The sequence below is a fragment of the Cornus florida genome, unplaced genomic scaffold (genome assembly GCF_030987335.1).
Source record: "Cornus florida cultivar Cherokee Brave unplaced genomic scaffold, ASM3098733v1 CherokeeBrave_3.0.0_Hap2_Chr06, whole genome shotgun sequence".
NCBI lineage: Eukaryota > Viridiplantae > Streptophyta > Magnoliopsida > Cornales > Cornaceae > Cornus > Cornus florida.
Window position 1 is genome coordinate 90,643,263 of NW_026775576.1, and position 121,896 is coordinate 90,765,158.

The window sequence follows — 121,896 nt, forward strand, 5'->3', positions numbered from 1 at the left end:
TTGGATGGAGGAGATGCAGGTGGATTGATCCAGTGTGGCGCGCATGCAGGAAAGCTGATGCAGCCAACCAACCGGAGGACGCCGCGTCAGCAAGGCACCCTTAGTGCGCGCGTGGCAGCGCGTGCGCGCGCGTGGGACTCTCCAGACGCGCGTGGGAGCGCGTGCGGGCGCGTGGCTGATGCCAGACGCGCGTGGAGGCGCGTGGGAGAGTGGGGAAAGCTTGGCTGCGCGTGGGGAGGCTCTGGGAGGCGCGTGAGGGCGCGTGTGGGGTCCCTACAGCTGCTGGAAATTACCAGAATACCCCTAGGGCCTGTTTTGTAAATTCCAGAACCTTAAACTTGGATTTTTAGGTACTGTGTTGGTAATTACGGGTTTAACGGGCTACGAAATTATTATTTTAACACCCGTTACTTATTCTTATGGCCGATTAATCTTTTCTAAGCATTTATTGGCTCGTTCGCAGTACGGATACTAATGTGATTTATTTAACGACATTGTTAAATATAAATAGTGTTATTATCGTATTTAATGGTATCAAACATTACTGTTAAATTAAATAAGGCCATGGTTTTAGTCAGATAAATTATCCATGATATCTTATAGGATGTTTATACTGTTAATTGATATATAAACCATGATTATTATGCTGTGTGCATTTCAGGAAATAAATGGACTGTTTAATTATATCGCATTTATATTATATGGATGTGTCGCCATATAGAACCATATGAGCTGGCTAATAAGTTTAGACTCATTTATACCTTATGCATTCGTTGCGATAGACAGATGTGTGGCTGTCGGGGTATGTGGTTTAATATTATTGGCATGTGTTGCCTAATTGACATACTCGGTATATTTATTAATATTGTTGGCATGTGTTGCCTAATTGATATGCTCAGTATATTCATCAGTACTTTGCGAGGTGTTATCACTGTGTAGTTCGTTATAGTCTGTGTTGTCAGTACCGTGCACCATGTATAATAGCTGATTTCCCGGGTAGGGAAAGGCGACACTTGACCACCTAGTGTGAGTCTAAGTGATCACCGTCTATTCTGGTTGAGGTCATGTTATACATTGGATAGTTCCCATAGGATGTATACAGATATAGTACTCATCCGATTCATAATGATTAATTTATTTGATTCTCTGATTTGGGTCATAGTAGAGAGGACTTGCTCGTGGGGTTGACCCACCATTGTTGTTATTTCAGGATACGGTCAGTATCCGTTTCAAGGCTGAGGTTAGCAGTGTGGGACCATCATCCGAACTCATCTACTCCTACGATCCAGTGCAGGGTAGAAGTTTTATGTAGTATTTCAGTTTCAGTTTTTATTTACTTTTGACGTTGAACTCTCAGGGTTATATTTAGGGATCCCTGACGTAGGATTTCCAAGTTGTAATGAAGTACTGTATTAAATAAAGGATGGATGGATGTTGTATTATTTAGTGTTTCTTTCCTGTCTAAATTCTTTTATTATCATCATTTTGTATTCCATGCTTGTATATTGCCAATTGTTTTTGATATCCCTCGTTTTTCGTGTATAAGCCTGATCAACTTATGCGTGGAAAATGTGGGGGTGTTACAGTTGGTATCAGAGCATTCCAGGTTCGAGTGTCTTAGGGATCTGTGATTACTATACTTCCGCGTTGTGTATTCTGATAATTAGAGCCTAAGTATTAGGGTTCTTTGTATTCTTTTAGTCGGTCCATTATAATGTACTGACGTTAGATTTTTTTCTGAAGTTAAAAAAAAGGATGTCTCGGCGTGGGACAAGGAATGCGAACCGTCATCGCAGTATTTCCCCAACTCAAAATGAGAATCAGGAATTTTCTCCTCAAGTTGCTGACATCATTGCACGAGCTGTGGCAGCAGGAGTAGCATCTGCTCTACGAAACCAGCAACCTCCTCCGATAGTACCTATTCCTGAACCAGTGGCACAGCCAATGTCATGGGACAAAGTTCGTCACTCGTTCATCCGGGGAAATCCACCAACGTTTGCGGGGTCCACAGATGTCCTGTTAGCATATCAGTGGAAACAGGAGAGCGAGCGTCATCTTCGGATGGTAATCTGTACCGAAGTGCAGAAACAGATGCTGGCTACGTTTATGCTGATAGGCAATGCATTGCAGTGGTGGGAGTCTATTACTACTGTCGATGAGAGGATCAGATTGACGTATGCTGAATTTCAGACTCGCTTTGACGACAAGTACTTTCCTATGTCAGTAAGATCAGCGATGAAGACCGAATTTCTGGATCTGCAACAGGAAGAGATGACTGTGGCTGAGTATGAACAGAAGTTCATAAATTTGTCATTATTTGCACCAGAGGAGGTCAATACGGAAGAAAAGAAGAGAGACCGCTTTGTGAAGGGGTTAATATGGCCGATTAAAGTGGTGATCTTAGGTAGTCCGGCATATACTACTTATATCCAGGTGGTTAATGCCGCCTTACAGCACTGCCAGATGAGGAGTGATTACCGGAAGTCCAAGGGAGATAAGCGGACTAACCGAGACTACCAGACAGTGGAGAAAGGAAGCAACAGTGGTGCCAAGTCCAATGATCGGGGCAGATTTCAAGGACATCAACCTTGGAAGAAAAACAAAGGAAACCTAGATGTGCAGAGGGATGGAGTCCCTAATCAGGGTAGACAAGGTGGGATACCTCAGACCGGACAGGAACAGTGGTCGGGAAATCAACAGAGAAGGCAGGCAGGTCCTTTTACGGGACGTTGTTATCACTGTAGAGAGATTGGGCATCCGGCCAAGATGTGTCCCAAAGCTAAGCAGGGACAGTATGGGCAGCCGAGACCTAATCAGCCATTACCTCTACCGGCCCCACCGATGCCACGTGGGCAAGTTCAAAATTTTCCGGCACTTCCAGCACCACCATTTCCTCCGGGACAACCTCCACAGCAGTTGCATCATGGCAGAGTTTATAACTTCATGCCACATAATGCGCAGGCTCCTCAGGCTATTGAGGGTATGTTTTCTATACATGGTAGAACTGCTCGTATACTGTTTGACACTGGTGCATCACATTCTTTTGTGTCTAGATCTTTTGTTATCTTATCTGGTATGACGACTCAGTTATGTGACCAACCTCTTAATATTTATACACCATTGGGAGTTGGCGCAATTTTACGAGAGTATAGTGGTGATATCCGTATAGATATGGGCCGGCTTCGATTTCTTGCAAATTTGTTAGTGTTAGATATGCATTCGTATGATGTTATACTTGGGATGGACTGGTTATCTCAGTACCATGCTCAGGTTAACTGTTACGAAAAGTCTATTGTATTTTCCATACCAGGACAGGAGATGTATCTTCTTGTTGTACCACAACCTGATAGAGGGCCTAGCACTTATTTATTCGTTCTTAAGGAGGACTCACAGGAAGCGACTGCGGTATCTCTTGACAGCATCCCGGTAGTACAGGAATTCCAGGATGTATTCCAGGAAATTCCAGGCTTGCCACCGAGTCGAGAGATAGATTTCGTTATTGATTTAGCTCCAGGCACTACGCCTATTGCTAAGGCGCCGTACCGAATGGCACCAGTGGAGATGCGAGAGTTGAAAGATCAAATTCAACAGTTGCTCAGCCAGGGATTTATTCGCAGGAGTACTTCACCATGGGGAGCACCAGTACTGTTTGTCAAGAAGAAGGATGGATCTCTTCGTCTTTGTATTGATTACAGAGAACTGAACAAGGTCACTGTTCGCAACAAGTACCCGTTGCCCAGAATTGATGACCTGTTTGATCAGTTGAAGGGAGCTACTTACTTCTCAAAGATCGATTTGAGGTCTGGTTATCATCAGCTACGAGTCAGAGAACAAGATGTTCCAAAGACAGCATTCCTCACAAGGTACGGATCTTATGAGTTTCGTGTTATGCCTTTCGGTTTAACGAACGCTCCAGCTGTCTTTATGGACTTGATGAATAGAGTATTCAGAGAATACTTAGATCAGTTTGTCATTGTTTTTATTGATGATATTCTGGTTTACTCTAAGTCGGAGAAGGACCATGCCAGACATTTACGCACAGTATTGCAGACACTTCGAGAACATCAGTTGTTTGCGAAGTTTGAGAAGTGTGAATTTTGGCAGAAAGAGGTCAAATTTTTGGGACATGTAGTGTCAGAAGAAGGGTTAGCAGTAGATCCAGCCAAGGTTGCGGCCGTTATGGAGTGGGGACAGCCTACCTCACCGACAGAGATTCGCAGTTTTCTGGGATTAGCGGGGTATTATCGCCGGTTCATCCAGGGATTTTCCAAAATTGCGGGTCCACTTACTCATTTGACTAAGAAGAATGTACCATTTGTATGGGATGATTCTTGTCAGGCTGCTTTTGCTGAATTAAAGAGTAAGTTAACTTCTGCACCTGTCTTAGCCACACCTCAGAGTGGAATCGAGTATTTAGTATTTACCGACGCTTCTCTGAAGGGTTTGGGTTGTGTGTTGATGCAAGAAGAGCGACCAGTTTCTTATGGGTCTAGGAAGCTTAAGCCTCATGAGCTTAATTACCCGACTCACGACCTAGAGCTCGCCGCAGTGGTTTTTGCCTTGCGTATTTGGAGACATTATCTTTTGGGGGAGACTTTTCGATTGTTTAGCGATCATAAGAGTCTACAGTATTTGTTCACACAGAGGGAACTGAATATGAGACAGCGCAGATGGTTGGAGTTCGTGAAAGACTATCACTTCTCTATACAGTATCATCCAGGGAAGGCGAATGTTGTAGCAGACGCACTCAGTCGCCGACCCTATGTCAGCCTTTCAGCTTCGTTTACAACAGAGTGGGATGCTTTGAAGACGGTTGATGAGTTAGCAGACGCTTTTATGGCATGTGTGGTAGTAACTCCTTCTATCATTCATCAGGTCATTCAAGCGCAACTCTCAGATCAACAGTGTATTGATCGGGTTTCGGAGTTAGCCTCCGGAGATGTTCCTTTTTATTCTATAGGGACTGATGGAGGATTGAGGTACAAGGGACGTTTAATTGTGCCTTCAGCTGATAATTTGAGAAATGTTGTGATGAGAGAGACACACACTTCTCAGTTCTCTGTACATCCAGGGGGAGACAAGATGTATCAGGACATGAAACGCCAGTTTTGGTGGGCCGACATGAAAAGAGATATAGCTATCTTTGTCTCTAAATGTAGCACCTGTCAGATGATTAAGATTGATCATCAGAGACCGCCAGGATCGTTACAGCCACTTCCCATACCAGAGTGGAAATGGGAGAGTATTTCCATGGACTTTATAGAGGGATTACCTACTTCATAGCATAATCACAACTCTATTTGGGTCATTGTTGATAGATTGACCAAGTCCGCTCACTTTCTGCCTGTTCGTTCAAACTTTACGTCAGAACAGTATGCTAAGCTGTATATTGCAGAAATGGTGAAACTTCATGGTGTACCATTGTCCATCGTATCAGATAGAGATCCGAAGTTTGTATCAGGATTTTGGAGGAGCTTTCAGCAGGCTTTGGGTACAGAACTATATCTTAGCACTGCTTATCATCCTCAAACAGATGGACAGACTGAGCGAGTTAATCAGATTTTAGAAGACATGTTGCGGGCATGTGTTCTTGATTTTAAGGGCAATTGGGAGGAATATTTGCCGCTTTCAGAGTTTGCTTATAACAATAGTTATCAGAAAACTATTGGTATGGCACCATTTGAGGCTTTGTACGGTAGACCGTGTAGGTCTCCTGTCTGTTGGCTTGGAGTTGGTGAGAACAACTTTCTGGGTCCTGAATTTATTAAGGACACGTCAGAAAAGATCGCTATTATTAGGGATCGGATGCGTACAGCTCAAAGCAGACAGAAAAGTTATGCTGACCGTCGAACTCGTGCTTTGGAGTTTAAGGTTGGTGATCAGGTTTTGCTTAAGGTTTCTCCTATGAAGGGAGTAATGCGATTTGGGTCAAAGGGTAAGTTATCACCTCGTTTTGTGGGTCCTTTTATGATTACAGATCGGATTGGGGCAGTAGCTTATCGTCTGGCTCTACCAGATAATCTTCATAGGGTACATAATGTTTTTCATGTATCTATGCTGCGAAAATTTCTACGGGATGAAGATCGATACCAACACATTGATGTGGGTGAGATTGAGTTGCAACCCGATGCAACCTATTTGGAACAACCTTACTGTATTCTCGATCGTAGGAATCAGATACTGCGCACGAAGACTATTCCATTAGTACGTGTACAGTGGAGTCATCATAATGCTACAGAGTCTACTTGGGAACGGGAAGATATTATCCGTGCCAAGTATCCAGGACTTTTTAATACAGGTATGTAGTGAATTTCGGGGACGAAATTCCTTTATTAGGGGGGGAGAATGTAATACCCCGTAATTTTAAAGAATGTATTTAAATTAATTTTGTGTTAGGTTAATTAATTTTATTTATTTGTGCATACTACATTATTATATTATGTTCATTTAATTGTGCATGTAAAGTAATTGTGTATGTTAAAATAGTAAATTTATTCATTTAATTATGCATGTATTATTAATAATAAATTTATTTGTTGGTTATGCTTATATTAATCATTATTAGCTAATTAAAGTATTATATTTGTGTTATATAGTATTATGATGATATAATGTATTATTTTGTAATAATAATAATTATATTAGTTTAATAATAATAATAATAATAATAATAATAATATTAATAATAATATAATAATAATAATTATAAAAGTTTTATTAATAATAATATTAGTAATAATAATATTAGTATTTAATCAAGGTAATGATGAAAAATTAAATACTAGGATAGAATTTCATTTACTATGGTAGAATGGTGGATCAAATATCTTGATTAAGATAGTATTGTCTTAAAGCCATATAGGTAGGAATATGAGAAATGGGTGAGAAGTTATTATAAATTAGATATTTGTAATATTTATATTATATATTTTGTATATAAATTAACTAGCTTGCCTTAGAAAAAAATAAAGGGAGTTAGAAGCAAAGTATAAATTCTAGAGAGCTATTTTATAAGAGTGAAAGGAAAAGAGAAAGAGAAAGAAGCTTGGACCGGTGTAGGCAATTTTACCCGACTACGCGCAGACCGGCGGATTTATTTTAAATCCAAAAAGGCAAGTTATTATCTACTTTTCCCCTTTGAATTAATAAATTAATTGTTTAGCTTATTTTTATGCATAGAGCCAAGGTTTGGAGGTTAATAAATTATTAATTTTATTTTATTAAATTAATGGAATTTTAATTATATAGGATGGTATATATTTATTTAATGTCCTATGAAATTAATAATGGCTAAAAATAATTAAATAAGACTTTAGGGATTTTTCTAGAATTTTCTAGATTTTTCCGGGCATTTTCTGCAATTTCCGGCGACCTTCCGGCGAGTTTTCCGGTCGCCGGCAGTGGGGGAGACGACCGGAGTGATCCGGTGCGACGCGGCACACCATAGGAGGGTGTACGCGCGCATCCTGGCCATTAGTGGAGTCTGATTGATCCGGTGCATCGCGGTCCATGATACCGCGGTACACCCGGATCAGGGAACGTTGGATGGAGGAGATGCAGGTGGATTGATCCAGTGTGGCGCGCATGCAGGAAAGCTGATGCAGCCAACCAACCGGAGGACGCCGCGTCAGCAAGGCACCCTTAGTGCGCGCGTGGCAGCGCGTGCGCGCGCGTGGGACTCTCCAGACGCGCGTGGGAGCGCGTGCGGGCGCGTGGCTGATGCCAGACGCGCGTGGAGGCGCGTGGGAGAGTGGGGAAAGCTTGGCTGCGCGTGGGGAGGCTCTGGGAGGCGCGTGAGGGCGCGTGTGGGGTCCCTACAGCTGCTGGAAATTACCAGAATACCCCTAGGGCCTGTTTTGTAAATTCCAGAACCTTAAACTTGGATTTTTAGGTACTGTGTTGGTAATTACGGGTTTAACGGGCTACGAAATTATTATTTTAACACCCGTTACTTATTCTTATGGCCGATTAATCTTTTCTAAGCATTTATTGGCTCGTTCGCAGTACGGATACTAATGTGATTTATTTAACGACATTGTTAAATATAAATAGTGTTATTATCGTATTTAATGGTATCAAACATTACTGTTAAATTAAATAAGGCCATGGTTTTAGTCAGATAAATTATCCATGATATCTTATAGGATGTTTATACTGTTAATTGATATATAAACCATGATTATTATGCTGTGTGCATTTCAGGAAATAAATGGACTGTTTAATTATATCGCATTTATATTATATGGATGTGTCGCCATATAGAACCATATGAGCTGGCTAATAAGTTTAGACTCATTTATACCTTATGCATTCGTTGCGATAGACAGATGTGTGGCTGTCGGGGTATGTGGTTTAATATTATTGGCATGTGTTGCCTAATTGACATACTCGGTATATTTATTAATATTGTTGGCATGTGTTGCCTAATTGATATGCTCAGTATATTCATCAGTACTTTGCGAGGTGTTATCACTGTGTAGTTCGTTATAGTCTGTGTTGTCAGTACCGTGCACCATGTATAATAGCTGATTTCCCGGGTAGGGAAAGGCGACACTTGACCACCTAGTGTGAGTCTAAGTGATCACCGTCTATTCTGGTTGAGGTCATGTTATACATTGGATAGTTCCCATAGGATGTATACAGATATAGTACTCATCCGATTCATAATGATTAATTTATTTGATTCTCTGATTTGGGTCATAGTAGAGAGGACTTGCTCGTGGGGTTGACCCACCATTGTTGTTATTTCAGGATACGGTCAGTATCCGTTTCAAGGCTGAGGTTAGCAGTGTGGGACCATCATCCGAACTCATCTACTCCTACGATCCAGTGCAGGGTAGAAGTTTTATGTAGTATTTCAGTTTCAGTTTTTATTTACTTTTGACGTTGAACTCTCAGGGTTATATTTAGGGATCCCTGACGTAGGATTTCCAAGTTGTAATGAAGTACTGTATTAAATAAAGGATGGATGGATGTTGTATTATTTAGTGTTTCTTTCCTGTCTAAATTCTTTTATTATCATCATTTTGTATTCCATGCTTGTATATTGCCAATTGTTTTTGATATCCCTCGTTTTTCGTGTATAAGCCTGATCAACTTATGCGTGGAAAATGTGGGGGTGTTACATAATTTGTGTTAGACTTTTATAAAAACTCTTTTAAATAGGTAATAAATATAAATTATTTTGTTTTATATATCAATTAATAAATATTTTTTAATATTAATAATTATTGTCTAATTAGATTTTTTTTATTTATAATAATAAATAGATAAATAGCTTAGTTTAAATTTTATTATTTAGATTTTAGTTTTTTAAATATTTTTTATATAAATAAATAAATAGTTAAATACTGAAACTCTTTGCACATCTAATAATAGTATAGATAAAAACTCTTTTTATATCAATTAATAAATATTTTTTTATATAAATAAATAAACACTGAAATTCTTTGGCAGAGTTCCTATATTTTACTCTAAAATTATGGATTTCTAGAATTTTCAATTTTTATACCCCTTCCTCCGTTCCTCTATTTATAGGCCTTTTGAATTAGTAGGATGATGACATGTGTCCTTTTTTTGATGATTACATAATCATAACCGGGGCAGCCTGGTTATATTATGATAATTATTCATAAAAAATAATTATTCTTTTTATATTGAACTAAAAATAAGAGTTTTATATAGAATGTGATTGATTTTATTAGGTAATTTTTAGAGTTTTATAGAAACTATTTTTACAAAAACTATTTTTATATCAATTAATAAATATTTTTTATATAAATAAATAAATACTTAAATATTGAAACACGTTGCATTATTTTATTAGGTAATTTTTAATTAATAAATATTTTTTAGTTTAATAATTCTTGTCTAATTAGATTTACTTTTATTAAAAAAAAAATCATGATAAATGGATAAATAAGTAATTTGTGTTAGAGTTTTATAGAAACTCTTTTAAAATATCTTTTTATATCAATTAATTAATAATTTTTTATATTAATAATACTTGTCTAATTAGATTTTCTCTTATTAAAAAACTCATAATAAATGGATAAATAAGTAATTTGTGTTAGAGCTTTATAGAAACTCTTTAAATATATTTTTATCTAGCGTGATAGAGTTTTATTGAAAATAAAATAGGTAATTTGTGATGGAGTTTTATATAAATTATTTTATTTTCTTTAAATATATCCTTGTCTAATTAGATTTAATTTTATTAAGAATCTCATAATAAAAGCTAATTTGTGGTTGAGTTTTAGAAAAATTATTTTGTTTTATATATCAATTAATAAATATTTTTTATATTAGTAATTCTTGTCTATTTAGATTTTCTTTTATTAAAAAATTCATAATAATAAATAGATAAATAGATTAATTTAAATTTTATTATGTAGATTTTAATGTTTTAAATATTTTTTTATATAAATAAATAAATACTTAAATACTGAAATTCTTTCCACATCTAATAATAGTATAGATAAAAACTCTTTTTATGTCAATTAATAAATATTTTTTTATATAAGTAAATAAATACTGAAATACTGAAACTCTTTGGCAAAGTTTCCGTCCTTATTGTGAACTACCAGTTCGTGAACTGTAGCAATTGATTATTCGTGACAAACAAATAAATAAATAAATCAAGCAATAATCAATTGCTATTGGTGTTCAAAGTTACCAAATATCTAAATTTGCAAAACAAATCAATGTTTAAGAGCTTGTTGAATAATAAAACACCATGAATTATGAGCTCAAGTTGTTATGAATATTGCAGGGTTCTATGTCATCTTATAATGAGTACTCATTGTTAAAATCTTCAAAGTTTTTTTTTTTTAAATCCTCAATGATTTTTTATTTTATTTTATTTTAAATCCTTAAAGTTTATTTTTTTATTCACTTAACTTTCATGAAGCAGCAAGAATTATCTATATTTCAGAACTAAAACAAAAGAATCACGCTATTTTCAGAGTCAGACTCACAGTCATTCCAATAAGCATACCGAATGATTTGGTAGCCATTTAATGCATTAGGGAGGGACACCAAATAAGTCCTACATAAATGCCTCAAATGACTACCAGCTAATTAATCTCTTATTTTGGTTGATTGTTTTTCACTACAACAATCATTTTCCGAAACTAAAGCATGAGAATTTATTATTTTTACAAAAACTATTTTTATATCAATTAATAAATATTTTTTATATAAATAAATAAATACTAAAATACAGAAAAACTTTGCATGATTTTATTAGGTAATTTTTAATTAATAAATATTTTTGATTTTAATAATTGTTGTCTAATTAAATTTCTTTTATTAAAAAAACTCATAATAAATAGGTAATTTGTACTTAAATACTGAAACTCTTTGCACATCTAATAATAGTATTATATTAATTAATAAATATTTTTTATATAAATAAATATTTTACTCTGGAATTCTGGATTATAGAATTCTCAATTTCTGTACCCATTCCTCTGTCCTCCATGCCTCTATTTATAGGTTTCTTGGATTAATAGGACGATAATATGTGTCATTTTCTGATAATTACATAATCATAACTGGGCCAGGTCGGTTATATTGTGATAATTATCCATAAAAAATAACTATTCTTTTTTATATTAAATTAAAAATTATAGTTTTATATAGAATGTGATTAATTTTATTAGGTAATTTTTAGAGTTTTATATAAACTATTTTTACAAAAACTATTTTTATATCAATTAATAAATATTTTTTTTATATAAATAAATAAATACTGAAACACTTTGCATGATTTTTTATTTTAATAATTCTTGTCTAATTAAATTTATTTTATTAAAAAAAACTTATAATAAATAGATTAATAGGTAATTTGTGTTAGAGTTTTATAGAAACTCTTTTAAATCTCTTTTTATATCAATTAATAAATAATTTTTTATATTAACAATACTTGTCTAAGTAGATTTTCTTTTATTAAAAAAACTCATAATAAATAGATAAATACGTAATTTGTGTTAGAGTTTTACAGAAACTCTTTAAATATATCTTTATCTAGTGTGATGTAGTTTTACTGAAAATAAAATAGGTAATTTGTGATTGAATTTTATAGAAATTATTTTATTTTATTTAAATATATCCTTATCTAATTAGATTTAATTTTATTAAGAAACTCATTATAAAAGCTAATTTATGGTAGAGTTTTAGAAAAATTATTTTGTTTTATATATCAATTAATAAATATTTTTATATTCATAATTCTTGTCTAATTAGATTTTCTTTTATTAAAAGATTCATAATAATAAATAGATAAATATGTTAATTTATGAACCATTTGGTTAAGCGCAATTGATTATAGATTGAATTTTAATTTTATTAGGTAATTTTGAGTTTTATATAATTTATATCGTGGGATATAATAATTAATAAGTTCTCTTTATTGTGAATCAAACTCTTTTTATATTTTGTTAATTTGAATTTTATTAGGTAATTTTGAGTTTTATAGAATTTATATCAATTAATAAATAAATATTGAAACTCTTTGCACAGAGGTCGAGAAAGTAGTACTACATTTGATCTTAGCCAAAAGGCCGAGAAGGTGTAATTATTATTTCTTTAGCTCTATAATTTGATAAGAGGTTTTCATGTAATCATTTTTATTTAAAACCAATGTGGGACTTTGTAATTTGAATTAAACTCTTTTTGTATTTTGTTAATTTGAATTAATTTTAATTTTATTAGGTAATTTTGAGTGTTATAGAATTTATATCAATTAATAAATAAATACTGAAATACTGAAATAAACTCTTTTTATATTTTGTTAATTTGAATTTTATTAGGTAATTTTGAGTTTTATAGAATTTATATCAATTAATAAATAAACATTGAAACTCTTTGCACAGAGGTCGAGGAAGTTACACTTGATCTTAGCCAAAAGACCAAGAAAGGTTAGCCAAAAGGCCAACCCAAAAATATTTAGTACTACACTTGATCTTAGCCAAAAGGCCGAGAAGGTGTAATTATTATTTCTTTAACTCTATAGTTTTATAAGAAACTTTCATGTAATTCTTTTTATTTAAAACCATTGTGAGACTTTGTAATTTGAATTAAACTCTTTTTATATTTTGTTAATTTGAATTAATTTTAATTTTATTATGTAATTTTGAGTGTTATAGAATTTATATCAATTAATAAATAAATACTAAAATACAAAAATATTGAAACACTTTGCACATTTAATAATAATATATATATATATATATATACACACACTCTTGATGTATGGCACTTCGTCTTAGTATCAAATGAATTTTATAATTACATTCAGCTGTTAAGAAATCCAACCACATTCAGCAATTAAGAGATTCAGAATACGGTACCCCAAGGACTTTAAAACCGGACATTGTCTTATCACTGTGTGTAACCCAAGAATTGGTGGAGCAACAAAAATGATCACACAGTATATGCAAAATAACTAATGATATATAATTATGACGTGGCAATAGGAAGGGATGGAGTTAAGAATTCAATTCTCGTCTTTACCAAACGGAATCACATAAAAGATGTTTGGACCAAAACAAAAGTACAGTGTTAGTGCTGTACAGTATTTTAAAGCAAAATGAAATCATGAGTCAAAAGATAAATTCCCTCCGGATTGAAGAATTTTCTCAGCAGCTTTCGCTTTACACACACACACCCCCACAATTTTCTTAGCGTTCGTTTGTTTTGACGTTTTTTTTTTTTAAGTAAAATATTTTTTTTTATTTTTGTTTTTTTTATATTTGGTAAAGATCGAGTCCATCGGGTGAGACATGTAAAATAACTTGTTGAAAATTGTTAAATAAATTATTTTTATTAAATTTTAATATATATTTTTTTAGTAAATATTTTACGACAACCAAACATCAAAAAATAAAAAAATATTTTTATATAAAATATTTTACATCTAAACAAACGGAGCTTTAATGTTCGCCATATCATCAATATTTCCAACACATACATATATATATATATATATATATGGAATTCCAAAAAATGGGTGGAAGACAATTAGAAAAAACTGGGACGTCCCTTTGGGGAAAAGTCCTAGAGGGCGAGAGGCTTTGAAAATTGATTATGCCTCATTCCACTCTTGCTTTGTCCCAAAGCAAAAAACCCACTTTCTTCTTCTTCCTTTACGTTGCAAAATCATCACCTCTTCTTTATCCATGATCCGTTGTCTCAAATCTAGGTCACCGCCATGCCCCATTATTATTGCTTTTACATTCAATTCTTAATTTCATTTTTCCATATATATTGAAGTGTGATCAACACGCCATGCTAATCTTCTTTAGTTAACCATTTTTAATTTCACATCATCATTGTTCATTTTATTCCTTTATTATTTAATTATTATTATTATATTTTCGTACATGATTCCTTCATTCTCAATTCATGCCCCCACTTTTCCCTAAATTCAGATGCTGAAATAGACATAATTAAGATAATGGACTCATAATATATCTTATACACACAAATATGAGCACCCAAAATACCCCTATCATAGAAATTGTACATGCCACACTTCAAATGTGAATTAAGGCCAAGTATCATTGGAAAAGAAAAGAAAGGAAATGGAGAAATATAATTTTTTTGGTTTGGTATAAGATTTTGGAAGAAAAAGAAAGGAATTGGAAGGATTTGGATGGATACCTTAAATAGTTTTTATTATCTTTTCAAAAATTGGAGGAAATGAAATGACTAGCATTTTTAATGAAATTTTTACTAATACAAAATTTGCATTTGGTATAAAATTTTGGAAGAAAAAGAAAGGGGATAGAAGGATTTGGAGGGATACATTAAATAGGTTTTATTATCTTTTAAAAAATGGGAGGAAATTAAATGAGGAATGAATTTTTTTTTTTTGGTTGGCACCCAGAACTCCCCTTCGGGACCCATACTAAGCTATAAACTTGAGGATACTGTCGACAGCCCCACACCTCAGCACCAATTTCAGTCAGGGAATATAATGAGGATGGACAGGCTCAAACCTGGGACATATGGCACCCCAGGCCGTTGCCTTACCAACTCTACCAAGCCTCTAGGGGCAGGAATGAAATGTTTTTAATGAAACTTTACTAATACAAAATCTGCATTGGTATAAAATTTTGGAAGAAAAAGAAAGCAAATAGAAGGAATTGGAGGGATACATTAAATAGTTTTAATTATCTTCCCAAAAATGGGAGGAAATGAAATGTTTTTAAAGAAACTTTACTAATACAAAATTTTTATTTGGTATAGAATTTTGGAAGGAAAAAAAAACAAGGAAATTGAAAGATTTGAAGGGATACATTAAATAGTTTTTATTATCATCCCAAAAATGGGAGGAACTGAAATATTTTTAATGAAACTTTACTAATACAAAATCTGCATTTGGTATAGAATTTTGGAAGAAAAAGAAAGGAAATAAAAGGATTTGGAGGAATACATTAAATATTTTTTATTATCTTTCTAAAAATGGGAGGAAATGAAGTATTTTTACTGAAACTTTACTAATACAAAATATGCATTTGGTAATGAAAAATAAAGGAAATAGAAGGATTTGGAGGGATGCATTAAGTAGTTTTTATTAGCTTCTAAAAAATCGGAGGAAATGAAATGAAAGACTAGCATTTTTAATGGAACTTTACTAATACAAAATCCATATGAAAAATGATATGATAGCAAATTCATTAAAATAGTTTTATTTTCTATATTTCTCAAACATGGAGAAATTATTAAGAGTATTACTCTCTCTCTCTTATTATTATTATTTTTTTTATCACGGCAAATTTGGGAGGGAGGAGGATGCACTCAAACAAGGGCATACAACACTACTTAGTAATGCCAATAAGGAGTCTTACTTAGAGTTGTAACAAAACAAAAAAGAGAAAAATGTAAACTTTACAGTTGCCGAAAATCGTAGCATAACAAGCTTGGTAGTGGAAACATTCGTTTACATTTCTTTTTTTTTTTTTTTTTTTTTTGAAAAATACTTCTTTACATCGGTGATACAACATTATTCTTACTATCAACCAATCATATATTGTCACATAAGTAAAAGTGTTTTATTTTAATAGGTCATATCACTACGTATTAATATTTTATTAATTGGTGATACAACATTATTCTTACTATCAACCAATCATATATTGTCACATAAGTAAAAATGTTTTATTTTAATAGGTCATATCACTACGTATTAATATTTTATTAATTGGTAATACTAAGTCATTAATAAAACATGAGCAAAAAAATATTTCTCTTTTTTTTTTTCGTCAACGAAAAGAAAAAGAAAATCTTAATTGGTTAATACTTAATAGGTTATGGAGGAAAAAGGGTCTCTTTTCCCTTTTATTTTTCTTTTAAAATAATCAAATCCATTATACTCCTTATACAAAAAAATTGCTCTTAACCAACTAATATGGTGGATACTCGTTGATTTGGTCTACCAATGACATGTCATCCTCGTTCATAAATAATTTATTTAACTTTATTTAATTTTTTATTACTCTCTTTATCACAATTTAAGTGTCATCATTGAAAAAATATCAATATCAGACTAGGTAAAAAAAAAAAAAAATACTCTTATACTCAATTATCTTAAAAAATATTATTATACACAATTAGTTATTACACTAATTTGAAGATTATTTTAATGGTAGATAACAAAAATATCTTCACTTTTGATCCTCATGTTTCGGCGGGTGTACCCTTCCCGCCCCCGCAGCCGTTTAAAAACTCCATTCTGGTTGAAAATCACAAAAACGGGGGGACTTTCTACCCCCATCCCTTTCCCCGTTTAACATCTTTTCCCCCACGGGTACCCATCCTGTCCCGTTTAAGATCATAAATTCTCCTCCATTTATTTTTTTTTATCAACTAAAATCATATAATTATTGAAAAGATTCATAAAAGAAATGGACAATAAATAGTTCAACATAAAATTCAATATTAAAACCATTCTAAATGGTCACACAAGTTACTTGTTCCATATTTTGTTACAAAACAAACTGTCTTAATATATATACAATATACTAATGAAATATATATACTAATGAAATAAGGGTACTAATGCAAAATATATATACTAATGAAATGAAGATATTTAAGTAATTTAGCTATCTAACCGGGGCGGGGCGACCTCCCTTGCACCAAACTCGCGTGGGTCTTCATTATATCGAACCATTCTCGCTTAAATAAGCTAAACGGTTCCCAAAAATCGCCAAAAACGAGACGGGCGGGGCAAATTGCCATCCCTACTCATGGACATGGGATATTGAGATATTAAACACTCCTCGGGCCTTACCAAAATTATAGTAGTAGAAAACCCAAAAGGATTGTTTGAGTGGTAAAGTCAGGTGGGCTTCGATTCTCGCTAGGAGCTTATCACAACTTGGGGTTACGTTTTCGTTATCATGCTTAGCGACTTACTCTGTTCGGGGTGGGGAGACATCCTTTCTGGATCCTCAGGGATTAGTCAGGACTTGCGGCGAAGTCTTGGATACCCTGGCTTATCCAAAAATTAATTAAAAAAATTAATTGTGATTTTCAGGTTTCTATTTTAATAATTTTTCAGAAAAATAACAAGTATTCTTATATTTATTTATTTATTTTTCTCCTAATTCTTTTTTTTTTTTAAACACCTCCTTTATTTTAAAACAAATCATAGTCAACTGAGGTGACGTGTGCCAATATGGCATTAGAAGGGACATGTTCAAGGCATGCTATTGGCTGCTTCCTAAATGCTAACCTGGACGACACCTCATTCGCGGTCAAACTTTTCATTCACTGACCCCACAACTGCCCACGTGGCGCTACTATCTTCCACCCATGGTCCATGTGGAGATCGACTTACCCATTCGGTATATTATTCATTCAGCATGAAACTTAATTTTTGTGTTTTACACGGGGTACGTAATTGCTTTGGCCACTTAATTTTGTTCTAGTTCCAGATAACTGCTGCTTTGGCAGCTAAGATTATTTTATTTCTGGTGCGACCTATTCCTTTCCCTTCGTGAAAGGGACAATTATCCTTTCGTTGATCTTTTATTTGCACACCACATTTTCGTCCACACTCATTAATATCTCACCTTAAAAGATTTAACTACTGGGATATATATATATATTTCCGCCCAATTAAAAAATAATATTATAGTCAAATAATCCTAACATTCCTAACTTTTTCCCAAACTATTTTTGAATTTTCTTTCAAGTCATTGGTAAGCTTCAAATTTTAATAAAACCGTTTTTTTTTTTTTTTTTTTTTTTTTTTGGGGAATATAAACCTTATGCTCTACATCAATGTGTTTTTAACTTATTAGTGTTGTAATGATGGCATAATATGTAAAATGAGATGACGTCCAACGAATATATATATATCAATACTGATAAGAAATTCATGCACCACATTTATACACTCACTTTATTTATTTGGAGACTCGAACTCTTACTATTTACTTTAAGTGGGAGGTAGATGAGATATCACTGGACCACAAGGCCCTTAACAAACATATTGAAAACTTTAATGTTGCGTTTGGTATGCAGGAATGGAATGCTCATTCTAACCATTCCTTTATTTGATATACAATTTAAAGTGAGAATGGTCATTCAATTGGAATGAAAATCCATTCCATAGATTTAGCTATGGAATGGCCATTCCATTCCCAAGTAAATTTTTTTAAAAAATCAACTTTATAAAAAACGTTTATGTTCTTAGTCTAAAAACTATCACTACCTTCCATCACAACCACCACCGCCACCGACTTTCACCACTGCCTACCATTTTCCACCACTACCGCCATAGCCTTTCACCACGCCACCACCGCCTTCACGATCATTACCGCCATCGCCTTTCACCACGCCACCACTCCCTTCACCACTGCTACCTTCCACCACATTCTGCACCGTTTTCACCGCTACCACCTTCCATTACCACCACGACCTCCTTTCACTGCCATCGCCACTACCATCATCGCCTTCCACCACCACCACCATCGTTATCGCCTTCTACTACCACCGCCGCTTTTCACCATCACTGTCTTTTATTAATTCCACCACCACCACTGTTATCGCCTTCCACCACCGCCACCGCCTTTCACCACCACCACAGCCACCGCCTTTCATGCACCACCACTGTTGACGCCTTCCACCACCGCCACTGCCTTCCACCACCACCACCACCACCTTCCACCACCGCCACCTCCAATACCTTCCAACACCACCACATTCACCTCAATTGGCTTTCACCACCGTTACCTACACCACTATCTACTCTCACCACCACCACCACCACCACCACACTACTGCCACCGTCTTCCAACAACACCACTGCTGCCTTCCACTATTGTTACCGCCGCCGCTTTCCAACACCATCACCTCCAGGGACGGACCCAGCAGAGGACTAGGGGGGGCAGATGCCCCCCTGAATTTTTAATACTTTCATTTTATACCCTAATGTTTTTAAAATTTATGAAAATGCCCCCCCTAAAATTACAATTCGCCCCCACTGGATTCTTTTTTTTTTAGCATTTTATACTTTAAATTTTGATAATTTATGAAGATGCCCCCACTATAATTATAATTTGCCCCACTGATTTTTTTTTTTTTCATTTTATACTTAATTTTTTTTTAAATTTATGAAAAAAACCCTATTAAAATTACAAAAATGAACTCATCATATAATTTTGTACCCACAAATTAAAAATTCGCCCCCCCTCACCAAATTTTCTGGATCCGTCACTGACCTCCACCACCATTATCGCTACTTCCACCACCAACACCACAGTCGCCTTCCATTAACACCGCCGCCGCCTTCCACCATTGTCACCACCACCGCCTTGCAACACCACTACCTACATCACCTCCATCACCATCATCACTATCATCCACCACCGCCACTGTCACCATTTATTTTAAAAAAAATTATAAAAGAATGTCATTAAATTAATTTAATTTATTTGTTACTAAGAGGGATATTTTTGAGAACTTAAATTGAAATTTATTCCATTCTAAATTTTAAATTGATCCAACCAAACACTAGAATGGTAATTATAATTTCATTCCTACACATTTCATATTTACAACCAAACAATAGAAGGTCATTCCATTCCATTTCATTTCTCATTCCATTCCTGCACACCAAACATAGCATAAGTTTAATTGTTTGTCAAAACAAAAGTAGTAATTTTTTTTTAATGTAAAATCTTATTTGGGTTTGGAAAATGATATTTAAAAGTACCCGTCTATAAGGTGGCCACAATCACTCCCTTAGGAGCTCATACTTCCAATTTGTAATGGCCAATTTCACTACATGATATGATATTGTCCGTTTTAGATCTAATTCCGCATGATTTTATTCTTGAATTTTATTCCAAAAGGCTTCGTATTATTTGGAGATAGCACCACAAATATATATATATATATATATATATATATATATATATATATATATATATATTTTTTTTTTTTTTCACGTCCAGATAATGTAGAATTATGCACTCGTAGCCTACCCTCGCACCTGGCCAAAAGATCGCTACATTATATTTATCACTTAAAATATATTTAAGATATAAAATTACTTCTACTTGGTTTTTTTGAATTGTGATATCAGCATCATTGTTCTTTATATATATATTAAATTAACATGGATATTTGAGGTTTTATTTAGACTAATCTATAAGAATTCGTGAAGAGTGTCTCCCCGTATAAGTCAAAAAGTATGAACCATAGAGGCCTGACTTCAAAAATATTGTTTTGTACTCGGTGATAGTCGGCGCTATGGTGAAGTGACTTTTACATTTACACGCAACATTTGACCACTTGTTCTTTAATACATGGAAACTTTAACGATAACTTAAGTACAGCCAAAAATAAAAACTATAAATATATAAAGAAAGAAAAGAATAAGCCCTTCGAGTAATTTATGGTAGGGATATGATGGGCCCATGGATCACCTCACTGTCCCTACATCAGCGGTGGAAAGTCAATTCCCAGCCGACGTAAAAATCACGTATATAGAATGGTCTAAGTAAAAAATGAGCTGGAAATAGCCTTTCTTTCTTAAATATTCCCTTCCCGTTGCAAAAATAAAGGGATTTACATATTCACAAATCCTTTATAAGACGGCAATTACCCACCCAAGTTGTGACGCTCTCAGCTTTTCCTCTCCAGAACAAGCAGCCTTTGTGTATACACTAAGAAAACCCTAGCTATAGTACCCTCTTCTTGATCACACCTCAAATATATATATATATATATATATATATATTAGATCCTATATATATACCCACACCCACCTCTCAAACCAAACCCTCTCAATCTACGCTTCTTCATCATAAAGTGTATGTGTGAATACCATTTATCATGAGCAACATTCCAAGATCTCTTACAGACTCATCTCTGTCCATCTTCAAACTCGCCACCTCTTCATCTGACCCTTGGCCTTTCTCTTTTGTTTTCTTGTAGCCCTCAAATTCACAGAAATTAGATCTAGGATCTTTATTTATTTATTTTTCGTTAATTTTGAGATGGGTACTGGAGATCATCACAAAAATCTCCTGAATTTTCTTCATCATCACCATCACCATCACCATCACGGGAAGAACTCGAAGGAGATGAGAGATATCCCAAAAGGGTGTGTGGCCATCATGGTGGGTCAAGGTGAGGAGCAAGAGAGGTTCATCATCCCTGTCATCTACATCAATCACCCACTCTTCATGCAGTTGTTGAAAGAAGCAGAGGAAGAGTATGGATTTGATCAGAAAGGTCCGATCAACATTCCGTGCCACGTGGAGGAGTTTCGCTACGTTCAGGGTATGATTGATAAGGAAAAGTCTCATCACCACCACCACCACCACCATGTTTTGTGCTTCAGGGTTTGAAAGAATATTGATCATATTGTTTAATCTTGTTCTTGTAAATTTCTAGTGCGTGTCTGTGTGTGTGTTTAGTTTATTTTATTTTATTTTATTTTATTTTGTTTTGCTTTTTGTTTGTTGAGTATACCCAAATTGACGTACGAGATGAAGATGGAAAGTTCAATGACAGTAATATAAATGATTTTTGGTGTATTTGTTAGGAAACAAAAGATAAGAAATGTATATTTATTAATTGTATTGTTTTGTTTTGTTATATATGTGTTGTCCAAATTGGTTATAAATGGGAATACATTGTGGTTGTTGTAGAAAGAGACACAAATAGGGGATTATTACGAAAATATAACAAATATTTATGTTACACACTTTGTTAACTTTTCAAGTAATTGGTTGTCTAACATTTTGAAAGAGCAAATGACCTCTCACAATTATAAAAATGATAAAACCCCTGGTGAATTCATATACATATATACATATGCATACATATATATGTATATGTGTATGCATATATATATACACACATACATACGTGTATATATATATATATATATGATTTGGGAAGTTGACTTTGAAGTTGTAAATGAAGATTAAACAACTAGCCACATTGGCTGGGGCAGGCTAACCATTTTATTCCAAGAAAGTGGGGAATTTTAATTGAGCCCCATTCTTTAATATCAATTTGGCAATCACAAAATTAATAATATTTGACTTTGAAACTTTCTCTCTCCATTCATTCCACATAATGTTAACTTGTGGGAGGGAGGAGCCTTTATGTTGAAGGGACTGCACAGAGTAGGTAATGGTGGTCACCTCTAATACTCCTAATTATTATACTAACTTGATTCGAAAATTAAAGTTCTTCCTTATCATAATGGATTTTTTTTGAGGAAAATAAAAAAAGGTCCACATCTATGGAATAAAGGCGAAAGAAAAAACAAAATTCGGAGTCAGATCAAAGTTCAATATATTCTTCAAAATCATAAAGTACAAACAAACAATGATAAATGTTACTTCTATTCCGAGATTAACATTTATTGGATTTTTGACATAATTATTTTGCAGTTCTTTTGGTCAAGCACTTGTCAACAGTACAAGTTGCCAACAATTTATGGAGAGGGAAGTGGTTCATCATAAGAAATTTTTTGTAATTTTAAAACTTTTATAATAGCCCTGTTTTCTTACTTATTTGGAGGAATAAAAATGTGTGAAGAAGTAATGATAACTTATTCATCCTTTTTTCTCTTCTCACATTTTTTACTTTTTATCAAATGAATGAAATTTATTTATTCCATTCTATCTTCCTTTTATACCCCCTCATTTCTTTTTTCGTACCAAATGGAGGGTAAAGATTATTTTCAAGTTTAAATATAAATCCAATATTTGACTTTAAGATCCACTTGTAAAGGGTTGAGTTGTGGAGTTTTTTACTTTCTTGATCTCTCATTTAGACAAAAAGGTGCTTACCTGGTATGATTGTGTTAGATTTAAGTCTTTGAAATCACAATCAAAGCTTCTCTTATCCAGTAATCCTCATAGATAAATTCCAAGTTACTTGTAATTTCTATAATAGGCATCCATCGTTAGCGGGTCAATTCATCTAGATTCATTATTTCATAATCATGAAAAATGGCAATTTTAACGTTGTATGAATAGATATACGTATGCGCGCACACATATATATATAAGAAATAGAAAATTACTTGTCATATTGTAAAAACTATTCTATTGTCCTATATTGTATGGGAGAGAGGTTTGATGACGCTTTTACGTGTGAACACATCTTTAATTATATAAACGCGTTTTAAAAATTATAAATATTGAGAGGAGTGTATAAAGCAAATATTATCTAGATGAGATCATTATAAATGTTATTAGAATCGAAAATGGAGGGAGTGTGTAGAAGTCCATGATGGTTCGCTGGCTCATCTAGCGAGGACGGGTCCAAGAGGTTTTTTGCACCAGAATTCAAACAAATCTTACAATCATATTTTGGAAGGTGAAAGAAAAGTAGGAAAGACAAACCATAAATTACTAGACAGTGCTCTGTTTTGTTTGCTGATAAAGAGAGAAAAAACAGAACTAATTAAGACCTAGAAATCCAACAAAGCATAAACCAAGCTCAAGGGAAGCAAAAATAAATAGAATTTGATTAGTTGACACATCCAAACTGTTGCAGGATTTGACACCTTGATGTGAACAGAATTTTTTTGTAACCTGACAAGAAAATCACCATGTGTTATACGACATCTATAAAAGAAAGAACAAGGATCATACACCAAGAAATACATACACAAACAAATTCAAAGCAAAACTAAGACCCACGTAGATCAAGATCACAGCCTTGACAACAATCAAGAAGACGTCAGAGCCAAGGACTAGGCCCACCAGCAATGAAAAAAATCTCGAAACAATTGGACCCAAACGTCATCCATGACGTCAGTGGTGAACCCACTGAAAAAACCACCGAAGTACCACTGGAGAGAGGGCCAAATACATCAGCGTAAGTACTAGAGACGGTAGACGTTGACAAAGGATGCAAATGCATCAGATGCACTCCCATCGCAAAACTTCAAAAAACTCCACAAAATAGCATACAAACAAACCCAACTCCGGCAACCCAGCAACCATCTATCCTCGGAAACGGCGCAAATTAGGAGATCGGGAACACAAACTCACGATGAAACGCGAGAGACGCTGTTCACCGCGAAATCTCGATCACAACAAGGAAAAATAACAAAAAACGACGTGAAACCACCCACCGAGCAAACTATTTACATCACGCCGAGATTATTAGTCAATTTAATAGAATGTAAACTGTTGCGAACAATAGATACGGATTGCAAAATGCAAACTAACATAATAAAATCTGAGAAATAATCAATTGCTGCTCATTTGTCTGCTATTAACAGAATTAAAATATAAGAAATTCAAGTTACTCTGATGTTTGTGTTGACAAGTCAAGTTTTTCTTCTTCCCACTAAAAGACGGTTGTGTTGGGTATCTTAGAACACAGATTAATGCTGCTACTATTCTCTCGAGTAGTTGTCAAAGACTAATCTATTCCGGACATCCCTGGAACTCAACATCAAGATCCTTAAGCTTCAGAATCAGCAAATACTTTGATTCTCTCAAAAGACAGCTCATTTTTTCATTTTATGTTGACTTCTGTCAAGTGTATGATTAATTTGTATGCTTTTCCACGAGCTGTTATACCAATATGTATTGCTAGTCTGAATTGCTTTTCAGATAAATGGAATATGGACTCAAAATTTTCAAAAGAGATGGCATTTCAAATCTGACCTAAATGAACATTAAGCTTTACAAATTCACTTTTACACCTTTTATCTTCGGCAACCAAACAGAGTGTAACGGATAGAGAAAAACATTTCCAGGTAGGATTGATTAGGAAAAATCTCAGCATCACCACAAGTCCACAACCACAACCACAACCACAACCACCACTGTGTGTGGTATGTGTGTGTTTTGTTTATTTCTTTTTTCGTTTTTTTTTTTTTGGTTTTGTTTTCTCCTCTCTAAGCACCAAATTGGTAGTCTAACATACAAGTGTACTTAAATTATTCTTTATTTTTATTTTAAAACTTAATATATATGCAGTGAGCAGTAAACAGTTAGCAAAACATTTGACTTTTGAAAATTTCCCTCTCTTGATGCACATAATATAAAGGTGAAGTTGTTACACCGTCAATCTCATGACTTTAAATTAGTACATTTTGAGTATAAAAAATATCGAACAGGTTATATCATCACTTTTAGGGAAGTGGTCACCATTATCACACTAATCTCTCACAAAGAGGTGTTTTGATTGTGTGGTTTTTAAGTACTTGAAATCTCAACATGATGTATTATATATGTATAATATATATATAGGAAATAGAAAATCCATGTTGACTATGAAAGCTATGGACCTATGGTTCTTAATCCAACAGCTTACGGATAACGTTTTTGAATGTTTAATAGATAAAATTTATGGGTTGAAATAAATCTTGTACGACTACAACTCTCCAGAGTTTACAAAATAGCTCTTTGCTATCTTTCTTTGAATAGTCAACACCTCCATATCTAATCACGCTTCAAAATTTTAAGACAAGTTGCAACTATCCTCACAAATCCAAATTAGTAAAGAATGCAATGCTAAATGGTTGGAATTCTAGACCGAAAAAAAAAAAAAAAAAATCCATTGGCTCCATGTCCGTGTAAATGAAAAAATTCAGCATACATTCAAAAAACTGCATCATTTGCTTAACAACATTATTATTTGGATAGGAAAACATCAAATGTTTTTAGAATACATCAAAAATTCATTTAAGCAAAGTTATACTAAAGAGTTGTGATGCAAAGTCTGAAAATCATATTGGATTATATTTATTTGAATGACTAATAATGTTGTAAAATGTAATAATGGTATCATCTTTTATTCGTCATATCTAAAAACAAAAATAAAAAGATACCAATGAGAACTTTATTAAGAATGTAGTCCAAGCCCAAATTAATTGATCCAAGTCCAAGTTAGCCCCAAAGATAAGCCCATTTAAGGGAATCCAGCGGACTGTGGTTGTTTCACAAAAATATCCAGTACCAGCAGACGCAGAGAGAAGTATTTTCATTGTACATTCGATGCGCATGCTACACCCTCCACTCGACGCGTGGCGGAGCAATACCTCATCTAGGATGCGCCCCCTATAAATGGCGGGAGCCATCCCCTGTATCGAATTTTCTCTCCCCAAAATTACCCAATCATCTCTCTACATATACATATATATATTTGTGTGTATGTTCCTCTGGCATAAACGTCTTGGTTTTACTCTCTAACCCCTTTAAAACCCTTTAATCGCAAAACCCTCTAAATCTGAAGACTCAAATCCACAACACAAAGGTAAAACATTTCACCCATTTGATTTCTCTTTCCCTTTTCGTTTCATTCGATTCTCGGAATAGGGTTCTAATATTTTCTTTTTTTTTAGGGTTTATTTTTGTAAAGAATTAGGTTTATGCGTTAGAGGGAGAAACTAAGAAGTGTCATAAACTTCTGATTCGATGGAGGCCGCGTCCGGTGTTGCCGCCGCCGCCGCACGCGGCGTTTCTTTGCCGATGCCTTCCCGCAAAGAGTGGCGTGCTGTCTCCGAACATTCGGCTCGGAACGCTGGTAACGAGGTACTGGAGCTACTGCTTTGCTGAATGTGTTGGCATTGCTTTTGCTTCGATCGAAAGTTACTTTTTACAAAAAAAAAAAATTTATTTTTTTGAATCTTAAATGTGAAACTTGTGTCATTTAGGAGTTGGAGCGTTCAAATTTAGGGCAATCTGATGAGAGAACCATATATGAGGTAATGGATGTGTTTTGAAGAACTAGGGTTTTGTAATCTGAAATACTGAATGAGTGAAAATGATGGTGATTTGGTGTTCGTTAAGGTGCAGCAGGGAGGAGAGCCGGTCGATGTGGACTTCTGTTCGATTAATATCAACGGAACTTTAGATGATGATATGCTGCAGCAGCGCCTTCACAGTGTGGCGAGTCAACGGGAGGAACTGCAACAGATGGAGATTGAGCTCCATGCTCAGCTTATTGCGAGATCAGATATCATGGAGATGCAGAATAGCTTTGACTTGCAGCTTAAAGAGCATGCGAATGCCAATATTAAGCTTCAGGTTTGCATATCCAGTGCTTAACTATATATACACATATATTTAGGTTCATCTAGTAAACTCATACATGGTACTAAATATGAGTTTATTTGGCTGTGAAGGAGCAAATGCATGAAAGGGAACATACTTTACATGAGTTGGAAAGGAAGATGGAAGAGACAGAAAGAGAACTACATGCTATCAAATTAGACAATGAAGCGGTTTGTTGAGCATTTCTTTCTTGTCTTTATTTCTTATTGTGGTATTCCAGAATGTGCTGTTTGTGATTCAATTATTGAATACAATCCTCCTTATATACCTTGGCAGGCATGGGCTAAGGAAGATCTCCTGAGAGAACAAAACAAAGAACTGGCAACCTTCCGGTATGTGTCTGCCCGTTTAAAGATATTAATTTGTGTTAATGTATGATCATCTTTGAATTGATTATATTTTTACAACTAGGATATTTAATTGGGTTACAACCAGTTTACCCCTTATGACGAACCATGCCTTCTTGCCTCCTCCTTTCTGTCCAATAAAAAACCAAGATCATGATTGCGGTGCTTTGCTCTTTATTATCAATTTGGTACATTTGCATTTATCAAGGTTCTTTGATGTCCGGGCATTCTGGATGATCTAAATGGGATATCTTTTTGCAGGAGGGAGCGTGATAATTCTGAAGCTGAAAGAGGCCAACATCTCAAGCAGATTCACGATCTTCAAGAACATATTCAAGAAAAAGAGAGGCAGTTCATGGAGTTGCAGGAACAGGTCTGTCAATTTACTTGTGTAATTCTAATTAATGAAAGCTCAACCGACAAAGGCTCTGAAGCACATTTAGTTGATCTTTTATATTTGGTGAATAGTTAAAAGAAAACTATGTATTGTCTGGGAAAATGATGTATTGCTTTAAATATTGAATTTGGGATACTTGGTTTTCCTGATCACCTAATTGGTTTTTGTAATGTCAAATACTGTCTTTTAAGTTATTTTTCCAACAAAACTTTCCATTTTAGGGATTAGTTAGTAAAGCTATTATACTTTTGGTGTGTTGTTTGGCTCGTATATTGCCTAATAATGATTTCATCTTTCAGCATAGGACTGCCCAGGAAACCATTCTTTTGAAAGATGAACAGTTAACGGAGGCTCAAGCTTGGATTAGGCGTGTTCAGGAAATGGATGCCTTCCAGTCGACTACAAATCACTCGTTACATGCTGAACTGCGAGAACGTACAGAACAATATAACCAGCTCTGGCTTGGTTGTCAGAGACAGGTTGTTAAGCTGCAGAGTTGTTTTAAACTTGACCGTGTTTTATTTGGTTAATCGTGCATTCTTAGCTTGTCAATGAAGGAAAGCTTCACTATTCGCTGTTGAGTGTAGTTTACTATCTGCTTGACGGCCAGATTGCAACTTAACTCCTTAATTTCTTGTCGTTTTGTATGTTGAGTGAAAAATATATACTAGGTAGATTGATTTTTGAGTTTTCTATGCTAGTTTGCTGAGATGGAGAGGGTTTATATGCATACAATACAACAGCTCCAGCTTGAACTGGCCAATGTAAAAGAAAGGGGTGGTAATTATTCTGATGATTCAAGTGGAGCCAATTCGAAGGAAGTTTCTCAATTTGGGCAGAATAATGGAAGCCAACCGGATGGGAATGGAAGTGGCACACCAAGTGAAAATTCAGGGGTCTTTCCAAATGGGAACTCTGAAAATGTTTCATCTTTTGTTTCAGCTGGCAATGCATCAACCCAGGTAGAGTTTGCTTTATTAATTTTCATTTTTGCTCTTTCCCAAATTTTTCGTGCTAAAACTGAACTGCAAGTTGCAGAAAACATATTCTGTAGTTGAAATTTCTCAAGAGATGGTTATTGAAAGATAGAGATGCAAATGGAACATTATTCTTGAGCAAATGGAACATTATTCTTGACTTGTGACGTAGTTCAAGTTCAATGCCAACGTTTTAATTGGTTTGATTGTTATGCAGCTCCTTCCATTCAGTAATATTTTCTGTCAATTCTTTGACACTTATCATGTGACGAACAATTTCACAGTTTAAGTTTGTTTTTCATGTTATCTATTTACTCCTGCTTTGGTACTGAAAAGGATTTCCGGGTTCCTTTTTAACGAGTTCATTCTTAAAAGAATCACATCCTTTGTTGCTTAAGTTCTAACATTTTTCACAGGTGCTGAACATAGATCCCTAGTTTATGTAGTTTGCCACGCAATCACATTTAGTGGGTGTTTGGGATTACTTCTCTACTATTCAAAAGCACTTTCATTACAAAAAATTGCGGTCCATTGTGTTTGGTGGAAAAAAAAAAAAAAACGCTTATAGGTGGTAGAGGTTAGGTCAAAAAAGCGCGTTTAAGTGAAGTTAGGAATTGTAGCTTTTAAAACTGCGTTAGAGATAGATGTTTATCTTTTTAGGTAACCAATTTTTTTTAGACAATGTAATCCCTTTATATTTTTTATAAATGCAAATTTGTCCTGCTAGAAATAAATATCAGACAATATCCTAGTTATTCTGGGATTCTGTAATTCTAGAACTCTCCAACCACCTTCCATTTATATTTTAGTACTATATACAAATTCTATATCATAAACAAAATATGTGATATTTAAAAAAAAAAAAAAAAAACGACACAAGTTGATATTTATAAATTATTGAACTCAATGAAATTTTATAATATTTAATATTAGGGAATTAACAAAATTTTAGTATAAGGGTAATATAGTAAAATTAGTAATAAAAATGCTTTAAGCAGCGTTATTACTAAACAAATTTAAAAGTGTTTCAAGTATAAAAAATGCTTTATACAATGTGTCACCAAACGCATAACTGCGTTTTACTGACGGCAAATTTATAACAGTTCTACTAATAAAAGCGCTTTCAACATTCTAACAGCAATCCCAAACGGGCTCTTAACGACAATAAGATCATGATGTTCCATATGGAGTCTACAAGGCAAAAACATTTAATATCTGGGTCTGGTTTCCACATTTGAGGAATTTTTTTTTTTTTTTCTTGACACTGTGTATCAGTATTTTAGATTGAGTGATATTGAATATCATAGAGGTTAACTGTGTAATTAAACCACTGGGTAGTTCGGTGTTGCAATATTTTGCATAGAAAAAAATGAGTACATTATGGACGCGATTGAATACCCAAATTAAATTTCCTCCCTATATTTCTTTCATAATTTTACGCTAACACATTTTAAGTTCACGACAATCCATATAGTTGGATGCTATATGTTTATTGTGGGGAGTTGCCAAGTTTGTCATTCTACAATGTGTTGAAACATGACACTAAGGGCATAGTTACAAATTCTCACTCTCAAGGGGCAGTGCCCATCATAATTTTTATTCTTGTACTGTTATTTGTGTATCTGGGACAGAGACCTTTTCTAATGATAATGAAGTCTCTATCTAATTTACCTATGAAGGAGTGAATTAAATAGTTTTTTTATTGTGCCCATAACCTGATTTTTCTTTCTTCATTGGTAGGCTGACCATGTTCCTGGGGTTCCAATTGCTCCTTCGTCCCTACTTGGGATGCCGCCTACCTACCTTCCACCTGGTCAGATGACTGCTCTGCATCCATTGGTTATGCATCAACAGGGGGTTTCCCACTCTGTACCGTCACACGTTAGTCAATCTCATATTGGCCATTTTCACACAGTACCAGTCATTTCATCCCATCAAAATTGGCAGAATGAACAGGTACACGCAACTATTTCTCCTCTGCATTATCAAAGTTAATCATGGATTTGTAGTTAGATTTCTCTTTCTTCTTTTATCTTCAGACTGTATCAGAAGGTTCGCAGATGCCAACTCACAACCAATATCCTACACCTCAAATTGAACAGAACTTGTTGAGATCAGATACTAATTATGACTGTGAAGTGTCCGCAAATGGGCAAGTTCTTCATCCAGACTATTTGGGTGTCCATGTCGGTCAAGGTGTGGAGCCTGAGTCTGTGATCCCATCATCTGCTGAGGAAGGACAGGTCTTGTTACTGAACAATTTCACTATTCCAGATACTTGGTTTGCTGTTATTTTTTTCATATGTTCTATTGCCTGTGTTCAGGTTCTTGAGACGATGGATAAAAGCTATCTAGTAGACTCCCAACCTCAACAGATCTTGCAACATCTTTCTTCCCAATTTCATGATGCTTTAAGATTAGACCCTCTTGCACAGAGTAGTGAGACCAAGGTTGCCTATATTTTTTTTTGCTTAATTTTTTGTTTTCTTTTTATTATGTGGGAACCTTTTCTTATTTTTTTGAAATGTCTGGTTCTACGAGTATGGTTGAATAGTAAGCTGATACTGAATTTCAATTGCTGCAGGAGAAGAACGTTATCACTTCGACTAATAATGGATTAGAAGGCCAAGGCTCAACTACAGAACAAGCAAGTTCAGTTGCCAATGCATTATCAATTGAAACTCCCAACAATCCTGTCAATTTCATTAAAACCACAGTAAAAAATCCCAGCAATGCAGTTTTGCCTGACGTGCTTGTCTCATCTGGGCAGCAAGATATGCATTCTGTGGGAAGGACTCCAGAGACTCCTCTTCTCGATGAAAGATCATTGTTGGCTTGCATTGTTCGTACAATCCCACCTGGACCTGGTGGACGAATTAGGATTAGTACAACGGTAAGTGAGATATTTCTTGCATTGTACATCTTTTAAGAATATTAAAGTTCTAATGATGGGCTGTTTCCGTGGGGATACATTTCAGATTCCAATAGTTCTTAGATGCTTGTCGACACATTTTTGACACATCTTGTGTGTGTGTGTGTGGAATTCATTGCTTCTGACACATGGTTGATACCTGTCAACATTGAAGTTTGTGAACAATGAATGTCCTTTTGAGAACAGAAAAAGTTAATTAATTGTTCGGATATAATTTATAAGAAGTTTAATCATATTTAAGAAGCAAATTTAAGTTACAAGAAGATTATGCCAAATGATTAAACATGTGAGGAGGAGATGAATCAACATAACTGTGTTTACGGATACATATATAGTACCTAAATGGCACACATTATACATATATATGGTGCATATGCTTGTTATGTCTATTGACTATAATAATTAATGAGTTATGGATTTTATGTCATAGTCATAGAGTATTAGAATTACTTATCATAGTAATTTATTGTACATAATATAAATTTTGTGAACACAAAAAATAATACATCTTTGTGATGAACCAAGAGGGGGAGGGGGTGAATGGTTTTCTACTGCCTTTAAAAACCTTATACAATGAAACTTGAGCTAAATGAGTGTCACTAGTAGGCTTGAGATGCAATGAGAATTCTAAGAACAGAAGTGTTTGATGAACGTCTGACTCAAACCCTAATTGAACACTGCTATTTGACATAATGCACAAGTGACAGAATTGAAGAATGCTAGATACCAAAGATATGAGGTAAAACACCTAGTGTAGGGGAAACATCCTCGAGGCTGTGAAGCCCATCTCAAAATCCACTATGAATGAAAATGAGGTACACCACACTCACTCCTTCACTCACAAACACTCACTAATCTCACCACAAGTGCGCTCAAGCACTCTCCCTGTCCACCGCACCTGCACCCACTGCTTGGGCTCACACTGAAACTTACAAAGAAAAGGATATAAAATACTCTCAAGCACTCAAAATAAGAATTACAACACACTAAGCTTGAGTTAGTCAGTAGCACATACTACTGCACACAGTTCTGCAGACTGAGGTTTGACGGGATGAAACTTTGATGCAGCCTCTGAGGCGCAGGTCTAACGCTTGTTGTCATCCCAGTTGCACTGATGTTTACTAGGCGCGCGCCTCGGTTGCACTTCGTCCTATTTGTCAGGCGCGCCTCACTTGTTTTTTTTTTTCTTCTAAAAATGATTATTCTATTTCTTAAGCTAGAAAGGGTACATTTGGCAACTTAATAAACAAATAAGAAAGCCTAAGCGTATGAGAGAAGGAAATTTTTTTTCAAAAGAATAAACAAATAAGAATGCCCAAGAGTCTAAATGTCAACCAAACATAGAAAGAGTGAGACTGTGAGACTTTTTCTTCTTCTTTTTTCTTCTTGGCTGAGTTTTTCTTCTTCTTTTTTTTTTTTTTGGCTTTATTTTTTCTTGTTAACAGTTTTTTTTTTTTGGTTAATAGATTTATTTCTTTTTGTGCTCTGTTTTGCCTTTCAAAAAAACAAATTTTGTTTTGCCTTTCAAGAAAACAAATTCTGTTTTGCCTTTCAAGAAATTATGGTTCTTGAATGTTTATAAAGTTGATGGATTTTCTTTTTTTATATTTGATATTAAATAAGAAGACTGATATGACTTATGAGATATGAATGCTTTTATGGTAGTTTAAAATTTCAATTGTGCGCCTCGCTTCACTCAGACACGCGCTAGGCTCCAAAGGACCTCTAGCCCCTTGAGCCTTTAATAACACTGGATCTTGCTAGGTAGGTGCTCCCACAGCTTCATATTGATGATAGACTTGCTCAGCACATGTACAGCTTCAGAAACAACAATGTAATATCAATCTTCTAGGTTTGGAGCTCTCAGGATCACAAGTTCTGCAGAATGATGTATTGGTTGTTGAAATGTAGCTGCTGGTGGCTGTGAGGTTTGATAACCACTTAGACAAGTTTGAAATGGCCAACAAAACTTCCTCAAACCCAGGATCACAAGTTCTGCAGAATGATGTATTGGTTGTTGAAATGTAGCTGCTGGTGGCTGTGAGGTTTGATAACCACTTAGACAAGTTTGAAATGGCCAACAAAACTTCCTCAAACCATAACTTAGCTCATATGACTAGGATTTAGCTATATTGAACTCAAAAATCCTTTGCTGTTGCAGTATCCAGAAGCTGCATCGCAGACTGAGCTCAGTGGTAGCACCTTCCTTCTAGCTTTAAACTTTGAAGCTTAGCTAGCCATTCTTGGTTTTAAATCTTAAGAAAGAAACTCTCAAGAATGATTAAACATTACAGAAGGGCACCCAAAGGTCCTCACTGGTTAAGTGCTCAATATAGACTCGGCATATTGCTTGATCTGTTATCAGATGGAGCCTTGCTTTATATAGAGCTTTTTGCTGTTGCAGCGATGGATAAGAATGATAGTTGTCTCTGGTGCTTTACAGGGAATTTTTTTGCTGTTATAGATAAGGAATGACCATAATAAAGCCCCGCTCCCAGCTGCCTTTCTAAAAATGGCAGGACTATCCTTGAAATTCAAATTATAGCAGCACTGAGCTGAGACAGCTGAGATATTTTCTCTGCAATGGAATCTTCTAGAAAACAATGAGTTGGCATGGCACTTGACTAGCGACCTGCACACGTGCACAATTATCTCAATCATCGCCTAAGCTCTGTCAGCTCGGTCTCTAGGTGTAGGCCGTCAGTTTCTTTCTTCACCCCCTACGGCAATTAAGAGATCGCCTGGCACTTCAAAAAGGAAAAAAAGGAGCACAAAAATACCCTTGAGGGGTAGTTAGTGTATACCTGCTGAAATGAGCTTATTACTAAACTGCTGGTAGCTGAACTGAACTTGTAAAAATATGGGCAAACTAAGTATAATGCTAATTCAGTACACCTACAGGCCTCAACACATAATTTCACTTAACCAGAAGAAATACTATCATGACAGATAAAATGCATTTCCAAAAACCGAACTGATAGAAAACATCAGCATGGATGCAATATACTAAAAATGCTGATATTACGAACATTGAGCCACACAACCTAAACTGAAGTGAGAAGAAGAATTTGATCCATACAAGGGATAGCTCGAGAGATTTTGACATTAAATGAGCAAACCCTAGGACATAGATCAACACTTTATTGTTGTGTTCTCACCATGTTTGTCTATGGATGTATCCGCTTGTATTGTATCTTTCTTGTGTCCATTCCATGTCGAAGCGTCTTGTATATTTTTATCTTTCCAAATTTAATTTGATGTATGATATCTATTTTTCTGTATTGAGTACAGCTTCCAAATAGGCTTGGCAAAATGATTACACCTCTGCGTTGGCATGATTACAAAAAAAAGTATGGAAAGCTTGATGACTTAGTGGCAGGTCATCCTGAAGTACGTGTTGTAGACCTTTAGTTCGTTGTTTCTACTTTTTCTTGGTATAGATTTATATTAAAACAGAGAATCTTTTGCTATTTCAGTTATTTCTAGTTGAAGGGGACTATATACAGCTTCGAGAAGGTGCACAAGAAATTATAGCTGCTACTGCAGCTGTTGCTAGAGTTGCTGCGGCAACTGCTGGATCGTCTTCTTATTCGCCACTATTGCCATCCGTTGCTGTTACTCCCATGGCACCATCTCACCGACTGAAGAGGACCCCATCTATTGATTCCAACCCTGTGAAGGCTGAGAAGACCATACCTGCAAATGCTTCACACCTTTCGGCAATGCAGAGTCAGCATCCTAATGGTGTTTGCTACAATATCGCTGGAGGTATCTCACATGTAAAAATTTTGAGCAAACCTAAAGATCCTCTGGAACTGAATGGACCTGAAACTAGGTCTGGCCAATCGTCCGGACTAATGACAGTAGGAAATGGGGCAACTCCAGATAGGTCAAGTTTGGTTGGCTCTCAAAGCAAGGGATCAACTCATGGGAGGTCCAGCGTGAATTTTGTTGAGAAACAGCATGGCAGGTATTGATCTTAGAACTTAAAAAAGAGCCGCTGGTTCTTCATCTGATGTTCAATTTCGTAGCTGTTTAGCCAGATTCCAAAAATAAGCATTGATCTCGATTTTTATGTGACAGGACAACTGGGGTCGCATTGACTTCTAGAAGATAGTAAGTTCACTTGATGTTGTAATGGAATTTAATCAGTTTTTACATCCAATTTCCCAGATATAGCATGTTTTTCTTTTTGCAAGATCTTCTGTCAGTGGCTGTGACGTTCCACAACTAAACTAATAGATTAAATATATCATTAAATATTTGACATTTATTACTGATATATGTTCAATAGCAAACAATTGGCGTGTTTGATGTATTCTAATGTTGAATGTAAGTGTTGGAAAGTTCGTTCTTCTTTCCTTGCACACTACTGACTTTTCTTAGAAAGGCTAGAATTTGAGGAGATGAGATTAATACCAACATGCCTTACCTTTAAAGACTTGGGTTTCTAATTACACCAATATTTTTATTTATCCTAATTAATGCAGTCACATTTCACATGTTAATTTATTCTGTGTCAAGGAATATTGTGAAGAATTGGGGATCTGGGAAGAGGGGATATGTTAACCATTTTCGAGACATTGGTTCATAGTAATAAGATATGAATGCATGGGGTATGAATGCATGGGGTTCGTCTGGATAGTAATTTGGGTCAAACATAAAAGCTAGATTAACGATATCCATGTATATCAAAGGTTTTGTCAAATAATGCTTCTGAAGGGCTAAATGTCCTGCCCTATCATTGTGTAAATACTACATTTTAAACATATTTGTCTAGGAATTTAATCTATATTACTAACAGTATGTTAGAACAGTTGTTTGAAGTAGTATGTAGTACTTCAGCCATGTTAATTCATTTGTCTACCACGATCACCTCAATAATATTGTCTGTTCTCAACTGCCAGTTATACAGTACTAGTTATCTATGTAACAAAGCAGAAGAAAATATTTATAACAGAAGTTTAGGTGCTGAACTTAAGGTTCAGAAGCCTTGAGATTGTGGATGCTTGCTTGCTTGACAAATTTTTTCCCCACTTTACTTGACCATTAGATTCCCTTTAATTTTTATAGCAGTTCCATCTATGTAACAAAGCAGAAGAAAATATTTATAACAGAAGTTTAGGTGCTGAACTTAAGGTTCAGAAGCCTTGAGATTGTGGATGCTTGCTTGCTTGACTATTTTTTTCCCCACTTGACCATTAGATTCCCTTTAATTTTTATAGCAGTTCCATATTTTGCATGATAGTACTCAGTTATCACACACCATACTTGTTTTTCGTTGTTCGTGCCATGATTCAATGGCCCAACAAGTGCCAGAAAGTACTTTAGGCTTTTTAGCATTACAGAATACATTATTGTTAGTCGGCAGATTCGATTGAAATATGTTATGTTTTCCCGTTTGGTTTTTGTTGTTATTTTGGTTAGCACAAGAAATTCATAATGGTTTTGTTTGGCAGGAGAATTTGGATTCTGTTAATCTTTTGATCAAAAGAGTGTCGGATCAAGCATACTGGGGATGATGACAGGTTTAAGGGAAATTTGGTCTCTCAAGTTGGAATCTCCTGTATTCTTTTGCTCTTTATAGAATTGTCTGATTCGAACCCTTCAGTCCATTTATTTTGTTCCGATTCTTGTTTGAAAAAGTTTCTGTGAATGTTCTCGCATACTTGGCACTGTACATCTAACGTTCTGCAGTGATATTTGTGTGCACAGTTGCATTCTTGCAGTCTGATGGCCAACTTTTTTTTTCCCTTCCGTTTTTTACATTATGAATTGCTTGAAGATAGTGATTAATGTTTGAATGAACAGTTGAATAAAACCAGCATAGAAAATCTCAGGGTGGAAGCTAAATTTTCATAGCTAGATAGAAAAAGTTTGAGATAAATCAAACTTATTAACCATACATATTGACACAGTGGAGTATGGTTGTTTGGGTCACGGATAATGAATGTAAGAGATGAAATTCAGGTACGGTTAATGGCTTGTTCATCGAGTTGGTAAAACTGTGGCTGCTGATGTTGTAAAGTAAAATCTAAGAGAGGAATTGTATTATAGAAGTCTATAGATAAATGAACAAGGAGGCCATACCTGTCGCATATGATCCTTTCACAAGATCTTGAAACTGTCAAGTTGAAAGATAAGTCTACCCATGACCGGAGAAAAATATTGCAGTGGCTCTTGCCTTTTGGGGGGCCGGTAGAATGTCATCCCCTCATTGTGCTGAGAGAACTGAGTCCGGCATTGTTTGCAGTGATGATTCATTCCCTTTTCTCTTATTTTTTTCACTTTTTTCTGAATCATTATCATTTTGGATTCACTTCGCAGTTGAAAATTTGTCAATCCATGTTGTTGAAGAAGGGAACTAGCAACCCGATTGAGAATAACAGCACAACCACACCAAGTCATGAATCGAGTATTGCACATACAAATGACGTAGAAGGGATACAATTCTTACAAAGTTGCTCTCTCCATTCGTATTGATGGAAATAAATTCTTTTTTTCAATCCATATAACCTTGTGTCATAACAATGGAAAGCAATGAATTCCTCACATGGTCTCCACTAAATGAGATGGATATCATATATATGTATCTCTCTCTCTCTCTCTCTCTCTCACAGACACACACACACACACACACACACACACACAGACACACACACACACACACACACACACACACAGACACACACACACACACACACACACACACACAGAGACACACACACAGACACACACAGACACACAGAGACACACACAGAGACACACAGAGACACACACAGAGACACACACACACACACACACAGACACACACACACACACACACACACACACACAGACACACACACAGACACACACACACAGACACACACACACACACACACACACACACACACACACACACAGACACACACAGAGACACACACACACACACAGACACACACACACACACACACACAGACACACACACACACACACACACACACACACACACACACACAGACACACACACACACACACACACACACACAGACACACACAGACACACACAGACACACATGTGTCTCTGTGTGTGTCTCTGTGTGTGTGTGTGTGTGTGTGTGTGTGTGTCTGTGTGTGTGTGTGTGTGTGTGTGTGTGTGTGTCTGTGTGTGTGTGTGTGTGTGTGTGTGTGTGTGTGTGTGTGTCTCTGTGTGTGTGTGTGTGTGTGTGTGTGTGTGTGTGTGTGTCTGTGTGTGTGTCTGTGTGTCTGTGTGTCTGTGTGTGTCTGTGTGTGTGTGTGTGTGTCTGTGTGTGTGTGTGTGTGTGTCTGTGTGTGTGTGTGTGTGTGTGTGTGTGTCTGTGTGTGTGTCTCTGTGTGTGTCTCTGTGTGTCTGTGTGTGTGTCTCTGTGTGTCTCTGTGTGTGTCTCTGTGTGTGTCTGTGTGTGTCTGTGTGTGTGTCTCTGTGTGTGTGTGTGTGTCTCTGTGTGTGTGTGTGTAGCCAAATGATGGAAGAAAAAAAAAAGAAAAAAAGAACCACCATAACCGCTCTTGTGAAAAAAACCACATGCATGTCACCAGAGCTATACTGAAGAGATCATATCTTCTACTGATCATATTAGTTTTCATTAAAATACTAAATTGACAAAACAGATTACGCAAGGCCGTTCGATGCAGTGGTACAACTATAATTCAGGACTGATGATGGGCAAAAAAAAATGTATTTGTTTGTTCACTGGCGTTGAGAAAGTTGCAGTTATACCCATATTTAGAAACTCACACACACCAAGAGATCATATCTTCTACTGATCATATTAGTTTTCATTAAAATACTAAATTGACAAAACAGATTACGCAAGGCCGTTCGATGCAGTGGTACAACTATAATTCAGGACTGATGATGGGCAAAAAAAAATGTATTTGTTTGTTCACTGTCGTTGAGAAAGTTGCAGTTATACCCATATTTAGAAACTCACACACACCATGAACACCTAGAGGGATCAAACAGCAAAAATGTAGGATCGTAGTCATCTCAGAAAAGGATTCTCTATTCCCCACTGTCACGTCCAGAAGCTGACTTTCCTTGGCCATCACCTGAACCAGCCTCCGAGCCATCACACACACACACACACACACACACACACACACACACACACACAAGCCAAATGATGGAAGAAAAAAAAAAGAAAAAAAGAACCACCATAACCGCTCTTGTGAAAAAAACCACATGCATGTCACCAGAGCTATACTGAAGAGATCATATCTTCTACTGATCATATTAGTTTTCATTAAAATACTAAATTGACAAAACAGATTACGCAAGGCCGTTCGATGCAGTGGTACAACTATAATTCAGGACTGATGATGGGCAAAAAAAAATGTATTTGTTTGTTCACTGGCGTTGAGAAAGTTGCAGTTATACCCATATTTAGAAACTCACACACACCATGAACACCTAGAGGGATCAAACAGCAAAAATGTAGGATCGTAGTCATCTCAGAAAAGGATTCTCTATTCCCCACTGTCACGTCCAGAAGCTGACTTTCCTTGGCCATCACCTGAACCAGCCTCCGAGCCATCTTGCCTACTTCCTCCTGCATCCACCAAACCGCGTGAAATGCCTAGTCCACCATGCATAGCCTGATGCATATCATTGATTGCAGTAGGTCTCATGCCAGCATGCCCTTGCATGAATTGCTGTTGTTGGAAGTGAGGTAGCTGATGTTGCTGCTGGTATTGCTGATCTTGAGATTGATGGGCACCAAGCTGGAAAGGCAGCTTTGAAGCAAAAACACCCATCTGTTGCTGAACAGCTGCAGCCTGAGGTTGCTGCATTTGATGCCCTTGTTGCACAACAGGATGGGAGGGTGTCTGCAATTTTCAGAAGTCAGCAAGAAACTATAGTTCCACGACAATGTTTGACTGGGTGCTTATCGGTAAATCTACCTGAGAAGGCACTGTTGGTGCTTGAGGTTGGGCATCAGCAATTGCAGCTAAATACATTAAGTTCTTCTGAAGCTGGGCCTGATACCTAAATCATGTAAATTGTCATAAGGTTTTGCCAACTTCTTTTCCTTGAAATAAAAGTACCAGAAACCAGCAAGGAATGTAAGCATAATAGAGGCTATTGAGATAAACAGAATGACATGGCATTCCATTTAATTTTCAGATTCTCTGCGCCAATTTGAAAGTTCACATAATTCTATCACACTCCAAAATAACCGTAAACAAACATACTCAAAACATCATAGACATCTTAGCTTGCAGCAAGCATTAATTTTATGAGTACAAGAGAAAAGTAAAAAGGGCCCAATGGAAATATACTTCCTAGATTTCACTCAATTACATACTCCAAGAATTAGTCATCTTCATTTTCATTTCGAATTTTGGTTAATGTGGAACCAACTCATATGTGTTTCAGAAATTCACATCACAAAATGTATATGATCAAAACAAGGTTTAAAATATACGAATTCACTTCAAATTTTTACTACTAACTGAAATACATATCCATCAACTTCTCCGTTCTTCACATCCCTTTATGTGTAAAAGGAAAATGAGGGGCAAGGCCAGATCCAGAATCTCATACTCACAGAACGATGCCCTTAAGTACACATGTTCCAGTTCCGCTCTTCTATTCATAATTTATTGCTTTGAACTTCAGCAGAAATTTGTTGAATTTCTTAATTCTATATTGCAAAGCAAATTCATTGCAGTTTATTTAAATGAATACTGAAAACCCATGCAAATAAACTCTACCTTCAGTTACAATGGATGATCTATATTCTTGACAGCAGCGATTATGAATCCAACAGGGTCCTATTACTGCTACTTGGGGATATCATTTTACCCCATCTATGCCTATGTGCCTCCGGTCAGAACCATGCATTTTATTTTTCGGCAGGTAAACTGGGGAGGGGGGCAGAGAGAGAATACACAACCAGAGCTCAATACATCCCGTAAACAACATCTCATTGCCAGAGAAGAAAGCAACCTAACCTGCAAGAACAAACTCTTACAGCTGAAAAGAATAGGGAAACTCAAACAAATACCCAATAGGATAGATGACAGAATGCCCCAAAGGCAACAAAACAGCACCTTTCACAAGCTGAAAAGCTAGGTGTCTCTAAGCAATAGATGCTGACGTTTCTAGAGACATTAAAATTCAAGGAGGATCACGATAGTCCCTATTGCTCTTAGATTTAGGAGGAGTTGAAGGGATCTATACTGGTTTAAAACATGAATTTTAAAATAACAAAGATGGATTCACAATTGCCTTTTCCCTTGCTACCTTTAACTTAGTAATTATTCCTCCAATCGTTCTTGTTTTGCCCACTTGAGGTCTCACTCTCCGTTGTAATGGGACTCACATTCTCTCGTCCTGTTTTTCTCATCCTCTTTTGGACACCTACTCAATCTGTTTTCCTACCTTTCAAGCACTCAAAAGTCCTCAAAATAGGGATACAAGAATCAATAAAAACAAACTCAAGATCAAATTTTAGTTCCCCGCATGCAGAAGCTCCTAAGATGCTACAATAAACTGGGATCCACTCTCATTTGACCTTGAATTCAAACAATTTCAACAACAATTACTTCACCACTAATTGAAAATTTAGTATGTAAAGAACCTCATCATTGAAAGGGATTAGCCATACAAAGTACCCACAAATCAGCCACAAAAAAATTACTACTCACACCTGAAAAATTAGACGACACAATTCCTTACACATTGGAAGGTAAAAAAATGAAGCATACACTAGCTAACTGTTCACTTACTGGGCACATTCGGCAAGTTTCCCAAGTTTCTGATATTCCAGTATCGCCAGGATCAAATTTTTGTTCTCATCCAAGTACTGCATTGATGATAGACAACAAGTGTATTTGATAATCAATAATTTTCAATACAATTTCAGAGAATAGTCCATATTTCTGTAATACAATTGAATTTCCAGTCAACATTATATAATTCAAGTGTCTTCCACAACCAAAATCTAAAATTCATAACCCAGAGTGAGAGGATTACAATAAATAAAACAAAATAAAATAAAAAAACCCATCTAAGTTCATTTAAAGAAGTGCTTCCAAATTTCGGGGAAAATAAAAAGAAAAAGGGATTGGTAACAAAACATCATTAGCACATGCTCTGCTGGTCTATATAAAATACCTCAATAACACATTCTTTCCAAGAACTTATATCATGTCACATGAATTAATTGGAAAACCAAATATGTGAATCATATATACTCTAAATCAAACACGTTATATTATTCATGCAAACAAGGCAGATACAATTAGCAATTAATTACCGATGTTTTATATAATATGTCTTCAATGGACGAACAGGGTCTAAAGACAATCTCAAACGGTGCAAACATAGTCTTGTAGAAAACAACAGTATCGGCGAAAACATGTCACTATTTGTGTGTGGTATACATATATATTTACATATACAGACAGAGGTAGAAATAAATGTGTTCATATATGTGAATATTTTTGAACAAACCTTTTGAATCTGCTCAGTGGTGATGTTATTTGGAGAGAATGATGATGGAGTGATCAACGTTTGTTGTTGCATTTCTCAGTTGGAGGTTTCTGTACTGTGTTAATGAAAAAACCCTAAAACCCTAGTTTTTTTTCTTTCCAAATGAGACAATTTATGATTCGAGAGACGTCAAATGAAGCGATGCATTGGAGTGAGAGGGGAAGGTAAATACGACAGCGTATGTACTGCATCAGCGGAGCTTCCTGCGCTAGGCCTGTTTGGCTTACCTGGATACCCATTTTCCAACCGAGAGACCCGGATTTCGCTGCCCCACTGGAGGAAAATCCAGGTCCATACATAATACATCCGTTCCTCCTTGTTGACTGAATCTAAGGATGGCAACGAGGCGGGGTGGGGCAGGGATTTCATTCCCCATTCTCATCCCCATCCCCGATACATTTTTCATTCCCTATCCCCGCCCCCATCCCTGCTTAAAATTTTGACAGAATCCCCATACCCGCCCCCGTCCTCGCCACCTTATTCCCATTCCCGCCCCGCCCCCGGCCCAGCCCTCATAATTTTTTTTATTAAAAAAAAAACATATATATATTTTTTCTTATTTTTATATATATAATAAATCTAATTTAGTAATAAATTATTATATGTAAGGGTATATTAGTAACTTCACATTTAAACGGGGCGGGGCGGGGCGGGGCGGGGCGGGTTTACCCTATCCCGACCCCGGCGGGGATTCATAAATTAGCCCCATCCCCATCCCCATTTAGTTAAAAGGATCCCCATCTCAGCTATAAACGGCGGGGATAGGGAATTTGCCATCCCTATGACTAACTACTAGGTCATACTAATTAGGACTTGGGCGGGCTGAAGAGCCAAGGTAAACGCCCACCCCAAATTTAAGGTTTTAATATCTCAACCAACGTAAAACTCAAGTTCTGAAAAAAATTCATCATATCTCAACTCACATCATATAGGTTTTTCGGGGGGTTTTTGGATTCCTGGAGTCATCCAAAATTGTAATATCTTACTAATAAATAAACAATTAATTTTTATTTTATTTTATTAAAGTATACTTACACTTAAAATAAATAAAAAAAACTAATTTTTACTTGAAAATTTTAAAGCGTTTCTAAGTTAGGTGAATACCCAATATTAAATCATCTAATTTTAACTTTATTTTACATAAATAACGAATAATACTAAAAATAAATAAATTATATACTTTTTTTGTATTTCGGGTTCCTCAGGTTACTCCAGTTAGTAAAATCTTTATCCAATTCTCATCCAAAATAAATTCAGACTTTAAAATTTAAACCCAATCTTGTCTGATAATTCCAAGTACAAATTTTCAGGTGGGACTCGGGATTGTTCGCGTTAGGTCCACCCAAGTCCCAACCCTAATACAGATGAATGAAATCTGGTAAGAAATGATACAATTACTATAAAGTTGCAAGATTAAATTTTGCTCAATAATTTATAAGATCAAATGTTACTATTGTTATTTTTTGGGTACGATTTTACACTTTAGCACCCTAATGCCTTTACCCTTTTAGCACCCTAATGTCTTTCCTTTTAGGTCCTGAAATTTCCGACCTAAGTTTATAGGTTGTTGTGCATAATGAATCTTGATTTTTTTCCTGTTGAAATAGTTGTTACACTATAGATACCAAGAAGTCCTTGATTGGTGCATAAAAGTATAGCATTGAAATTTGAAGCTAGTGGCAGCAAGTCATTCAATATTTCTCTACTTCCGAGTCTCTGTGATACCATGGCTGTTAGTCCAATGACATACAATGGTAATGGAAAAATGGCCAAAAAGTTTTTGATGATGAGTCATTGCATATGCAGTCTAGGGCTAATCGATTTGTATTGTTTGAGTGTATATCATCAATCATTAATTTGGCATGCCCTAATTGATTTTGGACATCATAATAAAAAAAATAAAAATAAATAAATAAATCAGATGTATGAGCTCTTGCATTCTTTGTATAAAATACCATATGAACAACTATTATTAGCACTTCTTAATGAGTGCTATAAACTTGAATTTTCTCTGTTATATACACTTCCTTTGTGATTACCATTCAACTTCACAAGATATTCTACAACATCTCTCATGGATGGTCTAATATCCACCATCTGTTCAGTACATTGAATTGCCAAATCTAGCAGTTTCAGTGCCTTCCTTTGGTCATCTATATCCCAGAAACTGATTTCTTCATCAAGGAATGAAGAACAATCATCACTTTCCTGCAAATTTTTCCTAATCCAGGAGACAATGTCTAGGCCTCCATCGAAGCTGGGGTCTATAGGCAATCTCCGGCAAAGAAGCTCTAGCAAAATAACTCCATAGCTGTACACGTCGCATTTCTCTGTCAACTGGATTGAGTATCCATTTTCTGATTTGAAGACAACAAGAATAAGAAGGGAAAAAAAAAATGCAAGCATAAGAGTCAGATTAATCAAGTAAAAGGTATTTGCGTAGTAAAAAAAAAAAAAAAATGCAACCAACCTGGTGCAATGTAGCCTAGTGTGCCAACAATTGTGGACCTTGTTGAGCTTTCATTTGAATCACAAACTAATTTCGCCATTCCAAAATCCCCAATCTTTGGTTCCAATTCAGCATCCATCAAAATGTTATCTGATTTAACATCTCTATGAATGATCTGTGGCACACAGTCATGGTGAAGGTAGGAAAGGCCTTGTGCAATACCAAGAGCAATGTGATAACGAGATTCCCACTTCAAAACCATACGTGGTTTGTTCCGGTGTAGTACATCAAATAGAGTCCCCCCTGGCATGTACTCGGTGACAATGAAGCCATATCCATCTTTGATGCAATATCCTACCATTTTCAACACATTCCGGTGCCTGACCAAATTCGAAGTTCTCGTCTCAAGACTGAAGTTTGTCTCAGACAAATCCACCTTCTTGACAGCCCATTGTTTTCCGGATTTCACAGATTCTGTCCTATAAATTGTACCATGCCTGCCTCTCCCAATCACATACTTGTCATTCCAGCCTTCAGTTGCAAGCATTATATCTTCGAATTTCAAGTCCTCAGGTAAATCTTCAATTTTTGATTGACACACTTGAGGAAGACAATGCTGAGTGAGAAATCGACGTTTAAGGCCTCGAACCACTAATATGTAGATTGTCACACAAAGTAGTGCCACAGACAAAACCGCACCAATTATTACACCGGCTAAAATCTGGCCTTTTGGATGATATTTTTGAGCTTCCCCACAGTGACTAGCCTTAGTGCCTAACAAACAGAGTTCTTGATTTCCAAGTGAGGACCCTGGATGTGAACCTAATATTTTGATCCAAGCAGCTGGGATTTTGCCTGAGAGGTGATTAAATGATATGTTCACCAGAGAAAGGGTTATCATATTGTTCAATTCTGATGGTAGCGCACCTGAGAAACTATTGCTCGAGAGATCTAGAATCTCTAATTTGTCTAATTTTCCAAGGCATTTGGGAATTTCACCAGACAGCCTATTATTGCTCAAATTTAGAACTGAGTTGAAATTGTCAAGTTTGCTCAGGCTGCATGGAATAGGACCTTCCAGCATATTATTTCCAAGCTGCAATTCGAAGATATTTTGGTTGGAAGAGAAGGAGTCCGGAACAACTCCACTTATTTTGTTATCCTGAAGGAGGAGGCTTTCCAATTCTACAAAATTTGTGATATCTGAAGGAATACTACCAGAAAGATCATTATTGCTCAGGTCGAGTTTAGTCATTCTTGTGCAATGACTCAACTCTGATGGAATGCTGCCAGTCAGTCTATTCGAAGACAGTCTTAAAACCTGAAGATTCTGAAGCCTTCCAAGCTCGGTAGGTATAGAGCCTGATAGAATATTTTCCGAGAAATCAATCATTGTGAGGTTGCTCCAAGAACCAAAAAATGCCGGAATTGTTCCTTGGAACAAGTTTCCTCGAATGTTTAAGAAAGAAATTTCATTGCTCTCATCCAAATTACTTGGTATAGTCCCTTGCAGAAGATTATGACTAAGAACAACCCTTTTAAGAGACTTACATTTTCCAATTTCAATTGGAAAACTCCCATTAAAACGATTGTATCCAAGGGTCAGGACCAAAAGGTTGTTGCCAGTGCATATGCCAGAAGGAATCGATCCATAAAGGTGATTTCCAGTTAAATCCAGTTTAACAAAACCAGGAGAATTATTCTTTCCAAGCTCGGATGGCACCTCCCCAATCAAATCATTGTGAGCAAAAGAAAGGAATGTCAAGTTTGTCAAACGAGTAATTTCAGTTGGTATTCTGCCATTTATGCTATTGTTGTATAGAGCTAGCTCAACAAGGCTGCTCATATTCCCAATCTGTTGAGGGATGTGACCTTCAATATGATTGTTAAACACATAAAAAAATTGAAGACTCTGAAGCTCACAAATTTCCGGAGGAATTGCTCCTCCAATGAAGTTATGCTGAAGCCTGATTTCAATAAGGGAACTGCAATTCCCAAGCCCAGGAGGTAATGAGCCATTAAGCATGTTATCAAAGAGAAGCAGACTACTTAGGTTTTGCAGACTTCCAATTGACATTGGAATCTGACCCTCCAAGTTATTGCCTGACAAAGCAATAACAGCTAGTTGATGACAATGAGCAATTTTTTCGGATATAGTTCCGTCGAGCTTGTTTCCTGATAGAACAAGCTCTTGCAACTTCTCAAGACCCCATATAGTCTCAGGAACTTCCCCTTCAATATTGTTTTCATCAAGATAAAGAATTTCAAGTTGCAAGAGACTCTTGAAGATTTTTGGTGAAAGAATTCCTCCCAGATTATTATTAGATGCATAAAACACTGTGAGGTTGTGACAATTACCCAAACTAAGTGGTAAAGAACCAGAAAATGTGTTTTCATGAATCCATAAATCAGAAATTGAACACGAGGATGATAAACGAGGTAGAGGTCCAGTAAGATTATTTGTGTTCAAATACAGAAACCTCAAATTTGGCAGTGAAAAGAGTTCACTTGGAATCTCTCCACTCAAGAAATTGTTATATAACCCGAGATATTCAAGGTTGGTGCAGAGGCCTACCTCAGGAGGAATTGTGCCAGAGAGCAGATTATAACCCAAGTCGAGTTGTAGGAGCCTCTTCGAATGGAAAAGCTCAGAGGGGATCGATCCTGAAGGCCATTGTCGTTGAGGAGAACGGTATCGAGTCTGCTGCAGTTTCCAAGCAACGAAGGGATGCTACTGGTGAAATTGTTGGCACTAAGATCGAGGGAGAGCAACCGCTGAAGATGGCAGAGATGGGAAATGGAGTAGTTTAAGATTCCTGAGAGGCCAAAACTCGAGAGGTTTAAGGACTTGATATTGAAATTGTTGTTGGAGTGGCAAGAAACTCCTGGCCATTGGCAATGCTGAGAAGGTGAAATGGATTGATTCCATGGCAGGAGAAGCTGAGAAGGTTTTGGCAGACTGTCGCGGAATTTGAGGAGAGAAATTGCAGGTTGAGGCAGTGAGATTGATGAAACTGAAAAGAGGTTGAGAGAGAGAAGAACAAAATTGAGGAATAGCAAGAACATGGTATAGCCTCATATGTTTCTGTTTTTTCAAATGGAATTGGATGATCGTCCTTATAGTTGCTATGCGTGGATTGAAACCATGAACTGAGGGCTGTTTTTGGTGCTTTTAGTGCTGTCTGCCAAATGCTAATGTCTTTTTAACTGTTTTATTTGAGTCTGTGGGGGATGTTTGGGGAGTTGGTAGGAAATGGCATAGTTGTAAAGAAACAGTGTCCAATATGTGCAGTTTGGATGTTTATGCAACTTTTGTTTTTAGAATGTAATTTTGATTAACTTTGATTCAAAGATAAGTATTAATAATGGGTTTGGCCAACATGGGTAGATTCCAATAAAGAAGTACTGTCAACACACTTTTAAATTTTTTTAGTATTTGTTTGGCAACTTTTTATTAGAAATGTAAAGAAAGAAGGCATGAAAGACGTGGGTTAAAATGCATACGCCACATGATGTGCTAATGCTTTGTCATGGGATCTACAATCAGCCAATACCATCAAAAAATCACTTGACACCTTATCTTCCCTTTCTGGCCTTAAACCTAACCCCAGTAAAAGTAACTATATTTTAGTGGAGTTCCTGTAACCACTAAGGGCAACCACTAATACTAAAAAAAGTGCCAAGAATCTTGGTATCCCACTTATTACATCTAAGCTTTCTGCAGCTGATTTTCAATGGTTGGTGGACAAAATGATGGGGAAAATTTCAAACTGGACTACAAGAGCTTTATCTTTTGCTGGAAGACTCCAGCTGATCCAAGCTACATTGGACAAATCTTCTTATTCTCCCTGCAAAGGTGTGCACACTGATCAACAATGTTCTTCAAAAGTTCCTGTGGGTTGGTCCTTCAATGTCTAAGTTTGGGGCCAAAGTTCAATGGGACAATGTTTGTGCACCTAAACAGGTTGGGGACTAGGAATCCCTGATATCAGTTTATGGAACAGAGCTGCCATCATCAGACATTTGTGGACTATCTGCTCAACTGAGACAAATAGCTTATGGAAGGAGTGGACATGCAAATATCTCATCAAGAATAGAAGCACTTGGGAAGTTAAAATCCTGAATGACTGCTCTTGGTTTTGGAGGAAGCTGCTTCAAAACAGACACCTTGCTCAGACTTTTGTCAAACACAAGGTGAACAATGGAACTTCTACAATGATCTTCTTCGACAATTGGCTACCTTGTGGCCCATTATTTCAGGTATTAAACTCTAACTCTAGACAAGGATGGCAATGAAACAAATATGTGAAAGTCTCTCTTGTTATCTCTAATAACCAATGGAATTCGCCTCGGTATATCTTGAACCTCATAACACCCTACGTGTTATGTTGTGTTGCCAACCTTTCAGTGTAGCCGATAGTGTGTAATGCATGATATAATGATCATTGTTCAGGTAGGCTTGGTGGTCTTTTGTCTTTTGAATGCCTTGGACTTACCCAATAAAAATAGTAGATTGGTTTAACTTCCACCACTTGTACTTTGTGTCTGTATGATCTTGGTTGAGTCAAACAACAACATTTTTAACCGTTCCACATCAAATTAAAAGATCAGTGTAACGACCCTAAACTGATACCATTTAAAAAAAATTCGGCATGACCCCTCCTAAAAATGGGTCTACCACAACCTATTTAAAAACATTTTTTAACCTGTCCTAGCACAATAAATATAAAATATATATTCCAGCATCCCTTTCATCCATTCATCATACCTTAATTTAATGCATTTCATAGTGGTACAACCACGTACTATATCATTCAGATAACATAATTACAGTCCCAAAATACAAGATTAATTTCAATGCCCATATTTTACAACTTTTAGACAGCTCCTACAAAAGTTACGGCCCATAGGTACGATTATAATATTAAAAGTCCATAAGTCGTTGTACAAAATACATTATGCTTAGTCTTACAAAAATAGTGAGGCCCAAGTACAAGAATAACAAAATAAGTTCCTAATCCATACTAAGTCTGTGGTAAAATGTCATCCGTCACTTCTTTCCCGTTTCCTGAAAAAAATTATTAAATAATAGAGTGAGCATAAAGCTCAGTAGGTGACACTTAAGACATAATTCTTGTGTCCTTGTGAATCCAAACAAAGCATAGGCCAATGGGAAATAGGGATCATGCAATATAGGGAATTAAAACAATATGTACGTCAATTCCAATTATAAACCATGTAGTGCAATGAAATGCAATGCATGCTAATGTCACTCCCCATTTTCATTCATAAAACCATCATTTTCTAATGTTAATACAGCCCGCCCTTTGGTAACCCCGCCGCGACACGAGAAGAGGATTGGCTACCGTCCCTAGACCTTTGGTAACCCCGCAGTGTCATCGAAAGGCCCGAATAGCTCAACCACGCTAGGGGGACTCCCTAGTCCCCTCTAAACTATATTAACCTCCGGCCCGTTGGTAACCCCGCAGCGACCGAGTTTATCAAAACTATTTCACAAAACTCTTCTCCCAAAATTTCCCCCATTTTCATTTCAAGACAAATTCTCCCATTTCATGCATCCCAATGACATGTGCATGGATGTACATATAATCTCAATATTATGACAATGGGAAATTTGGCACAATCTAAATAAACATGTTCTCATAAGTCATTTTCAGCATGTTAACACATGGTGAGCATGATAAAACAACATCTAAACATACTTTACACATGAAACAAGTCATATTCAAGATCTTGAAAATTCTTAAAACATCATTCATACAATCATAGATACAATTAACTCCCAATTAAACATGTTTGACACAACAAGGAGGTGTAATTCACAATAGAACAAGAAATGAGTGAATTAAGATGCCCCTACCTCAAAATGAGCAAAATCCCTAGAAATGGGTTCTTAAATTCAAGCTCCCAAAGAGGACCAAAAGCTGAAATTTCTGGTACTAATACGTAGAACTCGTCGTGCTTGTCGTTTTGCCTCAAACGGCACTCAATTCCGATAAGAAATGAAGAAGGAATCAAGATCCCAAGTTTGGTTCTAAAAAGAAAAGAAAAAAGAAGAAAATGAGAGAGAAGAGAGAGTTCAGCGGGGAGAGAGAAAGATGGAGCAAAAAAAAAAAAAAAAATGGTCTCTAGATCTTTTGTGGTGTGAGTGGCGGGTCCCGCTACTAGCTTTTTTTTTTTTGCTTTATCTTTATGCTTCAATTATCTCTACCACACAAATAATAATACACATCACCATAAAATTGTCACATAATTCACATAAATTAAAATGTGAAAATGTAACAGGACCCAACCACAATCCTGGACGAAAAGAGAGAGGACGAAAATACCCTTGTCTTCACAAATTTCCAGAAAAATGGAAAATGTTGAAAATTGGAAATATTACAATCTCCCCAACTTAAAAGGATTTCGTCCTCGAAATCAAACCATACATGGGGAAGAAAACAACTCTGGGTACCTGGAGCGAACCTCCTGTTCGAGCTCCCAAGTGGCCTCCTCGACTCCGTGGCGTCTCCGAAGGACTTTCACCATTGGTATCGTCTTGTTCCTCAACACCTTTTGTTGTGTGTCAAGAATCTGAACTGGTCCTTCCTCGTAGGAAACATCCTCATCAATGTTTACATCAACCCAACTCAAAATGTGAGATGGATTTGGCTCGTATTTCCGTAACATCGATACATGGAAAACATTGTAGACTCTATCCAACTGTGGTGGCAAAGCAAGTCTATAGACAACCTCTCCTATACGGTCTAAAATCTCAAATGGTCCAATGAATTGTGGCAACAACTTGCCATTTTCATCAATCCTTTCCATGGAGAAATCCGAAGAAAAACGTGGTCTCCCACCTCAAAGGATAACGGCCGTCTTCGCTTATCCACATAACTCTTCTGTCGGCTCTGAGCTGTAAGTAGCCTCTGTCTAATCAGCTTAATCTTCTCAGTAGTCTCGAGTACTATGTCGGGTCCTAAGGCGGCGGTCTCACCCACCTCAGTCCAACAAACAGGAGACCTACAAGGTCTACCATACAACGCCTCAAATAGAGCCATCTGAATGCTCGCCTGATAATTGTTGTTGTAGGCAAACTCAATAAGTGGAAGGTGATCCTCCCAACTACCACCCAAGTCAAGCACACATGCTCGAAGCATATCCTCCAAAATCTGGATAGTTCGCTCCGACTGACCGTCTGTCTGTAGATGGAATGCCGTACTAAAATGCAACGCTGAACCAAACGCTGTTTGAAGTCCTTCCCAGAACTTCGAAGTGAACTTAGCATCTCTATCTGACACAATGGTTACAGGAACTCCATGTAACCTTACAATCTCTTTCACATAAAGTACACTAAGCTTCTCCGCATCATCTGTTGCCTTAATAGGCAAAAAGTGAGCCGTCTTGGTCATCTGTCAATGATGACCCATACGGCCTCATTGCCCCTCCGTGACCTTGGAAGACCTGTTACAAAATTCATACCAATATGCTCCCATTTCCATTGCGCTACAGGTAATGGTTGCAACAAACCAGCTGGTCTCTGATGCTCGGCCTTCACCTGCTGACAGGTAAGGCATATAGCCATAAACTGTGTAACATCTTTCTTCATCCCTTTCCACTAATACTGACGTCTCAAATTGTGATACATCTTGGTACCACCTGGATGAATTGCAAAGCGGGAAGTGTGAAACTCCCGTAGGACGTCCTCACGACAACATGTGGGAACTACCAACAAACCCCTGAACCGTAGACCCGCATCTGCATGTAAGGCCCAATCTTTCACTGTTTCACCACTGGAGATCAAAGCGTGAATGGCATCTAAATTAAAGTCCTGTCTCTGTGACTCAATCACTCGTACAACAAGAGTAGGTTGATCCACAAGATTAAATAAGAACGCCGACTCACTGCAAACATCATCATCAAAATACTGTAATCCCATCTCTGCCAGATCCTTAAGCATCTTCCACTTCTGAATAGCCAAACTAGCCAAAGTTCCACGAGATTTCCGGCTTAAGGCATTAGCTACCACATTTGCCTTACCTAGATGATACTGCAAATCAAAGTTGTAATCTTCCAAGTACTCAACCCATCGTCTCTGTCTATTGTTCAAGTCCTTTTGGGAGAAAACGTATTTGAAACTTTTATGATCCGAGAACACCTCGAATCTCTCACCATACAAATAGTGTCTCCAACACTTCAGAGCAAACACGACTGCCGCCAATTCCAAATCATGAGTAGGGTAGTTGTACTCATGAGTCTTCAATTGTCGTGACCCATAAGCTACTACTCTACCATCCTACATCAATACACATCCCAAGCCATCACGTGAAGCATCACAATAGATTACATAACCCAAGCCACGCTTGGGTATCACCAACACTGGAGCTATAGTCAATCTTGTCTTAAACTCCTGAAAAGATGACTCACAAGCTTCATTCCACGCAAACTTGATCCCTTTCCGGGTCAAACGAGTTATAGACGCTGCCAAACGGGAGAAATCTTTCATAAATCTCCGATAGTAACCCGCTAAACCAAGAAAACTACGGATCTCAAAAACATTATTGGGTTGCTCCCAATTCAAAACTGTTTCAACCTTTGATGGATCAACTGACACTCCACCTTCCGAAACAACATGTCCCAAAAATTTCACCTCCTGTAGCCAAAACTCACATTTCTCATATTTGGCATACAATCGGTGCTCCCGCAAAATCTGTAATACAATACTCAAATAGACCTCGTGCTCCTCTCGAGATCGTGAATACACAAGAATGTCATCCACGAAAACTATCACAAACTGGTCCAAGTAATCGTGAAAGACGCGGTTCATTAAGTCCATGAATGCCGCTGGTGCATTAGTCAAGCCAAAAGGCATAACAAGGAACTCATAGTGTCCATACCGTGTACGGAATGCTGTCTTCGGGATATCCTCATCCCTAACCCACAACTGATAGTAGCTAGACCTCAAGTCAATCTTCGAAAAACAACTGGCTCCCCTCAACTGATCAAATAAATCATCTATCATTGGCAAAGGATACTTGTTCTTGATGGTGGCACGATTTAACTTCCGGTAATCAATACACAACCTTAAAGAACCATCATTTTTCTTAGCAAACAAAACCGGTGCGCCCCACAGTGACACACTTGGTCTGATAAAACCTTTCATCCTCAAGTCATCAAGCTGCCTCTTCAATTCTTCCAATTCAACTGGTGCCATACAATATGGTGTCATAGAAATCGGTGCGGTACGAGGCATCAAATCTATAGTGAACTCCACTTCTCGGTGTGGAAGCAACTCCGTCAAATCTTCTGGAAAAACATCCAAAAAGTCACAAACAATCGCCGGATGAACTTCTCCCACGACATCATCTTCTTCGGCTAGAAGACTAGTCGAGAAATAATCACCACGACTCCGTCTACAAATTCCATACGACGATGACGGTTGGGAATCACTCCGATCTCCAATGAAAAAGAAACAATCTCCGTCCGGAGTACAAATCGTGACTCTTCCTCTAAAACAGTTAATCGTCGCCCGAAAGAACGTTAACCAATCCATCCCAAGGATGACATCAAAGCTAGTCATCTCCAGGAGGAGAAAATCCGTCCGACTATCACAATGGAACAATCCCGCACAACTCGGCTCAAGGATACTGAAACCCCAACTGGTGTGTCAACACATAACGCCCGCTCCAAGAAACTAACCTCTAACTCCGATGCAAGTGCAAATGAGGATGAAATGAAGGAATGAGATGCACCAGAGTCAAAAAGAATGCGAGCCCAAGAACAAAACACTGGAAAGATACCTTGGAGAACTGACGGTCCAGAAGATGTATCAGCTGGTGCAAATGCAAAGACACGTCCCCGTGGTGCTTGTGCCTGAGAACTGCCACCCTGAACACCAGACTGCTGCACTGACATGGTAGGAACATCCTTCCTAACTGGTCGTGAACCCTGAGAAGACAAGGCAGACTGTGGTGGAGGTGGCGATCTGAAACCTGACTGAACTGTAGCCGACTGTGACGGCCTCTGTCGTGACCCCCTGCCACTACCAGTACCTACTCCCTGACTTGGGCAATCTCGAATCAAGTGACCCTGCTGGACATACCCATTACAAACCCTCGGAGCTGAAGAAACTGAAGATGATCTCATAGGACAACTGGACTTGTAATGCCCAGGCTGCTGACATTGATAACAAATAACTCCACCCTTATCAGATCCAACTGGCATAGGAGTAGTAGGAACAGATCATGTAGATTGTTGCCCCTGAAACTGAAATGAACCACCCTTGTTCTTCTTCTAAGAAGATCCTTCTGAGGATGGCCCTGCACCCCTCTTCTGCTTCCACTGTTCTCTTATTGCATCCTTATCTCTGTTATCCGCTTTTAACATTAAAGCCCTTTCCACTGCTTCAGAATATACCTTGATGAACTGTGCTGTTAACAACGGTCTCATTCTGTCATTAAGACCGGTGACAAACTTCCGAGTCTTGTTAGCCTCGTCCTTCACCGTTTCTGGAGCAAAAAGAGAAAGTGAGGTGAACTTATTCTTATACTCAGTCACTGACATGTTCCCCTGAATAAGGTTATGAAACTGATTTTGTAACTCCCATCTTTTCGAAAGTGGAAAATACTTCTCATAGAACAGTTCCTTGAACCTGTCCCAACGCATCTCCTCAATCTTGGTGACCGACTTCCACCAAACCTTGGCATCCTTAGAAAACTTGTAATTTGCCAGAATGATCTTCAAGTAATCCTCCATCACATCCACTGATATCAACTGAGTCTCAACTTGGTCAAGGTAGTCGTCTGCTACCATCGGATCCGCACCGCCTTCGAACATAATCGGCATCAACTGAGAAAACCCCTTAATGATTTTAAGTCGCTTTTGAGCTTGCGTCTCCTTAACTGGAACTGTGGGTTGTGGTACCTGACCGGTCCTTTACAAGGGTTGCGATACCAAGTCAAGCTTGAAGAGTTGTGTGAGAATTTAAGAGGTGGCCAAGTTTTACATTTATAGAAAGCCACTACTACCTTTCTCTATATAAAATATAGATAGGGTGAGTAGGGATCGTCCCAAGGGATTATACGTATTGGAATTTCAACTTCGACTCTAGCGTACCAAATGATTGCAAAAGAGAATTGGGTTGGTTGATTACTTCTAGAAAAGAATTAATTAAAATGCAATTAAAATAAAACTAAGTAGAGATAGGGATTTAAGAGATGAGAAGAGAGGACTTAGGGTGTTGGAATCACCACTAAGCTTGTGTAATTAACCACTTGTTTTCCATTAATGGGGAATACATTGTTGTGAACAAAATTGGTTCGACTAGCAAAAGTGACTCAACAAGTGTATAATGTCTAAACAACATGTGAAAGGCCACAATATATCTATTGGAAGAGGAATATATTGTCTAGACAACATGTGAAGAGAACAAAATATCAAATCAAGTCATTAAACATTTCATTATGCTCATAGTCCAAATAATTCGCAAGGATGACTTAGTTAAACATGTATTGTCTAAACATCATGTGAGAGGCCACAATATATCTATTGGGACAGGAATAAATTGTCTAAACACATGTGAAAGATACAACATATCATAACTAGTCATTAATCCTTCATTAAGCTCAAAATTCCATTACACCACAATATTAGAGCATATGATTCTTGCATTCAAAAGCATGGAACATCAAAGAACAAGCATGAATTGTATCCCCCATCTAACACTACACTACAACTACACTACTAGCATGAAAATAAACTAAGAGAGAGGTATAATCCATCAAAGAATAGGTATGAACCATCAAAAGACATAACAAGAGCATTCCATTAAGCACTAATGTCTAGCCATCACTAGATTCTCAATCAACCACACATAGACATGCAATTAATATAGAAAAACTAGTGTAGAGATCAATTCCCCAAATAATCACACATAAGATAACATGTAATTAAAATAGAGAATCAATGGAAGAATTAACCCATATGAATCATGTGAGACATAATTCCTAATTTAATCACACATAGACATGTAAATAAACTAGAGAATTAATAGGAAGAATTAGACCATGGAAATCATAGAAATATACCAAGATTCATGAAATTCACAAGGCTAGAACACTAATCACAACAATATATATAAAAATCCCCAAAAATAGAAATACAAGGGTTTAGATTACACAAGACTTAGGGCTCATCCAAGCCCTAAGTGTAGATCTAGTCAATCATGGAGGAGGTGGATGTAGTCATGAAATCAAGCTCCAAACATGGCTCCATCTTCTTCTTCCTCTTCTTCTTCTTCTTCTTTGAAGCTCTAGAGATGGAGAGATAGTGGATTTAGAGATGTGTTCTTGAGATGTGCCTCCACTTCTCTCTTTTCTTCTAACCCTAATCTCTAACTTTTCTAGAGAGAGAAATAAAAATTACAATGTAGAAAAAATAATGATAAAAAGCCTCAAGAATCCTCCTTTACAAATGGGTCACTTCCCTTTATATAGAAGGTCCTTTTCTTAGCCACTAAGTCTGGAATATATGCCCAAAAATATCTAATCCCGTACTATATGGTGGGTGACAACTCGCGCGCGCACGGAAAAGTGACAGCTCGCTGCCAGCAAAGTTCGATCGATCCAACTTTTTTCGATCGATCGAACTTATTTTTCGATCGATCCAACTTTTCTGATCGATCCAACTAAAAGTTCGATCGATCCAACTTTTTCTGCGATCCATCCAACTTTTCAGCTTTTCAGTATCAGCTTCTTTTTGTTCCAAATCAGCCTCTTTTTGCTCCGGATCATCGCTAAGACTTAGTTTGACTCCAAAAAGGCCTTAAGAACTCATTTTTAGCCCATTTTAACATTATTGACCTGAAATAGACAAAAACACAAATAAGTACTAAAACGGGTAAATAAGATAGATAAAGGTCCTAGAATACTCAAGCTTAAGGGGTTTAAATGTGTACTTTTCAGTGCCGGTTGCGGATTAGCAACGATTACGGCTCCCAAGGCACCTTGCAACAACTGGTTCAACACCTGTCCCGCTGAACCTTCACCCACTTCTACGGGTGCTTCAACGTTTTCTCTTCTTGTAATACCCCTAATTTTAAAAGGATAGTCTCGGTATTTATTTATTTGTTTTAATTGTATTTTTAATTATTTAATTGATTATTTGACTAATTGCTTATATGTTTAATTGAATTAGATATTACTTAATTATTTGATTATGTGTCTATGTATTATTTGTATTTGTCTATGTGTTAATTATTTAATTAGATTATGTACTTAAATGGTGATTAATTATAAATTAAATGTTTTCTTTTCTTTTATTATTTTATTTTATTTTTCTTTTATAGTTATGGTTAGTAGTAATGGGCCAACCAATTGGGTCCCATGGACTACTTGGATAGAAGGTTGGATGTGTATGGATTATTACCCATGGATAGTTGTGTATGTATATATATAGATATATATTATATGCATATATAAAAAGGAAAGTAATTTATTAATTACTTTTATGGTAACTTGGGTAATAATATTTAGTTTGATGTATATGTTTTATATTTAAGTAATAAAAATATACGTAGATTTAATACGTATTATATTTTAAGCTATTTTATAATATTATGGTAACTTAAGTATTATTGGATAATCCATTAATAAATAATGGAATGTGTATAATTTATTTATTTAATAAACATATACATAAATAATATACGTAACATATTTTACTTACCTTTTTAATATATATAAAAGGGAAAGTAATTTATTAATTATTTTATGGTAACTTGGATAGTAATATTTAATCTGATTTATATGCTTTATATTTAAATAATAAAAATATACATAGATTTGATACGTGTTATATTTTAAGTTACTTTATAATATTATGATAACTCAAGTCAGTGACGGACCCAGAAAATTATGTCAGGGGGGGCGTCCTTTTAATAACAATTTTTTTTTTTTTTTAATAATTAAGCAAATTCATTAAAGGCGTTCAAAAGGGGAACGCGTCCCAAAAACAACAAAAGGATCCCATTGAACACATTTACAATTCAGATCATCATAATAAGCAAAAATATTTTTTTTGTTCATTGAATCATTGAGCACATTCACAATTGTCCCCGACGACTTTTCATATTTTGAAAACGTTGTATGATAACTTCATTATCCATGCCACTAGATATCTCCTTTTCAATATATACTATCAAGCTATCACTCATCCATTCATCTCCCATTTTGTTGCGCAATCGGTTCTTTACGATATTCATAGCAGAAAATGCCCTCTCTACACTAGCAGTTGCAACTGGTAGGATCAACGCTAATGTCACAAGCAAATAAACTAGTGAATGTACCTTGTCTCTTTTGGTTTCCACCATTTTTTTCGCAAGGTCACCAATCCCTTTTAATCCTTCAAACTCGCAATTAGAACGCATATCCGCAATATAATTCTCAAGTTGATCACTAAGTCTCATGAGAGCATGTGAAGAAAATTCTTTGGGATAAAATTGAGCAAGGCGGATTAGTTTTTGCTTTTCAAAAGCACAAAATGAATCATCCGGACACAAACAAGCCACACAAAGCAACAACTCGGAACTCATTTCAGAAAAACGACTAGTTAACTCTTGAAGTTGCATATCTATGATGGAATAAAACAAATCAACACGATAATGATGCAAGTTTGACTTGTCATGAGCTTTACGTCGTAGTCTTCCTCGAGGTAGAAATGTATCATCCATATTAGGAATAGGAATGTCATGTTTCACACAAAAAGAAGAAACTTCGTTGAGTAAAGAATCCCATCCACTTTCCCTCATCCTTTGTAATTGGACCTTACTTAATTTGACCAAGGACATAGTAACCACAATATCTTGATCTTTCCTTTGAAGTGCCTTTGACAAATCATTTGTAATTCCCAAAACAGCTCTCATCAAATGCAAACAAAATATGAAGTTAAAGGATTGTATAAATTCCAATAAAAGATTTACTTCAAACTTTTTTTCTGATGACCCATCCTCTGCAAGTGTCTCAAGTACAGTAACAATAGCTGAAAACATAATAGTCACGCTAATCAAAGTGTCATAATGTGAACCCCAACGTGTATCATTAGCTCGTTTAAGAGAAGTGTTTTGATTTAGGCCTTGCCCACTTGAAAGCTCACCATTGTTAAGTGCCTCGGTAACTATAGAAGCTTGCTTCTCTCGAAGAATATCACAACGTTTACATGAACCACCAACTATATTTATAAGATTAGCAACAAAAGTGAAGAGAGAAACAATATCCTCATGTTTTTTTGCCATACCCACGAGAGCCAATTGGAGTTGATGGGCAAAACAATGAATGTAAAAAGCACATTCATTCTCCTTCAAGATGAGAGTTTTGAGACCATTGAACTGACCTCGCATATTACTAGCCCCATCATAACCTTGCCCTCGTAATCTAGAAATGCTCAACCCATGTCTAGAAAATAAAGCATCAATCGCCTTCTTGAGTGAGATGGAAGTGGTATCAGAAACATGCACTAGACCCACAAAACGTTCAACTACATGCCCATTCTTGTCCACATACCGTAAAACACAAGCCATTTGCTCCTTTGTTGATATGTCCCGAGATTCATCAATTAGAATAGAAAAAAAAGCATCACCAATATCTCCGATAATAACATTGAGAGTCTCCAATGCAATGGCATTAACAATGTCCTTTTGGATCTTAGGTGCCGTTAATTTGTGATTTTCAGGAGCATTTTGCAATGTAACCGCATTAATGTCTTCATTATGATTCGCAAGAAATCGCAATGTCTCGAGAAAATTCCCTTGGTTGCTTGAATCCTCAGTTTCATCGTCACCACGAAATGCAAGACCTTGTCGCAAAAGATGTCGAACACAATCAATTGATGCAATCAATCGTGTTCGATATGCAATTCGTGTCTTCTCTGATTGCTTGAAGAAAATTGATTGAATGTGTTGTTTTTGTTTCATTAATGCTTGGCACATACTCGAACATTGGTTGTGGGCACTTTTTGGACCTCCAATGTGGCTTTGTAGTTTTTCCAAACCCTTCTTCCAATTAGAAAATCCTTCACTCACGAAGGTATCACCACCCGATTGTTCTCCGATTTTTGGTTTAAAAAGATAACAACATAGACAATATGCTTCATCTTTATCTTTGCTATATTCTAACCAAGTAGAAAAGGCATCAAACCATGCCGGGTTGAATCGTCGTAAGCATTGCCCATAACTCTTATAAGGAAAATGATATTTTTTAGGTTGGCAAGGACCCTTTAGTAAATATGCTCTCCGAATTTGATCTCGAATATCGGGATGGTAATTCAATATCGGAGTTCGTAGTCCAGGATCTGCAGCTAGATCCTCAAGGTTGATCTCTACATCACTTATCTTTGAAGAGCCATCATCTCTTCTTAGAGATGGTGGCAACCCTCTTGTCACAAATTTGTCCATTACTGATCAATTTCCTATAGAGAGTGACGACATTTTAGTTTGGTTTCTTAGTGATCAATTTCCCATCAACAAAATAAACACATTCAAAAATTGCATATTATAATAGATTGTGCGCCTGTGTTGTTGTGCATTATAATAAAATAAAAATAAAAAAAGAAATTAAACATTTAGAAATTGCATATGCATTGTTATTAGAAAAAATAAACCAAAGGGAGTACCTATACAAAAGAACTTAATCTTGTAAGTTGCAACACTGAACACTCCCAGACTCCCAGTATCATTTAATGCCTCCTCAATTGAAAATACAAAGCAACTAAGTTTTGTATACATGTATGTGTGTATATATTCAAATGGAGTAGAAAAATTAATGAAATATAAATTTTATTAATTTCTTATAAGATAGAATTGCAAGAGGTTGGGAGCTAATAAAAGAAATTACATTAAATGAAAGTAAATGAAATTAATTAAAGGTGCAATTAATGGACTAAAGTTAAGGTACAAATAAAATAAAAGAAAGCTAGATAGTAAAAAGCAAGGCATGAAAAAATGTAAATAAAGCATAAAACTAGACAGACTGAAATGTAAATGTGTCATGTGACTCATGTGTGTGTCGTCCAGAGAGAGAGAGAAAGCCCATTAAAGACTGATATTTCCAGGGAAAAAAAAATTATAAAGACTGATATATAATTATAAGGCAATAAAATCATGTACTCTCTCTCAGTCTCTAATCCTGTGTATTCTGTTTCATAGTCTACATATGCATTGCCTATCTGAACAATTCAACACATTCATGGATGTTAGTTTTCTTCCCACATTGATTGACACACAAACTTATGTACATATAACATAGTTTACATAATATTTTGTTAGCCAGTTGAGACTTACAGCTATTCCTTTTAAGTTAATGACGGTCTGACTCTCTCTATATATTATTATTATTATTAAAGTAAAAAGTATATAAACACTAATTTCATTGTGGCTTCTTGAGACGGTGGGTGCTCATAATGTATTATTTTGATTTATTATATAAAAGTAATTTATAAAAAAATTAAAGTGAACACAACAGATCTTCTTCGATTCTTGAATCTTCATTATATATATTTCTTTGTTGTTGTATTAGCAATTAACACATTAATTAGTCAATTAATTGTTTCAAGACGAGAAAGAGCATGAAAAGGCACATAAGTTACATAACCTAAATCACACTAACAAAATCAAGAACGATTAAGCAGTAAACAACATACGAATTTAGATTACAGGCTGAAAACGAATGATCAATTCTCATTTTAAACAGAAATCTAACACATAAATGATAAATCAACAACCAAAATCGAGCAAATAATCAGTTCTTGAGATTTGAGAACCAATAAAAAAAGAAGAAGATCAGTTGAAATACCTTCGATTTGCAGTGTAAAAGTTGAGAGATCAGAGACCAAAGTTGTGGAATAATAGCAGTGAAGACTGAAGAGAGAAGCGACCGGATAAGGGCTAGGCGAGGTCCCGAGGATGAAAGAGAAGCTCTGACAACGAGAAGAAAAGGTCGATGGAGAAAAGGTCGATGGGCCAGTATATATTTTGGGAACTTAATAATGGGGGTATTTGTGAAATTTCAGGGGGGGCATGATATATATTCTAAAAAAAAGTGTAATATATAATAGGAAAAAAAAAAATTTCAGAGGGGGCATTCGCCCCCCCTGGTCTACAGGCAGGTCCGTGCCTGGATGAAAGAGAAGCTCTGACAACGAGAAGAAAAGGTCGATGGAGAAAAGGTCGATGGGCCAGTATATATTTTGGGAACTTAATAATGGGGGTATTTGTGAAATTTCAGGGGGGGCATGATATATATTCTAAAAAAAAGTGTAATATATAATAGGAAAAAAAAAAAATTTCAGAGGGGGCATTCGCCCCCCCTGGTCTACAGGCAGGTCCGTGCCTGACTCAAGTATTATTAGATAATTCATTAATAAATAATGGGATGTGTATAATTTATTTATTTAATAAAGCTATACATAAATTATATACGTAACATATTTTAGTTACCTTTTTAATATATATATATATATATAATTTTTAAGTTGACTTGGATTTAGAAAAGGGTTAGGGTTATTTTATTTAGCCTATAAATATATAGTTATAAGTTGTAAAAAGGAGTTAGAGATATTCACGTGATATATTCTAGAGAGAGAGAGAATTAGAGAGGGAAGGAGGAAAATTAAGGAAGGAATGAAGAGAAAAACCATGTAAAGAGAAGATCAAGGAAGAAGAAGTGTAACTTTCGATCCGAAAGTTTAAAGCAAGTTCTTCTTCTATCTCTTTCCCTTTGATTCGTGTTTCTATGCATGCCTAGGAAATTCCAGGATTTATTAAACACATAAAATTAAATAATTATGCATGTTTAATTGGATTAGAATATAGGTTTTATGAAATTGGTTCATATCTGTTCTTGAATTTAAATTAATTGCCTTAGGATTATGTAACTTGAATTTATTACCTGATTGATTTTTTTTTAGTACTTATTTAATTACTTTATTTAATTAATGTACTGTTTTCTTTATGGTAACTTGGGGGTTTTATTTTACACGGATGTCGCCGACATAGTTAGGGAATGGATGTTAGGGTTTTGTTTTCATGTTGGTAAACGAATTAGAATTAGGTTAAGATTTTGGGTTCTATAAATATATAGTTTAATGTGGGTTTAGGGTTTTATAAAAGTACACAAAGTTCTTCTCACGTACCTAAGAAACAAAGAGAAAATACAGAGTGCAATAGTGAGGAATTGTAGGAAAACAGAGAGTAGACCTTTGAGGATTTATAGTGAGGTTCAAGGGGAAAACGGGGTTGTTTCTGGATTGAACCAAGAGCGCCGGAGGTGTAGAACAGTAGTCGACAACGTTGACGGAGAACTCATAGACGGTGGTTTAAGTTTCAAATCTGAAATTCAAGGCAAGTCTCTGTTCTATTCTTTCCCCTTAATTCGTGTTCTGTGCATGCCTGGTTAGACTTCAGGGTTTTAATAAAAGATAAAATGGATTGACACAAACATAATAACATGTTTTCCATGCAGATATGAATTTATTTGATCTCAGTGAGTTAACTGTTTTGCATACTGGTTGATTTTCTGCTATTTGTGTCTTTTACGTTTAAGCCTATTTTATTGAGATTAGTAATATGATTGGATGCCTGTAATAACCCTAGTTTTCAAAAGGATAAGATTGGAATTTAAATTTGTTTCTATGTGTCAAATTGTTTATTGAATAGTGGTTTATTTTATTTTACTTAAATGAATTATTATTATTTTTTTTATTGTTTGTATTTTGTTTTAATTATTGTATTTAAATTGTGTGGTTTGTTTAATGATGTTATTTAAGTGTATTTTATTTCTTTTAATTGAACTACTTGTTTTAATTGTTTTAAATGGTTTACTGGTTTATTTAATGGAATTAATTCGGTTACATTAGTATTTATAATTGTAATATTAAATTAGGGTTTTAGTTTTATGGATCACGTTTTTGGCCGACTAGGGTTTTAGTTGGGTTTTCGGTTTTCATTACATGTAGACTTAGGGTTTATATTTGTCTATATATATATTGTTATAAGTTTACAAAGGGGTTTGGAGAACTCTGTTTGCGTACAGAGACATAGAGAAACAGAGAGAGTTTAGTTAGGATTTCGGCTATGAACCAAAGCTGAATCAAGGAGAGGAAAAAGGAGTGCTGCTCGTGGGTTGAACCTAGGGCAACAAAGGAGTGGACGACACTCAAGGGGTTGCCGGAAAGTCTAGACAAAGGATGGTTAAAAGTTTCAAACTGAAACCTTAAGAGGCAAGTTCTTTCCTTTCTCTCTCCTGTTACCTGTGTTCTATGCATCCTTAGACTGTCTCTAGGGTTTAATTAATCAGTAACTGGGATTTATATGTTTACAATATGCTATATTGATGATCTGAAAGTGTTGAATTAAATTCTATTACAGTTAGTGCATGTTTAGTTCAGTTCGTTTCTTTAAGCATGCTAAATTGGTATTGTTATTGGTTATTGTAATTGCTTCTAATCACTGTAAAAAAACCATGGGGATGATACTGGGATTAGATAAGACTCCTAAGTTTAGTATAGAAGAAGAACATAAGAGGTGGAAGCGACCGAAGACGAGGCAAAATGCCGTAGAAGTTGCAGAAGTGCAGACGACTCTCAAATGAGTGAGAGCCGGCTCTCCAAAGGAGAGAGCCGGCTCTAAGGCAAGGAGAGCTGGCTCCCCTTGTGGGAGAGCCGGCTCCCTCTTGTGGGGAGCCGGCTCCATGCAAAAAATGCACCTATAGGTGCAGTTCTGAGGTTTTTTTGAATTTTTGGGGCTGTGGGGCAAATCTGGAATTGTAATTGGGCTTCTTTATAATTTTAAATAACATGTTTAAGTCCCAGGATGGTTAGTTTATTCAATTAAGCTAAATTGACATCATGAAATTTAAATCGCTTAATTGTATGTTGTCCATGGAAGTGAAGGATTTAACTGTAGGTTGCTGTTCTAGCAAATATTACGGGTTGGTATGATTATACTCTAAATGTAATTTAGTATAATATGCTCTGTTAGGTATCGGATTTGTAATATATCAATCCCTGGGTTGTTAGTTATTTAATCGCATACTATAACCGGATAGGGAATATTTAACTGCTTGTTGTGAGTCTAGCAAGTTAAAGAATTGGTAAGATTGTACGCAAATATAACTGAATGTAATATGCGTGGTTGGTTTTCTAGTTTAAATTATATTATTCTCGAATTTATAAATTGACACTTTACTATTGATAATGTTGTCAACTGCTGGACTGTATTAGGGGTTAGTTGAACTTTAAGTTAGATAAATTAAAGTATCAATGACATGGATGGATTCTGGATTTTAACTTGATGAAACATTAAACTTTTTCTCGTTAATTACATGGATGGATTCTAGATTTTAACTAGATGAAACATTAAACTTTGTCTCGTTAATTACATGGACGGCTTCTGGATTTTAACTTGACAAATTAGTAAACTTTGTCTTGATTAATGACATGGATGGATTTTGGATTTTTAGTTAGTAACTTGTTTAAACTCTGTGTTTATCAACTATATGGATACTGTGAACTTTATTTGATGTACTACTTATAATGTTGCATCATGTACGGATCATTTGCATATATGCACCGGTATGAGACGGTGGCATACGGAGGGATGGATTAGGTCACAACGCTAATTCCTACCCATTCATACATACGGAATGGATTAACTAAAACAGTTAAATCCTACATGGTTTCATGTCCTGTCAACTAAAACAGTTGAACGACATACTGGATGGTTGTTTATATTTCTGCGTTAGGATGGATAGGGTTTTAACTAAAACGTTTAAATCCTGATTATATGTTGTGTCTTGACCAATGAACTATTGACCGGCACAACATTGTATTTGGAATGAACTTATATATATAATTGGAGTAGGGATTTAATTAAAACATTTAAATCCTAATTTTATGTCATGTCATGGCAACGAATCAGTTGAGCGGCACTACATTGGTTTGGATGGGAATTTATATATATAAATTATGATACCGCGATTTGAGCTTGAGTCTCATAGTCGACGGTTAAGGTGCGTATATGCAGTAGGATGCGTAGCTAGCTATGTTGGTTGAGGTATACCCTGTTAGGCTTAGGTAGTCATGCCCACTCAGGTGCGTATTGCATGTTACATTCTATTTAGGTTGAGACCCTCAGCATAGTTAGTGAGAGTCCTGTAGTGTGGATATATATTTATCTATTACGGACTATATAAATATGTTTGAGACGTCTAGGATGTATCTGCGTATCAGGTCTCTGTTTGGATTATAGTTAGGATAGAACTTGTTCGTGGGCCTGACCCACTATTATTTTTCAGGTAACGGACGGTTCCAAGTCTTAGAGCTTGTTCGTGCTGAGCAGAGACGACTACTTATTCTACCGACGATGTAGGGGGGGTTCTTCATGGTTTAGCAGTGGACTTCTTTTTAGTTGTTCGCTTTCCAGTATTGGCTTTTGATTAGGGGTCCACCAGATGGATTCCCGAGTTGTATTATAATTAGAGAAGTTGGATGTAACAGACTAGTTCTTATTTATAAGATTTATTCTGAAGTTTTTAATAAAGGATTTTCATTTAGTTTCTTTCCAGCGAATTTTATTTACTCATGTTTATCTTAATTATATTCTGTGTTCGATTATTACTAATTTGATTGATATCCTCGGGTAATCGGGCGTGGGCCTGGCCAACCCGCATCCGGAAATCTGGGGGTATCACAATGCCTTACAATTATTCTGAGAATGAGTTTAATCCCTAGAACAAGATTTTAAAATAGTTTTGAGTTTTACTAAATAAATCTGTTGTAAGTTGTCTAAAGTTACTATCAGAAATTATGTAATCGTTGCTGTAAGACTTGTGTCTAGTTCAGATCGTGGTTGCATATCAATGGGTTAAGATTACCCTAGAACTAAGATTGAACCCTAGAACAACCATTAAGAACCTTACAGAGGTCTGGAAAACACCGCAGTCGAAGAAGAAGCAGCAGAACGGACGACGGCAACTAAGGGGAGGACAGCAGGCTCTAAGAAGAGGAGGAGCCGGCTCTTTCTACCTTAGTGCCGGCTCCAAAGTAAGGTGGAGCCGGCTCTAGCATCTAGGAGCCGGCTCCTAGATTAGTTGAGCAGGCTCTTTTGAAAAAATAGAGCAGGCTCTTTGTTTTGAATGAGCCTGCTCTCAGTTGAATGCACCAAATTTTGTTTCTGTGCACTGTTTGGTCTGTATAGGTTCTTGGAATTTTGTTTAGGCTGTTTTAAATTGTTGTTGGGTTTGGAATAAACCCGTTATACTATGGAAAATATTAATCCATGATTGGGTTAAGAATTGGAGCAAATTAAATTTAAGAAAAATCGGGAGCTGCTAACTGTTTTGAACATTCAAACCATTTATTGGAACTTGGAATTTTTCTGGTATATATAATTTATGGTTTAATTATATCTAAACAGAAGTATAAGAATAGTAAGTGCTTGTAACCATCGATTCTTGATTTGGAATTAGTTGATATATATTTCTTTTATAAATTCTGTTCAATTTAAGGAGTTTATGGAGGATTGGATTACTACGCCGTGTATTAGCATTTTAAATGATTAAAATGTGATGGTTAGATTCTGTAATAATTCATATTGACTTGTTATAGGTATTAAATGATAATTATGCATATAATGGATTATGGTTGATTTGTATCTAATACTGTTTCCGTCAACTGGGTTAGCTGGAGGGGTTATTTGTACAGTCTCTTCATATATGTAAAGAATTGTAATGAGATATCTAAATGTTATATTGGATGCATAAATTGGTTGTATACGTGCTAAACTATATTTATGCTTATTCTGGGATGTGGTTAATAAATAATTGTACTGTGTTAATAACTACGTGAACTAGAGGATTGTATGTACCGATATGGAACGGTGACATACTAGGTATGGATTAGTTCAAACACTAGATCCTACCTAATTTGGATTGAATTGGATTAACCATAAAAAGGTTAAGTCCCACTTATATGGATGTATATGAACCGGTATGGGACGGTGTCATATTAGGAATGGCTTAGTTCAAAACACTAAGACCTACCTATATTGGGAATGGATTAGTTCAAAACACTAAGTCCGACCCAATTTGGATTCAGGTATGGATTAACCATAAAGGTTAAGTCCATCACCTACATGTGTCATATCAATTGTGAATTGAATGATCTACTATGGTTTCCGAATGGATTTATTATATAGATATCAGACCACTACACAGATGGATGATATTCTGTATTAGGAGGAGTACGGACTTTATATATTTATTATATGTGCCATGGTATGAGCTTGAGTCTCAGGACCATGGTAGGTCTAGGTACTCATGCCCACCTTAGGGTGCGTATTTGCATGTTACCTTCTATTCAGGCTGAGACAGACCTACTGGACTAACGAGCGTCTTATAGTGTGTACTATATATATATATATGGACTACTCTAGATATTGTTGAGTCTTTCTAGGATGTATCTGCGTATCGGATTACTGTTTGGATCGTAATAGATCAGGACTTGCATGTGGGCATGACCCACTCTATTATTTTTTCAGGTGTTCGACAGTACCAGTCTTAGAGCTGGATCGTGTTGATGCAGATACAAACACTCACTCTTCCGGTTACATAGGATTTCCTTTCTATTTTAAATTTTGGATTTTAATTCTGTAAATTTATTTAAGGATTTGGGATTAGGGGTCCACTAGGTGGATTCCCGAGTTGTATGGTTTTAAATCATATTAATTTATTTATTTCAAGTTTGAGAATTCTTATGTTAGATTTTTTTCAGCGTATTATTAATTTGTTCTTGATTCAGTTTTATTTCTGCTTGTTTACATATTAATTGTTTGGTATCCCTCGGATCTGTGCTCGGACTTGATCACCCGTGGCTCTAGAATCGAGGGGTATCACAAATAGCTTATGAAAGGAGTGGACATGCAAATATCTCATCAAGAATAGAAGCATTTGGGAAGTTAAAATCCTGAATGACTGCTCATAGTTTTGGAGGAAGCTACTTCAAAATAGACAACTTGCTCAGCATTTTGTCAAACACAAGGTGAACAATGAAACTTCTACAATGATCTTCTTCGACAATTGGCTACCATGTGGCCAATTATTTCAGGGCAACAATGCAACAAACATATGAAAGTCTTTCATGTTATCTCTAATAACCAATGGAATTGGCCATGGCATATCTCAAACCTCATAACACCCCACTGCGATATTCAAAACCTTCCCCCCACCCCCCAAACCAAGCCCATGATGACATTGTTCAATTGACTCCATCCCCCACTAAGGCCTACTCCCTCAAACACACACTCAAAGCCCTCTCACCAACAGCTATCAAGGTCCATTGGCACAAATTAGTCTGGTTCTCTCCATCGATTCCCAAACTCTATTTTTGTTTATGGTTAGCTACACAAGCCTGTTATGGACTACAGAATGCAACCAAATGTATGCATTTTATGCGTAAGAGGAGCGGAAAGCCATGATCATATCTTCCTGCATTGCCCCTTCTCAAGATTCATTTGGCAGAAAATGTAAGACAAATGTGGATTTTATACATGCCCGAATTCATGGAATGATTTCCTAGTATGGGCATCTTCAAATTGGAGACAGAAATTAAAATCAAGTAGAGTTCTGATTTGGAAGCTTACCTTGGCAAGCTTTGTATACCATGGTTAGATGGAAAGAAATGGTTGAATCTTCAGGAACAAATCTAACCATCCGGCCAAGATATGGAAATGCCCATACGCAGAGACAATTGCCGATGAATGGAACCTCCCTTCCTCATTCTTTGAACCCTCCCACGCCAATCCTTTATTCTCCTTTACCCAGAGCTAACATGAATGCTTTATGATATGTTGTGTTGCCAACCTTTGAGTGTAGCTGATAAGTGTGTAATACATGATAGAATGAACAATGTTCAAGTAGGCTTGGTGGTCTTTTGTCTTTTGAATGCCTTGGACTTACCCAAAAATAAGAAAAAAAAAAAAAGAAAAGAAAGATATGGGTTAAAATGGTTATGCACCAATCTCTATTGAACTCATTAATTCAAGAATGGGGATTAAATGATAATCAATTAGAGGTTAGTAGATGTGTTTAACTTCCACCACTTGTACTTTGTGTCTGTATGATCTCGGTTGAGTCACAGAACAACATTTTTAACAGTTCTACAGCAAATTAAAAGATCAGCAAACTATACTTGAATTTTGCATTTCTGCTGTCAGTGTGCCATTTACTATAAGCCATTCAGTCACAAGACGCCAAGGATCATATAAGCTTTGCATATTTTTTGCTCCCATTTCAAACAATGACTGTGAAATAGTGTATAAGAACATCAACTATCAATATCACATCCTTTTATGTGTGTGTGTGTTTTTTTTTTTTTTACTGGATGGAAATTCAGCCTTCGATACTTACGGGGGAAAAAAATTCAGCCTTTAATAAATATCAGCAATTTATAGCACATAGTGCTTGCATTGATAAAATTGGATTAAAAAAAATATCATCGTTAAATTGTGTGAATTAGGTCAAATATCCAGGACAAATATGGTGGAAAATGGGAACATTCCGAGAATATTATAAAATCGGACATCTTAAATTTAAACTTGGTTAAAATGCATGAAGAAAGTAATGATTAAATAAAATTGAAATGTTAAAATATTTTTTTTTTTTCCATTTTGTTAGGGCATTCCACTCATTTCAGTTCAAAAGCCCGGGCTAAACAACATAACGGTCTAGGAAGCGTCAATTTTGTTAGAGAGTACTCCTCTTTTTCTAATAATAAGCAAGCTTGGTCCAATCTATTTTTCAGCTTGTTTTTTTCACGTGCTTGTTCTCTTAATATTATTATGGTTAAAGTACAGTCACATTCCCTGAGATTTAGTAAAAGGATACTTAGAGAAAATTTACTTATAGGTTCAAAATAGACAAAGACGCGCTCTTTACATGAAAAATTGACCAAATTACCCTTTGACAGTTTGGGAGATTTTTTTAACTTTATAATTTAATAAATTGGACCAATTGACCCTCGTGAATAATTTATGCATTAAAAAAAAAAAAAACTTTATATTGTTCACTTCTTTTTTTTCTTTTCAATTTTTTTTTTTTTTTTTTTTTGTTATTTACTTTATAAATGTCCCAACTTAAAAATATAGACATCTAAAATGATTTTTTGATTCAATAAATATATTTCAAATAAATTATATTTTGTTATTACTTCTTTTTTTTTCTTTTTTATTTTTAAATTACGATATTTAATTCTTTTATCTAAAAAAATTAAACCAATCTCTTTTCTTTAAAAATAAAAAATATAGTACCAGTATAACTTCATGTATCTTAAATTACATATCAAATATTATGCATTTCCCAACATAAAAGAAAATAGGTACCAGTATAACTTTATGCATCTTAACTTTATGCATGCCTTTGTTTTTTTTTTCCCCCTTTGTTTTATTATTATTTTTTTCCCCTTTTATGTTGGAAAATGCATAATATTTTAAAAAGCATAAAGTTATACTGGTACCATTTTTTTATTTCTAAGGAAAAGAGATTGGTTTAATTTTTTTAGATGAAAGAATTAAGCATCTTAAATTAAAAATAAAAAAGAAAAAGAAAAGAAGTAATAACAAAATATAATTTATTTGAAATATATGTATTGGATCAAAATATCATTTTAGACGTCTACATTTTTAAGAAGTTGAGACATTTATAAAGTAAATAACAAAAAAAAAAAAAAAAAAAAAAAGTGAACAATATAATTTTTTTTTTTTTTGGTTACTTTTTTTTTTTATGCATAAATTGTTCATGAAGGTAGATTGGTCCAATTTATTAAATTGTAAAGTTAAAAAAGTCTCCTAAACGGTTAAAGGGTAATTTGGTCAATTTTTCATGTAAAGGGGGTGTCTTTGTTCATTTTTTAACCTTCAGGGGCGTGTCTTTATCCAAAAAATATGTAAGTCTCATATGAATATCGTCTTGCAAAATCACATGGGGTGTGACTATACTTTACCTGTTATTTTTAACACTACACGATTCGATGACAATCAGGTATCATCGCGTGTCAAACTGTGTTACGAGCGAATAGAATTATATGAATAGTAAATTATATTAATTTCAATGAATGAATGAATGGTGCACTCAAATGGACTCCATAAATGGTGCACAACCTGCCTGTAGTTTTGATTTTAGTGAAAGCCCAGAATCAAAACACCCACAGCCGTATAATCCTAGCCAACTTTACCCAACCCTTTTTATTGACTTGGCCCAACCTAAGACCAATATAAAAGCTCAAAATATTTGGATTTTTGAATCCCATGGCATTCGCGTTCTTCACCTTTCTTCTACCATAACCATTGAGCATTTTAGAGAGAGAAAGTGAGAGACCGCTAACAATGGCAGCCAATTCCGGACGATTCTTCTCTCTCCTCACCCTCACCGTCGCTCTCTTCTTCGCCACCACCACCACCGTCGCCGAGATTCGATTCAAAGAGATCCGCTCCGATGACCGATCCACCATCCCCTTCGACGAATTCGGGTTCACCCACAACGGTCGTCTCGACCTCAACGTCTCCCAAATCTCCCTCTCAAACCCTAACCCTCACATCCGCACCAACCCCGACAAGGTCGGCTTCTTCCTCTGCACCCGAGAATCCTGGATTCACGTCGTCGATCAACTCCGGGATGGCGAAATCGCTTGCCCTATCGATTCCGATGTCGTTAAACAACTCTTCGCGTTCAACCAGCTCAACGGCACCGATCGAATCAACACCAGCTTCAAAGTCACCGATTCGAATCAATTCTCTCTCGTTTTCACCAATTGCGTTCCCTTTCTCCGAGTCTCGATGAACGTCCAATCTGCTATGTACAATCTCGACGCCAAATCAGGCCATCGCGATTACTTGTCTGCCGGTAAAACAATTCTACCTTCCATTTACTTCGTGTTTTTCTTGATCTATGCCACAATCATCTGTGTTTGGCTATTCATTCTTTACAATAAACGATTGTCGGTTTTCCACATCCATTTCTTCATGCTCGCTGTGGTGACTTTGAAAGCTTTGAATTTGTTGTGTGAGACCGAGGACAAATCGTTTATCAAGAGGACTGGTTCTGCCCATGGATGGGACATTCTGTTCTATATATTTAGCTTTTTGAAGGGAATTACATTGTTCACTTTGATTGTGTTAATTGGGACTGGCTGGTCATTCTTGAAACCCTATTTGCAAGACAGGGAAAAGAAGGTTTTGATGATTGTGATACCACTGCAAGTTGTTGCAAATGTGGCTCAGGTGGCAATTGATGAGAGTGGTCCGTATGGGCATGACTTGTATACTTGGAAGCAAGTGTTCTTGCTTGTTGATGTCATTTGCTGCTGTGCTGTTCTGTTTCCGATTGTGTGGTCGATTAAGAATCTGCGCGAGGCGGCTAAGACTGACGGGAAGGCTGCTGTGAACTTGATGAAATTGACATTGTTTAGGCAGTATTATGTTATTGTTATCTGTTACATTTACTTCACCCGGGTTGTGGTTTATGCTTTGGAGACGATTACTTCGTATCAGTATCAGTGGACGAGTGTCGTGGCTTCTGAATTCGTTACCCTTGGATTTTATGTTTTCACTGGATACAATTTTAGGCCTGAGGTGCACAACCCTTATTTTGCACTTGATGATGAAGAGGAGGAAGCTGCAGCTGAGGCATTGAAGCTCGAAGATGAATTTGAATTGTAATTTCTCCTTTTGGTGATTGCAGAGCTGTGATGGTACCTGTACCATGCCTGAGGAGATGGAACCGTGATAGAGCTAGCAAGTTCAAAATAGGAATTCAGATACCAGATGTTTTAATTTTTTTTATATATTAATTCATTAACTTTTTGTTTAACTTACTTACATAATGAGCAATCTCTTTCAATTTTGCTTGTGCTTTCCTTGTTTGATTTTGTGAATACTGACCGGGAAAATTACTGTTATGAAAGAAATTGCTCTGTTCATCAATTGGCAAATTGAAAATGCACCATGCAAGCTCTCTTGCTTCAGTATTTTTTAAATGATTACATTTAATTTGTTCTTCATAATTGTCATTTCGCAGTTCATTATGTATCTGAAAATGGAAACTTATAAGATGGTCGCCAGTTCAGGCATAATGCTTAATGTTTTGTATGTTATCTGAGCTTGTGAGTTGTGAATTCGGGGGCATATACTTTTTTTTTTTTTTTTTTAGGAGAATAAAGCAACTGATATATATAATAAAGATAAATATGTACAAAGTTGGGGCCTTAGCCCAATACATGACTTTAAGTAAAAGTCCACTACGCAAAATAAGCCCAAAAGGGAACATAGGGCACAAAATCAGCCAAATTAACAAAAGATGAGGAACAATAACGGTTAATAACCGTTCATTGAGCTCATCAAAACCATAATCCGGTATCCAAATTAAGGACTGCAACCTCGCAGCTTGTCAATCTGACGGATGGGAAGGGGGTCTACAGCATGATGGAGGTAGATTCCATTCAAGTAGAATTCTCCTCGAAACAGTTGAGTCACTAAGGAAACCAAATTGAAGAATTGAGGTGATAGAGGAGTTAATCTTGGCGAGAACTACTCTCTGTGAACAATTCTTTTTCTTAAAAATTCTGCTATTTCGTTCTTCCCAAGTATGGTAAACCACCAAGGATAGGCAAATTTTCCTAACCATGTTTTGTGGTGAGTTGGACTTCCACATGTGACTAGTAAGCATAACCAAGTTGCTCCAATTTGTGATTGCAGTTGAGAAGTGGCATTTGTCCTTGATATATCTCCATATTGGCGAAATGAAAGGGCAGCTGAAGTAGAGGTGGTCTTGTGATTCCGGAGAATTAGAGCATAATGTACACACATTTTGGTGCTTAGTCATTGATTTGCTGTCAAGGGTAGGCAATCTACATTGAAGTGCCAACCACAAATTAAATTTCATGCGAGGTATAATTGGGGATTTCCATACCGGGTTATACCATGGAACCTTGCAAAATTGACCTGCTAAGAGGGCTGCAGTTTGTCTGAAACAGTAGTGTCCATTGGTTGATGCAATCCAGATCTTCTTGTCATAGATAGCAGGACATGGAGGCTGCATGTGAATTAATTCTGGGATTTGAGCAGTGATGGTCTGAGGGAAAGACCATGATGAGCTGCCAATGAATGGCTGAAGTTTGGCATTTTCATTGATACCTGCAGCAGTTAGTATAGATGTAGAGAATCTGGTGCAAAGTGGACCTCCAGGAGCCCAATTGTCCCACCAAAATGAGGTACTAGCTCCATTCCCAATCTTATGCTTAATTAGTACCTTCTATTACTGTGTGCATGCTGTTTTTGGCATTTGCCTGCAGAGATGATGTGACTAAAGCATGGGTGATAGGATTCAAATTTGAAATTGTGTTCAAACCTGGCCCCACCATGGTAGTGTCTTCTGTGCCGTTGGAGGAAGAGGTGGTGGTTGTGGTGGCTGTTGTAGGAGGCTGTTGCAGGTGGCTGATCTGTGACTTGACCTTGGCAAGCTCAGCTTGGGGGAAGGAAAATGTGAGTGAGGCTGTCCAGATATTGGGGATGGAATTGGTGGTGGGTATATTTGTGTGTGTGTGATTGGAGGTGCTATTTTTTTGAGGATTACTTTGGGTGTTTTCAGCTTTGGTGGTGGTATGGTTTGCTTGGTCTGCAGTTGTGTGACAATTGTGTTAGTGGATTTTGGTTGATGTGTTGGTTTGGATAATGATTTTGGGAGGTAGGTAGGTGTGGTGCTGTGATGATTTAGTGGAGCAAAGGGAGGTTTGAGATGGTTTGCAATTGGGTTTTTCAGTGATGGAGGTTGGCGGTGGTTGGGGGCTTTGGGCTTGTAGAGAGCTTTCTTCATGGTAAGTTTGTAAAGGAGTAGGAGCTCCGGGGGCATATACTTTGTTTTTAAAATAGCAAGAAGTAGCAGTCTCGTGAGACCAAATAGGTTACAACTATTACGGGTTACAAGCTATTAGCTATTATTTGTGATTCCTCTAACTCTTCGGTTTTTGATAACTCCTTCAAAATGTTCTCTAATGATTTTACATTGCACTTATATTTCTCTGACTTGTTGAGCTTTGGTGGAAGCTTGACTGTTGATTGAAATATATTTAGATGTATTAGACAATTCCCTTCACCATTATTGTTCTAAAAAGTAAAGATTATAAGATCTTTATAGCATGGACAGGCCACAGTTATGAGATTTTCAATTTATCGATGAAACAAAACACTTTTATATGACTCGGGCATCTTTATTCTAGATGTCATCACTTCAATCATGGTTATAAATCCGGTTTCTGTTCACCTACTTTGTACTAGAAAAATGCTGATATTTTTCATGGTGTTTTGATACATTTTGAGACATGTTGATGGGACCTGTTCAACACTCCTATCTGCTTGAGTTGTGGTCTCTCCTGTTTCCTAATGTTTTCTATATACTAAAGCTGCAACATGCTTCTTGATTGGGAAAAAATGATTTTAGGGGATGTTTGCCTTCAGAATTTTAGTTTTGCCACTGAAGTTCAATAGAGTTGCCCTGATCCACTTACTTTAGGATGATGTTGCCTTGGCTTTATTGGGTGGTCAATTAGAAACATAAATCACACACGCACCCACACTAAATCTCGAACCCCTCCCCTTCTCTTTGAGGGTAGGGAAGTTAGGGCTAATGACCCTGGTAAAAATGTTGTGAACTTGGCAAGATGTTTGCAACCGAAAAAAAAAATTAGGAGAAATTATTACATGATCTGACTAATCACTAGTTGATACACAAGCAAAAAAATGAATAAAACTAACGTATTTATTTTTGTGTTGGCTAGTAATTATCACGGGACAAATGAACCATGTAATAATTTCTCAAAATTTTGATAAAGAAAAATATGTTAATTAGAGTAATAAACCTAACAAAAAAAACAAGTAGTACTTCACATAGAACGTGCAAGAGGTACTCATTCAAAGTCTAAATCTTCTTTTAGGTTGAATTGATTGGGGAAAAAAAAAGAGAAATTAGTATAGACAATGATTTAGACTTTGAATGAGTAATGAAAGACTGAACATTATTGCCGTTACTTGAAAATTTTGAAATCACATATGGTGGTCCTCACAAGATAGAGAGAGACGAAAGGAAGTAAACCAGGGGACCATGTGGTCACTTGGACATAAAAGCCTATTCCAACCACATTCTTCTTCTTTAGAGGGCAAATTTGAGAGGGGAACCAATGGATCCCCACCCCACTCACGTGGTTTTACTAGTGAAAATTATTTTAATCCGCACATCATGAAAGTCTTTAATCGTCTTCGGATAAGGATATGGTCGCACAGAAGAAGATCTGAGTTCTTCATCTTTCTTAATTTTATAACTTGAAGCATATCTTGATCAAACTTTTTATAATTTTAAGGTGTTTGGTCATTTGTTCGCTTGAATTTTAAGAGTGACATTAAATGATTAGAATAAATGCAAAGAAATAAGAACAACACTTTTTGCAACAAAGCACTTTTTTTTTAAGTATTAATTACAAATTAGTGTCTTTCAATACTTTTTTTAATACTAACTAACTACTAATTGAGTATTGAAGTTATCAAACAACAACTTAGTAGCTCTAAGACAATTTTCACCTCTAATCGTGCTCAATCTCGGATCTGAATTGTATAATGCTTCTAATGTGGAAACGGTCTAGGATCTAAATTGAATTAGAAAATGTCATTATTCGGCTTTTAATGAGTTGTTATGAATATGCTTAACCTTTGATTTTATTTGCATGAATAAATTGTTTTTAAGTTTAAATTTATGTTTTCACAATTGATTGTTCAAACCTTTATTGTCACACCGAATAATCTCTTTCGAAGTTTTTTTTTTTTTTTTTTTTTTTTTCAAGTGAACTCAAAATTTTGATCTATGGATTCAAGAAATTTCTGTTGAGAATGAATTGTTTGGAGTTGTTAACGGTAATAAAGTTTCAAATTTATTTTTTGTTATTAAAAATTCATCCAATAATATAATAATTTTGGTGATTTATGGGATTGAGACTTGAGAGAAGGAGACTTAACTGAGGTGTCTCGAGTGCAACAAGTGTATCGTGAGTCCACAACAATAACAATGTAATTATTTTAAGAGTAGTGATACTCATATCGAACACTTATAGTGAATTATCTAACCAAATAATTTTTAATTGATTATTTATACCAAATACAACTAAAGGGAGGGATTTATTTCCTTATTTGTTGCATAATTGGCCAATTAAAAAAATAAGTCTAGCAATTCAGTGTAACTATTCACTACAAGAATTTTAAAAAATTACAATTTTGTGTTTAGTTATATATATATATATATAAACAAGTATATGCTATATATAGTCATTAAAAAAATACTTTTGACGATCTTCATTCCATCTTATTAGATAGATGAAGTGGACCACATGCAATACTTTTATTTTATTTTATTTTTGAAATGTTTGGAAAGGAAGAATTCTTTTGATCAAGGGACTTTTGATACATGAGATTACAAGTTAATTTTGAATATGTGTAATCACAATAAATCACACATATTATTTAAAATTAGATATTTTTGTCCCTTGTAAAAGTTAAATTAGAACGTCCAAATATACAAATTAACTCAAAATATTCCTTAACCAATAAATTAGAGATTATTGGCCCCTCATCTCAAGTCAATTATCATGGTTTTGTTTCCATTTCCATTCATATTAGTTAATTAATGCAAAATGCTCCTAAAAAATCCTACTCATAAAAGAGTCATGAACTCCACTTATTTAACCATTAAATTGAGACAATTTATGGAGAATAGTAAAAAATCAAATGAATTATTTAATATATCTTTTAATTCTATAGTTAAAAAGGGGAGCTCATGAGAGGGTCCTCTCAAGAAAATTACTCTTAATTAAATTATTAATTTGATACCAACTTATTTTTTGTGCATTTCTAGGTTTTGGGTTACATAAATTTTCTTATTAACTATATGATATTTTAATATTTGTTTGAAAGACGTAATTTACATTCTCTACTTTTAAAATATATTCTTTGACATCATAATCCTCTTTGTCTTTATCTTATATGAATGGAGCATGCTTTTATGATTTTTTTTCATATTGTACACTATGTTTTCTCTTAGATTTAATTTTTTGATATCTTTATCAATTTTTTGGTCCGTGTCTTTGCTATTTGCCCATTAAACAAATAACTCGTCCTCTTTTTACCGGCGCATCATCTTTGTCTATGTTCACAATATATTCTTAGAGTTAATCTCAATATTTTCAATATATTAAATATCTTATGTGAGTGCAGGGATGTCAATCAATTACCCTTGTCAGGACGATCTCACCCCTATTAGGACGAGTTGGGATCATCCTAATAGATCATATTTGAAAAAGTCAAACTCGCACCCACCCCAACTAGTAATATGGCTATAAATAAATTTTTTTTTATTAGTTAATTTTTTTTTTTTTTTCATTTCTTATGATAATTTTAAATTTTAGCAACATTCTTGTTATTCTGATTGTTAAATATCTGACTATACTTGAATTTTTTTCCCTAAAAATTATCTTAAATTTGTTTAAATTTGAATTATTTTTATTAAAAATATGTAAATCAAATCTTCCAAGACCCCGAAGTGGGGCAAGTTTGGGAGGAAAATATATATTTGTGAGAAAGGGGTGCCCTATTCCGAACCCGCCCCGATGACAAACCTATGCGTGTTTAGTTGGGGGATTCAGAATCATTTATATTTCGTGTTTATTGTTCAAAATGTTGTAAAAACACAAGCATGCCCTTAAACACAAGAAATTATTAAGTGGTATACAAACCAAATATGTCGGCAATATTCAGCTTTTTGATTGCATGGTGCCCGACTTGGTAAAAAATAAAAAATAAAAATTGGTAGGTAACAAAATAATTTTAAAATTTTGTAAACAATGTTGAACCTTATAGCATGAACGGAGAATGTTAAACGGCTTTTAGTAGATGTTTACAGCTTTTGCGTTTACAGAGTTAGGCTATGTGGTATAACAGGAGGCACAAAATAAATAAATAAAAAAGATAATATTAGTTAATTACAAGAGAGAAGAAATGAAACGAAATGATAGTGTTAATTCTTATTGTATTTGGGCTGGTCATTCTTAACATTTAATCATGTTTGGAAAAAAAAAAAAAAAAAAAATACAGCCATTTTAATAAATTTACAACTATACCCTTTTATGTTTAAAATATAAATATATAGATAAAAAGTGGTAAAACAAATATAAAGATTGTGTTAAACATCATTTAAGGCAAAGTGACAATTTACAATTAACAATGAAAAATGTTAGAGAGAATAAAAACATGCCCATGACTCGAATGGTATTTATATTTTGTTTTTAAAAAGACAAAAGTAAATTTAATATGATAAAAGTTTCATTAAACTTTGTAATCCTTTCCTTCCATTTTCTTTTGTTTTTGGAAGAATAACAAAACTTACGCAGGTGAAATGGGGTATGACATATATATATAAATGTCAAAAGAGGAAGATAATTTTCATCTGTATTCATTAAATATATTTTAATTATAAAAAAAAAATGGTTTTTATCTAACACATTTGAATAGAATAATTGTTGTTGACAAAGTTTTTGTGGATTTGATCAATTCAATAACAAGCAGAATTTCACAAATAAATGTCTTGATAATGCAGTCATAATGGTTTTTTTTTTTTTTTTTCTTCTTCTTATTTATTGTGAAATTTTGGCAAAGATGCAAACAATGTTATATTTTTTTGCCTTAAAAAACAGTCATTTCTACATTATTACAATATTTATGTTTATTAATTAACAACAGTATAACATAAAAATTGCTTATGTTTAACCCTTAAACGATAAATGAAAATGGAAGTGATTATCAAACTAGTCTTTATTTGTTTAAAATTTAGTAGGGTTAGAACTGGGAAGGGTTTTAAGTATAACTTTAGCTCGATCACCCTCACGTGTAAAACATTCATCCCGAACCCAATTATTGCCCTACCTTCAACTAGGGCTACAATTTAGGCGGGTTGAGCGGGTTTGAGGTATAACTTGAATTCAACCCACTGTGTGAAATGCTAAACACAAGCTCAATCATAACCCTATCTTCAACCCTAGTCCAACCCATCCTTCTACTTTAAAATTCAGGAATGTAACTCGGACTTAGATTTCGTATTAAAAATTCGGGTTACTCATCGGCTAAGCTTCACATTGAAAATTTAATATGATATTAAATTAACTTTAGATTAAATTACTCTTAAAAAAAAAAAAAAAAAAAAAAAAAAAAAAAAAAAAAAAAATTGTAAATTTTTAATAAATTACAAACTAATTCTTAGAAAATTAATTCTTCAAAATGTTAACATACAATAAGTTAAGAAAAAAGGTAATCATAATTTAAATATTATATATAATGTATTTAAAATTAAAAATATATGTGAAAATAATATTAAAATTCAGGTTAGAGTTGACTTGGGTTGCTAGCATCTCAACCCAAGGCCAACCCTAATTAAATTTAGGTGGAAATTTTTCGACCCAAGCCCAGCCCTAATTGTAAAATATGATTGTCCAAGCTCGTGAAAATTTGGGTTAGGCTTGGGTTGCCAAACCTAAGTTGCACCCTTACCTTCAACACTAACTACCAAACCCGACCTCAATTCATCATTCTACTTTTAAACTCGAGTTGGTAACTCTGGCTTAGATTTCAGGTTAAAAAGTTGGATTAATTCGGGTTACTATGGCCAATCTATTTGCTAAAATTTTAAATGTGATCTTGAATTAATTTTTGATTAAATTACTCTTAATCAAAAAAAAAAAAAAAACGTATTGCAAATTTTTAATAAATTACTAACAAATGGTTAAAAAATTAATTCTTCTGATGTTAACATAAAATAAATTAAGATTTAACAAAAAAATTTGAAAAGAAAGAGGTGATCATAATTTATTATATATAACGCATAAATTATGATCACCTCTTTTTTTTCAACTTCCTTTGTTAATATATATTTATATATCAACCCAAACCTAATCCTAATTATGTTTGGGTTGAGATTTTTCAACCCAGACCTAATCCTAATTGTAAAAATGATTAGTCAAACTCGAAAAAAATCGGGTTAGGTTCAAATTGGGTTTGAGTTGCTCAACCCAAGTTGCATCCCTAAAATTTAGTTTATTCGGGATTGAAGTGAGAGAGGGAGAGGAAATCACAAAGGCTCTGTTTAGTTAGATGAAAATAGCAATAAAATGAAATAAATAGAAAATGAGAAGAAAAGTGAAATTGTAATGTTTATAAATTGTGTATATATTTGTGATGCAAATAAAAGGAAAAAGGTGGGATTATTGGAAGTGATGGGACCACCACTAACCCATTTGGTGGCCAAGAGACCATAAGCTGGTCTTATTCTTTCTCTCTCCCTGCAGGTTCTCTCTTCCCCTCATATTTCACCTCTTTCTTTTTTTCTTTTGAAAGCAAACTTCATTCTCAAATTTCTTCCTCATCTCTTGGAGTTTTTGGGAGCCTTTTGCGGCAAAACGAAGAATACAGCGAGATTTACGTGTGAGTACAAACAATTTTAGTTTTTAGCCTCCCTTAGGATTTCGAATTTGAGACCCATTTTGAGGGTTTTTCTACAAATTTGAGGTATATGTGTTCTAATGTATGAATTCTTGTAGTTTTGTGAGTTTTTAACTTAAAGTGAAGCCTAGCATGTTTAATTAGTGCTAATTCTTGCAGGGAATTGTTTTAAATGATAAGTATGGAATGTATGTGACTACTTGTTAATTGTTTTAAAGTGATTTAGCATGTTTACATGTTTATATGTAATTGAATCCATATTTTAATGCTAGTTATGCAAAGTTAATATTAAATGAGAGCTCCATCATGTAGTTTATAAATTTGTCCTGTATAGTATGTGTGAAAGTTATATGATTGGGTTGATAAATTGAAGCACAAGTATTCATGCATTCATTGGGAAAGAGAAAGGGGAAAAAAATATTTTCAGAACAAACGAAATTGTTTTGGGGAAAATATTTTTTAAAAGTGTTGCGAAAACCGGACTCCTATGAGGCGCCTAGTGGTCTGTGATATTGGTGTAGTCTAAAAGGGAATGTAGTTGAATTAATTAGGCCGGATGCGACGCCTTTTGTAATGCCCCTAATTTTAAAAGGATAGTCCTGGCATTTATTTAATTGTTTAATCTTTTATTTAATTGTTTAATTGTGTGTTATTCTATTAATTGGTTATTTTAATTGTGTGTTTCTTCCATGGTTATTTAAATTTGATTTTTGTTTTAATTAATTGATTAAATTGTTTTGTTTTCTTTTATTAAATTATTTTAAATTAAATTGTTTTATGATGTTTTATTTGACTTAATTAATAATTGGTTTTATTTAATTAAATTGGTTTAAATTAGGATTGTGTTTTCTGTATATTCACGTATTAGCCGACATAGGTTATAACTTAGGTTATTCTTGGGCCAACTAAGTGTTGCATTAGGGCTCAAATTATACAAGGATTAGGGTTGGATTACTATGCCTATATATATGACCTTATGTGGGTTTAGAGTTTGAGAAAAAATACATAAAACTCTATTCCCGTATACAGTGATACAGAGAGTTGTGAGAGCAGAGAAACAGAGAGGGAACTTGAGCATTATACAGAGAGGTTCAAGGAAGGTTGGACGGGGTGTTTTCTGGGTTGAACCAAGAGCGTCGGAGGAGTAGGACGGTAGTCGACGACGTTGACGGACAATTCAGAGACGGAGGTTTAGAGTTTCAAAGTCTGAAACTCAAGGCAAGTCTCTATTCCACTCTATCTCTTTAATCTGTGTTCTGTACATGCTTAGAAAGACTCCAGGGATTAAACCAACATTTAAACGGATTAAATAAATGTTAAAATTTAGCTTGAATGCATGTTTAAACTGTAATAAATCTCGTGAACCAAACTGGTGCAAGTTCTTAAAGTTTCTGTGATTTGTTGCATGCCGTTCTTGAGTTTAAGCTTGGTTTAATTGGGATTATTGTTGCATGTTGGGGGCTTTCAAATAAATCTGGGACATTAAATAAACACCAGAACAGGAGTTTAAAATACTATAGAGGCTCTGGACTTCGCCGGAGGCGAAGAAGACGAACAGGTTAGGGGATGCGGCTCTCAAAAGAGGAGAGCCGGCTCACCAAAAAGGGTAGAGCCGGCTCTAGGACTTGTAGAGCCGGCTCTACATGGGGTAGAGCCGGCTCCATATGAAGTGGAGGCGGCTTCACTAAGGGGGGAGCCGGCTCCAACTTTCTGGAGCCGGCTCCAACCCCTTTTCTTGAGGTTTTGCGTGGTTCTGGGTCCGGTTTGGCCTGTAAGAAGGTTTCTAGGTTGGTTCAGGGAATGTGGATGATCTGTATAATTATTCCAGAGATGTATAAACTGTTGGGAAGCATGTTGATGATATTATGTTGAAGTATGCACAAAGATAAGGTTCAACATTAAACTTGGTTAGGAAACAGTGGATGAAATGATTGCAACTAGTATATTGTTCTTACTGTTTTCTGAAACAATTGGGGTACTTTGTCTAAATTAAAGACATTAAACATGTCTTAACTGGGTACAAGTATATAGTTATTTATCCGGAAACATAAATCTATTTAGCTGGAATTAATTGATGATTACCTTTTTCCGTTGATTGCATTAATTATGGTTCTGTTTGGAGGAATTAAATGTGCAGTTTTATTTCATGTATTTAAATGACTGGAACTGGGATTCTAAAGTTGTTATTGGATGAATAATTTAGTTATACACATGTTAAACTGTAATTATGCAAATTTTGGAGTATGGTTGATTAGTATCTGATACTGTTTTCATCAACTGTGTTAACTGGAGGAGCTAAATGTACAGTCTTTTCATTTATATCAAGAACTGTAATGGGATATCTAAATGTTATATTGGATGCATAAATTGGTTGTGTACATGCTAAACTATATTTATGTTTATTCTGGGATGTGGTTAATAAGTAATTATACTGTGTTATTAACTACGGAAACTGGAGGATGGTATGCGCCGGTATGGGACGGTGTCGTACTAGGTATGGATTAGTTCAGACACTAAGCCCTACCTAAATTTGGATTAAGGTATGGATTAATCATAAAGATTAAGTCCATCACCAACATATGTCATATCAATTGGGAATTGAATGATCCACTATGGTTTCAAGATTGATTTGTTATACATATATCAGACCACTACACAGATGGATGGTATTATGTATTAGGAGGAGTACGGACTTTATATATATATATTATATGGTGCCGTGGTATGAGCTTGAGTCTCATGACCATGGTTAGGGCGCGTATATCACCTAGGATGGATAACTGGACATAGGTGTTGTTCCCTGGTAGGTCTAGGTACTCATGCCCACCCTAGGGTGCGTATTCGCATGTTGCCTTCTATTCAGGCTGAGACAAACTTACTGGACTAGCGAGCGTCCTATAGTGTGTACTATATACTTATATGGACTACTCTAGATATTGTTGAGTCTTCCTATGATGTATCTGCGTATCGGATTACTGTTTAGATTGTAGTAGATCAGGACTTGCATGTGGGCCTGACCCACTTCTTTATTTTTCAGGTGTTCGTCAGTTCCAGGGTTAGAGCTTGGACGTGCAGAGCAGATACAGATATTCATTCCTCCGATTATGTTGGAATTTTCTCTATGTTAGCTTTGGATTTTACTTTTATTATTTCAGTATCGTTGGGAGAATTTAAATAAGGGGTCCAATGGATGGATTCCCGAGTTGTAAACTTATGGAGTTTTGGATTATCAGGTTTTAAGTATTTAATTATAAAGGATTGTATTTCTAGATTCTTTCAGCTTATTATTATTTTTCTTTCGTATTTCATCTTGTATTCTGTGTTCGGTTACATATTAATTGTTTGACATCCCTCGGGTTTGGGCCTGGGCCTGATCAACCCCTGTCTCGGATCTGAGGGGTATCACACCTTTAAGGTGCCTTGTGGTCGTGGACAGTTAACCAACCTTCCTCTCGTGACGCCTTGGAGGTGCCTTCGGTCGGATTACACTAATGGTTTGGTTGTTGAAATGGAATTGTTTCAGAAGTGGGGAGCAATATTTGCATAACATTGCACTTCATGACATTGTGGAAAATTTGTGGTTGGTTGACATTTGCTAAATACTTCTTGTTGTGGTTGAGAATATGCATTTCCCATGGTATGACCCTATTCCTTTTTGCCCATTCTTCGTGTGAAATTCACGGGGATATAAGAAGTGTGTTTTAAACGCTTCCTACTGAGTTTATGTTCACCCCATTATTTTTTAACATTTTTCAGGATACGGAAAAGAGATGGCGGACGACGATCCACCACAAATTTAGACGAGATTGGCGATCTATTTTATTTTCCTATCTTTTGTATTATAACTCTAATATTTTGTAAATGTAATCTTAACTATTTTGTGAAACTTTAGTTTAATTAGTATAATGTTGTAAGTTATGGACTTTTAAATTTTAGCTACATTTTATGGACTGTAACTTGAAGTAACTAAGGTATATTCCTTGTTTGGATGAGGTGGAAGAATGGGATTTTTTTTATATGCATGTAAACATTTTGGGAATGTGATATACTATTTATATTGTGCGTTGGGACATGATAAATTAGTTTTAAGGCCCAATGAGGCCATTGTATTTTTATGTATTTCAACAAGTTGTAGATGGACTTTTTCTGCGGAGATCATGCCGAAATTTTATATATTTTATTATTATTATTTTAGTATCTTTTTGGGTCGTTACAGAAGTGAATGAAAAAATAATTATTTTCTAGTATGCATTTGGTTATGATGAAAATTTATTCAAGAAAATTATAATAAAATATCATATTATAGTTTAGATATCTAAATTGCCTTTATTTTATGTAAATAGTAAAATAATAAAGAATTAATTAATAGTAATGTATATAAAAAAAATGATGGAGTTTTCAATTAATTTAAACCTTGCAAACTATTATTTATTTTATTTATATATGATGGAAAACAACTAAAAATGTAACTCAAGTTAATTAAAATCCTATTAATAATAAAGTTATTGTTGAACTGCAATTTTTTGAAACCCAGTATAAAAAAATGTGTTTTTGGTCTCCAAATATCGATGAAATTGTTTGCTAAAATAATATCAATGAAGTTGTTGAGTAAAATAAGAACACAAAATAAAATATGATGCTTTCTCGTGAAAATAAATTTTTTTTCGTATTTTAGAACTTTTCCTCTTCTATCTAATCAAACTCCAAAAAAGTTTTAAATGTTTCTATTTCCTTTCTTTTCATGTCGATTCTATCTAACTAAACAAAAATGAGAGGAGAACTTCCCATCCTGTATCACTTATATAAAAAATAAATATATAAAATTATGAAATATATAATCTATATCAATTGCAATTTTAATCTTATTTTCCTTCCCTGGCTCATCATATGCCTTTTCTTAATTGTCATCTCATCACCTTTGCCTTTATCTCATATAAATGAGGTCCGCCACATAATTATCTTTTTTCATCATATGAATTATATTTTTTTCATTTTTCATTCTTTTGAATTGTATACCACATTTTCTCTTAAATTTAATTTTTAGACATAATTTTTAATCACATTATCTTACGTACAGTCGGTTTCTTTGTCGTTTACCTTTGACAAACAACTTTTCCTCTTTTAACTAAGTCATTATCGAGTCTGTATTGAAAATGGTTATACCAGCTAAGTATACTTTCCCTAATTTTATCATCTACAATCATTATATCTAATATTTTCCTCACACGCTTATTATTTATCTGATATTTTCTAACTACTTCTATCATTCAACATAACATGAATGCGCTGTACTTTCGTGTCTTTTTCAAAACCCAACACTCCGGTTGCATACAACATTACTAGCCTAATACTATTCTATAAAAATTTTGTTTTAATTTATTTGGTATTCGTTTGTCGCAAAGGACACCACTAACTATTTTGTCCACACTGCTCTTATCTTATTTACTGTATCACCATCTATCTTCATCAAATCTACTTAACATACATTATGTTTTACTTTTACTAATTTTTAGGCCTCTTGATTCTAATAACTTCGTATTTCTAATTTTGTTGCTGAAACTTCTTTTGAAGTATCTATTAATACTATGTCATTTACAAATAACATACTGGATGGAATGTTTTCTTTAATATTTTTTTTATTATTTCGTTTGACACTATTACAGATAGGTATAGACTCGATATCGATCTTTGGTGTAGACCCACTTTTATAAGAAATTCACTAATTTTTCCACATGTACTTTTAAGTCGAATTAATATCTCATTATACATAATCTTGTATAAGATTTGTAAATTTTACGTTTTCTTTGTAGAGCTCACCACGTCCTTGTTTTATTAAATCTATGGCTTCATACTGGATCAACCTGCATAATCCAAAGTGGTTATAAAATTTTGTTGTTTCGTCATCTCTGCCAATTATCGTTCCGGAGATTGATATTTCTTCATCTTTACTCAATTATAGTTCTCATAATTTTATTATATGATTCATTATTTTAATTCTTTTATAACTTTCACAATTTCATTGTATTGATGTTTCTCTTATTACTAATGGCAAAAATAAAATAAAATTGCAGTGCAAACCAAAAAGACAAAAATAAAATCCACTTAAAATGAAATAAAAATTTAATAACTATGACTGCAATTATCATAAAACACTTAAAATTAAAAATTTTAAAAACAATCAAATACTACTTTGGTTTTATTTTATCAAACATCTCAGGTTAAAAGAGAAATGTGAAATATTCAAATTATAACTTGGAAAGAGAATGAAACAAAACTAAAGAAAAGTATATGAAGACTAGTCTTTTTTATTGAAGATGTCATAAATTTATAATTAATGAATGTATGTTTACACTAATAAAGAATCAAAACTAACTAATTGATACTTGCCCTTTTTATAACCAATAAAATCGAGTCATTAAAAATACACGTCTGTATCCTTCTCCAACACTAACTACCAAAAAAATCTCAAAAACTACTTTGATTTTATTTTATCAAACATCTCAGGTTAAAAGTGATGTGAAATGTTCAAATTATAACTTAAAAAGAAAAGAAAACAAAAAATTAAAGAGAAGTAAGAAGACTAATTTTTTATTGAAGATGTTATAATTAATGAAGGCATATTTTACACCTATGAAACACCGATATTTTTACGAAGGAGCTGTACCTGTGTTGTACTTGTGTCGAACATTTTATATACGTGTCTATAAATAAAAATTAATTTTATTATTTTGGACACTTCGCTGACACTTTTTAGATACTTGATGACTTAATTTCATTTTATAAGTCATTTTAGAACAACTCTTAGTATAGAAATTATAAATAAATTAAAATTTTATAATACTATTATTGAATAGATGTATAAAAATAAAAATAAATATTTATATTTATATATAGTTATGTTCATGCCGTACTCGTGTTGTACTTTTTAAAAAATTTACGTGTCATTCGTGTCGTATCGTGACCAAATCTGTGCTACATAAGTTTACACCTATGAAGCACGGACACTCCTCTCAGGGGTCCCCTACCAGTGTCGGATACGGACACCCGTGTTCGAGGCTCTGACACGTGTTCGACACTTCTGTGAAGTGTCCAAAAATTATTTTTTATTGGACACGACTCGGACACGGGGTGGACACGGCTCAGACACGCGGGGGGACACGGCGGGATATATTTTGTAATTTTTTTTTTAAAGATAAATGGGATACCTAATTAAATTTACTAATTTTAAAAGTTTAAAAGTAAAATTTTAAAAAAATAAAAAAAATCTACAAATAACAGATTTTTTTTTTAAGCTACTTGAACAAGACTTTGTGAAAGACTGAAAGCATATATGTTTATTCATATACATATTTAGCTCATTATAGCTATGTCTCTTCTGCACATTTTCGTTTGATAAACTTTATTTTTCATTTATTTTCTATTTTGTCTTGTCTATGTTTTTCTTATAACAGAAATGAAATTATTGAAATTGGTCATGTTATTTGTTGTTATTTTATTTGCAATTTTATATTTATATATATCTGTTTGTTATTAGGAAAATGAACGTGTAAGGTTCTAGTTATTATATTTTGAATATATAATTATATATATATATATATATATATAAATTTATAGGCATATTCGCTGTATCCGTGTCCTATTTTTTTAAAATTTGCCGTATCACCGTATCAGTATCGTATCTTACTCGTGTCCTGTGTCCGTGTCTGTCTCCGTGCTTCATAGAAAATAACCATAACTAATTGATAAATACCGACCGAATTTTCCACCAATAAAATCGAGTCCTTACATGATACTCACCCATGTCTATCCCCTTCCCCAACACTAACTACTACAAAATCCATGTCTATCCCCCTCGAGCACAACTACAAAGTTTCAAATTATTTCTTCGAAAAACCCACCCAATCTCTGTCTCGTCACATCTCATTTTAATTGTTGTCGAACAGTATCCTCACGCGCTTTTACTCACTTGTTGAACGCTAACCATGCGATCATTGATAGAGTGGATCACGCGCAGAGTTATTTGTCTATACTAAAAGGAAACGTTTAATCGAATTAGTTAGTGTTTAACACATCATGCGTGGGCAATGGCCCTCCGTCTCAATCGAGGCAACCCATCGTCTTAACGACGTCTCCAAAGGTCAATAACGCCATTTGACAGCTATCTATGTGCTGTCTTTTTTACTCGTACTTTGTCCACGTTAATTTCTGATCACGTTAATTAGTTTTGTTGTGATCCCCATATGTATCTTGTTTTTTTACTCATACTTTGTCCAGGTTAATTTCTGACCAGATTAATTTGATTGTGATTACAGTTTATGTTAATTTCTGATTAATTTGATTGTGATTACAGTTTATTTTTCAATAACTATGAAAAATATATGTAGTTACACAGTCGTATTAATTCCAGTGCACATATGTGTTTTAAAAAAATTTGTTTCAGTCCCTCACCCTTCGAACTTATATATAAATATCCTCGTGTTTAACGGACGATTGTGATGGTTACAAAAATTTAGTTTTTAGAATTCTCCCTAAGCATATAATAAATTTAGTATTATTCTAAAATCTTATTCAATCTACTAATTTCTATCAATCCTTCGATATTCTATAATCATTAATCTCTCTCCAATACTCTTACTTTATTAATATTAAAAGTCCATATTATTACTGAAATAAAAAAATATATAAAGCATAAAAGAAGAAAAATGATGTGTGGTTCAATATTTAAACAAAAAAATTTATCATAACCTAATATATTCTTATTCCTATTTTTATCATTTTCATCTTTTTTCGTTGAATTTTTTAAATGAGAAAAATAAATTATATCCCTACCTTTACAAATACGTATTTTTCACCATATTCTACTAACTATGATACCAAATAAAATGTAGCAAATAGAGAGATGTTTGTTAATATAGTCAAATTAACTAACGTTATGTTTGGAGGCGTCAAATCGTCACTTTAGATTTAAAATGAGGAGAAAATTAGTTCAAATTTTATATAAAATTTTATTCAATTCCAAATTTAATATGCTAATTCAGTACTCCAAATTCAATATATAAGTAGATGCTATTGATTTTAACATAATCAAAATTTAGTAAATAAAATGGGGAACAACCATTTTCAACCTATTGTATATTTGTACCTTTGTTTTCAAGTGCACATCAAATAAATGAGATGGAGCCTAACGTGAATCATTTCTCAAATATTTTAAAATAGCACATTGTTTCATATTGGATAGCAATTTTAAGTCTTTGCACCCTTATTTTATTTAAATTATTGCTTTCAATTGATTGGGAAGAGAGGTAGAGTCATAAGTCACACAATCTTTTTCAACCTTGTCGCTCTTACGTTCTGAGCACGTACGCTCCGCATGTGTTTTCGCTCAAACTCTTTATGTTTATGATTTAATTTTGCTGTTCTCACGCTTTCACTCTCAAATTTGTTTTCGCTCTTATTTAGGTAAAGTCTTTATATCTTCATAATTAGAGACTTTTTACTTATTTCCAAAGAACAAAGACCTTTAAAACTAACGAGTTACTTATTTCCAAAGAACAAAGACCTTTAAAAATAATGAGAAATTAATTGAGGGCCGAAAAAAGGTGCTCCTCGTATGGGAAAAAGGGATGGGTAAGATCCTATGTTTATGTTATTCGAATAAAAAAATGAAAAAGTTTGGTATGGGTCAAGCTTCCATGCAGAAAACGATAGATATCTCAATTATGAGGGAGGGAGGGAGGGAGAGAGAGAGAGAGAGGAGAGAGTATGCTTTTACTGTTTTGTCTAATAGAATGGTGCGAATGTTGGAGGCATGGAAGCAAAGCAATGGCCGAGGATGGCGGCAACATCCCCCTTACAAATACCCAAGCAACATTAACCCCACAACCCACACTACCACTATTATCCTATCTATGTTCAACCCAACATTAGCTAGGGAGAGACATTATGATATTTGATAGAGAGAGAAAGTGATACATACATACATATAGAGAGAGAGACTAGTGCTTTGAAAACCTTAGGTAGGGGGCAGGCTTTATTGCTTTTTTGTGTTTGTGATTTGATTAGACCAAAAAGGTAGTTTTTCCCCGTTTAGGGAAAGTAGTTTCTTTGAGTATGTGGAAGGAAATAGTTAGTAGCAGTGGGTTTGGGCTTTCAGACGAGGCACCACAGACCCTATTGAAGTCGCGAAGTAGTGAATCATCCCCTTCCAACATGATGAGTCATGATCATGATCTTCATGATCAGCGCCGTCCATTTGAAACCGTAGTAGGTGATGGTACTGGTGGCTCCAAGCCCATGACTATGAGCCCTATATACCATTATGCTGATGCTTCTACTACTAGTACTGGCGCTGTTGCAAGGACTGTGCAGCCTTTGCACACCACTTCCACTGCTATTTCAACCCACTCCCCTTACAAATCCCCAGGTGTGCTATACTCTTTTTTCAAGTCAAACCAAATCAATATCATTTCATTTCATATATATATATATATATGTATAGGTTAAATCTTTCTTGGTAAGTGAAAAATTGATGTGGGTTTGTTAGAGTTTTTGAAAAAGAAATATGAGATTAACTACTAAAGTGGTTTCTGTGATTTTTGTGTAGCAGCAGATATGGCGGCAACTTTGGGGTATGCTTTTACAGCAGCACAGTGGAAGGAGCTTGAAAGGCAATCAACGATCTACGAGTACATGTCGGCCTCTGTTCCTCTGCCTCCTCATCTACTCTCACCCAACATTACCGGGAATATCTCTCCGTACTCTCACTCAAGCTGTAACTACCCTCTTTTTTTTTCTTGTCTATCTTTATCTCATCGTATGGATATATATTTTTCATTATACTATGTGTTTTTCTAATTGACGGTATGTGATTTGATGTATAGTACTGGGTGGTGTTTCAAATTTCAATCTGATATTTGGGGATAATAAGGATCTAGAGCCAGGAAGATGCAGGAGGACAGATGGGAAAAAATGGAGGTGCTCCAAAGATGTAGCGCCTAGAGCGAAATACTGCGATCGTCACATGCACAGAAGCAAGCCCCGTTCAAGAAAGCATGTGGAAGTAGCTCATATCGTCCCTTACAACAACAACCAGGACAATAAAAATATCCTCACCACCACCACCACCACCACCACCTCCGCCACCACCAACAACAACAACAACAAGAAGACTCGCCTGAATCCCACAACCCCTCCACTCCTGCCTAAGCCTCCCATGGTTCACACCAAAATTTCCCCACCTCAGCCTCAGCTTCAGCTCCTCGGATCCACCATTCAACCAAATGACACCCCTCGCTTTTTCGATGAGAGTTTGTCTGCTTCCTCTTCCAAGGAATCAAGCAGGTGGGTCTTTCATATATCTTTCGGAACATGTGCTTCATTTGAACAGGTTCTAGATTGGGGTCAGAAGTTCATTTGCAAATTGATTCGATTAAAATTGTCCATGGCTTATCTCTATTTTTCTTCATCTAATGATTTGTATTTGCAAATTGAAGGGGGTTGGATTGGATGCTGGAGGGTGAGATGGTGAGAATGGGTAAGTGCTCAATTTTCAACACTAGTGCCAATGCTTTCCAGCCAGTTTACAGCGATGAGCTTACCTATCAAAACAATGAGCCTCTGAGTTTGTTTCCTTTTCCAAATTTTGGAAAACCTGGACCATCCCAGAGAAACAATGACTCTTCTTTGTTTCTCCATCCCGATCCCATTTTGTCCTTACAAAATAAGGCCCAAACAGATCCCCCAAGAGCTTTCATTGACGCCTGGTCAAATGACAACTCAAACACGAACACCAACAACACAAACCACTACTCTGTTTCTTCAGGCAACATCTCGCCTTCTGCTCTCACTCTGTCCATGGCCATGGGAGCCGGCAACCTAACGCCCTTTTCTCTCACTCTGTCGAACGCCATGGGAGCCGGCAACGCCGTGGACAAGGAATTGGGTAAGATCCAGATGGCCTTGGGAGCTCCGGATTTGCAACACAACTATCAAATTGGAGGCAGTGTCAAACAGCCCCAAATGTCAAGCTGGTTGAATCCTCTGCCTTGGGAGGCTTCCACACCGGGAGGACCACTCGCCGAGGCCTTGCCCATCTCGCTCACCATTGGTGGCCGGAGCCCAGCCTCTCCCTATGCATCTAATGGCGATTCAATTGGTATTCCGGCGACCACTGTTTCATCCCCATCTGGGATTCTTCACAGGACAATGCTATCGTTTTCTGATAGCAGTGGCTGCAACAGCCCAACCCTTGCACCTCCATCTGCACCGCCTGAGTTCATCAATTTCCAGTGGTTGAACTAGACCAATTTAGCATCTTTGTTTTCAAGTTGTTTGTCACTCAGATTTTGTTTGTTTTGGTTTGTTAACTTTGCACCTTTGTTTGTTGCTTTATTAATCTTCCTTGTGAATCCAAACTAGTAAGCTACAGTAATCTACTTTAAGATTTAGTGCCCGTTTTTTCCCCTTAAAAAGTGCACTATATGTTTAATTTTTTAAATTCGCCATGTTATACTGTGTTATTGTGTATGCCCAGTCTGATTGAATTGGACATGTTCAGTCATATCATCGATATGGCATGCTCGCTTGACCAGTATCTACTTGAGGACCGCTCTTTCTATCACTTTACAAATGCCAAATGTCATCTGCCTTTAACCTAAGTAAGATTGTTTCATTTTGACCTAAAAATCACAATCACGGATTTTAAATTGAAAATAAAATACGAAAGTGGCGCGACTAAATTCTTTTTCACAGAAGATAGTTTTTAGTGTGTAGAGTGTTGAGAAGGATTTAATCAAACATGTTTGATTTGGAGGGTGGGGAGGGCAGCCATTAATAGAAAGTGCAGTGGCCCCTCTTGTCGTAAAATATGTGAAAAATTAGCTGGAATAGTGCTCGACCACCCCTCCGGCCGACAGTAGTAGGAGACAGATAGATGATTGGATTTGCTATCCGTGATATTTTTATTGAAAGGCTACCTACTGAGGTTGCTTTCTCGCTTCCAACTTTTCTTTAGAGGGGTTGGTTGATGGAGATATTTGAATTTACAGTATCACTGTCTTTTTTGTTTATTTTACTTTTGTGACAAATGAAAATCTATAAGATAAAAGAGGTAAATAAGAAAAACTGAGTTGATCGGTGGTGAAAGAGACCTGCATGATCCAATAATCCATATTAGAGAAAAATAGAATTAAGTCTAAAATAAGTTAAAATTGTAAGAAAATATATGGTCAATTTTATGATGTAATTAAAGTTAATATATTGGTGTTAAAAGAATTAAGAAATAGGATTATATGTAATAAAATCAACCTTAATAATTGGGATGAAACACAGTTAAGTGAATTTTTGTAGATAATGACATAACTGGGGTCTGAGCGATATATATAGTTTACAAGAGTTTGAAAGAGATCTTAAAATAAAATAAATTTAGGAAAAAAATTTAGAAAATAAATAAAGAGAACTTGGGGTCGTGTTGCCAACAATTATCCATGAGAGCCATGGAGAGAAGTCCAAAATTTTGAAAGTGAGAGCTGTGACTTTAAAGACCCAAAATTTGGTGGAGGCCAGTTTATATATATATATTGTGAAATTATTATTATGATTTTAACAAATTTATAGGTGTGAAATTAAAATAAAAATTCAGTGGGCGCGTTCACCCCGACTTGGCCTAGGTTAGGTCGGCCCCTGGTAGGCTTTGTTTTTGATAGGCTTGAAAATTGAATGACGTTCCATTTATTCTAACTGATTCAATGGATAAGGTAATCAAAATTGTGCTGAGGCTTATAGTTATTGCTATTTTTGGCGCAAAAACAAATCTGATTTCATCTCATTTTTCCACATCACAACTTTAGGTTGATATTTTTAATGAAATCCAAATTTAGATTTTGAAACAAAATACCGTATATTTTTTTGTTTTATTCTTTGAACTTACGAATTTTGCAAGATTGTTAACCTAATTTAGATTTGGAGTTGACCAAAAGGCCTCTCAATCCAAAATTCTTAGATTGCGTCGAAACGAACTTTTAATTAAGGCCGTAACTCGAACGAGTTAGAGTTAAAAATTCAATTTAATATATAAAATGTTAAACTCGAGTTCAATATGAAAAGATCAATATTGAGAGGCTAACTTGCACTCTGACATGGAGCCATAGCTAGTTTTATTTTTTATTATTATTATTTTTCTTCAAAAATTTGGATATTCAACCTCTATCACTAATTTCCATGCTCATTACTAATTATGTTCAACTTCAACTAGTGCTAGTGCTAGCCATACAATATGTTTTAAAAGAAGGATTTTAATCTATGAAACCCAAGTGAATGAACAAAAGAGGATAGCATTTATATTGAAAGACATTGAAACCATAAAGCAAAAACTATTGAAAACATCTAAAACAAACTACTCGAATCAGATACCCATGTCCTATGACTTCTTTCATGTTTCTTCCTTCACTAATTAACCCATCTTAATTTCAACGCCCAATCCCTCGGCAACTTCCTTCAACTGGTTACGTCTTCTTTTATTAATGCCACGGGAGAACACTATATCTCCATTGTAGTTGTACTCCTTCACGAGCTCTGCAGCATACTGAAGTTCGACGGTGTTGGAAATGGCAATGGAGGGAAGTGTCAGTAGTTGCTCCCTTGCCTCGGACAACTCCTCCGTTTTCTCCTGAATCTCCACTTCCACAATTTTCAGACGATTCTCGAGTTCCTTTCTCTTTTGCACAAGTTCCATTCCATGATGAGTTTCATTCTGAAATTCTTGCTCCGCCCTCATTAGCTCCTCCACAGAGTAAATTGACATGGCTTAAGTTTATGACTAGCTGTTGAATAATGAGAAGTTTGTTTGGGAGTAGTGGTTATTATAATTAATAATCACAGTGAATTCATGAAATATAGTTGTATGCTGAAAAATGCTGTGGGCATGAAAAAAAAAAAAAAAAAAAAAAACGTGAATTCATGAAATATAGTTGTATGTTGAAAAATGCTGAAGGCATGAAAAAAAAAAACGTGAATTCATGATATATTGTAGTAGATCAAAAATGTAAATAGCATGAAAAAATCTGAATGGCATGATGTACATAATTAAGTTTTTTATTTGGATCAAGTGCAGAAAAGACTCTTAAAATATGTTTACCGTGCACATCACACCCCTGTAAAAAATACCCATAAAGTTTCAATTTGGTGCAAATAGGTCATTTTGACAAATTTAAACCTTAAGTTAACTAAATTACCTTTATTGGACCATTTTGTAAAAAATAAAATTTAAACACCCCTAAAGTATATTTACAATACATATCACACCCATAAACAATAAAACTAAATAATTTTATAAAATGACCAAAAAGAATACTATTGGAGGACGCCGGTAATGGACAAAGATAAAAATAGAAAATAAAAATAAAAGTATAAAGAAAAGTAAAGTAAAGATTAAAAAAGTAAAAAAAAATTAACGAAAATAAAGTACAAACTAAAGAAAACAAATCTGCTCCAAACTCCGAGAACCAATGCACATTAATATAGGAAATAGAAAACAGTAAACTGAAATCTCAAAAAAATCAAATCTTTGTTTTACAAATTCTTAAAGTTAAAAAAAATAATAATAAAAAATAAAAAATTAGAGATATATATGGAGAAAAAAATTTTCAAAAAATTATATATAAGATAATGTGCACATAACACCCCCATAGTTGAGATTAATAGCATATATACCCTTAAACATTTTCAAAAAAGTAAAAAGGCAAAACAAATATTACAATACTAATTTATGTCAAATTTTTTATTGAGAGATATTTTTACTCAATGTAAAAAAATTAAAATATTTTTTATACATTTTTTAAATATAAAATAAAATTTTTAAATATAATATTATACTTTAGAAGTGTTTTCTCCTTACTTTTTCTTTGTGTGATTTATAGATGCTACCAATCAGCGTCAAAGCTATTATTTGAGAGGGATTGACTTGTGGCAAAACAAAACAAAAAAAACTTGTGGCAAAAAGACAAAAAAGTGATCCGTCATATATCGTTACCCTTTAGCTAGTTTGGACTTGGTTCTGGGCCTCTCTGGTTATAAATATTAACTCAAGTGAGTGATTGACTTTTTAGTTTTGCACGTGCTCTGTAAGACATCTGTTGAGATGGCCGAGTTGGTCTAAGGCGCCAGATTAAGGTTCTGGTCCGAAAGGGCGTGGGTTCAAATCCCACTCTCAACATAATTATTTATATTTTAAAACACCAAATTAAGGTTTAACCTTTTGGTTAATATCATTCATCTGAATTGAAGCATCTGGTGAGGTTAGTCAACAGCTGTTCCATATGATTTTTCTCATCCATTCCTTCTCCATGATTGATCAAGAACAAAAACTGCATGGCTGGCTAATAAAATGCGGTTATTGTACTTCTTTATGCATATTGAGCTCTTGTCCTTTGGATGTTCGACAAAATGTGTGTGAAATATATATATTTTTTTGTAAGTAACAAAATGTGTATGAATTAGCACCATTTTTTCTAGGTGCTACAGTTCTTGAGAGTATTGGTGGAAAACCAATGGAAAATGCATAATGATTGTCTCTCTAAGATGTTTTGTAGCTACTGTATTTCTTTTCCTATTGCTCATTATTTTGAAGAACCAACAGATGGGTTCTTTTTTTCTTTTTTTTTTTCCTACTGTTCTCTGATATGTTAAACACTGTGTTCTAATACACACTGTTTTCTGGCCTTTTGCCAATAAATATTGTAGTGTTACTAGGCAAATGTGGATAAGGCTTTTGGGGTATTGTGTTTACATTTTTGAGTTCAAAGAAAACTCTAATAAAATCTTTTTACCCTATTCAAAAACTTATTGAACCAATTGATCATCTTTGTACTCTTGCAATCTGGCTAGACTTGATAATAGATCATACTGTTGAGATTTGAATATTAAAGGGTCCCAATTGCAACCTTGAATGCTAAATCTTCTCCTAAAATCTCATGATTCAATTGGGATAAATACATATATCATATGCAGGATATATTATATATGTCTGATTGTTGATCCCCTTCAAAATTCTTCAGCTTGTTTCTAAATGATAATGTCGGCGATCCTCTTTCAGCAGGGTTTCTTTTTTGGTGAGTTTGAAGTTTTAGTCACTTTTGGCTCAGTTGCTGTGACTTAAATGAGATGTAAAGAGTGTGTAAATCTAGTGACTGGATCGAATGGTGTGTGAACACACCATTTCTGTAGAAATTTACATGCATTTGCTGATCAATTTAAGACATTTCTGGTCAGTGTTAAAACTTACATTCCTTCTAAATGCATTAAAGCTGGTCAATAAACTTCGTTGATAATTGAACACATCTACATTTCTACTGCTAGTTCTGGACTTCACATTTTCAAAGGTGCGACAGCATATGCATCAACATTCTCACCATCACTTGTATTCCTCTCCATTTCTTTCCAATTCATTTGGTTGAATTTGCTCACCTCAACCACCTCCTTAGATCACTACTTGAAGGTGGAGAGATCTCATCTCCGAGGCTGTCCGTGTAACAAGAAGACATATTGGACCTTTGCTCCATCCCAAATTTCCCTCCTTGAATGCCCTTACAGCTTGGGCTCCTCAAGTTATGGTCAAAAGTTTCGCCATTGTTGCCAACACTGTTGTATGGGTCCGGAACAGGAAAAGAAAGCCGTTTCTTGGCTGACCCCATTTTTTCCCTCTCTGGTGTCAAAGGCCTCTGTTTTGGTGCACTTTGTGACCGAATACGAGCCTTGGCCGATGCAGTTGCAGCCATGTAACTTGGTACTGCAGCAGCCCCATTATCCCTGCCAGCACCCATTCCATGGCAGTAGGTGGAGCCTAAGTTTGGAGTCTGAGCCATGCGATAGTTCCTCTCCTCTCTTAGGCAACGAGGGCTTGCCGAGTGTACCTGGATTGGTCTGATCTTAGATAGCTTAGGTGTGTTGGGTGAGTGGTGAGAAAAATTGTTGTGTGCTCTGTGGAGGGGAGAGGCAACAGAATTTGAATTGGGTTTTTGGTGTTGGTAGTGGTGATGTTGATTTTGTGACCTCTGAAAATTAATGTCCGAGTAAGAATAGGGTTGAGAGACGTCAATTTCAACAGTTTTTATGGGGTCTCTTTCGTCACAAGAAGCTCTTCCTGTCCTCTCCCATTGCCTTCTTGTTGTCCACTGATCAAGGCTTCTGGTTTTTTCTTGTATCTCTTCATTGACTAAAAATTGGTCCTTACCAGATCTCCACATCTGTTATTAGGGCACAAAAGAGTAATGAGCTGAAAGATGCAAAAACAATACAACTAGAGAGAGAAAGAGAGAGAGACCTGGTGGGAGAAGGCATGAGCAAGGGCCTTCTCGCGTTTTAAAGCAGCTTCCTTTGTTTTAGGTACCATGGCTTGGAACTCCTCCGTAGTATGTGGGTAACCATTCCAGTCCTCTGCAACAATTCTTCCATCTCTGGACTGAATTCAGAGTTTACAAACTAAATCAAAACATTGAAAGCAGCGTTAAGCATAACATTTGAAATCTCAACAAAGAATTTGACTCACAATGGACATCCTATTTGCAAGATGAGATTCCCATAAGCTGTTGGGATCACTTGACATGGAACCTATGCTGCTTCCTTCATATGAAAGCCTCTTCCTTTGATCGCAAACTCGAGCTTGCACTCGAACCAGTGCTTGCATACATTGGAGTGTCATCTTTGCTCGCTTTCGGACATTGTGACCCCTTACTAAAGCTTGTAGCTTTACTAGCCCTTTGAGAGCTCGAAGCGCTCTCTTTGCCTTCAAAACCACATTAACATTTCAACTAATCTGTCTCTGCTTATAGTGTACATGTTAACGAGGAAAAAAATGACTAGCCTAGGGCACGAAACTCCCACCATTGCGGGATCTGGAGATGGTCAGATGTATGCAACTAGGAAATGAACTATAAACACACACAGGAACTGAAATATTACCAGATAACCTCTGAATGCAGTTTGGATAACAATGGCAGCAAAGTGTTGTCGGACAAAGATGGAATGTCCGGTGAGCCGAATGATCTCCACGGCTGCTTGGGCCGTTGCAACTGCAGCCTCGGCAGCTGCGGTGGTCGCCATTGCCACTGCAACGGCACGCCTTTGCCCTGTACTGGCAGCCTCTGCGATAGGATTCGCCACTGAATTAGCAGTGGCGCTTATGTCTCTTGCTGCATTGTGTTGTATTGTCGTCTCCTGTAACGACGATTTCCGGAAAATCCACCTTCTCTTTTCCCTCTTCTACATAAACCCATAAAACCATCCATTGCAGTGATTAAACATAATATATAAGTGTAGATGTGAGCTAAATTAGTATTATTACCTTTTCTTCTTCTTCTTGTTCATGTTCTTCTCTCCTTCTGCTGCTCTTTTTCTCATGGCCTTTTGTAGGTGATCTGAAAGCCTTCTTCACTTGACTCAACCATGAGCTCACTCCAGTCTTCCCCATGAAAAACTTGGAACAAAACTTCGATACATGTATCAAAAAAGCAATTAAGTTGAGACACAGGTGAGTGAACTCTGCAAGTACTTCTCTGTTTGCTTGTTTGATATTTTTAAAAGCAGAGAGAGAGGAGATATAGTGTAGATTATAGAAATGAAGTGAAAGGAACAGGATCTAACAATGAAACTGTCATATCCCACTATTATTGGAACAGAAGGTTGCATAATGTAACGTTATAATGTATGCAGCAATCATAGATGAGGGAAGGTAAGAGGTAATATTCTGGAAAAAGAATTTGTGTTGTGTTGTGGCTCGTTAAGCACTAGGTGGCAGGTGTGTCAGACAGTTGGAGACAGCATCAAAGGGTGTGTGGTCTTGAGAATGTTGAAAGCTGTGGAGACTGGAGAGAGAGAGAGAGGTTGCTAAGTAGGCTTTTCCTTTTTTATTCTGCAGGAAACAACTGACCAGCTCTCATGGCTTCACGTGTTGTAGGCTAGTGTTGAGAGAGAGAGAGCACAGTGAAGTTGTTCTTTCGAGGATTGTGATGTATAAGGAGAAAGAAGAGAGACCAGTTCTCTGTGCAATGTTACCTACGAAAAGAATACAAAAATGTATAGTTTTGTGGGGCCAAGTGTTGGATTTTAGAGGCCTTGGAATGAAATTAGAATCTGTTTCACAGTTTCTGCAACTTTATTCTGAAATTTTTGGGTTTTAAAATGGACTGGTTATCCACTAACCCCTGCTTCATTGTTAAGCTAAAGACTTTTGTTCTTGAAGTTAGAGAAAGGTAAATTCTGTTTGCGCAAATGTTTTGGTTTTAGATTTACAGTTTTGAAGAGATAACATAAACTACAGGACATGTAATCGGTGTCATCAACTAATTATATATTATTATATTTATTTATTTTGGTATGTCGTATCATTAGGTGATTGATATTCCATGTGTACTGGGTAGTCAGTCCTGCAATTCTTAAATGGGGACATTGTTGTGCGAGTCCCAACAGAGTTATAGGTCTCCTTGCAAGGGCTCAATGGTTTGACTGTCCTTTTTGTAGTGGAACTGGTCCCATGACATGTTGCTTTTTAGTGTTTGAAGTGCTCTCTTTTCTTCTTTTTTTTCCCTTTTTTGGTTGTCTTGATATTAGACCTCGCTTTACAAGGTTGCAATATTGATATATTCTGAAATCACCCTATTTACACAGCAATGCTTGTGACCATAATAAAAGTTCCAACTTTTTTTTTATGCACAAGCACTTACAAGTACGACAAATATTTAGTCTTGTATTCTCTGAAACATAGAAATTCTCTTGAATATAGTTTTAAAAAAAATTACACTTGGTTGAATAATCTGTGTCTCGCAACTTAAAAACTTCCCAATGCACACATCCCATTTACAACTTGAAGAAATTGGAACCTACTTATATGCTGGTTTAGAGCAAACTGTAATTGATTAGTCTTTTCTCTCTTCATTTATTCTGTTAAATTCGATAGAAATTTAGATTAGTACTTAGATGACTTGTTTCAGATACTATTACCAAGTTGGATTCCTCATTTGGAAACCAATTAGTCACCAAAAATTCAACCACTAAGAGAAACAACAAACAATTCAAGTAAATTAAAAGTTAATATAGATATGACTGCTTGAATCTAAAAACATCAGAAACATTTTAAAATAAAAAAGAAAATCATCTCTGAACTTTTCCATTTCATGGCATTAGTATGATTAGAACTTGTTAGCACAAAGCAGATGAGATGTATAGACTCGTCAATCCCATGTATGATATGACAATACTTCTTCCTAAGGCCATATATCTTACCAATTTGTTACATCCATCACTGGCTCCCTTCAGGAATAGATTCAAGCTTAGGCTTCCAACTTACCGAGGAGTCAATGGGACGACGCCTTTTTCTCTCCATGCCTGATAGAACATCCTCAACTGATACTTTCTTTGACAACAAATCTTGAAGCTGTCTCTTTGTTACGACCATCTTAATCCTCTTGACAGCCCTCTTCTGTTCCGTGCAATCAATGGATGAGACACCTGCAGGATTAATAGCAGTAACAGAACCTGGCAAAGGAAGAAGATAGTAAATTCTCCCCAACTTCAATTCATAATTTGGAGGAAGACACTGGAAAGCTTCCTTGGATACACTAACACCTGAACCTGAAAATTCAACCAGGAGATTCTCAACGCGAAGCGGTTTAGAAAACTCCAAAACCTTTCCATCTGTCTTCACAACCCTTAACACTTTCCGGTGCTTGGCTGCAGTAGTCCTGGCACAAGGATGTTTGCTGAAGGTGTAAAAAGCATGGCAATTGCCCATTTGAATACAAGGAATTTGGAACTTGAAAACTAATTATTAGAGTTATAAGAAGTGCTTAAGTGAAAGAGTAATAAACCAAACTTAGATACAGAGTGCGTGTGTGTGTTTTGTCCGATTTTGAGGGTGTGAAAGGAGCTAGGGAGGTAAAAAGAAAACAGGGAGTGAGAGAAACTGAGAAAGCAAAGATAATATAAAATATTTGTCAACACGCATGCAAGAGAGGTGGGTTAGTGGAAGGTGGCGCATCTGCAATATTGGTTTGCTCATCCTAGAGAGTTGAACTCTATTTGTAGAAGCCTCCATCCATGTCACAAAGACTTCTCACATCGATTATGAACTTCCACCACTGAACAAATGGCTCAATCAAACAGGTTGTGCACTATTCTTTATTGATCCTTCAAAACAGAAGGTTTGGTCTATCTGCCAAATAAAAACACAAATATGCAATCAATTTGATAGTGAAAATCAGAAATTTGGATTAGCAAGCAAGTAATAACAATAATAAGTTGCAAAATAAGAAATTTGTTTTTTGATTTTCATAATGACAATTTCTTTTTTCTTTTTTCCTTGTGTGTGTGTGTGTGTAAACACAGCCCCATTTGGAATATAATAACATGTTGATATAATGCAGAGGTGCAATTGGCATATATATAATAAGGTATATAGGTTGCTTAGAAATTAAATGGTCATTTAGGTTCTCGAGTACAAACGAACCTAATTTATTATTATTAAGTGCTCTTAGGTGCTGTTGGGCCTTCCACTAAGAGATTGTCATTATCAGATTTGGGAAAAGGGTGCATGAATATTTAAGAAAAGTGCACCCTAATCATAACTCCATAAGAATCATTAACTAGATAATACAAATTAAAAAAAAATTTAAAAAATCCTAATGGAGTACCAAACTTAAATTATATTTTACATCACCAAAAGAAAAACAGATTTAATTTGAAAAATAGAATACCATATGAAGAATATCTAAATCACAACCATTTAACTTAGATTATCAACAAGGGACCAAGGCTCATCCGATTTATGTGATGTGCTAGGAGAAAAATACTAGAGATTGAAATAATATTTGGTAGTATTTTGTATAGTTTGAGTGCGCTAAACTCAAATATACTTAACTCGAAAAACTTTTATCTTCACTTAAATCTTATAAATATGGTCCAATCGATGCCTAAGTGTTGCTGGTCATCGATTCCCGCAATGGAAAATCTATATGCAAAGTATAGGTAGAATCACAATGATATAAGAAAGTGGCAACACCTGGCATCTGCTATGTGGGTACATATATAAAAAACTAAATCAGGTGGCCCAAGTAAGATGGAGAGCTCTAGGAAGCGGACATGGGACTTCTACCCTGAAATGTTAAAGACTTAAAGGCCAATGGGGGACCCTCTGTTGGAACCTTGGAGTTAAGTACAACAAAAGCAGATGAAGATCTATATGTAACATGGTGTGTTGGGTATGTATGTATGTATGTATGTGTGTGCGTGTGTGTGTGTGTGTGTGTATCATGGTATGTTGGTTGGGTCAAAGATATGTGTCCCTTTTTGGTCTTACAATTAGCCAAAAAGAGATGGTGTGGGACTCAGGTGCAAGGACACACCCCTTGCTGGTGTAACTTCCCTGGTTTGAACCTAAACCAAAGAAATCCATACCTGATAGGTCATGGCATATTTAACTAATACATATTCAACTAACATAAATACATAAAATAGATAACAATTCTACTACTCGGCAATCACAGCATTCCATTTCATGATATTCACAGCTAGCTAATGACAAGGAGAATGTGTACAGATAGCTAATGTGAAAGCAAATAACTATATAAAAGTACCAGTCCCATTCAAAGCATTCAAATTCATAAGGCGTGCAACAAAAATTAATAAACAAAAGGAAAAATATAAAGGATAAATGGATTGTACAAATCATCAATAGAATCACCTTATTATACAATTGGAGAGGAACTTCAGAACAATTAAAAAAGAAGTTTTCAATTCACTAAACAACATATTAGCAGTGTAACAGTATTAAAGAAAGTTCAATTTTCAATTCACTGAACAATATTATTACCTTTGTAACAGACTAACAGTAACATACATGTGTTTTCTAAAGGAGCACATTAATATTCTTGGAGCAGGCCAACTCACTATTATTCTCCGACCCCAACTACATAACATTTTCAAAAATTCTACAGAAAAACAATCGGCTAACATTGAAGAACGCAGCCAACTAATAAATAAAATAAAAATAAAATAAAAAAAACGAACCCAAAATAAACTTTGTTCGGAGAGTTCAAACAGAGGGCACTAACATGTTTAAGGCTAAAACTACCATGCATTATTCAGGCGGTGCCTTGCAATATCGCCGATTGTGGCCGGCTTCATGGCAACGCGAGCAATGGATCACCCCTTTGTCATGCAATTGTAAGTCAGTCTGCTTGTTACGTGGCCGACCAGGACGGCGTCCCTCAGGAGGCATAACAGAAATGGAGGTTGAGTCATCATTCAAACTCCCATCAATAGCCTCTCTTGCACACTTTTTAGCCCTCCACCCTTGCATGTAACTCATTTTAACTGTGAAATCACTCTCAAAGTCTCTGCAAATCTGTCTGGGCAAATAAGTAGGACTCTCTCGAACCTTATTTGCGATCATTCTTCCCAATTGCTTGGACCGTATAACCGGCTTGTAGTTGGTAACATCCTGTGGCGTGTGGTTGTGCACATTCTTAAAGCGTTTCACTCTCACTATGTCAGTTCCCCCCTCACAACCAGCTGTTATTTTCCATGGACACTTTTCCATCTTGCACTTGATCCTATAATATTTACGACTGCAGTCTAGGTACTTGTATGCAAAGTGGTTGTTTAATGCAAAGAGGGTAACTGCATCCTTAAATGCACTTGGACTTTCAAAGAGCTGACCCGGCCCTATAAGATGATCCCCATGCCCGTGCATTCTATGAGACTCGTCAGTGATGCCATTTTGCGGGCTATTGCTGACAATGTTGTCGCATTTAGAGGAAGTACCACAACCATCATCTGATGCCCTACATTACAATGCAATATCCAAGTGAGCAATACTGTAAAGACATTACAGAGAACAAGTAGAATAACAAACTCATCTCGTTAAGACTTTAAGAGTGTAAGTACCTGGGGCTAATATGAGGTGGAGGTGAAGATGGCACAGCTGTCACAACAACATCCTTTGCATCCTCAATATAAATATCAGCAATCTCAGCATTTAGTAGCAGCATAGCCTCAAAACCACCTTGACTCGACAGTCGCACATGTTGGGCATTGTCATATTTAGTTGAATAGTACATCACCTTTCCCCCTAATTCAAAACCAAAGCGTTCGCATACTGCTGCGGTGAAGGCTGCATACATTGTATCTTTTGTTACGACAAAGGCCTCCGTAACACCTCCTTGATACGTTGTTTGCCCGTTTTCCTTTGTTTCTTTTTTGCCACCCCAACGGCAAAGGCAAACTACAACTCTCTCATTCTCTCTTGCCATTTAAAATACACTCTTCACTGCCAACATCGATAAATAATATAAATTAACTGCTTGATACTTATCTAGCATGAAGTACATAATGGTACATCATTGTAATAAACACCGGTAAATTGTCGACTAAACATTGGTACATCTTGAAGTATGCAGTTGTACTTTATGAACTACACTGATACATCATAAAATAGAATGGTCATTGAGACCTATTGTGTTAAAATCAAGAGATCGGTCCTTTAACAGACTGAACAGAAAAACAAAAGCACAGTTATCTCAGCTCCAAGGAAGAAAAACAATTTTTTGTTGCCTGTATCTTAGAGTGATAGCTAAAAGGAATCCAAAATAATTTGTGGCTTTAAACCACACAGCTGAACCCAGTTTTGGTTTAAAAATGAAGACCAAATTTTAATTTGGACAGCTTAATTTATTTAGCAATGAGAACAATATATCCTAGCAAATTAATCTGGATACATGTAAAAATATATATATATTGTTAAAAGCAAGTAAGGCCATAGTATGGGAAAATGCTTGTGTTAATCTGATAACTTTTGACAGAAATGTCAATAGCTTGACTGGCAATCTATACCAAACTCCAAATGTCAAGTCCCAATTCTACACCAGGCGGAGGCATCATTTAGTAGCCCTAGCATGGGACCTCCAAAAAATGCTTGATTGCTAAGACATACAGGAATTGCAGATATACTATGCTTTCAACTAAGATTGAACGGTTGGACTGGGAACAATATCATGACAACAAAATCTCAATGATGTTTGCAAGTTGAAAACATAGTTGGGATTGTTTTAATATCTTAACCTAAGTATTTGATTAATTTAAGATACTTTTATTTTCTTAAACATGACATTTTAAGTCTACTTTGCATTATATGAAAACCCCAAATGATGTTTACATACTTCAACAAAAGAGATTAATTTGTTAAAGGTCTTGGGTTCAAACCTCGGGCCCCTATTCGATTAATTTAAGTTTTTCTTGGAAAATCTTGAGCAGCATATTGAGAAGAAACCTTCAAAATTAATTTCAAATCAAGCCCATAAGGTGGTGTAAATGTGGGGATGGAAAAGGTGAGCCTCTATAGGAAGCCGAAGAAGACAGAAAAGGGTAACTAAACATGTTCAGCAGAATCAGAGCCAGATGGAAAACAGAAAAGGGTAGAAGAATATTGGAGCAACAAGCAGTACAAAAAAAAGCTTCAGTTGATTTTTGTGGATGGTGGGTAATCGCCGGTTTGAATTCCTGTACTTGATAAGCTTAATTGATTGATTATTGTATATAATTACAAACTTTAACAACACTATGTTCCTCCTGTTAAACTAGTTGACAATATGGGTTAAAAGGATTATTTTAGCATCGTGAATATTATCAATGTTTTGAAGTGTTCTGTTGATCAAATTCAATGACAAAATGCGATTTATAGTGAGCAAAGCCTCCAATTGAGCTGAAATATAGTTATAAATAGAGGGATTTCAATATTATCGAAAAATAAAGACAGCGAGAAAGGTGGAAAGAGAAAGAAATAGATAGAGAAGTACCAGATTTCGTCCCAGAGGTGCCGTGAGTCGGTGGCGAGGTGCCGTCGGCGGCTATCGCAAGCACCAATCTGCCTATCAGATATATATATATAGAGAGAGAGAGAGCAAAAACTGATGGCAGACCGGGTCGGGTATTGTTAGGGCAAGTTTCTTCCCCCTTTTCTTTTTTTTTTTTGTTTCTTCTTCTTCTTCTTTGTTTTTGTTTTTTCCTTTTTTGTTTTTTTTTCCCAAGGTTTCAAATGAGGGTAAACTTGGCATTTTACTTAATGATTTTTAGGGCATTTTTGTCCTCTAAAATGACTGCAAAACGATTTTTCATGTTATATTTGTGATCTCAGGATTTTTTATTGGAATTGAATTTTAAAACAAAAGTGATGTGTTTGGAATCATAGAATAATTTTTAAAAAAATGAGATTTGATGGGATTTCAAGTGAAAATTTGTAAGGTAAAAAAATCTGAAAACTATTGAACTATTGACTAACAACCCCTACAAACTCTGCAAACTGTTTTAACACAGCTTATCTAAATGGTATAAAATTTATTTATTTTTCAAATTCTCTTTTACAAATTTCAATTTATTTCAAACTGAATTTTATTTTCAATTCTAAATTTTGAAAAAAATAATTAATATAGTGAAATTTACAACTGAATGGAAACTGGGAAGTGTAATGAATGAACATTTGATTATACGTTTCAATTTTTGTATCAATGCACTTTTCAAAAAATAAATACATAAAAATAAAAAATTGAAGAGAACAATTGCATCTCACGTTATTACATTATTAATTTTTTAAATAATATAAGGGAAATGATAATATTAAAATTATGTTTTAAATTCATTTATGAAAAAAAAAAAAAATTATGTTTTAAATTAAATTAATTAAATCTCCATTTAACAAAGACTTTTAAGTCTTGACTTTACATCCCTAATTCCAATATTTTAAACCTGAGTTACACTAGTTCTTTTATATTTTTCTTTTTTCTTTTTCTTTTTTTAGCAGTCACTGGTTCATTTAATATAGTTCTTTTTTCTTTTTCTTTTTCTTTTTAGCATTCACTGGTTCATTTAATACAGTAATTATTTATACATCAAGTTTAAGTTCATTGATACATTTTTTTTTTTTTTTTTTAATTGGTACTCACACCGCCCTTTAAGAGGTAAGAAACTGATACCACTAGGTCACACAACACACGCTTTTGAAATAAATAATTCAAGAATTTTTTTTTAAAGTGCATAGTTTGAGGTGTAGGTATTATATTTTGAATTGATAAGGCAAACATGAATATCGTAAATAGAAGTACAACATTTATGAATATTTGATACTTTAGTTCGGAAGTATCATTTATCTTTTGTAGTTGCCAATCAACTACCTCCTTCTGAATACTATTTGAGTTAATTTGCTCTAAAGTGATATATTACACATCATTATTTTTGTACACTTGCATTCTATTAGTTTTAATTTCGAAAGAAATTCATGTAATTGCCTTTCAAAACCAGCCTTACACTCCACAACTAAATTTCAAAAAATACTTTGAACTCCACTACTAGTGTATAATTTTGCAAGTTCTTTGTTAAAAGTCGATATTGTAGAGTACAGGTCGCAATTGTGGATGCAATTCAGAACAATCACACATAATTACAAAAAAAAAATCAAAAAACAAAACCACATTTAAGACATTGAAGTTTTATTAGAGGTCATGTTTGGATTGAGTCTGAGAGAGAGAGAGCTCTTTAGCCCATGGTTTATAATGGCGGTGTAACAGACTTAACAAAATCAGTACAAACTGACCAATACAAATCACGTATAAGACTTTAAAAAGGGTCGGTCGCGTTACGTGCATTATTAACCACTCGGATTGGAGAGCGGGTACTAATATTGTGGATTGATGTATTTCAGTTAAAAGGCCTGAAGTAGCAAAGCCTTGGGTAAAAATAGCACTCGGTGCGGTTATTGCGCTTAAATGATTTTTCTTTTTTTTGAAATACGGAACTATGTGAATAATAGAGAAACTCCATGAAAGAAAAATTAATGATTCATATAAATCACTTAACGGGAAATGCCCCGAATAAATCCACCGAGTGACTAATAATCCTGTTATACAGAAAAGGGCAGCTATCATGCCCTTTTCTGACGAATCATATAGTCTTACGATTTCATCGACTAATAAGGTTATCAAATGAATTGTAATTACGATTGAAACGATCGAAACGGTGAACCATTCTTTAGCCCCACTTGCACAGTTGCACCCTAACACTTAGTATTTTATAAAAATTCAGTTAAAAAAGACATATTTTTAAATAATTATTTTTTAATAATCTCAGCTTATTAAATATTGCCATATAATGACAGGATCCACTAAAATAAAATACAGTTTTACTTATGTGACATGATAGTATTGATTAATTAATAAAGTTGGTTGTTACAGATAAAGAAGTATTAAAAGTGTAGGGAAGTATTTTCATACATCCCAAACCAACCCCACACACAAACAAATATCCTCACATACCACCACCTACCCTCGTTGTACTGGATTCTCCAGATGTTTAACACAAGAAAAACCCACCAAAATCAAGAAAATAAACAATAGAGGATTAGCAGCTTATCTTCCACAGACTAGCTTTCATATGATGATCTAAAACTTTAAAAATCCCAGTTGATTCTGCTGGATTTAAATATATTTTTCCTATGAGATACACACTCTACTTCCATACAATGACTCTTTTCCTTAATTATTCTTACAACAATAGTTGGTGCTTGTTTCACAAATTAGTCATTGTTCATTCAATATGTAGCATTGACAGAAAACATGACTTGTAAAATTGAATCTTAAAATCTTCATGAGTTAGAAACATGTGAACAGTATTAGTCATTTGGGACAGTCCCCACAGAATCCAACATAAGTTAAGCCAGCTTAACGCCTCGAAATTCCAACTCTACACCATAAAACAAACAACCCATAGAAAACCCCCCAATAGGTGGCCAAGGATACTGGGCTCAGATGCAAATGAACAAAAACTACAAATATAGATGCCACAAGTACCTTAAAAATTATCTCTTCCTATGCATGTTTTTGTAGTAGATATATATATTTATCAGCATATCAGTTTAAGAAGAAATGCAAGGATGGTTTCAGTGCATCGTTGGGCGGGGAGGGCGGGGCCGTACAGGCGTCTTTGATGGGCTTACCCTGCACATGCAGAAAATGGAACATCAAAGCAGTTCAGTGAAATGAAGAGAAAATTAATAATAACTGGACAGCTTAAACACACACAAAATCCACAAAACCAACCTTATTGGCAATGATCCCAAGACCGCACCGCTACAGTTCAGAGCAGCAATTGCACTCTCAGCCTGCAAAAGAAGATAGTGTAGTATAAAACACCTCATTATTATACCTAGCAGTACAGAAATTATAGATCTACAAATCACGCCAAATGACAACGTAATCATCCAGCAGAAACCACCAAAATGTCGGTGAAAAGTCATTCTAAATTATCTTGTAGAAATTTATTTCAACAGACTAGGGCCACAAAACAAGGACCGACCCCTGTCAATAACTCTTCAAACTATACAGAGAACCAGAAAATGAATTATGAGCAATCCCTAGTGATGCCTATGGCTGGAGCTCATGGTTTAAGAACTCGAATTAGGAAAAAAGATAACAGAAACCACACATAAATACAAGAGTGACATGTACAGGAGCAGAGAAGGAAATTTAACAGAGCAGAAAGTGGAAGAAAAAAAAAAAAGAAACAGAAGGGAGGGAGGGAGGGGGGGGGGGGGGGGGGGGGGGTGGATGGACACTCAATTCAACAAAGAAATAAACTGAAGCCAAGTTCCCTCGAGTCCACTACACACTGGCAGAGAAGGAAATTTAATAATATAAGGAGCGCAAAATTAACAGAGCAGAAAGTGGAAGAAAAAAAAAAAGAAACAGAAGGGGGGGGGGGGGGACGGACACTCAATTCAACAAAGAAATAAACTGAAGCCAAGTTCCCTCGAGTCCACTAAACACTGGCAGCCTACCACTTCTACGCAATGCATCAAGCCAATAAAAAGTTGCAAAACAAAGCCTAAACAAACTTTAATATATATATTATATTGGTGAGGGGTTCAATATAACATCCTATGGGCGTGAAAATTCCATTGCGACTGTCAATTTGTCTCTTTCAACCACCTCTTTTTGTTGGGATGGTGAGAGTGGTCTATCTTTGCTTGTTGAGGGGTCTTAGCTACAGGGAGAATAACAGGACTTCCATCTCACTCCTATCCCCTGCATTGTAATCGTGAAGGTATAAGACCACATCCCAGCAAAAACACCACAAAGAAAAAACGGTAAAATTGACCAGTCAGAGCCTGTACACTACTTCTGACACATGTTAAAATTGTGGAAGTTCAAGGACTGATACCCATTTAAATACCCCAATGAAAATGTTGTGTAAATTAAGACCTATACACCAAGGGCAATTTTTCTGTATGATAAAGATGCATAAACTTCACTGCTACATCCCATGTGTCGTAATTCAGAGATTATGGAGAACAACTTCAAATTAACAACCACCAAAAAATGAAGGCGATCAAAATGAGGACCTCTGATCCCAAAGGTCCCATTTGTTTCTACTATGACAGCAATAAATACCCAGAAATGCTACATTTTTACATCCCCGTACTTGGAAAAAAAATAAGATGTTAAATTCAGCACTAAGCAGTTTCTTTCAGAATTTAGGGAAAAGAGAGAGGGAGGCTAATCTCAAAGAAATCAAATATCTAAGGTTGAAAAGAACTCAAAAGTTGAGATAGAGGAGTAAAAGGAACGCACAGCCCGATCTCACCCAGTATTATTTATTAAAACCTACACCCTACCACAAACTAGTCAAGTTCATAAAAGTACTGATCGAATAGGTCCACTGATGCTTGACCAAATCCACAAAGACACCATAAACTTGAAAGGTATTCGAAAATATCTTATTGTCACCTCTTCCATCATCTTCAACCATAGTCTGGAAGGGTACAGAGAAAATCCTATATGATGAAAAACAGACCACTGTGCTTTATGATTAACTCATCTCAACTTACTAGAGCCTTCCCCCAACTACTTAGCGTTACATGAATTCTTTTCCATCGTTTGGCTCTAAGGCCATAACCTCAGCCAAACCACATCCTAGTTGTGCACTTGTGAACCGTTACCTGACAACTAAATGCTAGCCACTCGTAAGACAAGATAGCCACATAATAATGATCTTTGCATTTATCAAAATAAATAAATAATAATAATTCATAAGACAGTTTATAAAGCAAATTCTATTAATAAATAAACAACAAAAAAAATTAACCGAGGCACAAATTGGACAAAAGAATCTAGAAACATGGTTGGATTAGTTATGAGCAAAGAACACAAACGCCTTCACCCAACAAGTGGATAATGTGGTTACAATTTATAGCTCTTTTCATCCTCGAAGTGAGCCAATGGCACTAAGCTATATGATTCCCTCACAAAACAATATTGAATTAAGCCAGTGATAAATTCTAGACATCTTTGAAGCTGTTGCAAGCACCCACAATTCGTAAGAGTCCTAGCCTTCAAACAAGGGCAATGACTGTCAAAATTAAATTCACATGACACCATCTTCGGCTAATGGCAAGATGTTAAAATCTTGGGGCTAGAGACAGGTAAAAAAAAACAAATAAGATGGATACACGCTCCAAACCCCACCCTAAATGAGGAGAAGAGCTCTCCATTGCCTGTTGATGTCGAACAGGTGAATTACACATTTATGATGCAGCCTTTGATGACTAGAAGGCTCCGGTTTTAGAGGCCAATAGGCTTGCAACCTCACCAGTCCTATCAAAAATTACTACAACTGTCAAAAATAAATAAATAAATAAATAATTACTACAACTCTTATGACTAGCCCGACGCATGTAGCCATTTGCAGTGGTTTCCTCATCTTAAGTCCTAACACGTATCTTTGGGCCTCACTATCATTCCAATCTCAAATGATAGACAACCACCTGATTTGCTAACCTCCTGAATCAACTCTCCTCGCCTCCTCGCCTGCTTTAGTATCATGTTAGCTACCAACAGTTCTAGAACCTTAACCTTTCATGTCCTGCACTCTTCTGGTTGCTGCAATTCGCACTCAATCCAAAGTACCTTACTCAACCCCCCAGTTATCTACTTGAACCCCTAAAGCAGCATGATAAAGAGTCAAGCGAGATTCTAAACAATCAAAATTCAAATACTGTTAGCACACTGACCGCCTTAGTACCCATCTTCAAAAGGTTATCCGAGTAAATTATATCTCATAAAACAAAGACCCAAAAAAAAAATTCAAGGCCAGAGAAGATCGTAGGTCAAACTGTGAGGAAAATTTTCAGGAACAAAAATAAATAACCAGATCAAAACATGTCTCTATGCTCTATAAAAGAAAAGTAATTGCATAGCCCACAACTCTTAGTGGGTTCACCAATAAATCGTGTGAAATGCAGGCAAATTTCCACTCTTGAATAGTTTCAACTGCCGCCTAATCCCCCAACATGCTCAAGAACCCTTTTATGCAAGTCTAGTCTCGAAGAGATAGGATAGAAGCAAGTTAAGTGACTTTCTAGTATGAAATTAATCTATTATAGCGATTCCATGATCATATGAACCAAGTTAGAGAGTAGGCTTCTAAACTTTGAATCATACAATATACTAATGGAGACGTAATGACAAGAATTATGGATTATAATAGTTTCCCTCCCCCCTTCTCTGTGCAGGGAAAAACAATCTCCCCATGCTTTCTAGAAAAAGCTTATTCGTGGCTCCCACTTCCACAACTCCAGGTGGGGTCACCATCACTCGTGTGTGATGCATGCAACCTTTTAGCCTCAAACAAAGCTCTGTCAGGTCGAGTGCTTCTCTAGGGTGAAGTTAATCAAAATTGTAGTAATTCCACAATTCTACGAATCAAACTTGAGAATAGGTTTTGAAATCTGAAATCAAAGAACACATTAATGGAGGCATATTGTCTAAAACTCTGAATTATATAAGACCCCCCTCCCTGGGGAGGGGGATGCATTAAATCCACTCTCCATTTTGTTGCAATAAGTAAAACAGAAGTATGCATTACTATTGAAAACTGCTCTTCTAACATCCAATCTCGGAATTTTTTCTTAAAACGGAATTTTAACATAATTACAAGTCATAATATATTATTAATTTTCATCTATTCAACCAAATAACTTGGCTCCATAACCAAAAACAACAAATATGATTTCCATGATTGAACCCAAATCAATTGTAAGTAAGCCTTCTATGTCAAGCTGACCCTTTTCAGCACCACCTCACTGCATCAGTAGTGAAAATTTCCATTTTCGAACTCTATCCAATTTCAACAAATGTTCAACATAATGAGATACAATATAACTTATCCAAATTGATCCATTAGCATTCTTGATTTTCATTACATACTAATAAAATGGTGCCACTTCTACAAACAAAATAATATTTACAAATCATTCTTCTATATGATTTTTCACCAAAAATATCAAAAATTAAATGGCCGCATTCAATTGACACCAAAATGTTAGCAAGCGCTCAAAATAACAAGGGGAAAAGAGGCAATTCAGGCTGTACTGACTACCGAGTAAAAAGCTTGTGGTAGTTACCATTACAAATTCAACAAAAGCAATACGAGTGGAATGATGATAGTCCCCAAGCAACCTCAAGCGGTGAACCTGTGGCAGACAAGACATCTCATAACATGTAATAGGAACTCGACTAGAGGCAGTATCAGATTTGTTACATAAGCAGCTACAAACCTCTCCGCAAATGGACTCAAAAAATAGTTTGACATCGGCTTGAGTGACCTGATTCAGATAAAATAACAAATCATAAACAGATTTCCCAATTAGAGCTCTATAAGGACATTCCAAAGTACTGTACAAATACCAACAAATTACCTTCTTATCAATGTTTGTGCAATAAATAGTTCTTGCGCACATCTCCCGTTCATCTTCAGACTAGAGACCACAATATCAATCAGTTTCCAAGTACCAAGCAACAATTCTTTTATGACCCTTTTATATATATATATAAGTTTTTTTGTGGGACATGGTAAGTTTAGTCTATATTTAGAGAGAGAAAAAAGTTTTGTAGAGAGTGAAAGAAAGTGGGGTTTATGAATATGACTCTCATATGCGTTCAGTTTCTGGTATTTAAGTTTCCAATTCACAAAAAACTGAACATAGTAGGAAAAAAATTCTTACCCGTGGCAGAAATGTTGGATTAACAGGTGCAATAGCAGTTTTTGAGGGCAAAACTCTAACTGGATAATATCCAAGCATAGTCCCTGCCAGACTCAACGCATTCCTGGCACCTTCTGCAAAGGTATTACAGACAATTCAATGTAACAACACCATGAAATCATCAATTGTAATACAAAGTACTAAGAAAAGTCATAGACATACCCTCATCAGTAAACTCGATAAAGGCAAAACGAAGAACAGAATTAGGATCCCCACAAACACGACAGTCAACAACCTTCAGCTCAAAAATAACGGGATGTCAATGTTTAGAAAGATGGGCATCCATTATCACAAACAAACAGGCATGTCAATGTGATCGAATGAAACACCTTTACCTGTCCACAACTAATAAAAAGGGCTGCAAGTTGCTCTTCAGTAACCTAAATTGAAACCAAAATAAAACCAAATCATAAGATTGTTCAACAAATAAAATAAACTCAAAACCCAAATCAACAATATCCTTCCAACAAAATTTAAATCAGAAAACAGCATACAACTCTTTACCTGATGATCAATGTCAGATACATAAACGGTCCTCCTAATCACATCTTCTCGCTGCGCCATACTGGTCCGGGTATTCATTCTTCTCTTCCCATGAGTATAGCTATTCTTCTTCTGAAAATATAAACCAAATAGACAACATTTGAGTACAATTCATTGGTATGCTATCAAAATTCACAGAATTTTGTTCCATGTTTTCTCAACACCAAACAGAGCATATAATAAAAGATGGAAAATCATACATACCCGTCTGCCAGTATTTCCATTTGCGACGCCTGAATTAGTGTGCATTACAAAATCGTTAGCATAACCAAACGCCGGTGCATGCCCATTATTTGCGAGTGAAGGCGGCACAAATTCTTCAGCCAGAGGGTTCAACTTAGACAACATTTCCTCCAAATCCCTCATCTCGCGCTTAAAACCCTCACCGCCATCGTCTCCATTTCTCAGCAACTCGACGCTGTTCGCCATCATCTGGTGATTCTGGACACCATTGCTGCTTATGCTATGCTGAATTAGACTCATCTGAGTCTTGTGACTGATACTGCCGTTGGTTTGAACAGTCGTTGTTGTCGGCTGTGGAATAATTTTCTGTTGTTGTTGCTGATGAACGATCAACGGAAAATTCTGATCATTTGACCCCAAAATAGGGCTACCGTTGCTCTCTTGTGTCCCCACGTGGTTCGGCTTCGATTGATCGACGACGTCGTTGGACGGACGCGAGTCAGTCCGATTGGATGAGCCAACGTTCATCGCAGCATTTTCAACAACCGCCATGATCGAAGCTTCAACACTCGAAAGACTCCTCCTTTCCCTGATTCTGATTCTGTAATTATGATTTTTGTTCCTCCGATCGATGAAACAGAAAATTCACCCAAGAAAAAACCAGTGAGAAAGACGCAAATCTAAGAAAAAATCGTACCTGATCAGTCTAATTCGTGAACATTGATCAAGGACCTATAAGGATCAAAGCCAATACAGAGAAGAGGCGAGAAGACGCAAAACGGAACACAACTTCTGTTCTTTCTTCTCTGTATGTGCAATTTTACTGATTCAGCAGATAGGGAAGAAAGAAATAAAAAATATATAGAGAGAGAATAAGTTGTAGAGAGAGAGAGAGAGAGAGAATAGTTTTTTCTAGAGAGAGAGAGAGAATAGTTTTTTCTAGAGAGAGAAAAGAGGTGCGTCCTTCGGATCGTCCGTTTTCGCTACTCTACCTTTTTCGACCTTCTTCACAACGTACCAAAATGATGAACAGTGAAGATCCTACGGGCCCACCCTTATAAAAAAATTACATTAGAGTAAAAAGAACATTTTTTTATTTTTTATTTTTTATTTTTTATTTTCAAGAAGTAAAAGAACTGTTCATGCTGTGTATTTGATGAAATAGGCATAGTACAAATATGAATCTCTAAATCCTAATTATATCGTGTGTGTTTTTATTATTGTATA

General features: G+C 35.5%; 13 protein-coding genes and 1 non-coding gene across 21 annotated transcripts; 5 read left to right on the plus strand and 9 right to left on the minus strand.

Annotated features, from left to right (window-relative positions):
- The first annotated feature begins 21,106 nt into the window (after nt 1-21,106).
- Nucleotides 21,107-22,124, plus strand: LOC132312803 (auxin-responsive protein SAUR32-like). The gene has a single exon (XM_059811315.1). It carries the CDS (start codon nt 21,519-21,521, stop codon nt 21,870-21,872), a length of 354 nt encoding a protein of 117 aa, XP_059667298.1. The 5' UTR covers nt 21,107-21,518; the 3' UTR covers nt 21,873-22,124.
- Nucleotides 22,125-26,585: 4,461 nt separating this feature from the next.
- Nucleotides 26,586-37,966, plus strand: LOC132312804 (uncharacterized). 3 transcript variants are annotated; one of them, XM_059811316.1, is made up of 17 exons: nt 26,586-26,760; nt 26,849-27,038; nt 27,161-27,211; nt 27,297-27,533; nt 27,632-27,730; nt 27,837-27,892; nt 28,169-28,280; nt 28,604-28,783; nt 29,006-29,266; nt 31,022-31,237; nt 31,321-31,524; nt 31,606-31,731; nt 31,866-32,174; nt 35,505-35,603; nt 35,690-36,183; nt 36,297-36,329; nt 37,673-37,966. In XM_059811316.1, coding segments are annotated over exons 2-17 (2,595 nt in total). In that variant the 5' UTR covers nt 26,586-26,760; nt 26,849-26,921; the 3' UTR covers nt 37,674-37,966. The 3 variants fall into 3 exon arrangements, with proteins under 3 accessions (XP_059667299.1, XP_059667300.1, XP_059667301.1); XM_059811317.1 differs by having other exon boundaries at nt 27,303-27,533; XM_059811318.1 differs by having other exon boundaries at nt 27,306-27,533.
- Nucleotides 37,967-40,454: 2,488 nt separating this feature from the next.
- LOC132312805 (GRF1-interacting factor 2-like) lies at nt 40,455-43,900 on the minus strand. Its single transcript, XM_059811319.1, has 4 exons — nt 43,696-43,900; nt 42,969-43,045; nt 41,139-41,223; nt 40,455-41,063 (listed from the first exon to the last, which is right to left on the minus strand). The coding sequence occupies exons 1-4, from the start codon at nt 43,765-43,767 to the stop codon at nt 40,704-40,706; spliced, it is 594 nt and encodes a 197-aa protein (XP_059667302.1). The 5' UTR covers nt 43,768-43,900; the 3' UTR covers nt 40,455-40,703.
- A 1,547-nt stretch (nt 43,901-45,447) lies between these two features.
- On the minus strand, nt 45,448-49,441 carry LOC132312806 (receptor-like protein kinase). Its single transcript, XM_059811320.1, has 2 exons — nt 46,205-49,441; nt 45,448-46,091 (listed from the first exon to the last, which is right to left on the minus strand). The coding sequence occupies exons 1-2, from the start codon at nt 48,258-48,260 to the stop codon at nt 45,727-45,729; spliced, it is 2,421 nt and encodes an 806-aa protein (XP_059667303.1). The 5' UTR covers nt 48,261-49,441; the 3' UTR covers nt 45,448-45,726.
- A 7,041-nt stretch (nt 49,442-56,482) lies between these two features.
- Nucleotides 56,483-57,034, minus strand: LOC132314567 (uncharacterized). Its single transcript, XM_059813412.1, has one exon. It carries the CDS (start codon nt 57,032-57,034, stop codon nt 56,483-56,485), a length of 552 nt encoding a protein of 183 aa, XP_059669395.1.
- A 3,060-nt stretch (nt 57,035-60,094) lies between these two features.
- On the minus strand, nt 60,095-62,156 carry LOC132314568 (uncharacterized). The gene has a single exon (XM_059813413.1). It carries the CDS (start codon nt 62,154-62,156, stop codon nt 60,291-60,293), a length of 1,866 nt encoding a protein of 621 aa, XP_059669396.1. The 3' UTR covers nt 60,095-60,290.
- A 12,341-nt stretch (nt 62,157-74,497) lies between these two features.
- LOC132315018 (protein CANDIDATE G-PROTEIN COUPLED RECEPTOR 7-like) lies at nt 74,498-76,137 on the plus strand. Its single transcript, XM_059813774.1, has one exon. The coding sequence runs from the start codon at nt 74,616-74,618 to the stop codon at nt 75,945-75,947; it is 1,332 nt and encodes a 443-aa protein (XP_059669757.1). The 5' UTR covers nt 74,498-74,615; the 3' UTR covers nt 75,948-76,137.
- Nucleotides 76,138-76,674: 537 nt separating this feature from the next.
- On the minus strand, nt 76,675-77,647 carry LOC132314569 (uncharacterized). The gene is made up of 2 exons (XM_059813415.1): nt 77,536-77,647; nt 76,675-77,420 (listed from the first exon to the last, which is right to left on the minus strand). Exons 1-2 carry the CDS (start codon nt 77,645-77,647, stop codon nt 76,675-76,677), a joined length of 858 nt encoding a protein of 285 aa, XP_059669398.1.
- Nucleotides 77,646-97,413, plus strand: LOC132314570 (uncharacterized). Its single transcript, XM_059813416.1, has 5 exons — nt 77,646-77,807; nt 94,875-95,235; nt 95,419-95,583; nt 95,693-96,152; nt 96,305-97,413. Exons 1-5 carry the CDS (start codon nt 77,646-77,648, stop codon nt 97,110-97,112), a joined length of 1,956 nt encoding a protein of 651 aa, XP_059669399.1. The 3' UTR covers nt 97,113-97,413.
- A 3,528-nt stretch (nt 97,414-100,941) lies between these two features.
- On the plus strand, nt 100,942-101,022 carry TRNAL-AAG (transfer RNA leucine (anticodon AAG)). Its single transcript has one exon. It is a non-coding gene; the product is annotated as a tRNA-Leu (tRNA).
- A 974-nt stretch (nt 101,023-101,996) lies between these two features.
- LOC132312807 (protein IQ-DOMAIN 18-like) lies at nt 101,997-106,105 on the minus strand. Its single transcript, XM_059811321.1, has 5 exons — nt 104,149-106,105; nt 103,767-104,066; nt 103,354-103,590; nt 103,129-103,266; nt 101,997-103,051 (listed from the first exon to the last, which is right to left on the minus strand). The coding sequence occupies exons 1-5, from the start codon at nt 104,272-104,274 to the stop codon at nt 102,269-102,271; spliced, it is 1,584 nt and encodes a 527-aa protein (XP_059667304.1). The 5' UTR covers nt 104,275-106,105; the 3' UTR covers nt 101,997-102,268.
- On the minus strand, nt 106,102-106,593 carry LOC132314571 (uncharacterized). The gene has a single exon (XM_059813417.1). The coding sequence runs from the start codon at nt 106,591-106,593 to the stop codon at nt 106,102-106,104; it is 492 nt and encodes a 163-aa protein (XP_059669400.1).
- Nucleotides 106,594-106,600: 7 nt separating this feature from the next.
- LOC132312809 (uncharacterized) lies at nt 106,601-111,836 on the minus strand. Of its 3 annotated transcripts, XM_059811323.1 has the most exons (4): nt 111,653-111,834; nt 109,746-110,127; nt 108,911-109,642; nt 106,601-107,013 (listed from the first exon to the last, which is right to left on the minus strand). In XM_059811323.1, the coding sequence occupies exons 2-3, from the start codon at nt 110,108-110,110 to the stop codon at nt 108,937-108,939; spliced, it is 1,071 nt and encodes a 356-aa protein (XP_059667306.1). In that variant the 5' UTR covers nt 110,111-110,127; nt 111,653-111,834; the 3' UTR covers nt 106,601-107,013; nt 108,911-108,936. The 3 variants fall into 3 exon arrangements, with proteins under 3 accessions (XP_059667306.1, XP_059667307.1, XP_059667305.1); XM_059811324.1 differs by lacking the exon at nt 106,601-107,013 and having other exon boundaries at nt 108,627-109,642; nt 109,746-110,122; nt 111,653-111,836; XM_059811322.1 differs by lacking the exon at nt 106,601-107,013 and having other exon boundaries at nt 108,627-109,642.
- Nucleotides 111,837-114,448: 2,612 nt separating this feature from the next.
- On the minus strand, nt 114,449-121,621 carry LOC132312810 (polyadenylate-binding protein-interacting protein 12). 4 transcript variants are annotated; one of them, XM_059811328.1, is made up of 10 exons: nt 121,367-121,621; nt 120,691-121,264; nt 120,448-120,558; nt 120,279-120,323; nt 120,106-120,178; nt 119,905-120,017; nt 119,458-119,658; nt 119,305-119,373; nt 114,944-115,005; nt 114,449-114,841 (listed from the first exon to the last, which is right to left on the minus strand). In XM_059811328.1, the coding sequence occupies exons 2-10, from the start codon at nt 121,219-121,221 to the stop codon at nt 114,784-114,786; spliced, it is 1,263 nt and encodes a 420-aa protein (XP_059667311.1). In that variant the 5' UTR covers nt 121,222-121,264; nt 121,367-121,621; the 3' UTR covers nt 114,449-114,783. The 4 variants fall into 4 exon arrangements, with proteins under 4 accessions (XP_059667311.1, XP_059667310.1, XP_059667312.1 ...); XM_059811327.1 differs by having other exon boundaries at nt 120,691-121,270; XM_059811329.1 differs by having other exon boundaries at nt 119,458-119,505; nt 119,599-119,658; nt 120,691-121,615.
- Between the last annotated feature and the right edge of the window lie 275 nt (nt 121,622-121,896).

Excerpts from the sequence above, each read along its gene's own strand:
- LOC132312803 (XM_059811315.1), top strand. The coding sequence starts at position 21,519 with ATGGGTACTGGAGATCATCACAAAAATCTCCTGAATTTTCTTCATCAT.
- LOC132312804 (XM_059811316.1), top strand. The coding sequence starts at position 26,922 with ATGGAGGCCGCGTCCGGTGTTGCCGCCGCCGCCGCACGCGGCGTTTCT. Across the intron at positions 27,893-28,168 it reads AAAGAACTGGCAACCTTCCG|GAGGGAGCGTGATAATTCTG; the intron begins GTATGTGTCTGC and ends ATCTTTTTGCAG. Across the intron at positions 31,238-31,320 it reads AAAATTGGCAGAATGAACAG|ACTGTATCAGAAGGTTCGCA; the intron begins GTACACGCAACT and ends TTTTATCTTCAG.
- LOC132312805 (XM_059811319.1), bottom strand. The coding sequence starts at position 43,767 with ATGCAACAACAAACGTTGATCACTCCATCATCATTCTCTCCAAATAAC. Across the intron at positions 43,046-43,695 it reads CCACTGAGCAGATTCAAAAG|TACTTGGATGAGAACAAAAA; the intron begins GTTTGTTCAAAA and ends TCATCAATGCAG. Across the intron at positions 41,224-42,968 it reads AAACTTGCCGAATGTGCCCA|GTATCAGGCCCAGCTTCAGA; the intron begins GTAAGTGAACAG and ends TACATGATTTAG.
- LOC132312806 (XM_059811320.1), bottom strand. The coding sequence starts at position 48,260 with ATGTCAATTGGAAGTCTGCAAAACCTAAGTAGTCTGCTTCTCTTTGAT. Across the intron at positions 46,092-46,204 it reads ACTAGGCTACATTGCACCAG|AAAATGGATACTCAATCCAG; the intron begins GTTGGTTGCATT and ends TCTTCAAATCAG.
- LOC132314567 (XM_059813412.1), bottom strand. The coding sequence starts at position 57,034 with ATGCCGATTATGTTCGAAGGCGGTGCGGATCCGATGGTAGCAGACGAC.
- LOC132314568 (XM_059813413.1), bottom strand. The coding sequence starts at position 62,156 with ATGAAACAAAAACAACACATTCAATCAATTTTCTTCAAGCAATCAGAG.
- LOC132315018 (XM_059813774.1), top strand. The coding sequence starts at position 74,616 with ATGGCAGCCAATTCCGGACGATTCTTCTCTCTCCTCACCCTCACCGTC.
- LOC132314570 (XM_059813416.1), top strand. The coding sequence starts at position 77,646 with ATGGTAGTGTCTTCTGTGCCGTTGGAGGAAGAGGTGGTGGTTGTGGTG. Across the intron at positions 77,808-94,874 it reads TATTGGGGATGGAATTGGTG|ACCAAAAAGGTAGTTTTTCC; the intron begins GTGGGTATATTT and ends TGATTTGATTAG. Across the intron at positions 95,584-95,692 it reads TCCGTACTCTCACTCAAGCT|TACTGGGTGGTGTTTCAAAT; the intron begins GTAACTACCCTC and ends TTTGATGTATAG.
- LOC132314569 (XM_059813415.1), bottom strand. The coding sequence starts at position 77,647 with ATGGTGGGGCCAGGTTTGAACACAATTTCAAATTTGAATCCTATCACC. Across the intron at positions 77,421-77,535 it reads CATGCACACAGTAATAGAAG|GTATCAATGAAAATGCCAAA; the intron begins GTACTAATTAAG and ends TAACTGCTGCAG.
- LOC132312807 (XM_059811321.1), bottom strand. The coding sequence starts at position 104,274 with ATGGGGAAGACTGGAGTGAGCTCATGGTTGAGTCAAGTGAAGAAGGCT. Across the intron at positions 104,067-104,148 it reads AACAAGAAGAAGAAGAAAAG|AAGAGGGAAAAGAGAAGGTG; the intron begins GTAATAATACTA and ends GGGTTTATGTAG. Across the intron at positions 103,267-103,353 it reads TTGCAAATAGGATGTCCATT|TCCAGAGATGGAAGAATTGT; the intron begins GTGAGTCAAATT and ends CTCTGAATTCAG.
- LOC132314571 (XM_059813417.1), bottom strand. The coding sequence starts at position 106,593 with ATGGGCAATTGCCATGCTTTTTACACCTTCAGCAAACATCCTTGTGCC.
- LOC132312809 (XM_059811323.1), bottom strand. The coding sequence starts at position 110,110 with ATGGCAAGAGAGAATGAGAGAGTTGTAGTTTGCCTTTGCCGTTGGGGT. Across the intron at positions 109,643-109,745 it reads CCACCTCATATTAGCCCCAG|GGCATCAGATGATGGTTGTG; the intron begins GTACTTACACTC and ends ATTGTAATGTAG.
- LOC132312810 (XM_059811328.1), bottom strand. The coding sequence starts at position 121,221 with ATGGCGGTTGTTGAAAATGCTGCGATGAACGTTGGCTCATCCAATCGG. Across the intron at positions 119,374-119,457 it reads TTGAGTCCATTTGCGGAGAG|GTTCACCGCTTGAGGTTGCT; the intron begins GTTTGTAGCTGC and ends TGTCTGCCACAG. Across the intron at positions 114,842-114,943 it reads TTGGGATCATTGCCAATAAG|GGTAAGCCCATCAAAGACGC; the intron begins GTTGGTTTTGTG and ends CTGCATGTGCAG.